Below are 144,179 nucleotides of genomic sequence, written 5' to 3'. Positions count from 1 at the left end.
TGTCCCATATTAGAAAGATCTCTTATTCTGAAATAGTTATTTTGGGGGGGGGGGGGTAGTGGTGGTGAGCGAGCGGCTGCACGGTGTCTAGTTGCTAGCTGGGGTTAAACCACGATAGTGGGCTTTTAGCAATTAAATAAAAATAACCCTTGAAGGAAAGAAAGAGTTTCAAGCAACCACAATGTGGACTGTGAACCTGAATGCCAGTTCAACCTAATCCTCAGCAGTATTCACGTTGCAGTAATAACAGACAGTAAACAGAAATGGCTCCAGAGGAGGAGGCCCCCAACCCACTTTAAAAAACTGGACATAGAATCACAACCTTTAATCTTTTTTGGTTTGGGTCACAAAATTAAGAGCCAATGTTAAAGCTTTATGAAACCAGCTCATGAACTGTCCATACATTGCACAATCTGCTGGAAAACTCACTTGACATTTAAAAGCCAAACTCAGACTCAGTTAAGAATTTTCAACTGTACTGACGAATGGAGAAGGAGAAAATAGGAAAATATGCAGAATGACTGGTGTATTAAAGTATTCTTTGCTAATTCTTTCTCAGTTATTTCCATGTTAAACTTAGATGACAAATTAAAATATTTATCCTGACTTTCTACATTGCAAAACAACTTGACAACTTCCACCGGCGCCGCCATTAATAATAATGCACTCTGTAGTTAGACATCAGGTAACATGTTATTGTTGCATAAGGCAAAGAATTATCTATCCACCTTGATGCCTAGCACTGTAGAGTCAGTATGAGCTTAAGCAGTGGTAAAAATCCTATGGAGTTCAGAAAATCCATTTACATTTACCATCTATTTTATGTGCCATGCAAACACTTCTGTTTGCTTGCTGTTTTGCAGAGATAATTCAGGTGGCTTTGTTTTTTTCCTAAAAGGAGAATTTTCTAAGGGGAAGTCTGTATGGTAGTTTCATGAACAGAAGAATATTAATTTGATCCATGTAGTGTTTATTTCTTGTTTTGTGTATCTTGCAATCATATATGCAGAAAGGCAGGATATGTTTCTCAGTTGTTGAAATTTATTATAAAATTAAGTGGCTTTAACTTCAATGAAATACTTGCAGTGTGTCATAGAATCATAGAATCATTAAGGTTGGAAAAGACCTCTAAGATCATTGAGTCCAACCGTCAACCCAACACCACCATGCCCACTAAACCATGTCCCTAAGTGCCTCATCTACGTGTCTTTTAAATACTCCCAGGATGGGGACTCAACCACTTCCCTGGGCAGCCTGTTCCAAGGCTTGACCACTCTTTCAGTAAAGAAATTTTTTCTTAATGTCCAATCTAAACCTTCCTTGGCGCAACTTGAGGCCATTTCCTCTTGTCCTATCGCTGGTTACTTGGCAGAAGAGACCAACACCCACCTCGCTACAACCTCCTTTCAGGTAATTGTAGAGCACAATGAGGTCTCCTCTCAGCCCCCTCTTCTCCAGGCTAAACAACCCCAGTTCCGTCAGCCGCTCCTCATAAGACTTGTGCTCCAGGCCCTTCACCAGCTTCGTTGCCCTCCTCTGGACACGCTCCAGCACCTCCATGTCCTTCTTGTAGTGAGGGGCCCAAAACTGAACACAGGATTCGAGGTGCAGCCTCACCAGTGCCGAGTACAGGGGCACAATCACCTCCCTGCTCCTGCTGGCCACACTATTTCTGATACAGGCCAGGATGCCGTTGGCCTTCTTGGCCACCTGGGCACACTGCCGGCTCATGTTCAGCCAGCTGTCGACCCACAGCCCCAGGTCCCCAGTGCCAGTGTCCACTGATGTATTCACTGCTCTAAGAAATGACTTTTCAAGGTTATAAAGAGCCTGTACAAGACGGTGAATGGCAAAGTCAGTGGTGTTTCTTTGGTATTACAGTAGGAACCATTTATAACCATTTTGCTTACCAATCACTTTACTCACTGGAACCCTCTTGCCAAGATAAAGTACCTAAGTATAACTCCAGGATCTTCCCAAAATTTTAGGGTGAGATACATATTGATGTAAAGTATTATTTACTTTCTGAATTGAGAATGTGACTTGCAAGAGAAGGAAAAATCTGGTTCATAGTATTGGTGAAGTGAAGGATTTTATTTGTGATTTCTGTACAGCTAGTAGTGAGAGCACTCTAGTCCAAACAGAAAACAAAATTAATTTTCTCCTGTAAAGAAAACAAAGTTAAATTATCTTTCTGCTGCTATCTTTTTTGAAGAACATTTACAAAACACCTCTAAAAGAAGATTCAAGTGTTTCCTACGTGCTTGTTAAGTATGACATTCTGAGCTTTCTTGTGTTTTTTAAGTAACATTTGTCACTTTTAAAGATGTCAAACAAATAATCTCTTTTAAACATATAGTTGTGAATGTACTCAGCAGGCCATCTATTGATGTAGCTGTCTTTGTTTAGGCCACGTAGTTTAGCAGAACATATTACTAATTACTTATCACAATTACATTGCTATGGGTTCATCACAGAATAAAAGAATACAAATTTCAACTTTCCATTGAGTTGTATCACAAATACCAAGTGGGCAACACCATATGCTTAAAACACATTCTGCAGAATGATTCCTTTCTCTATAGATTATTTGAATTATGATGGTGTAGGATAAATATATAATAACTGAATATAATTCTTTTTGCTTCATTTTCAAAGCTATTTGAGCCACATAATTATAATAAAAATCCTAATATTCATCCCTGGCCTTGCTTTTATTCATCCAAAAATTATTCCAAAGAATAAGGAACTTGTCTTGAAGATGTCAAGAAGAATGGAGCACACAAAATCCCTTAAATTAATTCCTTTAAAATCCTGTCACATTTGGCCACTCTAAGTGGCCAGATTCATCATCTTTTTTTCCCCAGTAAACATACACAAAAATTGCATTCTTCTATGGTTAAGACTTTAGAATAGCACGATATAATTCCCCATGGCAAAGTTTTCGTAGTAGAATTACAGTCTAGGCAAATTAACGACAAGCAGCAAAATGCTCCTGGGATGTAGTGTAATTATTCTCATGATAACCCCCACTCTCTATTTGCTTTATTCCCTCTGTCTCTCATCTAAATTGTATTTTTACAAAGAACTGTTCAGTCTATCATTAAAACATGAAGGTTTACAGAACAACTTTCAAAAGGCTTAAACTTAATTGATGTCCAAACCCTCTCAGTCTGCAAATCAATAACAAAAGACGTTTTGCCTCCTTTTTGCAAACAGAGCAGACGTCTAAGTAAAATATCACCTCTGGAACAGAAGCAACTGACTTTTATGTTCTCATCACAAAAATGGAAGCTCTCCACTGGTGGCCTTTCTTATTTACACCACACACATGGCAATCTTTGACATTCATTTCCTTGAATATAAACAGAAGATATAGCCTCCCTCTCCTGAAGTTAATGAATTGAATGATAAGGTCTTTCCATATACCCTCTTAATTCAAATGCCTAATGACTCTATAGTACTTGCACAGTTCTGAAAAGAAAGTGCATTAAAGTTAATTTCAGATTTCAGGATAAAATAGAAGATTGGTGAAACAGTACTTTTCCACTTACTATAGAAGAATTTGTTCACATACAGCCTTAAGCCAAATTAGATATACCAATTTTAATACTAAAAAACTAAACCTAGGTTTTCATTTGACTAAAAGCCAATTGAAATGATTGGAGCACGGGGGTACAAGTTTTGTAACTAATCTACTGGATCCTTTAACATGAACAGGATACCTAATGAAAGCACATTAACAATATTAAGGCTCAACAGACATCAATCAATAGATTGAAAACTTTAGATAAAACACATTCGTTAGAACTACTCAGATGTTTTCAGGTGAGCTATTTTGTCTTAAAAAAATTACAAAACATGAAACTTTCAAAGGTATGCCAGTTTTGACAAAGAAAGAGGAATTTCAAGTCGCACAGAAATGCACTGCTGGAGAAAAATGTCCAGGAAACTCACCTACAATGTGGGGAACCAGCCTGTTCTGCCTGGTTCAGATGGAGGACTTGAACCTTGGTTCTGTCCTGGGCTAAGCAACTGTTCTGGTGTAAAAAACTCTGTGTTTTTTTCGTTCTGTTTTCATGCAAAATACCTGAAGTTCCTGCAAAAATATGCATAATATTTGTTTGTCCTACGGTGAGATGAGAATTTTTCTTTTTTTAAATATTGAAAAAGGGAGAACTCAGCTTCTTGTCCAGCTCTGATATTATTCTGTGCTGAACTACTGTTTATGAGATTTCCTTGGTGTGCATTGCTGACTTAGCATTCTGTTTCCTGTAAACTCTTGAGTCCCGAAATATAAAAACTGGGGAAAAAAAGACCCTCCTAAAAATGAAGAAAATTTAAGGTTTCTTTTTTTGGTTGTTGTTGTTGTTACTACAAACTTCAGTAAGGGACTGTTCTTAATTTTCTTTCCATTTTAACTTTTCATATAAATTTGATCCCGAGAGTGTGAGAAACTGAATATCTTATATCATGAAATCTTGCTTGTCTCCAGAGCAAACAAAAAGGAAAGTCATACTGTCCAGCCAAAACACTTCAATTGATTTTTTTGTGTAGATCACTTAAAAACTGAGGAATTATTCTCCCAGACATCTGATAGCTACTCTACTAAAACTTGGTGAAGTTGCTACTTGGGGCCTTTTTGCAGCTTCTCTTTGAGGTTAGATGGAATCTGCCAATTCTCTGCTTGTACGGTCAGTGATAAAAACTTCCAGTCACTCTCCATGCAATCAGAATTGAACTGTGGATAGTTTTGCATCTTCTTATTACTCCCTAACGGAAACCTTTTGGTCTTTGCATGGTGTCCTGTTTTTGAAATTCATGCTCAATGTAGCAGATCAAATCTACTGTTGATAGCACCTCATGTTTTAGGCAAAACCAATTGCTAATAAAATCTATAGGCTTCCCACAAGCTTTTCAGGTTGCTCAGCTCCCATTATGTAAAAAAAGAAGTTGTGGATGTGGGCCTTGATAAAATGTGGGCTGCAATAGCTGCAGGGTGAAACTAAGTGAGCAAAATAGTCTTTCTTACCTTGAAATCTTTCAGTACATTGAACTATAAAACAGAACACTGACGAGGGCAAGACGAGGATGATACGTTCCTGTGCATCACGAAATGAACAGCCTTCTGTAGAGCCTCTTTATTCAAAACTCTCAACAATTCCACTCTGTTTCAAAAAGATTGTGAACTACATGTTTCATAAATAGCCCCAAATGAAAAAAACAGAAAAAAGCCACAAGCCGAATTTTATACAGGTATGAAGGATATTAGATTGGTAGCAGAAAACAGAAAGAGCTGCTCTCTCCATCTGTATGTGTAATCTTCTGGCATAACCAAGTACTGAAAAAGAACTCCATAATTCTATCCATTAGCAGGCTAAACAGAAAACCCCTGCAAATTCATACAAATAAAAACGTCATTCATTGGAAACAAGATCTGCTCCGTTTGCATTTCTGGTGAGTATTTAGATGGTCAGGAACACACAGCTGAGACAAGGCAGAGATCGGGGAAGAGCGCTAACATAATATAGGTATTATTACGTAAAACTACAGACAGTAAATCTTGAACTCCCCCTGCACTGAGACACAGTGCATTCCATGACTGCATCCCATTTGTAACTATCAGTGGTAACAGTAAGGAGTAATTATTTGAGAAAAGCAGTCTTACATAAGTAAGATGGCAAATTAGGACTCAAGTATTTAGCCTGTATCACAAACTATCCGATGATAGGCACTTAGTTGAACAGTAGATCTTTGATGTTGCTAATCACTTACCATTTGCTCTGGTTTTTGAAAAAAATGCTGAAATAAAGGTTTAGTTTAATTTTACCTGTTAGGGCCATATGTTAGGAATAGAAGACCCTGGTAAGGTTGAAGAAATGAGTTGCAAAATTGGGCATGTTTATTTTCATGCATATCTACTTGCAAGTTAAACTCTTGCTGTTGTTGTATTTTGCTCTTTAACGATGGGGGGGGGGGGGGTAGCAGGAGTTGCAGCCTCGATCCTTTGTGTTTGCCTGTCCTCTTGTAATTGTGTTCTCAGCTCTTCTGAATCTGTCAGAGTCCCACCCTCCTATAGAAAAGCAAACTCTGTATTTTGAGGCCTGATCACATGTAAATCCCTTAAATGTAGCTTGCTGGCTAAATCCTATTTTCACCATGCTGATTGGCTCTACAATATTTTAGTGGACAGCAGTATAAATATCATGGCCATACTGGCAAACTCAATTCCTGGGCTGTAAAGAAGCAGCAGAGCAGACAAAAGTGCCAGCTAGCTGGACTTATGGTCCCTCCTTTGATTTCCTGAAGTAGCCTGCATTACAATGCCTCACAGTCCTTACAGAACAGGGGACTTGTGAGTGGAGGAAATACAGACCAGGCAATGAAAAAGCACTTTATACGTCTAATTTTTCATAATAGCACACAATTTGAAACTACACAAGAATGCCCAAGACTGCAAATGTTCTCCAGTCATTGCTTGCTGTCAATATACAACCAGTTCAAATTTCAGAGGGAATGCTCTCTTGTTTCCCTTGATGTTAATAGAACAGAAAATGAAGTTTAACAAACCTGATTATCAATGACAATTCTACAACAAAAAGGCAGAAGGAAAAGGAATTAAGCAGTTATATATTTCTGGGTGACTAATGTGTGGCACCTGATCTTGATTTTCAAAAATGGCAAAGCCTTGCAGTTCCCACTAACCTCATGTGAAGTTGTGACAAGTTAGCATTTCTACAGCCTAGGATCATGGTATTGCCAGTTTGCAGCTTAAATGTAAATGGGTCCAGAATAGTGGCCATTTGGGAAATTTTTGCTTTTACATGCAAATCGTCAAGCAGCCCTTAGTCCATCTGCTTGGGAGCCCCATATTTTATAAACATTTGTATTTCAGCTCGGTGTTTCAGAGAACTTATGCTCATTGATTTACTGTACTTAAAAGGCAATGTTTGAGCAATTGAGTTTTTATGTATTTTTATCCATTGCTGTCAATGTTGTATGAATGCTTCTACAGCTGGCATTATTTATACAGTTATGTAAACTATGGCTAGGCTTCGTTTCCCAAGTTGAAGTTCTGAAGTAGATGACAGAACTGGCTCAAAAAGAAAAAGAAAAAAAAAAACCCCAAACCCCAACAATCCCCTCCTTCCTCCTACAGATCATTGTGATTTTCTGAATAAAATACAACAATTTTATAGAGATCTTCTGATGCAAGCTGGGATCTCTATAGACACCATCATTTTCTACAGAGGTCAACCTACACCAATACAGCTTTTAGGGACAAACTTGGCTATACACTATGGCTATACATCAAACATCCTACTATTCATCCCGTGAGTGACATGGAGATGGAAAGGGAAAACAGAGGTTGGTTTCTTTACTGCAGGGAGGGTTTTTTGGTTATTGGGGTTTGTTTGGTTTGTTTGTTTGTTTTTGTTTTGGTTTGGTTTTCCCCCCAAAGAAGTCTGTCTTTAGCAAAGTTAAGCCTATAATGCCCTCAATAGTAACCCTACAATCTGTTGCATAACAAATACATCTCAATTTCTCATGAGGAAAGTTACTGGGAAGATCAGCAGCATAGTCTTTCCCTATGTTGTCACCTCCTGTCCTGCTGCACAGGAACCCTTAGGTAGACACACACATTTAACATCAAGCTTTTGAAAATCTCTGTTTTCCACCTCCTTGTCTTCTTCAAGTGTCTGGAGCCGTCAGCAGACACGATCCCCAGCAGCAGGGGTTAGGCCATGCTTGCCCCTCTGCTTACTTCCCCTACTTTGCTGAAGAGGAACATGTTCTCAGTGTGAACTGTCATGGGGGATACTCCACAACTACAACCTTCATTGCAAAGCCACTGTAGTCCGTTGTCTTTAGTTACTTAAGTGTTAGTTATCTTAAATCGTATTAATGAATTTCATCCTTTAAGAACACATAATTACTGCTGTAATGATAACACAAGCAGTGCAAACAGCCTTACACTTTCTGTTATAACCCTCTATTTTCAGTCATTTCCTGACATTGATAAACAAATGACTTGAGTACTAGAATTATGATGTTTATTGTCATATACTGACTAACTTTCAGGATGACTGCAACCAAAACTGCAAGAAAGGAAAATGCAAAAAAGCAAAATTAATCCTTAGGGACTTGAGTGCAATGAGGTCTGGGTATATTGTGCTACACTGGGTCCCACAGGAATTCGGCGAAGGCCATGCAGTTAATCTTTCTGATATACGCTTCTTTCAAAGTGATTATAGTTCATGCACTTTTTATGTACAGACTTGCTACCCTTTTCCCAACTCAGTCAACAGCACTGGAAACAGCTGCTGGGAACATTTTGATAGAATATGAACTGCATAGACCTGTTGTTGAATTTCTCTTGGAAGTACATGCATTGCAGATGTAAGAGAGCCCATTGCATTTAAAATCCTAAACTAGAGCACATGTTCTTTTTCTGGAGGTTATGATTGCACACTAAATGGGAAGGGGACCTGGATAGATACAGGTGTGTTGGGAGGGAATACAGTGATGGAAGGACTAATGTAAGGACTAATGCAAGACTGCACCATCTTGCAGAATATCCTCTCTATTACTTTTTTGTTCCTTTCAATTCTATAAAGGTTATTTTAATGGCTGCTGAAATCCAAGATGTGCATCCCTATTGTGGTTGTAGGGCAAATATTTGAAGTTATTTTTGTTTCTGTATAATGGCAACTGGCATCTGTCACATCCAAATGCAGGATAGTAGTGGAAAATACTCTGAGTTGGACTATACCCACTGGTGAGACAGTATTCTGCCTTTAAAGGTGGATATTTCTAATTGAGAAAGAAGAATTTGTAAGGAATCTCCTTGCAAAGGAGATTTTCAGGATAAAACTGCAAAGAAAACTAAACAACCCTTCCTCTCCCAACCTGACAGAATATAAGATTAGTTTCATCCTAATTTATCTCTGGTCAGCCAACTTATTCCAGCAAGGTTTGTTGCAAAATCTCTAAAGGTGCAACGGTACATGCAACAAAAACATGCCTTGGCCAACATACCACTTTCTGAGCCGTACTAAGCAGTCAACCTTACCCTGGAATACTGAACAGTTACCTAGTGCCACACTACTTACACATGTAAGATTTAAAAATATTTTGTGATTTACTTTGAGTAAATTTTTTTCTTAAATGTAGGTTTTGGTTATTCTGAACTTTTAACCCTTCAACAAAGCTGCTTACAGTCCAGAAAGACGCCAGCTGCAGCTAGGGCAGTACTCAGCAACGGAGGCTGATAATCTAAATTTGAGACTTTTACAATGCCTTCGTATGTGGTCAGTGGCCTTGCAAACCAAGAGACCACACACGTGCAAACAGAGGCTCTCATAATTGCCTAACATTTTCACCACCTGTTCTGAAGCCATGTTATCAGATGTGAAGGAACCAGTAAAAACAGTTTATAAGCTATAAATGGAAGCAGCTATGTCAGAGAGCTGATAAACATTTCAGTGCAAATTATTTGTGTAGCAGACTCTGTAATTTACACGACACTAAACTGCTTTAAAGTATTGGTTTCAAGTTACAGGATGTCACGGTTACTGTTTTTGGGTGGGAGATATGTGTATTGGGGTGATAAAGGAGAATGCAGGCAAGTGACATTTCTTGTTTAACAGATCATGTCAAAGATAATGCTGTCTTTTCCTTGCCTTTTTTGCTTCATTTTTAGCCCAGTCTGCTGCCTAAGTGTGAAAACTTGGTTTAGTTTAGAAAAAATTCATAAGGATGCCTAGCACGTTCAGTCATTTCATAGCCTTCAGAGATGTTCACTTAGTATGGAAATGCTGATATCTCTACCTCCAGTGATGTCAGTAAAATTAATCTTAAAAAAAAAGTAACCTTACCCACACTATTAGTTTAAGTGGACTAAAACTGAGTGGAAAAACATATTTTATATGCATGACTCAGGTAAATATGAAGAAGAGGAAGATACCTCCAGATCCAATTACAGCTATACAATTCCTACATTATTCCTTAAAGGCATTTGCTTTAGGACTTATTTTAATAGTAGCTCCTCTGTCACTGCTGATCTGGATGAAAATTATTTGTGATCAGCCTCTTCTGGAACTGGATACTTGGTATGACATGTGACGTAGAGAAAGCATTCATCAGGAATATGTTGAATATGTTGTGAATATCAGCCTTATTTCTCTCTGACTTAAATCCATTCCTATTTGTTACTTAAGCCCAAAGATCAGGACTGACTGATTTCCAAGAGGGAAGAAAAAGAGAAGCAACTGCATACACACGGTTAGCCCTGTTAGCTTTGCATACCTCATTTGACAGGTTTTTAGCTTTTGTTTTCAGTGAACTTATCCTTGAAATCGTATTCATATGTACTGGCCCCTCCTTGGTTTTGGTGTAAACTGTCAGGGCTGTGAATTTTTTGCCGGTAACACTCTTTAATCAGTAAGATTATATTTTAAAAAATAGACAAAGTCTGATATTATAAATATACTAGTCAAAAGCTTGTTTGTGATACAGAGGCATTTACTATAAACCCTTGACAACTACAACAAAATTTTTATGTTGAAGAATTTTCCATAAACTACTTACTGCATTGGGTTTGGAATTTCAGCCCCTCCAATTTATATGTGATAAAACTATTCTCACCTGGAAATCTTGTGACAGCTGTAATTTATAGTTACACAACTCTACAGACATCCAGTGACAAACTGTCAAGGTTAGTGCAATTTATCACTGAAAGTATTCCTTACTGTTCCACATTATCAGCCCAAGAAAGCTGATTCAAAGATCACCTCCTCCAAGCTCAGGAGCGACACATCCCAACAAAGAGGAAGTCAGGCAAAAGTGCCAGGAGGCCTGCAAGGATGAACAAGGAGCTCCTGGACACACTCAAACACAAAAAGGAAGCCTGCAGAGGGTGGAAGCAAGGACAGGTAGTCTGGGAGGAATACAGAGAAATTGTCCAAGCGACCAGGGATCAGGTTAGGAAAGCTGAAGCCCTGATAGAATTAAATCTGGCCAGGGACGTCAAGGACAACAAGAAAAGCTTCTATAGGTACGTCAGGGATAAAAGGAAGACGAGGGAAAATGTAGGCCCTCTCCAGAACGAAACGGGAGACCTGGTTACCCAGGATATGGCAAAGGCTGAAGTACTCAACGACTTTTTTGCCTCAGTCTTCACCAGCAAGTGCTCAGGCCTCACTGCCCAAGCCACAGAAGGCAAAGGCAGGGACTGGGAGAATGAAGAGCCGCCCACTGTAGGAGAAGATCAGCTTCGAGACCATCTAAGGAACCTGAACGAGCACAAGTACATGGGACCTGATGAGATCCACCTGTGGGTCCTGAGGCAACTGGCTGATGAAGTTGCTAAGCCACTATCCATCATATTTGAGAAGTTGTGGCAGTCTGGTGAAGTTCCCACTGACTGGAAAAGGGGAAACATAACTCCCATTTTTAAAAAGGGAATAAAGGAAGATCCGGGGAACCACAGGCTCGTCAGTCTCACCTCTGTGTCTGAGAAGATCATAGAACAGATCCTCCTGGAAGCTATGCTAAGGCACATGGAGGACAGGGAAGTGATTCAGGACAGCCAGCATGGCTTTGCCAAGGGCAAGCCTTGCTTGACCAACATAATGGCCTTCTACAATGGAGTACACCACTGGACATGGGAAGAGCTACAGATGTCATCTATCTGGACTTCTGTAAGGCCTTTGACACGGTCCCCCACAAGATCCTTCTCTCTAAACTGGAGAGGTATGGATTTGATGGGTGGACTGTCCGGTGGGTGAGGAATTGGTTGGATGGTTGCATCTTAGCTGCGCCTGTTGCGATAGGACAAGGGGGAAGATTCCCTGCCCATAGCAGGGGGCTTGAACTAGGTGACGTTTAAAGGTCCCTTCCAATCCAAACTATTCTCTGATTCTATGAATTTGTTTTTCATTCCTTAGGCAGAGCATGAGTACTGGTATTAACATTCAGCAAACAGCCACTCACTGGTGGAGCACTGCACAGTGTTTGAAGAGTGCATTTATTTTTGATGACTGCTTGAAAATTTAACTAGGAATTAAATTCTCCAGTTTTACTCTCAGATCATCATCCAGACCACCTAATAAGTGTTACACTACAGCAATCTATTCTGTATCCAGATTTGACAATTTTGGGCAGTTTTGGTACCGCTCGAAACAATCATTGCAGAATAAGAAACAAAACCAGAGAAGGGTAACAAGAATGAAGAGTGGTATGAAACAGTGGTTACACAGGAAAAGATGAGCAAAAATGATTCTTCAGTTTGGGAAGTGAGGACTGAGGCAGGATGAAGGAAGGGGAAAGGAACCACAGAAGCCGATGAAATTATTACTGTAGTGAAGAGGCCTAAAGAAGGATCTAATAAATTAGCAACAGGGACATCCAGTGAAATTATCATACGTAGACTTGATACTAACAGAAGAAGTACTGACTTTCTCCACAACTCTTGTACAACTTGGAGGCTTGAGATATAAATGTCTCAAATGCGGCTATGAGAGGCTGGGCAATGTACGGTAGGAACAGTCACCCTATCCTCACCATAAATATACCAGACACTTTTCAAGACTGTCTGCAGGGCTAGGTGGACTTGGGTCCAACCTGCTGCAGCCATTCTGTACGTTACATTGGTTTGCAATGGTGGTAATATTGCTTCTCAGGGTGGAGAAGTTCTGTTTTGCACTAATTAGCCGACGAATGAAAGTTTGGGACTTTGTGCCTGCAGAGATCCCAGGAGGCTCTTACTGATTCTCCTGGTTAAAGCTCTTGTGCTATGCTAACCTTTCTAATTTCAGCAGTACTTCCTGTTCAGATGAACTTCAGTTTTCCAGGAAAGGAGATATTTTTCCATTAGCAAAGCCCCTTTTTAAAACATTCACAAAATAAAACAATGTTTTTGGCAAGATAGGCTCATTTACAGGCTAAAAATGAAGTGTGAAAATTTCTGAAAACTGTTACTTTTATTGGAAATATTTCATATGTTCCTAACAGAACACATTCAGTTGTACCAGGCAATATATTTTGAGGAAACACCCTGAAAATTTAGGAACTTTAAAGAGGGAACTTTAAAAACAATTGCTTGGCAAACTTTTTTGTTTAAAGGTGGCTCTTATCTGAACTTTGAGTGATGTTCTGTTGTCTTTTATCCACTGCCCCTCCCTTCTTGCTGCTTCTTCCACCAGCTTCAACCCCATAAGCCTCTCTAAGAAGGGTATCTTCTACTTTCTCTGATGTCTGACTGTGTTTTGAAAGGGTTTGTCTAATTTGGTCATGAATCTCATAACCTCCAGAATGCATTGCACCATCATGTCATTTGTAAAGAATCAACAAATTTGACTTTTTTTTCTTCTTTTACTAAACAAGAGGCTTTATCCCTCAGGCTACCTCAGCCGTCTGCTTCCCTGCCAATCTCTAGCAAAGGATCTTCTCCTACTTCTTACTGTCCCTGATTTATTGCAGTAACTTTAAATATTCACCATCACATGTTTATGGTGAGTATATCCTCTGTGGCTTTGCTGAATCTCTGGAATTTTGCTTCAAGAGCACTCAAGCAGCAAGTACTGAATCCACACAGATGTCAGTATAACCTGATAAGAGTCAGGTGGAAGGGAGCTTGGAAATTGAATGAGGTTTCTGAAACCTAAGCAAAGCTTTGCACTTATTTTGTTAAGCAGTCAGGCATATTCTTATTTTTCAAACAACTTAATTTCTCGGTGGTGTGTGCAGCAACAGCTGAAGCAAGGGGGGGAAAAGCCAAACCCCAATCCAAACCAAAGCAAATATCCCTTGGATGTCCAGCATTTTTCATATGCAAACCTGGATGCAAGTCAGTGTTCTTGAACATGCAGTTGCAGAAAAGGATTGATAGCAAACACTGAACTTTTATAGCTGTGAATTGGGAATAGACAGATGCAGATCATCAGCTTGAATCCAGGCCAGGACAGCAAGTCGCTGAAGCTCATTATGTCATGGAAACAATTGTGTAGTCTGTTAAAGACGGGTTGAGGAGTACAGAAAGCTTTTCATTACCCAAAACTATGTGGAGATTATTGTGGAGGAAGAACACTATGACTTAATTTCTCTTTCAGTTCTTCCTACGATCCAGCTTAGCAAAGCGAGAGTTAGGTGGAGACTAGCTCTGCCGTTACCTGCAATGTATCACTTCTAAACAAAAAGGGAACATCAACCCTTACTAATTTAAAAGAAACATATAGTTATACTGGCAGCGTATCCAACCCCTACTCATATCCCATGCTAATCTTTAATTAAGTGTTATATGGATGCCATTCAGGGAGAGACTCCACTGGATTCAGTCAGCAAGGATACCAAATAATGGAGGAGGTATGTAATGCCACATACTCTTGTGGCATTAATTACATTCAGAAAGAATACAGACATCATGAATTTTAAAGAAAATTAATTGTTTGCATGTTTTCCTGTTTTTCTTCAGGTGGTTGGGAACAGCCCATCACTGTCAAGTTTGAAGCTCTCTGGTCATCTGAATGGCCAGGCAGAACTGGCACATGGCTGCCAGTGCATGACTCAGTGTGGCTGAGCAGACTGGCAGCAGACGGCTTAGTATGGCCCTTCAGACTGGGCGTTGCAAACCGCTGTAGTAAAAGCATGTAACTGGCTCCACACATGAGGAATAACCACATTTGCTATGAGTTAATCCAGAGTGCTAGCGACACTTTCTTGCACAGACTGTTCTTGTCTCTAACTCTAATTCTCTGTTGATAATAATTTAGCAGTTTGCCTGCTTGTATCATGAGGCAAAAAAATTAAGTACACATACCACATGCACATTAAGTACATATCTCTCTCTCCCTCTAAACATCACACGTCTTTCAGGAATTTCAATTTGAGTTTTTTTTTTTCCTTTTTTAAATGTGTATGAACTGAACAATGGCACAACCTTATTTTCACAGACAATATAGGATGAATGCTTATTTATAAGACTAATTCTTCCCGTACCTACAGCAGAGGGAAAAGATACAGAAAGTAAATCAGGACTTTGATATCCTTTGATATCCAGGATAGCTATGAAGGGATCACAAACAGTTTTGGCGTTCCGCATTGTTCAACTTTTTGCTTCTTTAGCTTGTACAGAAGTAGTTTCCTATCTGCTTATTGCAACCAGCTACCTGAACTACAGTCTTCCCTATTGTTTTTTTTTCAGCAGATGATGCTCAGACCTGCGGATTTTCCCAGAATTTGGCCATTCCCCAAGTAGGTACAGCATTATAACGACCTCTCTGCTTTACTGATCTTTGTTTTAACTTCTTGATTACCTTCCAACCATCAGAGGGCTCCACAGCCCTGGGAGCAGGAAACACCACTAACCCCCCAGCTAGCTGGGGCCGTGGGAGCCAGGCACTGAACCCTCACTTGGTGACCACCTTGCCATACAGTCTCTGATTCATTCTGCAGCACCAGCAACAACGAATCATTGCAACGAAAACATAACATCCTTAAATCGCTTACTTTGGCAAAATTTCCACAGTCAAACTTTTGTTCAAACAGTGGTATTGTTTTGATCTAAATTAAATAATGATAAAGGGGAGAAATAGTACAAGACCTCATCCTCAGAAGTTGTGGTATTGAACTGAGGTGTGGAAACAAGATTAAAGTCCCGGTGTTACTAACATCCCCTGCTTATTAATCGCAATAGCCCCATCTTGAATAAGCAATAGCTCTTCCCCTCACCTGGAAGGTGGGAAACTCAGGCTGATGTCCCTGTGCCAAGTGCTCTGCCACCTGGTCTCCAGCGAGGCCACGGGCTGCTCTGGTTTGGAATGGGCTTTCTGCTTCAGACACGAAATCTTATGCGGGCTGGAGCTGGGTGTGGGCTCTTAGGATGTTCTAGAAAAGAAGAAGATGCATTTTACTGACAAATTCCTTACCCGTTTTCTCCAAGTGCTGACTATGGAGCATGTGGTCACAGGCTCAAATCTACGAGAGAGCGGAGGGACAGTAGACAGGGAGGATCGATACGTGCAGAAGACACACAAAGCTTGTGTTCTACTCAACCCACAGTTACTGATTTCAAGACTGCAAGAGAAGAGCAATACAGACTAATACTTTCTTGTGTCTCTTACTTCAGGTAACTCTGGTAAAGCATGTGGTCACAAGAGCCAAAAAGAAAATCTCATTTTACAAATAAAAGTAATTGGGCTCCCACATAAAGTCTTGAAATGTTATAGGACTTGCCTTCTTGCAGTTGGTTTTACTTGCCTCATGCGCAACCGACATAGCAGTAGGCTGTTCAGTTTTACTTCATTAGCTAGTTATAGCACTCACAGACACACACAAAGGCATGCTTAGGCTAAAGCCTCCAGGAAAGAGTTAATGATGACACGCTATTACAACTGTATGGAAAAACTGAAGTAGGCAGAGATATATCCCCCTCCTCTTGAAATGCCTGGAAGCCCACCTGTCCCAGGAACATTTTGCATACGCAGCAAGCATGCTATGTTTATTTCTAATGTAAAGTTTGTGCTTTCCGTTTTGTTCGATCGCTTTCTCTGTTTTACGTGCTGTGTTTCTTGACGTCTGCAGTGCTGCCTGAACAACAATCATAAAGGTCCTAGAGCATCCTCCGGCACTGTGGGTGAACTGCAGATTTTTAAGATGTTTGCTGAGACAGCCTGTGCAAAGGATTTGTTTTTGCAAGTGTTTGTGTGCATACGCATGCACGATCCCTGTGTGTGGCCTGTGTGAATACCGAGTGCCATTTACCCTGAAGGCTCTCTAAACCACCCTCTCTGCCTGTGTAGAAAACATCTCCCTGCTGTAACTAAGCAGAATTAAAACAGTTATTTGTCCGTTCTTTCTTTTATATACACCCACTCTGGCCCCCAGTGAACCTCCTCTGCAGTTTTGCTGCGTGTTCTCAGCAGCCGCCGAAAGTCCCCTCCTGTTACTGCACGGGCACAGCGAGCTGGGAAGGGAGGAAGAAGGCACTGGAGGCGTACTGCTGCGTGCTGTCTCGTACAGCAACCGCTTCAAACTCCTTCTCCACTACACCAACACTCGCTGAAGCTGTCCTTCCACGCCTGTTCCTCCCCGCTGCGCTCTATTGCTACTCCCTTTATTACTTCTCCCTTGCTCGTGCCGCTCTTTTCCAGCACTTTTCACTGATTTAAGTCTCTCCATTCCTCAGAGGCTGCGTGGCTGAACTTCTTACAGAGTTGCATAGGAGCTCTGCTTCATGGGCCATGAAAACACCATACTTCCCTGTCCTATTAAGCTGTTCCTTCTAAATAAATAAGAAAGACAGGAAATAAAGCCATCACAAACTAATAGCTCACAGAACCACCCTCTTGACATGATTGCTATAAAACTTTGGAAGTGATTTGTTTAATTTCTTTCTCATGCATGCTTGCCGCTTGCAATCTACAGAGTTCATTTAACTACCAGTGAAAGCAGTTTTGTACTTCTCTGTAAAGCCTTGGGTCAATCATCCCATAGTCCTATAGCTGTTTTTAGAATTTAGAATAGTTTTAAAAATTTTAATCAAAACGTTGCTGGCATATAAAGTTCACTGGCAAAAATAGTCTTTCCACTTCACTGTTTGTACACTGAAGATCAATCCACTTTATTGTGAGAAATCAAAAAACCAAATTTCTGTTCTAGAGCACAATACATAGTATTTGAAGACTGTCTTTCTTTTAACTTCACTATCACAAAAGGTGGTAATTGTTTTACCCCCATTTTTCTGCTGGGAAACTGTGGTAGAGAGAAGATAAATGACTTTCACAAGGATTTGAGAGTCTTGCTGGTCTAATGGCTTTCCATTAGCCTATATTGCTTCCAGTTTGGGAAGGCAGATTGTTGAGATTCTTTTAATGTCTTTATGTTACCCACCTCAAAGCCACTTTGAAATGATTAAGCACATGGCCAGGAACCACAAGTTCTTCCTCCTTCCAAAGCTGGGTGCTCATCATATTTTACTGCTACGTCAAACTCTGCACACAGCACTTACTTTTGTGAGCGAGGAAAAAACAGCTAGAAAGCACGAGGGATCCACAGTCATCCAGGAGATTGGTGCCAGTGCTTCCACCTCCTGATACAGTGCAGACCACAGTACCTGCTGGTGAAACTGCATCAATACATTTGGTGGAAACCTAGGTCCTTTCACCTTTTACCTCAATGGATCCCAAACTTCCCCTTTTCCCTTAATGTTTTTGTAACACAGGATGTACTTATCCATCTACATTTAAAGTGGTCTATGTCTGTGTGACGACACTTAGGATCTTCATTTCAGACATTTCTGCTTACAAAGATCAAGAAGATGTCACCACAGAGAATCAAGGAAACATGCCTGTGAGAGGCCAGTGCATGAAGAAGCAGACCAGGACTGAACATTTTTTATCTTGCCTTTGGCAAGTTAAATATCTCTTTACTGTTCGGGAAATTGTGAAAGAAAGGCACTCTGGTAATTACTTCCCAGTCATTTACGTAAACAATTTAATAATGAAATAAAAATAACACAGTGGCGTCATCATCTGAAACTTGACTGCACTTAGTTTCAGTTAGAAATCCTTTTATATTTGAAAGTACACCAGAGAAGTAACTCAGGTTTTTTAAAAGTCAGAGGTAAATAAATCTCTCATCTATTCAGAATGCCATCTGTGTGTTACAATGGAAAAATGTAATCCCATGGAAAGGAAATACAAATACAGAATAACCTGTCAGAGTAAGCTGTAGCCTTTTCTGGATACCGCACCATCAAAACTTTCTTACTTTTGATTTCAAATTTTTTATTATAGGCTCACATACAAGCTTAACATCCATGTTTCAAAATAACTCTCTTTAATGTGAGTAAAAATTGTATGAAGCTATTGATTCACAATGACTTCAGAACCCTAAAATGCCACTTTCAGAGTTTTTCCACCCCATTTATTAAAATCCTTTAAAATATTTTTGTTACATTTACAGTAGGTGTCCTGCAAAATAGTTCTGCTTCCTGACTGACAAAGGTAAAGACAGACATTAATGATGGCATAGTTTATGATCATAGAAAACAGCACAACAAGGACAAAATTTTGGAAGATGGTACTATACGCCCTACAGTTCAGTGGTTTACACACATACAGCTTGCCTACAGTTGTATTTCATGATAAAGTACAATCCATCTGGAGAATAAGGTTAGATGTTTTCTATTGTCCATCCGTGTAAGAAACATCGGACAAAAGTGGCGCTGATGACTTAGCAAGTAGCACTCACTCGTGTTCATACTGCAGGTTTGTAAGCTGTTATACTCCACCACTACAGCTGATGAGTAGTACCTGCAGTCGTAGAAGATGCTGCATAATAAAGGGTCATTTTTGCTGTTTAACTTAAGTGAGATGCTGTGCCTGCCAGTGTAGCCTGGGCAGCTGATTTCTCCCTGCAGTACAACCTCCTTTTTTATTGTCACCAGTCTGGAACCGAAATGGCAGGGAATTCATTGCTCCTCCATTTGCAACCACTGAATAAGTACTGAGCTGCTGCCTCAATGTTATACTGCTCAGCTTTTTGCTTTCAAGGCAAAAACAAATAATAAAATGCTTTAGTTAAGGATTCTCACTGCTTTGTGCAAGAGGTGGGGCACTAGCCCCATTTTACTGCTTGCAGTGAGTAATTATAGTCTGTCATTTCCTCTGTGCTTTCAAATTGTTACTGCATTCTTCCCACCCTGACCAAAAGGTTGTGTAGCATTTCATGCACTGTTAAATAGCAGCTTCACTTCACCCTACAAACACCTGTATTTCATTGCTGGTGAGTGAACCGACCCGTCCATTTCCCCTCACTCTGGAATGAATTTTTTGAACATCATGAAGTGTATACAAGGGTCACACCTTGTAGGCAAGAGCTGGCAACTGACGCTTATCTATAAAAATTCTTACCTTTAAGCTTTTCCATTTCTCTCATCTTGTCACGCTCCTTTAATACATCCATGCTACTTCAGCTGAGAGGAAAGTGACACTTTCTGAGGCAACAGGAGCCAGGTACCCAGCAGGCACAGCAGCAGCTCTGAATTCCTCAGCTAGGGATGAGTGGGAGACCTCTGGCTGTTCTTGGGCTTATTTTTATTAAAATGAATTGAAATAAAATTCTCAATTTTTTTTGCTTTTTCCCTCCCTCATAGATGCAAAAACCCCACACAGGTGGACAAAAGCACAGGATGGTTGTATGAACTATGAAACTATTCTTGATCTACTTTGTTTTCAGTATGGATATAAGGAGTAATTTCTTGTGCTAGTAGTCCTGACTGATTGCTTATCCAGCAGTAGTTATATGGCACAAGCAAGGATGAAGAAATTAGGATGTGCTCTTCATGGAAAAATACACTTAATTTACAAAAAAACAGGGGCATAACTGTCATCCACTCCTGTTTTCTGACCATTCTGTCACTTGGAAGTTGTAACTGAACTGGCTTTCGCTTCAAAAAGTGGCAGGCAAGTTACTTGGTTTTCTGACTTCTCTATGCTTGTGAACTCAGTCTCAGCATCACTGAGTTTGATGTTACCTGCATTGTACTGCTTTTGCAGCTTGAGCTGGCAAGCTCAAAAGCTTGCTCCTACAAAAGCTCCCTGCACGGTGCTGAGCCGCATTGTGTTGGTCCACCAGGTAGCTCTGAGGTAGCTCAGGAATTCACACTGAATTATGCACTGGTTCACACTACAGGAAGCCTAGGACAATTTTTTTTTTTTTTAAATGGGGCCAAGGAACTTTAACTCAATTTTTGAAAAGGGTTTGTATGCAATGTTCAGCAATGCCATAGTTAGGCACTCAGTGAAAGGACTGAGTTCCCGCTAAGGGAATGAGGCTCAGAAGTTCAGGAAAGCACGTAGCAAAAACAAGTTGGAGCCCTGTTCTTCTTCTTCTGCTGTCACCTTCTCTATCTGTCACTATTTTTACGGCACCTATTCAGTACAGGTAAACTTCTATGGTTAGGAATGTGTACAGCATCTGGCTGTAAGAGTTAACTTTCTTCATAAATGCCGTATTTTGGATTTGTGGCTAAAACTGTTGGTAACACTCCAGGGTTTTGGTTGTTGCTGAGCAGTTCCTGCACAGCTTCAAGGCTTTCTCTTTCTCCTTCTCCTCTCTGCCCTCCCAGCAAGTGGGCCAAGGGTGGGCAAGAAGTTGGGAGGGGATGCAGCCTGGACAGCTGACCCAAACTGACCAAAGCTTAGCTTAGCTGCAGGCTGCACTCCAGAATGCAATTATTTAAATTAACAATTTAACTCTTCAAGCTAGCAGAGATTTAGAATAGGAGGTTTCTGATTTTCGTGAACCTGGAATTGGTCACTGATGAAAGCACAGCCACGCCCACTTAATAAAAGAAATTCATATATCATTTAATTTAGCAGATATCAGCAACATCCTTTAGAGAACACTGAATAATCAAAACTCATGCTAATTTGTCTTGAATCAGTGCATTATACATGTATTTTGTGTTTTTCTCCATACTTTTCAGAGAATGGTTACTACTCCAAGGGGTCTTTACTCCAGGTATTAATAGCAGATCTGATTTGTGACTGAGGGCTCCCCTCACTCCTGGACTCTATCAGCTTATCTAATTATCATTGCTACTAATACTCCAGACTTCTCTAGCTTTTTCTCCATTTTCCACTGAAGAGCTCAGAAGTGCTCTCAGAAGTGCTTTTTTCTTCCCCATATACACTTTCCCAAAGGCATGGGCACAAACATAGCTCATCTGATGTGTGTTCTTCAAAGCAGCCACACTAGAGCTTGGAAAAGGCAGAAGATCTGTAGTTTTTATAGATAATTAAAGTACTCATCAACACTTCAAAGTTATTTTTAATAAGCGTTTTGAGTTTTATTCCATACTTTTCATGTTTTATAAATTTTAGCCTGGGTTAACAGATATTACACATTACTTAGAAAACAAAAATTGTGACAGGTTTTAATACCAGAAAACTGGCATTTAGCAAAATACTTCACAGAGATGCTGTAACTTCTAAAATATCAAACCATTTTTAACAGGAAGACTAAGACAAGTAACAACTTGGTAGTGTGGTAATTTAGAAGAAGTCAACTAGTACTTGTAGCTCAATTAGCAATGAATGGTGCAGAGGTTTAAAAAAAAAAAAGCTTAAAATTGCGTTGCCTTTGGTACCCCCACTGGGAGTCTGAAGAGGGATAGGATCAGAACTAGACGGATATGGATAGAGGACTTGATTTGTCTGGTTGCTTATCAAAATGTTAAGATTTTGACTTCCCAGAGTAAAAAGGCACTGACTATACTAAGGGCAGCATCTTCAGACCGGAAAGCTTGCCTTCATTTGTACCCCTCTCTGCCTTCCCTGAGAACAGACAGATGTTCATGGTTCATGGTTCAGGAATATGCCCTCCCTCCTTCATAAATCTTATGCCCATAAAACAGTTTGTTAAAGCCCACGAGAAGTTCTCTTGAAATACGCTTGTAACAGCACTGGCGGCAAAAATGATGAAGTAATTGTCTCATTTAGTAAGATCCAACTTTTACTGCAGTTAATTTCTAAGGAGTCAGGAGCAAATTCAGCTAAAGGTTATATTTCTTGCTGCAATTTCTGCATAAGTGACATAGGAAATTGGCTTATTTTATTTAAATGGATGTCAGATGTTGCTAAAAGACAAGAAAACTCAGTCATGGGAAACAACTCCTCAGTATAGCAGGGTGCTCAGAAGGCTTGTCATAACTGCTGGCTAAACATGTAGGTAGTGAATTCTCCAGTGTGCTGGTTTTGGCTGGGATAGAGTTAATTTTCTTCACAGTAGCCAGTAGGGGCTATGTTTTGGATCCGTGCTGAAAACAGCGTTGATAACACAGGGATGTTCCCGTTACTGCTGAGCAGGGCTTGCACAGTGTCAAGGCCTTTTCTGCCTCTCACCCCACCCCACCAGCGAGCAGGCTGGGGGTGCACAAGAGGTTGGGAGGGGACACAGCCGGGACAGCTGACCCCAACTGACCAAAGGGATATTCCATACCATATGACATCATGCTCAGCATATAAAGCTGGGGGAAGAAGAAGGAAGGGGGGGACATTCGGAGTGATGGCCATTTGTCTTCCCAAGTAACCGTTACGTGTGATGGAGCCCTGCCTTCCTGGCGATGACTGAACACCTGCCTGCCGATGGGAAGTGGTGAATCAATTCCTTGTTTTGCTCTGCTTGCGCATGCGGCTTTTGCTTTACCTATTAAACTGTCTTTATCTCAGCCCACGAATTTTCTCACTTTTACCCTTCCGATTCTTTTCCCCTCATCCTGCTGCCAGGAGAGTGAGCAAGCGGCTGTGTGGGGCTTAGTTGCCGGCTGGGGTTAAACCATGACATCCAGCCAGGGAACAGAAAAAAGTTCCAACTTCCAATCCTTCAAAAGCCCTTTCTGTAGGCACGTCTTACACGTCTTCTAGGTGATTTGTGTAATTTCTGCACAGGGAAGGTCAATGCCCTCATACTAATGACCTGGCTTAATACCCCTTAGCAGTTAGGACAATGGCGTCAGTAAAAAAAAAAAACCCAACATTTAACAATAGGTCTATACACATCTTATACTTCTGATAACTTATGACAGGCAAAAATAATTTTTATTGCAATGTACTCTTTAAAAACATTTTAAAACCTGATTAATTCTTGAAATTATGAATGTATCCCTCTGAAACAAATTTCTTCAGGAAAAAGTTGGAAATACTTCTATGCTGCAATTGCCTGATTTTCAGTAGCAGAGAGCATTATTTTCTTTTACAGATTGCAAATTTAGCTCTATCGAGTCTTCAGTTTAGGCTATTGATGGAAGCAGAACCTAGAGGGGGCCCAAATATGGGCACAGATGAGCTAAGTTCATCAAACAGGTAAGAATTCCAACTAACAGCAAGCATTCTGGTTCAGCTTTTAGGGCCAGGGGATGGGAAAGGGGCCATACTAAGCACCCTGTTAACCACACTTCACACCAAAATCTGAATGTTAAAAGTCTAGAAAGCCTGAGCCAAATGCGTATCTGTCACACTTGTAACGCTTTAGAATTATTCTATAGGCCTCTTCTGTTCTCACTCGCACTTTAAACAGATCCATCTCTGTTCATTTTAGTAGTTACTTCTATTTACTTCTTTTTTTTTCTTTGTCAGGCTCAATGGCCACATCTTGAATTTTCACCCAGATGATTTTGGTGCTGACACTGGGAAGAATTTTTACTTTTTTTTTTTTTTTCTGTCAGGCTCAATGGCCACACCTTGAAGTTTCACCACATGATTTTGGTCCTGACACTGGCCAGAATTTACACTCATCCTACCCACCAAAAGTATTCCCCCCATGAATAATCCTGTTATCTGTGAGACCACTTTTGCAGTTTAATCTATACGTAAGCACTTGCAGAATCAAGGACTTTGAAAACTAGCAAGCAGAGCCAGCTGTTTGTATTTAGAAGTGTCTAGCTTAGCTAGCATTAGTTTATAGTTAAGGAGATTTTAGACCATGCCACATTAACTCAGTATTTATCTTTTAATGAGAAATCCATTATTTCTGAAGTACAAAAGATGGTAGATATAATTCATCCAGATTCAGCAAGACATTTAGTATGATGGTATATCAGAAACTAAGTGGTGTATGATTAACATAAGAATTGTAAGAGGTGGAAAACACTAACTAAACAGGAGAATACAATGAGTTATGCTGAAAGGGGAAGTACTTGGCTAAAATAAAACCATTCAGTGCAAAGGAATTATTTCTGGAAAACCATTCCAAGAATAAATTAAATATTTTTTAAAATTTATTACAAGATCACTAATAGGTGTAAAGGTAAAAGCATTTGCTGTTGCCCCAGGTGGGGGGTGCCAACCATTTAGAGGAAAAGCAGAACATCATGTAAGAATTAGGCAAGTTTGAGGACAGGAGCCACGGGAAGAACTCAACAGTACAGAAATGTAAAGTCATGCATTTAGCGTCTGTTAATAAGATTTCCCCCCCTCCCAAAAACTCACCTTTTGGAAGAAGAACAGAAGGAAGGTCTAGAACCTGTTATGCAGTAAGTCATTGAAAAGAACTGATCTTTTAAGAAGTGTTCCTGTGTTTGTGAATACAAGCCAGGTACCATACTCATTGCAGTTCCTCTCCCCTGTGCTTCCCATTAGCCCATGCCAAAAAATTGGGGTAGGGGAAGGGAAAAAGGGAGAGAGGACAAGACGGAAGGAGCATTTTGAAATAAGCATTTCATGAGCGTTTTTATGTTATAATGACTTCAGAAATAAATTGAGCATAATGTCTTTGAGCCCAGCAGACTCTTGTGCAGGATATGCACTCACATCGATGGCATTCCACCCGGTTTCGGCTGTGACTGTATCTCGGCTGTAGCCAAAGGAGCCTCAATAGCCTTTCATGCACAGACAGAAGAAGCAGGCAGTTATACTCCCTGGCTGGCATGCTCACTTTGTCTCTGCTGCTAAACAAAAGGTCTCTGTACGAGGTCACTGTATAATGAGCCGCAGTTCAGTTGTAAATACATTTTCAATGTTTCCGTCCCAGTGCAGAACAAAGAGGAGAGTCCCAATTCAGGTCAACACTTCGCAACATCACCATTTGAGGAGAAAAATAATTTTTGTCATCAGCTGTCTCCGCATCGCTGTTTCATGAGAAGCAGGCTTCCTGATACATTTGACACTGGCTGTGATGTCAAATGCCTGTCATTGCCCTCTTTAATCTTAATTGGTGATCTCTGCTTTGAGCTTTGTTGCATTTCTGCACACTCAGTATTATGGGAATGAATCCTGTTTTGTTTGTCCTTCAAAATTACACTCTCTTGCTTTTCAAAGATTTGCTTTCCTGGGGTGCTTGCAAGTATGTAAATCTGAGGTGCAAAACACCAACAAAAGACATGCTGGGCTAGGAACAGGAAGGTTGGTTTGCTCTTCCAAAAGAAGGGAAGTTTTCAAATTGGTCTTCATAATCCTGTCCCCCTCCAGAATGCCAGGTCAACTTCCAGGTCTGCAGGCTCATAACATGGTGTATTTTCACTGGTATGTTCTGTATGGACTTTATATTTTGATTTTGAAACTGTCTCAAAATATTGTATTTCTTCTAGTTTCTGGGTTGAAGTTAGGATTTGAACGACTGCATGCTACCTTTTAGGGGGGTTAATACAATATACTCAGACAGTAGAATTAAACATAAGGGTACAGAATATCTTAGGATGCCAAAATTAGATTTGCTTTCACAAACACCACCAAAAAACAGAAAGAAGATTATAGGAGACTTCCTACTAATCATCTAATTAAAGCTGTGAACTAGTACAAACAAAGTTTTATTTTCAGCTGGAGACGTTTACATCCATCTCACTGCAACTTACAGGCAAAACAAAATTAAAAGTTAATTTTAAATTATTCAGCCTTATTTCAATATTTCTTCAGCACAATGGGATTTAAAGAAGCCTGTTGCATTAAAAAATCTTAACGCAAATTCTTTGGCATTCTCTTCGCCTTGAATAATCCCAGCTCTTTGGCACATCTCGGTTCTGCCTTTGCTCTCCTGAGTTCTTGCCTCTGTATGCACATTGATCCTCAAGTTTACAGATAGATGCACAGAGACAAGTGATTAGACATTGCGGTAAGGATTCTAAAGGCCTTAGTAGTATCTTTTTTTCCTCCTGAAAGGGCTCACTGAATGTTTTCTATGATGCTAGTCTGAGCTTGCGGTAGAAACGAAAAATATTTTCAGGTGCCACACTTCCAGTATCAGATAAGTCTTTGCAACTACATTGCTAAAATAAGGCACTTGGAAAATATACCCTGTTGGGTTCCTAAGTAAGGAAATATACAGACAGATTTTCTTGGCAAATTCTAACACTAACATAACAGCACATTAACAAGGCACTTTATAGCAATATATGGCCAGGTTACTGTGCAAAATATTTAGTTTTAGAAACACCAGTACCTTTCAGTATAACCCTCATGCTTCCTCTGTTCTGAGCCTTTTGCATGCTTTCACTTATTCTCCTCTTGTTCTTCCAGAACATGTCTGCATCTTCCCATGGCTTTGATGATCCAACGCCCCTTTCCACCTCTGCTGGGAAATTCCTAGTGTCTGATGACTACAGTTTCTTTGGAATTAGTTAGATTTTTCTTCCTTTAAACATAGACCTGCATTTCTAGTGCACTGTTTAGACCCAGGCATAATGTTAAGGTTTCAAACCTCTCACAAGGGGCTACCTCAAAAATGTGTCACCAAATGAGGCAGAACATGAAATATTCCCTGGGTAAACGACTCGCTAACCTCCAGCCCTGCTCACTCCTCACAAACCAATCAAGCCTACGTGTTCCCTGTCTCCGCTTCTTCTGAACTGGTGGTTTATGGCCCACCAGAGCTTCTTCTAATTATGCAATAGCTTATCAACTGGCATCAGGTCAAAGGAAAAAAAGCTGCATGCAAAAGAGTGCAATCTGGCTCTGCTGTAGCTGTGCTTGTATTGGAAAATGGAGGTGGGGAGCTGTGGGGAATGGGTGTCTTTTCTCTGCTCTGGCTGGTCAAAGCAGGGAGGCTTCTGACTTCTGTTTTCAATTGAGATTTTATTTTGTTTGACTATTGTTAAAAACAAAAAGATTCTGGGAGGGAAAAAAGCTTTTAAAAGAATGTGGGTGTGGCTTTTGCTTCTCCTCTCTAGCTGGTGACACAGCCTACACGACTGTACTTTGAACTTGCTTTTCCTGGGGGGGAGCGGGGAGCCTGGATGTCTCCTGCAGTATAAAAGATTCTCTCTCCATAATCACAGCAGCAAAGACAAGGTCAAATTTAAGCATTTCAGAGATTTTGTCAGGATGATGCATCATGATATACTGCAGAATTTAACAAGCACATTAGATATATAGCTGATTTCTCTGATCCCACACTACTGCAAAGAAAACTCCAGTAAGCATCTCTTCTCCATTTATGAATCTACACCACTTTACTATCCCTGCCAAAGAAAGCACAAGAGCTTTACCATTGAAGCATAACTGAAAAAAAGTTAGAGGAGAACTTCAGCTTATCCAGTCAAAAGGGTCTACTTACAAGGGGCTCATGAACTCTGATTTTTCATTTGGTGAATTAAAAAAATCTTTATGGGAACAAGATGTAGAACTGAACCTCTCTCTTCAGGACACAGTAATACCGGACTTGTAGAAGTCTTACACCTTTTCTGTTTCTTTTGACTATTGTTTGTTTCATAATAGAGGACTTCAGAATCTTAAAATGGGGCTGCAATAGAGAAAACATAATAACTGGACCAAAAAAGCCCTAAATTTCTGTATTTCTGTATTTCTTTCATGCGTAATGCTGGAATGCAAATAGATCGATTAATGTCTGTCTGATGGCCTGTTTCTGACACACAGTTATGTTTATTATTCAACTTTATCCAAATCCTGTTTTCAAGAGATTTCTTATTTTACAAACCCAACTAAACTAGCAAGAAATATAGAAGGGCAAAACTGAGCATTTGAAGCACAATCAAAAAATTAAGCTACTGCCAAAGCAAATAAACAAATACAATACCAAAAGCTTTGTTTTTGTTCTGCTAAATCATAACCTTATTTCGAAAGTTGGTATGTGTTTTGTAATTTTTTTGTTTTCTTGTTATGACAAAGAAAAGCATTCACTGGAGATTTAATTCACTTTAACATGCTCTTTGGGGATTTCTTTGGAAGTTGATAGTAAGAAAATAGCCTCTGCTTTTTATCATAATTTAAAATTTTATTTTAATTCTCCATATTTTTATAGCATTTTATTTATAGCTATTATTTATTTATAGCTTTCATTTGGAAGAAAGATAAAGGGATGATACACGAACTTATATGGCTTCTAACACAGATGTCATTATTTTAATTTTTTTTTTCCTTTGAAAAATACATTGAACCAAATCCCACTTTCAGTTGTAAGATACAGTACCAAAAAACACTAGTCAGTGGACTTCCTCTGGTTTTACAGGTATAACAGGCTAGGCTTTACCCATGTGTGGTTATGTTTTGTAACAAGTAGTATACACTTAAAGTATTAACATATATAAGCCCTATAAACAGCATTATCTAGATACAATCAGTACATCTTAATTTATGACTAACAACGAATTACAAACGTGTCTCACTCTTCAAAGGAACTACTTGTTTTTCCCCTGACTTTAGTCCTAATTTTATACTGAGTCCTTAGTTTATACTTCTTGTGTTGAGAGGATTATGATTCTGCCACAACTATTTAAAAGGCTTTTCAGATACTTACCGATTTCTGCCTAATATTGTGTAAAGTTAATTTCTTAACTGAGGCCTTAACACGTAAAATTGCTTGCTATATTATGTTATACTTCTGTTTAGAATCATAAAATCACAGAATAGTTTGGGTTGGAAGGGACCTTCAAAGATCATCTAGTCCAACCCCCCTGCTGTGAGCAGGGTCATCTTTCACTAGATGCTCAAAGCCTTGTCCAACCTGGCCTTAAACACTTCCAGGCATGGTGCATCCACAGCTTCTCTGGGCAACCTGTTCCAGTGTCTCACCACCCTCACAGTAAAGGATTTCTTCCTTGTATCTAATCTAAATCTACCCTCTTTCAGTTTAAAACCATTGTGCCTTGCCCTGTCACTACAGACACTGGTAAAAAGTTTCTCTCCATCTTTCTTATAAGTCCCCTTAATGTATCGAAAGGCCACAATAAGGTCTCCCTGCAGCTTTCTCTTCTCCTGGCTAAACAACCCCAACTCTCTCAGCCTTTTGTCATAGGAGAGGTGTTCCAGCCCTCTGATCATTTTTGTGGCCCTCCTCTGGACCCACTCTAACAGGTCTATGTCTTTCTTGTGCTGGGGACCCCAGAACTGGAGACTCCGGAACTGGATGCAGTACTCTAGGTGGGGTCTCACCAGAGCAGTGCAGAGGGGGAGAATCACCTCCCTTGACCTGCTGGCCACGCTCCTTTTGATACAGCCCAAGATATGGTTGGTTTTCTGGGCTGCAAGCGCGCATTGCCAGCTCATATGTAATTTTTCATCTACCAATATCCCTGAGTTCTCTGCAGGGTGCTCTCAACCCATTCATCTGCCAGTCTGTATTGATATTAGGGATTGCCCCAACTCAGATGCAGGACCTTGCTCTTGATCTTGTTGAACTTCATGAAGTTCACACTGTCCCACGCCTCTAGCTTATCAACTGCAGCACTCAGCTTGGTGTCATCCGCAAACTTGCTGAGGGTGCACTCAATCCTACTGTCTATTTCATTAACAGAGATATTGAGCAGTACTGGGCCCAATACAGACTCTTGAGGGACACCACTTGTTACTGATTTCCATTTGGACATTGAGCCATTGACTGCAACTCTTTGGATGCGGCTAGTCATTGAATAGTCCATCCATCAAACCCGTATCTCTCCAATTTAGTGACAAGTATGTTGCGTGGGACTGTGTTAAAGGCCTTACAGAAGTCAAGATAGATTACATCAGTTGCTCTTCCCTTAGCCTCCAACGCAGTCACTTCATCTTAGAAGGCCACCAGATGAGTTAGGCATGATTTTCCCTTTCTGAAGCCGTGTTGCCGGTCTAATCACCTCCCTGTCATCCATATGCCAAGACATAGCTTCCAGGAGGATCTGTTCCATTATCTTACCGGGTACAGAGGTAAAGATGGTTCATAATTCCCAGGATCCTCCTTCTTACCCTTTTTGAAAATGGATATGATATTTCCCCTTTTCCACTGACAGGGGACTTTGCCTGACTGTCATGACTTTTTACTTTGTACAAACTATAAATGTGGTGTGATTGATAAGATAGTCTTCTAAAGTTACTCTGCTATCTAAACCTTATACAGAATTCTAAGGAAATCCTTCTCTAATCCTTCTCTATTTGTAAGAAAAACATAAACCAAATGTTGTCTATGTCAGTGAAGAGTAAAATTTACGCTCAGTCTCGATTTAGAGTATAAATTCTTTTATTTCTGCATAAAATATAGCATTTCCTTATTTAAATAATTTTCTGTCCCTTACTATGACAGATTTTTATCTTTGTCCTTGACCAAAAAATACTGTTTTTGCAACTAGATAGAGAATAATTTCATATTATAGCTTTATACATTTGTAATTATCTCCCTTATTTTCTTTCCCTATAACTTTTCTTACTTAAAAAATAAAATCCAGTAGACAGGATTATCTTTTCCTTAAGATCGGGACTCCCATTGCTATAAAAACTGAACTCACCTTTCATTAGAAATTCAGGGAATAGATGATCTGTATCCCATGTTCCTAAAATCAGTGAGCTTGGAATACCTTTGGGAACAAAAGGATGAAGAATAAGTACGTCATCAAGTTATGGGGTTAGAAAAAGGAACAATTTCAGAAACTAATCCTCAGACATTACAGAATTTCTAACCCCCATACAATAAACTTAATGTGAACAGTTATGTCTACAGCAGTGTAACTGTAGGTTTCTAAGTAGTTTGCAAGTCATGGAAAAGGTTTTGTATTTTTAGCTAGCTGTATCTTTTCAATGAATGTCATCATTTAGTTCTGGTTAAGATGACCGTAGTAATCCAAACAGGAGGTGTTAGGACCAGGAGTTCCTATCAGAGAAATACAATCATGATACACCACAAAGATTAAGGAGATCTTGATCACTGAGTCCATGCCAGGGAGCTTTGAGCCACAGATGTTTCAATTTAGTTAATGAAAGTAGTATGACATACTTCCTTCCACATAATGGGATTAGGTATTAATTTAGGAACACTAAATATCCTAAATTATCAGAAGATGTTAACTTTATAAACAGGAAATCTGTGTGCAGGACAGAGCTGCAGCACGGTGAGAAGTTATGCCAACATGGAAAACTCAGTATTAGTAAGAATTTTTTCAGGGTGCTAGAGAGACACCTGAAATTGCCAGCTACCTTGTGCCAGAAATTTATCACGATTAGTGTTGAAGACTGACTAACAGCTCACAGCAATGGTGATGAGAGCTTGGAAATTTTTTTCTGAAAAGAAATTTTTTGGCTATCACAAAATCCTCTTTTGAGTGAAAAGTACAAACTCCCAGACTTCAAACAAGAAAGACCAGCAACACTGGATTTAAATTACATTGGAAAGAGGGAAGAAACTAGTTCATAATAATTGTTTGGACTTGCTTAAGTTAATTTAGCAGATACATGAACGTGAACAGGAAGGCTGAGGACACAAAGGTGTAGAGTGACAAATCACCGAAACGTCAACAGAATAAGGCAAGAATGGAGTAGAATATTTATTAGTAAAGGCATTTCTAATGGTTAGTGGTAGCCTGGTGGGATAACTCTGAATAAAAAAAATCATTAAAAGTAATACTTTTGCCACAGAAAAGTGAGAAAGGAAAGAGCTCATAGCACTGGCAGCACGAAGTTTGCCATATACTGGAGACAAATGCAAGGTAAGATAAAAACAGGGGCTCAATACTCCATGCTCTTTTGATTCAAGACTTGGGGTGGCAGATGATGCAAGCTAGAGTTGTTGGAGGGTCTTTTGTCAACTAAAAAAGTCAGGTGTTGTCAGGGCCTTGGTCTTGTCTCTAGATAACCCATCTCTTCTCCTTCTGTCCCTCATTGCTTCCACAAGGCATCATGGTCCAAAAATTGCAACCATACAATAATGCTTTTAAGAACAGAAAATAAATCTAATGGCTCATCTAGATGAAATAACTCTGCAATACTCTTATAGCTGCATTTTAATAATTATGTTTGTATTTCATAACATCAGCAACATTGCAGCATTTGGGGTAAATTTCTGGTATATGTGTATGTAAAAGCTTAAGTATTAAAAAGCACATGTGGAAGGAGTTTGGGGAATAGTAGGACATACAGGGTCAAATTTGGCTAGTCCTGTACATGCACTGTCAACCATAAAATTTTTTCTGCAGTAAATGATTTAGAGTGACTAACCAACTGCCCCATGTGGGTAGCACTGTTGCAGACTGCCATGATTAATACAGGACATGTATAATCACATGATATTTCCATTAGCAACATGCAGCAAAAATATAGAGTGAACACTCCTGAATTTTTTTTGCAAGCAGTAAAATCTGAATATGTCTCATATTTTCCTGTTGTTGCCATGCATTTTTTCTGTGTGCTTTATTCCACAGATTTTTATTTTTAAAGACATATTTTTACTTGCACTGCTGTAAATTGCTGTACAAACGGAAAAAAATTTCTTATTTCAGAAACTGTAAGCATACAATAAGTAGACTACTTATCAAAAGGAGTAATTTTCTTAAGTATTATATAAATAATCAGAAATCAGGTTGATTATTATTGATATTTCAGCTTTCTTGATGCATTGTTTAGATGCCCTTCAGAAGTTAAAACGAGACTGTGGGCCTGTAATATTTCGTTTTTCAGGTGTATTGGGAAAAAATAGCTTTGCAGTCTTTATTATCAAAACTTACATTGCTGTTCTTGGTGTATTCTTTAGCTTAATACTTAAAAGAACTCTGTATTTCATTCTGAATTTACTTAAGAAAATCAAGATCAAAACATGTCTTTAGCAGATTCTCATGGTAGTCATGAAATTTGGTGAAACTCCTAGCAAACATTATAGGAGGATAAATTGAATTTTGTTTTAAAACAGTTCTCATCTTAGAATAGTAATTAAAATTTCATACCTGGAGAAATACAAAATGTGAATTCAAACAGAATGAACAGTTTTCCTGTTATTTGCAATTTAAGGGTAAATGAATAAAACTGGAAAACAAAGGCTCTGAAAATGGTTGTTGGGCTAGCTCAACATAGGTAGATGAATTATTGAGAAAAAAATTCAGACAAGGGAGCTTTACCTCTTCTTTGAAATTGTACTTCGGATCCTTACCCTAACCTCCCACTACCTTCATCCCCATATTCTACCCCTTTCCTGCAAAGTCCGTGTACTGTAAATTGTTACAGGTCTTAAACTGACTTGTCATATTTGGCATTAGTTTAATTAGTTTTGGCAAATGCTTTTTAGTGACTCATGGGAGAGTTCTTTTGGTCTCTTTACTAACAGATGTACCATTTCCTGTGCTAAAAGCAATGACAACAATGTCACATGGCTATAAAATTGTAGGAATTTGCTACTCATAGTCCAATAAAAACAACTTGCTTAAAAAAAAGAAACGGAGTAGATAAGATGGAAAATACAAATTAGCAGAAATGTTTGGTCATAAAAGATTTGATCCTTTGTCACTTACCTAAACTTCATATGTTGAGCCGGAATTCCATATTATACAAAATATTAACTTTGTGCCAACAGTTATTGTGTGACAAAGACCCCACTGCATTGCACAAAGCTGCCTCTTCACATTACGTGCATGGAATAAAATGGACACATATAAATCATTATCACTTTATTTACCAGCTCTAGTACAATTTGCTAAACGTCCCCTTGTTTATCCTAATACATTTCTCCCGGTTGAAGTGTTCTGATATCAAAAGCAGTCTCTGTGGAGTCATACTAGAAGACCAGAAGTCGCTCCACAACAATTTCTAAATCGTCATTTATCGACTTACATGTCCTTACTCTTCTTCTCTGCTTCATTATGCAGCAGAGAAGTCCCCAAAATATAAAATAATAAGTTAAAGTTTAGCCATTAGGATATGGTAGTTTCTTTAATGATCCCCAGTGTCCCCTCCCCATTTGGAAGCAGAGGGAGATGGCACCTCTTCCATGATAGGTGAGAAAAGGGAAGAAGTACCCTGCCAGCATGCCATCTTCTTGTTCCAGAGAGGGCCCTGGAGGAGGCCACCAGATCCCTGCTGGACTCTCCTCTTCTCGAGCCTTCAGGGAAACCAACTTAAACTACCAGTGACTGTAGAGAGGAGTTTTCTGCCACACACCACTCACAAATATTGGTTCAAGTAAAGCCCCACAAACATGGGTATATATTCTCCATTCATTTCAGTTCACTTTTGTAAACATTCTGAGATTTTTATCTCTTTTATCAAAGAGCAGGAAAATCCTGGGAATCATCAGGAGGAGAGGTTTCCTTGTGAACATCTGTCCGGCCATTCTGAAATATTTTTGAGATGCCTGTCTTAGAGAGCACCGACAAAACCATGTGGCTTGTGCCCGGCTGTATTACACAAACAGCATTTCAAGGTGTGGTACAGGTATCTGGATGCAGGTAGAAGGAAAAGAGCCTCCTGCTGTTACTAAGCTGTGATTTTTAGACCTAGCTGAAACATTTTTTAGATAATTCAAGGAAAAAAAAAAGTTAATGAAATACTTTTTGAACCATTTCTCAACCAGCTTCAATGACTTCATTCCCCAGTGCAATTAATCTGTCACCTTTATCAGAGCAGAATTCACCAAAACAAAACAAAAATGAAGGGAATGTATTCATCACTTAATTACAATTGAAGGTTCAGATTTAAACAAGCTGCCACAGGGAGATGTAATTTGCACATCCTAACATCAGCCAACCCTCCTATGCCAGAGGGGGCAATCATTGTGGAGGGGTATTTGCTGTTTCGTGAGAGCTCTGCTGTTAGTAGGCTCCAAGTCAACACCTTTGGTAGACATTCTAGTCATGCCCTCTTCTGGACAACGCTATCCACTCCTTCAGCTGCTCCTTCAGCAGCCGGGAGTAGCCAGGAGTCTATACTGGTATTGTTTATACCGAACAGCTGCAGTCTGCAGCTGCAGCTTCCCCACACATCACAAGGTGGGGAGAAGAAAATTCCTCAGCATTAGAAACAAGACTTCATGCCACAAATATAAGATCACATGCACTTACTCTTTTAATCATAAATGTCTGCATACATGAGGACAAGAAAGAGAAGTTCTTAATGAAAAGGTGGACATAAAGGCAAAACTGCAATTAAACCTGGAGTTGGAATGGTCTCGAATGTATTTCTTGAATGACCTTCTCTTATGTTTCCCTGGTCCTTACCACAGATTCCTTCTTTCCACTTCCGTTTTATATCATGCAAAAATTAAGTGATTAAAAAAATCTATCTGTTACAGATCGGCCCCCGTCCTGTAATATTTATTCAGGCGTCAATTAATCAAAGTTTTGTATTTCTCTCCTAACGCTTGAACAGTCTCATGACGTGATCAGTAGTCGATGAAATAGTTCTAGACCCATCAAACCCCATAATGTGGAAAATCTTTTCAAAATAGAATCACAGAAATTAGATGTTCTATGCTGGGATTTTTAAACATGTCTAAGAGTTTCTTTTGTGTGGAATTAAGGCTAACCTTGACTTCCTCTTTTTGGAGACTCTGGACAATGTTTACACAAAAGGAGCTATTTTGCTAATAAAGAAACCCTATTGTGACCTTTACATTGTCTGTGACACAAAAAGCTCCCACCATTGCAGAAAGCAATGTCAGATTTAATTTAAATCCTTGCAATTTGAACTGTCATCAATGATAAGTTCTTTGTCATCAGCAACAGTGGAAAACGTGTCCAGTAGTTTGGAAAAGTGTGAAAAACTTTCATGTTAATGAAAGCAAGTTGAGTATTGATTTCCAGGTTAAAATTTTGGTTGTATAAACTGAAGATGACTAAGCATGATTTTAATAGAGAAATAATATCTTATGTCAAAAGACTTCAAAACACTTTAGGAAACCAAAAAAGTTCAATTGGTAATGATTTAACTTCACAGTGCTAATATTGATCAGTATAATTGCCTCCCTTTGGCAACAGATAAACTGCATGAAGATGCTCTTTTCTGAGAGATGTTCCTGGATCATTTTTTTGTAGGCATTCAATTTTGAATTAAGAATGCTTCACTGATATGAAAAAGAGGGCCTGAGTGCCTCATGTGACTGTTAATGTATCTTTAGATCAGTATCTAGTGGAATGACTTGAACCTTGGACAATAATTTAGTCTCTGTTCATGCTATTCCTGTTACCTTCTCAGGAATTTGTAGCTAGGGAGTTGAGAAGATCATTATTTACAAAATTCCTGGCAGTACTACATAGTTTATATTTTCTCCAATGGACTTACATTAATATTCATTTCACTACCACCTTATCACCACTGAGCAGGGAAACAAAATAGAAAGTGTTTTACCCTCTCCCTGTTAAAAATCTAAACCACACTTCTTACAACTAGAGGTTCAACTTTTAAAATCACATACTTCATGAACGCAGGGTCATTATAAGTGAATGTTATTGCATTCCTTTCTTCTGTCTTTCAGATCCATTCGGTAAACAAAGTGAAGAGGAGTCATGGAAAAAGGATGTGTAACTTTAACTCTAGTTAAAGAAAGAATATAATTTGTATCTTCATTACTGTTTAAATAACACACTAGGTTTGATATAAAGTACATAAAAAGCTTTGCTTCTTACCAATTTTTAGTATTTTTATAGCGCATATCTTTTATATTTTTTCTGAGGAAATGTTTATGTTTCCAACAATATTGAAACTTGTTCAGGATGGCCAACTAAATTTTGTGTAAACAGTAAAAATATTCATAAGACATCATGCTGGAAGCCTGAATTACCACCCAACATGTATCTTATTTTTAGATGTCATTACTCATTAACTTACATCGTTTAGATATGCTTTTGGCTTTACTTTCAATTTTAACTCCACCACTCAGCTTGACTTTCCTGCCATTTTTGTATGTCAGCTGAAACACACTGCAGCTTGCTCTCTGATAGAGCAACATCTTAAAATTTTTGAAAGTGCAGCCTTGTTTCAAATGGCCTTTCCTGCCGAAATCTTAGTTCTTCTACTGTGGAGAGGTAAGGTAACATACCCTGCCTGGAGCACCGGGCAGTTGCTAGCAATTAGGGTCAATTGTCCACTCCCCCACCCCAGGGAAACTGCACCACTGCTAATAAAACCTCTCTAACGCCTTTCGGATTTTATGTGACAACATAGTTTGAGAATGACAGAAGAAAGATAACGGTAGTAAATTCAATCCAGTAACATTACTCGCCAATGTAGGTGAAAACAGAATTCACATCAGTTTCCTACTAAAAGTGGCAGGAGATCTGACATGAGGATGGGGACTGTGTGACAATCTATTACAGTATTAGGCACTAGGAATAACACCGAGACACTAGGCTTAATAGTGATTAAACACTTTAAAAAATTAAACTTGAAAGCACAGGACAAGTCACTGTTCTTGGTCAATATAAAGCATAAATATTTCTATTGTATATTCAGTTAACAATGGAGAATTTTACTTCTGCAAAATTTTGAAAAGCAATCCTTTTATTTCCTGGTGTATGGTTTGTAATAGATGGGAAAGATGTTAGTGTGAATAGTCACAGAAGACTATTTTGCCCATCTTGTTGGATGATCAAGTAAATATATAATCTATAGTTTTTAAAGAGTAATGAATTTGGGAATGTGCGTTTGAGCGTACAGATGCATACACAGCATATACAACACAGACAAATGCTTCATATCATATTTCCATGCCCAAGGATTTAGATGTTAGATTCATGTAGTGAAAAGAAAAAAGAAATCATCATCCCGATGATCCATCTCATTAAATGTCACTCACACGCAGCTGGGATAGGTGTGCACAGCACTCTAAAATGACACTGAAGAAGAGTACAAATGTTTTTACTGTACTCTCACCCTTGGCAGGTCACTGTGAGTACTTCTTTTTTCCTTCTTGATCCTTCAGCTTATACATCGGCTTCCAGAGCAGCTCTCTTACAGGGTCACATAAAACTCTGTCCCTTCTTGGATACTTCGAGTCTAAAATAAGCACAAAACCCCAAACTCTTTCACCACTTTTGGGCCCAGACTTCATCAGACTCTTCACTATTGCTAGACTCTACAAATGCTTCTATCCTGCCCAGGTCCAGGCAAGCCTAAATTGGTTTTTGGCAGCTAAATATGTAATCATCTCCTATCAAGCTCTACCTTTCCACAAGGAGCAATCTTCGTTAGGTCCTGGCACTCAGCCACTGCTTTTACTCCCACAGTAACAGATTAAAAAACCTGTCTTCTTCCCATTCTTAAAGCAAAAAAAAAAAAAAACAAACTCCAAAACAGTGCTAGGCTTCTCCCTTTGAATCCTCCAAGAAGCTTAATATTGGTCTCAGCCACTCCAGAGCTAATTAAGACCTCTTGGGGCTTGCTGTGTATCTCTTATGCAAGGGTGATAAATCCCACTAGAGTTGTCTGAACCTTGGAATGCCTAATTCAAGAAAAATTAAGATGGGATGCCTTTTTTCTAAAAGAAGAAGATGTTTCTACCTGAGGTCAAAATGAAGACATCATCATGCATGTTTCACACCACAGATCTTGATGTAAATCATTTCAAGAAGTGTCTTAAAGTGTATGGATTGCATTTATACCATATATACAAACATACTGGGGGAATGTGCAAGAAGGGATGGAGGAACAAGCATTCCAAATACTACGTTGTACCAATAGAAATACTCAAATACTCCATTGTACCAAGGAAATTACAACAACATGTGGTAGTAATTAGACCAAACAGCTTTCATCCTGGTGTTAGCTGAGATAGATAGGAAAGCTCCAACAGGTAAGAGTATGGGTTCACGGGGTAGGTGTACAAAGGCAACAATCTGATAAGATCTTCTGATACTGTGATTGTTGCTTGCTGTTCCAATCCTATTGTAAATTAGAACTAACACATAAAGGTGGTCTGGGAAGCTCTAACTCTGTGCCAAAACTCTGGCAGCATAAATTGCCTTACATAGCAACAACTCCATACCTCACAGTAAGATCCACCTATACTGGCATTTGTTAACACCAATGTGCTATTTGCCCTAACAGCTCAAGTTTTACTATCGATGTTTATTATGTAAAACAGTGCTTCAGGCTGTCAGTAGCTTCCATATACAATTTACTATGCGTGTTGCAAAAAAAAGTCTCTATTGTATATACCTTTTTGTTTGTTTATTTTGCTGCTTACTGAGGAATTACTCTATATTGGATGTGCCAACTCCATTGCAGATCACAGGATTATGTCACTGTTGATTCTTCAATGCAATTGAATGCCTCAAAGGCTTGTTCCTATTGGTGGACAATTCCGTAATGACAGGTACAGTAGCAGGAAGTATTGCAATTGTAAGAACAAGTTCTGAGAAGCCAGGAACATTACTATTAAACATTTCTGCCAAGCTATCCTACTTCCACACGACACACACATCTTTCAAATAAAAGAACGCAGCCAGAGGTTTAAGTAATGGCCCTCCAGTGTTGGTTGGCTGCTTCCTATACGTGATGTAATTATGAATCATAATATATCATAAAGTGTTCTGGTTTAACCCCAACCAGCAACTAAACACCACACAGCCGCTCGCTCATCCCCACTCTCCGGTAGGATGGGGGAGAGAATCCGGAGGGCACAAGTAGGAAAACTCATGGGTTGAGGTAAAAACAGTTTAATAATGGAAATAAAACAAAGTAGAACAGTAATAATAACAATGATAACAACAACAATAATAGAATATACAACGCATAATGCAACTGCTTGCTGACCGACGCCCCGTCTGTCCTCAGATCCAAGAGCCCCCCCTTCCCGAACCACGCCTCCTAATTATATACTGATGTCACATGGTATGGAATATCCCATTGGCCAGCTGGGTCAGCCGCCCCGGCTATGCTCCCCCTGCCAGCCTCCCATGCACCTGGCAGAGCATGGGAAGCCGAAAAGTCCCCAGTGCAAGCCCACTGGCCAACAACAAAACATCAATGGGCCATCAACGTTCCTCTCATACCAAACCCAAAATACAGCCCTCCGCAGCTACTGGGAAGAAAGTTAACTCTGTCCCAGCCAGAACCAGGACATAAAGTTACTCAGTCTTAGTAACAGAACAGCTTCTTTTTGAGCATTTTGTGAATCTACATAGAAAAAAAAAAACCAAACCAAACTTTTACAGTGAATGAAGTGTTTGGGGTATTCTTAGCCAAAGAATGATTTTGTACAGATCAAAACAGCTCCTCACCACACCAATATTTGGAGTGCAATGCCCTATTACAATCCATATTTATAACATCCTGCCTATATATTGCAAACATTGTGCCATTGCAGACTCTGCTTTTCAAATGAGACTAAAATAGTACATTATGACCAGTTATAATAATTAAAGAATTTATCTTTTTTTTTTGCAAGAGTTGGCACAGCTGCTATAGCCTTCTCACCAAAATCCAGTCAATCAATCTAATTGTCTGATATTTTTATTCTATCTGATATTTTTATTCTATTTTATTCTATATTTTATTCCATTTAATTAGCTGGATACCATACGGACTTCCTGACCTATATGCTTGGTAATAGCAAGGAAGTTCTAAGCACAGTTGAGGAAAGACATATATATGAAGCCTTTGCTTTCTGTGATCTGGTATTCATGCAGGGTACTGAATGGGTTTCTCAGGAGAAATTTATGTCTGCTTCTAGTCTGTGTTCCCAAGAGAGGTCCTGGAAACTGGTACATCAAAATAAGCCAGGTTTATGCTCTCTTTTCCCCAGTTATCCACTCCTCCTGGAAACAGATCCTGCCTTCAGCCTTCCATACTTTCTGTGGCTAACAATCCTAGCTTTGCAGCCCATATGTGATAGGATAATCCTACAATTGGATATAATGTACCTAATGATTCAAGCTCTTTTCTTCCCTAGAATCAATAGTCCCATAATGAAACAAGAAGAGACTACACTTCAGAGACAGACAGCATGTGTTAAGTTGTTATTCTAAAAGACACTGAAGTTTGTGGAGAGAGTCTGAAATTAGTAAACATTTTAAATGTGCAAGTTCCCCTTGAAGAACAGCAAATACCAGAAGAATATGCTGAAATGGAAATTATGCCTGTGGCAAAAGCAGGACTTTTATCCAGAGAAAGAAAAAAAGGAAAACAGACTGGAATTATGCAATTATTAATCTTTTTTCGTCTGCTTGGTTCATGGTTTAAAATACGCTTAATATAAAAAAAAATCCTTTTATTTCTGTATCAGACTAAAAGGAAATTAAGATTGAAGGAACATTCATGTCTAAGTGACCTCTACATCTTCCATTGCATGTACCTTCTGTTCTAGATAAAGCTTTTGGTTTTTGCTCCCACTTTTCCCTTCCACCCATTTTCATAGTTTATCATTTAGTATCTTTCACAAAACGAATGTGGCATGGATCCATTGGAGGATTGCTTTCAAGCCTTTTCTCCTTATCTTCCTGTACTTGGATGCTCTCCATGTTAACTTACCAAGGATAGGAAGGCTTTCTTCTTGAGCCTAGGCATGTGCTTTAGCACTCCACCTTCCAAGTGGGAGTTGTTTATTAAGGAAAAGGAGTAGACGTTTCAAACCAAAATTGAGAACTTGCTTGACAAGAAGCAGAAAAGAGACATAAGATCGGATGGTGCACTCTAGCTAAATGGGGTGTTGCCATTTCCTCTCACTCAACACCTAGGTTGCCCTCCCAGATGTTAGTGTTAAGTATCAAGCAAGTGTAGAGTGATTTCTTTTGGCTGCTGAGTTGGATTCTTCTGGAGGCTATGTGGCACAGAATATGGAAGATGAGTTATTTGATGCAGAAATAATCTGTATGGCTTAAGTTTCTAATCTGAAAACAAATCTTTATCTGCAAACTTGACTCCACATCTTTATAAACGTGTATAGCCATAGGGATTGTAACAGTGTGTATAAAGTTTGGGTCTAGGGCCTGATAAGATTTCTAATGAAACACACCTAAGTGAAATCAGTAGGAGTTGGCCCTACGACTTCCAACAAACTTTAGATAAGAATCCTCCTCAGCTACTGAGGAAGCCATGAAGAACTTGAACAATGCTGACACCAAATGTTTAATAATTATTAGATCTTCTCAGGCTGCTTTTAATTTCATATTTTAAAAGCACAGAGCACCTTTAAGCCCTCTGTATTAGGACTGGTATGCATAGAGCTAAGGTGTTAGACCAAAATAGTTTAGGGAACAAAATGCAAGCTGAGACATAAAAGACTAGAGTGGTTAACATTGCAAAAGATAATAGTCAGACTGTGGTAAGTTGGATAAATGACAATAGACAGCATACTAGTTCTCTCTAGTCAAAGTGCAAACAAATGCTTCAGTAAATTGCAGGGACCACAGATGTGCTAAGTTTTAGAGAGGCCAGCAAGGGGGGAAATAATTCATTCTGGGGCTGAATCTGGCACAGCAGATCCTTCTCCCTCTACTTCAGTTTTGTGGCAGTCTACTTTTTCACAGCACTCAACCTTCCAGCTAGTTTATACACAGTGTAAACTTCATGAGTAGTACCCATAAGAGAATGACACAGCAGTGTCAGGATCCTGATGATGGCTGCAGCCCTCTTCCCCAACCAAAGCAAGAAAAGAAGTACAAAGTAGACAGAAGCTGCATGCAACCTGCTCCTTGTGTTTCAGCTCTTCTATTGCCCAGTTTAGTATCCTCCATTTGTATATCCTGCCACTACTGTCATAGGAGCTTAAAATCTTTAATGTGTTTCCTACAGGTTTCCTATTTCCTACTCAGAAATAAACTGTCCACTACATAGTCCAACATCAAGACAGGGCTTACAGTCTCACCACTACGCCTGACTCACTAGCCCTCACAAGATTAAGGTTGGGTGGCCTTCCTATGAACTTGAAAGATACAACTCTGAAATCATAAATAACAGTGTCGCAGGCAGCAAGGGAAGGAAAGGCAGAGTGTTTCCTTCATCATATTCAGGCACTACTGTAACACAGAAAAAAGTAGTCCTTAAACAAAACACAAGAAACTCTAAAGCCAACATCTCAATTGCATTGTAAACCCTTTTTTCTGGGCAGCTTTCAACCGAGCTGGGAGATAGCATCAATTTCTGTTTTCTGAGAATGCACTCAGTTCTGCATTAGGAGCATGTCTCTGGGGGATAAAATTTTAGTATCATTTGCATAGAAAAGGATGCGTTATCAACACAAGCTGCCTTTCAAGAAGCAAAGTACGTAATTTTTTCACGATCAAATTATCTTTTGTTCATACTTTTGATAATATCTGTCAGAGATGGCTCACTGGTGCTGGTGACAAGTGCAAACTTTAGTGTATGGTCAAAAGGAAGAACTGCCTTAACTCATGATATATGAGATGGACTATATGAAACAGGCTTTGCCTTCTCAGCACCTGAAATTTCCCAAAGTCATCATTATACAAAGCTGTCATTACCAACTGAATCTCTCAATCAAGGACCACTTGTGTTTCAGAAATTCGTTTTTTTTGTGATTCACATCTTGAAGGGTTTGTTTTCCACAGAAAATAATTTCCATGTTCTGTAATATTTCTGAGTGTTATTCTATTTAGCTCCATGAGCACAAGACTAATAGGCCCATATGCCCAGTTGGTTCATGTGTGGTCCACTGAGAAGTATTTTTGTTACTTTTAGTCACAGAGGCCACTTTTGAGGCCTACCTTGCCAGACAAGGAGCATTTCCATTGTTTGGAGAGTGCCAGGTGAATAGAAGTTAGTCACAAATAGATCATCTGCAGTACGACAGAAGCATTTACCATAAAACATAATGCAGGGACTGCAACCTACATTACCACCACCACCACGGATCATAAATTCAGCTAGAAGTGATTCTTCCTGCTGTTCTTGAGGCCCTGTGCCCATATTCTCAACCAGCAAGAATCTCTTCTCCATTCCTGAATCTCTACTCAGCCCTTAGGTTTTAGGCAAAACTAGCCTAAAGTCTCCCAAAATGGACTCCTGGAGCCCCTGGCAGAAGATCTTTTGCTTGTATTTTGCATATGATGAACAAAATATAATCTCATAGAAGCCAACACCAATAAAAAGGAGCCAATCCTCATATGCAAAAAGCTTTGATGAGTGGCACTGTGTTAGGATGCAGTGCTTTGTCTCAGGGCTGAGGAACACCTCATCTCTACCTAGTCTTGAAAACCCACTTGCACAAGTCTTGCAGGTGTGGCTGATATAGGGGTGTCTGTGACTAAGAAGTCCCAGTGTATCAGCAAGGGGTCTGCAGCCAAAAGTGTGTGACAAACTGTTGAACATAAAATGGATGATAAAAATAATTTTAGGACACACGCACTACACACACCCCTTATTATCTTTTTTTCAGGTCAGTGAGAATGGTCAATTACACTGCAGTGGTGAAATTCCAGAAGCTGTATTTGAATTATAGTGTCCTTTGGGGACAGCAAATGTCTTCCAGCTCCAATCCATTTCTCAAGAGATAAATCAAAATGGAAGCCCCCACATGCCACAGGGAGTGTGTCTGGATTGTGTCTTCCTAGGGCTAAAGCTGTGTTTATTAGATGTAGCAATGGAGAACATTGCAGGGAGCTGAAAATGTATTTTGGAGGGCAGAAGATCACTACCGAAAGCAAAGTCTGCCAGTGTCATGTTACAAGATTGGACTATTGATTCATAATGGTGTTTACTATTATTCTCAGATTATATGGTAGGGAATACGACTGCAGACTCTTTCAGCTACCAGTCGTCAATTTGAAACTCCTCCAATCTACAGATATTTCATAGAAGAGGAACTTTTGGTTTTGTCCAGTTTTGAGGGAAGAATTATCCATCCTCAAAATCTGCCAGTGCAGCTAATTCAGTTAACCTAATCAAATAATTTAAATCTTTTAGTTACACACAAGTAAGGTTTGTCAGGAATTTATGGTCTGCAGCTCCAGCCACTTCACTGGGGGCCTCTGTCCATGGTGCCAGCCCAGGCACTTCCTTACTTGCAGTCTGCTAGGTAAGTGGCACAACAGAAGATCAGAAAGTATGAATACTTTGGGATAAGGTATCGGAGGAGTCTGAAAGATACAATTTAAGATGTCTCTTTAACCTTCTGGAGGATCCCAAGAAAAATCAAATTGCAGCCATCTGTCTGCAACAGGCTTTAGTATAATATTCATGTAACAAAGGCTTTAGTATAATATTCATGTAACAAAGGCTTTAGTATAATATTCATGTAACTCCACACATGGAGAAAATGGCTTTGGTCCCCAAAGCCTACCATCTAGGCAGATAACAGAAAAGGCAAAACAGCAGAAGGCATGCAGCAAGAGTAGAATGATACAGCAATGACACTGAGCCTATGTTTCTGTTTTCTTCAGATACGTTCTTTGTTTTTTTCTTTTTCGGTATTAACTGCCATATTGAAGAAAAGATTGAAGAAAGTAATAAGCTAAATGCAGTAGTATTAAACAGGAAGAAAATGAAGTTCAGCAAACTCAAAAGCCACTTTTCTGCATAAAATTCGACCTAGCAGAAGCTGTACCTTTTAAATTAACCTTTTCTGGAAAGTACTTGCTCCAATAAAACAGAAGTAAATTGGCTAAACAACATCAGGCATCTAAACAAGAAGCCCACTTGCAGAGATGCCATCCCTTTATCTGCTGTGAAAGAAAACAGGCCCTTACAAACTGCATTATAGCTCCATCTGTAGGAAGCTTGGACATAAATAATTTTGTGAGTCAGCAAATATGCATATGGATACATCTCTCAGCTCTGGGATTTCTTGTACTTGTTTTTGAAAGCCTGCAGTCTCTATCTCCCCTCTGGCCCTAGGAATCCTTCCTGAAGTCAGAAGGAAAACAAGCAAAAGGGAAGCCAAGAAAGAAACAGAAGTGGGATCATAATCTATGTCTTCGCCCCAGTTAACTGAACTGTTTTATATTACTTGGAAGGTAGAAAAAGCCTTTTTATAAAATACAGGATTGTGATGTGACTGGAACACTTTTCAAGGTTTAGTTCCAGTGCCTTAAGCATTTTTCTTTGTCAACTCCAATGTTAAGGCAATGTTTTAAAGTGGCAGCCAGTTATGATTGTTCAATTAGAATAAATGTTTTTTTTTCCGCAGGGATAAATATTACTTCTGTAGAAACTAGGCACATTGACAAGTCTTTTCTCCTGTCACTCTATGAGGCCACAGCTATGATGCAACTGAAAGTAAATACGCAGCAATAGCAATAAACTAGGTTGGTATGTAAGAGCTTCACCTGTGACTGCACACTGAATAATCTAAGTTACCTTTAAACTGGCTTGCTTGGGTGCAGTTATCAGCATCATTTCAACAAGACAGAGCACAGTGCAGGCTGCAAAGCCTACCAGAAAAAATACAAAAACTCACCCTTGCTGGGCTCTTTTCTGACGTGGCTGAGCTGCTACTTGACACCCAGATTAGCTAATTCAAAGCTAGGTCACTGTGGACAAGCCGAAGACCGCATTTCCCAGTACAATTACTATAATATAGCTACACTTGGGTACTCTTCTAATTTAAATACAACCCCCACTGGCAACAGAGTACTTTTTTGGGAATAGCTTATCCTATTTACCTAAACAAATTAATTCAGTAATTTCTTAGTCAAAATATATTGTTAGAAATCATACTACTTATATTACAATACTGGGAGAAGTTTTCAGTATACATGTAGACTAGCTGTTTTTGCCAAATGAACTGCGTTTGTCAAATGACAGTGGCTAGTTTTGGTGGTGTATTTTCATTGTAAATGATACATAAACTTAGTAAAACAGTACTCTGTTTTCTTATCTTAGAGGCACATTCATTCCAAAACAGAGTGCAGAGTCAGCCACTGAGCAATATAGTCTTTTCTGGTTATGTTATGGAAATGATCACACCCACTTCAGTTGATATAGGAGAATGATTTCTGTGTTTATACGAGATTATTTTCCTGGCATGGATGATGCTGTTTCACTGCAGATTTGTGTATGATCTATTTCTGCAGCTAAGCTTGGGGTCCTTTGACTTCCGAATGAATCTCAAAGTTTTAGTAGAAAACAACATACTACCAGTAAAAGTTGATCTTAGAATTTGAGTTCAGCAGTGTAAATCTGGAGTTTAGAAATGAGAAACTAAGAATCAAAGGACACTTTATTCCTGGCTATTGTAAGAATTTTTTTTTCTCTGGGGCAAGTCTTTCACTCAACCTCCTCATGTTTGATTGCTGAGCTGTGAGATACTTTGCTGCTCTCAGTATACACTGCAATATGTTACTGATTAGGTACCAGAGATGCTGTGACGGAAGGTATTGTTACTATTAACTAAAGTATTTGAAGAAAATTAATTAACAACTTCATGCAGTTTATGGTATATTTGGTTTTCAGTTATAGGTTTATCCTGTCACCTATTTTGCACTAGTATGTTCCGAAGTTGGTAATATAGCAAAGTGGAGAATTGGGTAATCACATAGTTGTTTTTATAACATACTGCAGTTTGTTTAGCATTTGTAAGCTACAGTGTCCGACAACAATTTGAAAATTCCTGTAGGCATTTTTCCCAGTGGCTAGACTTGTTTCTGGTGAGCAACTCAAAGGCACAAAGTCTGTTTGCCTTCTTATTGCAATGGGGACAGCACATTAGCATCAATCCTGATCCCTGAGAATACTGAAATTTAGATTTACCCTGCAGGAATTCCTGTCTAATAAGATGAAAGCAGTTCCATTTCTCATAAATAACCATTCCTTATCATTTATGAAGTGGGAACAGAGTGCCAAATATGACGTATGAAACAAATTATACACCAGGAGATTTTGACTGACTTCTCCAGATCATACCTTTAAAGGACCTCTGATAACAATGAATTCTGGTTGTTCCAATATGAGCTGTACAGCGGTTCACAGGGATGAACTAATATTCAGCTATGTGCACTCTGTGCTTTGGATCTTTTCTTTTATATTGCACCACATGTATTGTAATCTTCCATAGGACTTTGCAAAACACATGTGATTGTATCATGTACTAGTGTCCTCTAATAATTTCCAAGTCTTTGGACCAATTTCAGCTGATGGGAGACAGAATCACAGAATCTTTGACAAAGCTAGTCAGAAGAGGTTTTGGGTGATCATACATCCAACCTCTTACTGAAAGAAGGCCTAATTTCAAGTTAGAATATGTTGCTCAGGACTTTGTCCGGTCAAGTTTTAAAAATCTCCATTATAATTACATTTCTAAAATTTAATGAAATTTGTCATCTGGGTAGAGAGGTCAATATAAGTGGCATTGTAAAAGGAAAGGCAGATAGGAGGCAGTTAATACACATTTTGCTTGGCTTCTGCTAGTCAGCTGATAGCTGATATTATTATGGCCTATGGAGAAACTGGCAAGAAAGGCTGTGGTGAACACATCAAGGGAAAAAAATACGCTTTAAGTCTCCTGTTTCCAGAATAGCTTAGAAAATGAAAAAAAACCCCAAGATTTTTCATTTTCATTTTTCAACTATTTTTTCACTCATGAAATGTAGTTCCACTTCATGAACAGCATTTTCACATTAGAGATGTAAGAAGCATATATACATAACTGGCCCAAATTAAGAAACCTTAATTGCAGACCTCTTTCAAATAAATGTAAACCACCTAGATGGATTTTAACTAGAATTCAGTTTATTTCTGAAGGCTGAATTCAGATGGGCAGGTATATTTTTGTTATGTACTGTCTAATCCTGCAATTCTTTCACCAGAATCATTTTGCTTGAAGTAGCAGAGTTCATTTAGAAATGCATCAGAGCACGAAAGCATCAGGCACTACAGAATGGATGTCAGTGTCTTTAACTAGGTTGTAACACTCATAACTCTGAGGATTCATACAGATGTACTCAGACTCTTCAAAATCTAGCTAAACCTAGATTTATGAGCAAACATCATGGAAGAGGCAAAAAAATGGCTGTTTGCTCTGTTTATGGTTTTCATCAGAAATAAAAACATTATAAATGTAATATATTCTTATCATATCATAGAGACTGTAGACTTCTGGACCTCTGAATGTCCCATTACAGTAAGAAAATATATGCAGGTTTATTGAGTGGGTGGCTGGCATGCCAGTTGTCTAGCAATGGAAGACAAAAATCTTTCTAATGCAGTTTTACCTGCACATTTTATTGCACTCTATCAAACACATCTGTCAATAAAAAACCCTTAAATTATTTGTTATAATTTAGTACATTACATCAGAGGCATTAACGTAGTCTCCAAAGCAAACAGTTTAGACAAAATTTGTTTTTCAGATTGATTTCATTGCTGTTTAAATTGGTACCTAGCCTCCAAGTATTAAATAAAAATAGCTTAAAATGATAGAAATAAATCCCAGTACAGAGGTAAAGGCTTACATTCAAACCACCTCAAGAAATCAGTTGACATAAGCATGGTAACTGTGGTTTCTGCATACCAGCACTGCATCCAGCAATACATAGCAATCCAGCACTATATATTCTTGAAAGGGAGAGTGACATCAAAACCGCTAAGCATTTCAGGGATCCAGTAATACAGACTGATTTCTTCTTATTTCAGATGTGGTTTGTTTAACTGACAAATTGGATTTTATTTCCTAGTCAACTATATCTTTCAATGACTGATCATCATCCAGCCCTGAAATAAATGTTACCTGATTAAAGTAGTAAAGGTTAAAACATTTAAAACACATGCCGCAGATCTCAGAAATCAAGTCAAGATGTGTAAGGGTAAGAATTATTAGAGGATTTATGAAATCCGCCCCGAACAAATTAATTCATCAGTTTAGCCAAAGGCCTGTCAATGAATTCAAGAGCTTTTCAAAAAATGGAACATCTGTTGCATATTTAAAGGTTCTGTTTATATGTGAATGTAGTGGATTATTCTTTCTGAAGCGGGATACACAGTTTACATAAATGTATTTGGAAGTTAATTTGGAATTGCTCTCATGTCCTTGAGGATCAGGGGTAATCCATGGAGGATTCCAGCAATCACCAGTCCTCAAGTGTTTGGAGTGATTGAGGAGAATTAGATCTTGAGTGAAGCTGCAAGATACATCCATAAATCTTGATAATGACATTGTCAAAACAACCTTTTACCTCACAAGAGTTAATAGTAGCCTTCCTTTTTTTTTTTTTTTTTTTTTTTAAAGGAATCAAGATTACATGGCTTTTTGGAAACAAGGTGGAAGTCTCTCTGCCTTCTGTGGTCTTTCTGAGATGACATAATAACCTAGGCTGTCATTTGTCCTAACATTAAGTACTGATTAACCTCATTCCATTTTAGAAAATCACTTAAGTTAAGGCTAAGTTCACTCAGCTAAAAAAACTTGGTTTACTGTCTTTCCTGTGAAAGAGTGGTACTGATCAGAAAAAGTGCATTAAGCAGAAGTTTAAGCACTTAAGTTTTTTTCTTCTGTGTATCTATACAAATACTTTGTTGTAAATGAACACCCCAGATTCTGTAGAAAACTGACTTGATGGTGCTACTTTGCACTAACTATATTAACTTCACATACATAAAAGTATAAATGAATACAGCCACCTACTAATTGAGATTTTTTAATCTTTCTATATTTTGCCTAAAGTATTTTTAGAAAACATTACACTAATGCATGCTATTGCAAACACTATTCATACCCTACAGAAGATACAGAACCTCAAGAGAACAATTTGGCTTGTAAGATCTCTCCTCTGCCTCATTTTCTATGGTGGCTGCTGCTACTCCATTTATTTTTACGGCTCCAGTAGTTGTAGTAGTTAGATGATAAACATCAGTGAAGTCATAATAACAGCACATCCGTCTTAACACAGAATTATTCCCTCTCACCTACACACATAGAGCTGGGTACCCGTGACAAGTTAATCTCTTCTTTAACAAAAAAAAAGACATGCAATATGAGTGACTGGCTGTCATAAGAATGCTCTTGGGAACATATTTTCTGCTACTTTTTTTCTCTTTTAATTACACCTATGACTGCAGATTTGGATTTTTGACATGGACCGTATTTGACAATTGGCCTGGGGAGTCAGTTACTTGTGCCTTATACTGACAACCCAAGACCCACATGGACAGCACTGGCCCCTAGTACTGACCCAGAAGGGACGGCCGAATTTGAAGAGGGCTGGTCAGCCCTGGACTGGCAGAAATCTTGACTGTTGTGGGAATACCCTGGTAGGCATGTACAGAAGCACAAGCAACTGAATGCTGTACATTTTTGTCTTTCTCTCTGGCTCTTTTTTTCCCTTTTGGCTTTATTTACTTACTATACTTAAAGCATGAATCTTCTTTGCTTTTGGAGGGCAAAATAAAGCATTCAGCGTGAGAGAGCACCATGCTGAAGAAGGAAGGTCCATTGCTCAGTGCTGCCCTGTGGCAGTGCAACTAACTTGATTACAAGTCTACTTAAAGTCAGCAAGCAATCATCCTCAGAAAAAGAAGTATTCTTCCAAACTCCAACAAATGCTCCCCTTCTTTGGCCCTGCTCTGTTCCTTAAAATGCAAAACCAGCAATTTAAAACTAATTTAATAGCAAATCTTATTAAAAAAGTAGAGATCTGTTCTGTTTAGAAATAAGAAAAGAAACATTAAGGTTGGGGTCCAACCGCAGAGTCAGGCTGAATATTTGGTTTTTATTTGATTTCAAGAATTTTTCTGTAAGGAAGCCTATTACCTGTCTTTGAGATAAATTAAAGCTGGAAAAAACATGTATGCTTTTAACAGTAATTCCTTTTGTAAGCCATATTGTTTCTTTCTGTGGTTTATGAATAACTTATTCTATATGCTACATCTTGAAAAAACCTGGTATCAACTTAGAATTTACTGGATAAGGTGAATCACAGAAAATAAGAGAACAGTGCTGTTCAAAGTAACCGAGGATTTGCTTACAGCTGAGGAAGCTACGTATGTTTGATTTGGACAGTAAGACTTGGCTATTATGGCTTATGAATCAAGTTTACTATTCTGTGGCTTTATTAATTGTTGATACTTGAATTTGGAAGCCTTAATTACAAATCAGGAATGAGTTTCAGTTTGTTTGGGGGCCAGTGACACAGCATATGCATATATGTGTACAAACTGATAGATAGGTCGTTTTGAAGAAACCTAACAGAGATGTTACCTATTAAAATGATCAGATACCTGACAACAATATTAACCCAGTAAAAGGCATGCATGGCAACTTACTTTTTCATTTAATATATAATGTATTTCCGATTATTCCTTTAAATTAAAGTAACTTTTACTATAACTGGCTTAATAATTTCTTTGATGCTTTAGAAATCATATAATGGTATTTCTCCTATTTTATCTTCAATGTTATCCATAATGAAAGACTTGGAAAAGTCTATCAGTTGTTTTACTAGTATTGTAATTTGTTGGTGGTGTCACAAAAAGTTTCTTTGTTTTTTTTTTTTTTTTAAACGTAACAGTGAACATTGGGCAGGGGCTCAGAATTTCTCTAAATCAAAGATATACTTTGCAGTGCAGTTCCCATTATGTTATGAAACGTCCTGTGCTTGGGTTACTGGTTTAATGTATTTGTTACATTGAGAGCTGATTCAGCAGAAATAATCTCTGACATACTGGTCCCAGACGCTTGTGGTTTCTGGCACCAACAGCAGTCTGATCCTCCTAGTAAAAGAGGTTAACTGACTTCAGAGTTGGGGAAAAATCCCCCAGGAACAAAAATATCCCTGCCTGCCACATGAACACGCATCACTCTTACATGCTTTAGGGGAACTGACTGGTGAATTGTTTGACAAGCCCCCAGTTTATCTTGTCTAGCTCCAGTTTACATCTTTAACATATTTGTACACAGTTATAATATTCCCCTAAAAACTTGCCACTTCATCAAGTTACCCTATTTTGCTAGATGTGTTGTATAGATACACAAAGAAGAAACACAGGAAATAACTTGTATAAAGCGCTGCATTCTATTCACAGTACTGGAATAGGATTTTTTTGTTTAAACGGGAGTCGTATGTTTTTAACAAAGCTTCAGAGTTGCTGCCTCATATGCCTTTGTCCGTATGTCTCTGCGTGTTTCCTCAAAAGTGTGACACATCAGGTTATGGCTCACACAATTTATGAGGTAAATTGCTTAAAACAAGCCAGAAAGGAAAAAAAAGATTTAAGAGGAGAGCTACATACAGTTTTTCTTTATTTTTGGATCATCATAGCAGCCTAGCAATTCACAGCTAGGCATCACATTTCCAAGATGACCCTACAGTTTCATTTGATTAGAGATGCTTTGGCTAGGTTGGACCTGTTGATTAAGTCAGATGGCTGTTTACAAGGGTTGTGTATTCCAGGTTTTGTGATTTTAGTTAGGAAAGCTGCATGTCCCAGTCTCCCACACCAGATCACATTTGCATCTTATCTGCTTAGGAGGCTTTAAATCATTACTTTGTTATCTCTTGAGGACAGCTTGCCATGTTACCCCCCCAAAAAAAGAAAAAAAACCCTACAGTCTTTCCAGTTTTCGTCTTTTTTTGCTCTCTTTCTGCGTGTGTGGTGCTTTTAAGTCTTTCCCTTCATGCTTTGCTGTCAATCAAAACTCAAAAATGTGAAATCAAACCTGAGGAAGCAAATACTTTTTATTTTTTCCTCAAGGAAAAAAGGGATTACGGGAACCAAACTCAACTGCAGTCTCCATAAACCATTTCTATGACTACTACTCCTAATGGAAAGCTCTTTCCATTTCTGAAATAATTTTTATTTGTAAAGTGAAATGTGTAACACATAATAAAAGATCCTCTGAAGAACAATTATGCTGATTTGGTTTAACCAGACCCAGAGCATAACTGAGACTGGTCCACAAGCCTTTTGAATGTTCACATATTTTTCTGAAACATTCAAAACTGCTCTACACAAATATCTGCTACAAATCCAATGGAGCTGACAAGCCTCATTATCCAGTTCCCACTCCAGGCAATCATGAAATCTGAGTGTTGCTGACATGATCCATTTATATACGGTATTTATTTAAGGACAAAACCTTACATTTTCCTCAAGTCACTGTTTAACCAGACACTCGAAGGAAATGAATCAATACTTCGTAACACTTGTGGAATCAGTCTCTCAGGTTTATTCAAGCTGAGTAACACATCATCTGGCAGACAAACTTTAAAGGACAATTTTGCAGCAGGTTATAAGAATTATACTACCCTGGCTTCTAAGAGTTAGTAAGATTTAGGACTGGCTAGAGTCCTTCTGAGCAAGAATTAACAATACAAAGGGTATCTGATTTATTGAGTTAAACTCTCAAGGTGTTATCTATTTTTTATGTGTTGTGCACACATTTAAGTGTTGTGCAGCATTTCCAGACACCCTTAGTTAGCATTTTCAAGCTTTTATTTTACGATCAACGATACCAAAGAGAAGAATGACTTGAAGATCTTACGAGTCATTAACTGGAAGATGAGACTGGAAATACACATATAGCTAGGTAAGCATTGATGCCATGTCTTTTGGCACTGGGCTATGGGACAAACAGGACTCTGGCTAAGCAATCTACATGGTATTTAAAGCTCTTAATTTTTAAATAATAGACAGCATAAGCAATTAGCCAGAACTCTGTTTGTCCTACAGACTTCTTCAAAGAATCACAGAATGGCTGAGGTTAGAATCATAGAACAGTTTGGTTTGGAAGGGACCTTTAAAGGTCATCTAGTACAACTCCCCTGCAATGAGTAGGGACATCTTCAACTAGATCAGAGCCCCATCCAACATGACATTGAATGTTTCCAGGGATGGGGCATCTACCACCTCTCTGGGCAACCTGTGCCAGTGTTTCACCACCCTCATTGTAAAAAATTTTTCTTGTATCTAGTCTGAATCTACCCTCTTTTAGTTTAAAACCATTACGCCTTGTCCTATCACTACAGGCCCTACTAAAAAGTCTGTCCCCAAAGGTTGGAAGTCTCTAGAGAACATCTAGTCCAACCTTAAAGTAGGGTCACCTAGAGCAGGTTATTCGGGCCTATGTCCAGTTGGGTTTTGAATATTTGTAAGGACGGGGATTCCACGACCTCTCTGAGCAAACTGTGGCAGTGTTCCACCACCCTCAGCTGAAGAGCTTTTCCTTATATTTAAATGGTATTTCCTGTTTCAATTTGCAACCATTGCCTCTTGCCTTGGGCACTACTGAGAAAAGCATGGCTTCACCCTCTTTATACCCTCCCATCAGATACTTATGCACACTGAAAAGATCTCCTGAGACTTCTCTTCTTGAGGCTACACAGTCCCAGCTCTCAGCCTCTTCTGGTATGGTCAGATGCTCCAATCTCTTCAACTTCATGCTCTTGGACTCTCTCCAGTATGTCCATGTCTTTCTTGCTGTGGGGAACCAAGAACTGGACATAGCACTTGACACGTGATCTCACCTGAACAGAGGGGAACAGAAGGTCACCTCCCTTCACCTGCTGGGCAATGCCCTTCCTAGCACAGCCCAAGATACTGTTGGCCTTCTGTGCTGTGGGGGTACACCGCTGACTCACGGCCAACTTGCAGTCCACTGGGACCCACAGGTCTTTTTCTGCAAAGTTGCTTTTGAACTAGTCAATCTCCAGCCTATACTGCTGCATAGGGTTATTCCATCCCCTGCGCAGGACTTTGTTGAACTTCATGAGATTCCTACCTGCTCATTTCTCCAGCCTGTCGCAGTCCCTCTTGGATGGCAGCACAAGCATCTGGTCTGTCAACCACTCCTCCCAATTGTGTATCATCTGTAAACTTGCAGAGAAGGCACTCTGTCCCACCATCTAAGGCATTAATAAAATGGACAGTACTGGCCCCAGCATCAGATCCCAAAAATACTCCACTAGTAATGGGACTGCAGCCGGACTTTGTGCTGCTGATAACAATCCTTTAAGCCCTGAAGTTCAGCCAGTTTTCAGTCCACCTCACTGCCCATTTACCTAGCCCATACTTCACCAGCCTCTATATAGAGGATGCTATGGGAGAAAGTGGTGAAAGCCTGGCTAAATTCAAGATAAACAACATACACTGCTCTCCCCTAGTCCACCAAGCCAGTCATTTCATTGTAGGCGGCTAATGGGTTGGTCAGGCATGAGTCTGATCTCCTGAAGTCCAGGGTTATGATCCTGCTATTTGTCTTGTTCCTCTCTCTCAACATCCTGGACTCCACCACCTCATGGTCACTACAGACCAGGCAGAGCTCCATGTGTCCTCGCTGCTCTCACATGAAATGCCAATTCTGCTCCCCACTGTCCTGGCTCATCCTCCCTGGCCCAGGTCTGTCCACAGCAGCACTCCAGTCATGTGAGCTACCCTGCCAGGTCTCTGTGATCCCAAAGAGACTAGCCCTGCAGCTGCACACAAGGGCTCAAATGTCCCTTCTTTAATCCCTGTGGGGTGTGCATTAGTGTACAGACACTTCAGAGCACCATTGGTCTGATTTCCACAAAGCACTCTGAGAGCTTCTTGAATACTGTTAATGGGCAATGTGTAAAATACTGTGGCAAATGAAGTGCTGGAGAGACAAAAGGCCTTCCAAAATGTTAATTCAGTGCACATCACATTACCGAGTTCTTCTTTGTAACACTTTTAATGCTGCCATGCTTAATTAATACCACCTGAATTGAAAACCTCTTCTTTCTTCTAGTATAGAATTAAACAACTGGCTTACTTGCACTCTCAAAAATTCTAGGCGCCTGTACTTTCCGTGGGTTTCAGTTAGACTTGCAAATGCTGAGTGCGTCCGAGAATCGCTAGCTTGCTTTGTTTTCAGAACTACTGACTGTGGAGGATGCTGTAAATGTAACTAAGCTGCCCTTTTTAGATGCACATCAGTTAATTTATCTCCTCTCTCTGTCAAAGAAGAGTGAACAGGAAGGCCACAATGTTACATGTGAAACGATTTCAGGGATATAGCACATATTTAAAAAGTGCTTATCCCCATTATCCTATTCATTTTGGTTGTTATCTGAGCCTAACACTTCTCTTATGAAATCTAAACTAAGTCAAATATGAGCAGAGTTCAAATTTTCATATGGAGTTTGGATATATTCAACTTTCCAGTAATGGCAACAGCTTTTCAAAACGAAATCCCTTTACAAACCTTTCCCTGCAGAAACACGGTGAGACATTTTTGACTTCCTAAGCAAATAACTTCTACCTTGAGCTAGAAAGATTTTCTGAAAGAAGGACTTTTATACTCAAAAAACTTTCAAAGATACATGACAAAACAACGTAACTCCGGCCTCTGAAAACATTTTCATTATGGGCCCGGTTCTAATCTCAGGGGACCAGCTTGTTTTCTAGCTTTTTTTCAAAGGGGAGTAAAGATGTAGAAACTTCTTGTAATCTGCGAGAGGAATTTTAATGGGAAAACTACCTGTTGACATGCTAACCAACTGCTCCTGTTAAGGGTGTGTTCCTCCCTTGGCCCTCCCTCCTTAAGGGAAAAGCTAGAAGAGTGTACCTGACTGTAATGGGGACTCATCCTAGTGACTTCACTGGGATTTTCAGATGCAATTCTGTTTCTGGCTAAGCCACTGAGGTCTTACCACTGACATAAAAGCAGAGCGGGATCCTTGGAGCGTGGGCAGAATTTTACTGCCCGTTTATTAGAAAAATTAAAGTGTTTAAGCAAGCGTTTAATCTGTTTCTTATTTCCTTCTATTGTGCAGTCATAATATTGTATCTGTGACTATAAAATAACAGCTGTACTCTGCATGAAAGAGTCCTTATTAAGCACAGATATCTTGGTAAGATGCAACATATTATTTGTTAAAGAAACTCCTTGTGGTACAAACACACATTTACCTTCAAACATGATCCAGTTTAAAAGCTTGCCTTAGAATCAGAGCTTACATTCTCACTGATTTTTCTAAGATGCTCTGAGGGCTGAGGTGTATTAAGTGTCTGAGGTCATGGTAAAGTTATATTGTGTTTATTTTGCCAAATTTTTAAAATCTGGAATGTCATCCTGTTTTCAGCTTTGGTTTTATTATGGTATAGTTCTTGTCACATTCCTTTGGGATGAATGCAGTTAAATGCATGACTACATATGTATTTTTAAAACAATGTAATTTATTGGTTCTATATTACTTTTTTGAATAACCTCCCCCAACATATGTGGTGCCTTACATTCATGTAGTTTATTGTTGCAGCAACTGTATTAGTGCTTTCATGCCTGCTATTCTCCCATTACTCTAATATAACTGGCTAATCAAAGACTATACATCTTTCACTAACTTCTGTAGAACAAAATTCTGGCTAATAGCACACAACTTAAAGAAGCAACTTAACATTGCTCCAGGTTGCGTTAAGTCTTCGCTACTCTTAGAGCAGGCAGGTAGCTGCCTGCATATCAGCTGCATGCAGGCAGCACGAAGAGCCACGCATTAGATTTATTGCCTTGCCTTGTTTGTGAAAATATTGTAGGATGTAGAATTTTGATTAGCCAGTCTGACTATCCATCTTCATTGCACGCAATTTTACTGCACACGCCAAAAGGATCATGTTGTTTTCTCTAATGCTTAATCCCTCCTTAACATGTCATTAAAATAATTGAAGTTACCAGATAATTAGGAACGAGAGAGATTCATCCCAAACTCACGTCTCCTGCATTAAAAAAGTAACCAAAGCTGCTTTAAAAATGTATCTAGCACGGTATTTACACACTCAGATCTTTTGTAAATGAAACTACTTAGTTTTGCACTCTTAAACGCACGTTAAATTCTGTCACAGTAATAGCAAGGCTCTGGGAACTCACGCCCTTCATGTAACGTTCTATTAAATTGCTATCGAAATACAGGGCAATCAGGATAGATTTCTGGGTGGGGCTAGATTTTCTCAGCAAGAATAAGATGTGTTTACAATCTGCAAAGTGTTACTGCATCCAGCTAAGCTCTTCTGAAAACGGGGAAAGGTAGAACGTGGGCCTCTCTCGCTTCAGCCTTTCCCCCCAACGCCAGCTCTTGCTGCAGGTCTGGTTCTTACCATGTCCCAACCACCTCGCTGCAGCTAACTCCTGCCACGCCAGCTGAAAGGCCACTGCCTGCCAGAGCACCGGCGGCACCTTCCATTGCACCCGCTGCTCTCCCTGCGTCCTCACCTGCGCAATTCCCTAGAAAATAACTCTAGATCTCATTTTTCCCCCCTCCCCTACAGACCGCGCTACAAACACGGGCCGCATTGGGAGGAAACTCAGCCACAGCACAGGCAGTGCGGGTCACCGTGCCCCCACTCCCGCCCCCGGGGCTACGTGCAGGGCCGAGGCCGCGCCTCCCGCGTGCCGCAGGCCCGCACACCACCGCCACGCGCACCGCGCTACGCTCGGCCGTCCCCGCTGGAAAGCGCTCTTCATTCGCCGCGCCCCCCGGGGGGCTCGCCCCACCAGCACCCATGGCCGCCCTCAGGCCAGGCGCCCTCCGGCCACAGCACCACAGCTACCGGCTGCCTGAGACAGCGGCTGCTTCAGACAGCAGCAGTCGGCGCCGCGGCCGCCAGGCGGGACGGGCCCCGGCCCCCCGCGCCTTGCGCACGGCACTTGCCCGCCGCCGGGCCCAGACCCCTCCCCGCCCGCCTCTCGCGCCGCTGCCAGCAAACCTCGCGATACTTCCCGCGCCTGCCACTTCACCGCCGGCTCCTTTAAGAACGGAGTCCCGCGGCGCCGCTCCTCTCGCGATACCCGGCCCCCCACCCGGGGCAGCCCGGGCCCCACAAGCGCAGGGGCGAAGGGGCCGCTCGCCCCCCTCCCCGGTTCCTGCCCGCACCCTAGCGGAGGGGGGCCGCCCTGGCGGAGGGCGTTTATCGGGGCCGGCAGTGGTGCGGAGGTGGGGGGGGCAAGCGACGGTTTCCTTCCCTGGCACGCTGTGAGGTGCCCGCCGGGTAGCTGCTCGGCGCCCCCGGGGTCTCCTCAGCCGCTTCCCCGCTGCCCCTTGCCCGGGGGAGCGTGTGGCCTCCAGCGATGGTGTGCGGGCGCTAGACTGGCCCGTGCCCCCCGCCTGTGGCGGTAGGCCCCCAGAGCCGCGGGCCCAGCTGGCTCCTGATCCCCACCTGCCCCCGGGTGCCTGCGCCCAGGGGCTCTGCCGGGCTTTGCGCGGCCAAAAGTTAAAATGTGTGATGCTGTCCCAGGTAAGCATCTTCCGTGCGTCTTTCCAGAGGGATGTTCAGACGCTTATCGCTTATTCGCGCTTGCCCAGGTGGAAAGTGAGAGCAGGTGTGGAAGTTAGGAGGTAGCTGGTGATCCTCGGTGGGAGCTGGCTGGCAGCGCCTTCTGCGCGCATCTCTGTGCCGCAGTGCTGCGAGGCCTCGCCCAACGGCAAAGCTGAGGCGTTTGGCTGTAAGAAGTATGGTGGTGTATATGTTTTAGAAATACTCAAGTGAGAAAACTTTTAAAATCGGTTCTGTTCGTCAGAAACACTTATTTCTTGGGACAACTGGAAATGTGGTTAAGTGAACTCAAAGCATCCCTTTTGGAAGACAATATTTTAGGGTTTTTTAGCCTCTCTTGTTTAACAATTTTGTAGTTAAGCTTTGCAATTTAAGAAGGGGAGTGCTTTTACTTCATAATATCCTTGAATTTTACAGTCATTTATTCGAGTGTAAAAAAACCTTTGCACTCTACATTAAGTGGTCAAACCCAAATAGTTAGAAAGCGTTCATGGTACTTTTGGTTTTTTTTTTTGTAGAGGAGAAGTAGTTGAAATGAGCTAGTGAGACAGTAGGCCATTAGCAGCATGATTTAGTACAGTTTATATATAATGGCACATTTTTTTCAACTCTGATAAAAGGGCTAAGTATAGGCAGGCATCTTAAATACCAGCTTTCTTCATTGGTGGCAAGTATACTGTACCCATGCTAGGAAGCTATACCAGATAATTTTCTTCATTTTTAAAGATGGCACCCTACATAAATTATAGTATTCAAATTCAAAACCCAGGAAGTTAGTGAATTGGCTAGTTAAAGTAGCAATTCTTGCTTTGGCTTATCCAGCATTATTTTCTGGGGTTTTGTAGTACTGGTGTCCTTAATGCCGTTACTTTGCTTTTCTTTCCCTTCTTTTCATTCTATTCCTTGTTTCTCACTAGGTTTGCAGTTTGGTAATACTAAGCTGTTGTCCAATGTGATTTATTCCACTTTGCACCTGGAACCCTAATTCTGACAAGTCATATGCAATTCATTAAATCTAAGTAAATGCTTAGTTAAAAACAAAGGCACTGTCATCTTAAATCACAGTTTTAACTTGAGAATCTTTAAACTAATGTCACATGTCACTTCAGATATTACTGTAAAAGAAAGTAATTACGGAAATGCTCTCTCTTCTTTTAAACTTTGTTTTGCATATTTAACAGTGTGCTGTATATAGCTGGTTTCATTTTTTCAGTCTTGCTTCTTGATTTTGAGAAATTGCTCAAAGACTTACATGCTACTGGGAGAAGTTTGGGTGCACATTTTTTTTTCACGGATTTGAGCATGTGTGAGAGACAGTACAAATGCCTTAAACTTTAAGAGATCAGTTATGTATTATTTGTTGACTATACTGTCTGTACTTTACCCTTTGCCTCAGAAAGATACATTTGAGCTTCAAGTCTCTGAGAAGGTCAGCAGGAATGGATGAAGGTATGGAGCAGCTTACGTACAGGTCACAGGGTGTGGGGTTGAACTTATCAAGGATGGTGGGGGATGTTGCAAAAGAGATCTACAAGATGATGAGTCTAACGGAGAGGTTGTGGTTTGTGATCTTGTTAGTATAAGAACTAGCGGGCCATCAGTTTAGGTTGTGGGATCCAACTTCATAGCAGGCAAAAGCTTGTTCGGTGTTAGACAGCAGACCTGCGAAATTCATAGTCGGAAGACACTGAATGCAAGAAATCTGCATGTGTGGGAGGCGGAATGGAGCTACTTGAAAGAGGGAGGTCCACTGGAGTTTGCTAAACAGACAAACCACACCTGGCCCAGGAAATCTCTGTAGCTAAAAGAATACTTTAAGGACGAAGAGTTTTAGAAGAGAGGTATTCTGTATGCTTGCGCTATTTTTATTGTTACCTGGATGTCAGCTTATGGTCTCTGCTGGTTGCAGAAGAGTGGGCTACATGGATGTTTTTGTTTATCACTGATCTAACTAACATGTTGTGGATAATAATCCTGTGAGTGTATACTTCCAGAACCTCAGGAACTAGTGAGGAGAACGTATCTTCTCCATGAGTTTTTTGCACTGACCCATAAAAATGGGGGAAGGTGAAGTTTCTAGCCTTCAGGACTGCCTCTTTTCTTTTCCTTACTTCTGAAAGGTAACTGGGTTGATTGGCCCAGAAGGGTGTACTATCAGTGATCATAGTTACAAAGTATGAGTACTTGCTGTGACGCAAGATTCTCTCTCTCTTGCTCCTTCCCATAAAAACCTTAGGTGCCTCTCATTGCTGCTGATAATGACTTTCTCAGAAGTAGCAGAACTTATTCCAACAAATAGATAAGAAACAATGAAAGTTCTGAAATGAATCATATATTCCTCTCTTTGTTTTGGGATGGGGAAGCAGGGGAAGGTTGGAAATTGTTTCCACAAACACAAAAGGCCAACACTTCCTCAGTTCGGATTTGGAAAACTTTGTGTGCGATTTTATTCAGGAGGTCTTTCTCTTTTTACTATGAAGAGTGAAGGCCTTGTTTTTCTGATAGACATATTTTGTAGGATTTTTCCTTGTCAGTATGATGTGGATTCTTTGATACACTGCTATTCTTCTCTTCCTCTTTCTCTCTTAGCACCATACATAACATCTAAAAAATTATCTTTGTACGTGAATGTAAAACTGAGCTGAAAATGAAGCAGTTCAGTCATCTCTGTTGTTAATATTTGATATGCTGTATTAAGGCCATAGTGAGACCACATAGAGGAAGAGATTTCGACAGTTCCAGACCGGACAGCTATGTAAGCAGTTTGCTGAGTAATTAGCCACTTTGATGAACAGTATAGGCAACTGATATGCTACTAAGTCTTCTTAAAGTACACTTCTGTTTTTTCTAAACATAAGTTTTTTTTACCTGTTCCAGACGTTGTTAGGAGAAAGGTGATGTTTTCCTATGTGATTATATTTGCAAAACAATTTACTGACACTGCAGTACTAGATTCAGGTAGATCAGAATTCTATCTAATATAGGAGGCCTTTTTGACCAATTCACATGGTCTGTTAATTGGACACTAAACCTGCAGGCATCAGCATATCAATATTTGCCTGTGTGAAGCCACTGTGGAACAACTTAGTGTATCAGAATATGGCTTTTACGTGAGATTTTTTCCTATTGACTTTCAGATATTTATAAAATAGGAGCACTTCAGTAAATTACAGTTTCATATCTAGCTCAGGATTTGGTTCTAAACAGTAATCAGTATCCTAATTCTAGTGCTACCTTCAGTAAAATCTTTTGTCTTAAGTTGTATGCATTTTGTCAAATAAGCTTATATCCAATGTTTTATTAGTGTGACAGAATGAAATACTTTGTTCATTTGGCCGGTTTATCACTATGTGTGTGTTTGGTTTTTTATAGGTAATTGGCATATTGGGGAGAAATGCCTTGCCCCTTGTCCTGAAAATGGGAAACTTCATGAAGGAGTAATTTCTTCTATTGAAAAGGACAAGAATGGAAAATCATTTGCTGTTGTATCATTCCTGGAGTCTGAAGAAAGGAAAATACTAATAACTAAACTTTGTAGAATCGAAGCCAGTAGAGGACCCTGGAAAAGCTTAATATTTGATGATGGTGATCTGGAAAAGCCTTATTTTCCTGACCGAAATCTTCCGTCTCCTGCAGTTGCTTTTAAATTATCTGACAATGACGATTTTATCCCGTATACAATTAACAGATACCTGCGTGATTATCAAAGGGAAGGAGCCCAATTTCTGTATGGGCACTATGCTAATAAAAGGGGGTGTATTCTTGGAGATGATATGGGCCTTGGAAAGACCATACAGGTATTCTTTTTGATTGTTAAACTGAGAGAACAGATAATTTTTTTGGCAGTGTGATGTGAGATTAGATCTTTTTTAAAAATAATGTATTTAAGAAAACCCATCTCAGTGCAGCTTAACCTTCCTTTTCTGTTGTGGGGTTGGAGGAGGCAGGACGTGACCGTCCAGGACAGCACTTAGAGCCAGGAGCCATTGCTGTATTTAAGACTCACTTCTGACAGGCCACAAAACTGGGATGTGGCCCCTTTTAGTGTAAGCACAGGCAGTTAATGGTGGTTAAAATGTTAGTATTCATTTTATGTTTGAGGATTGCTACTTGTGCATCATGGAAGTAATTTGCAGTGGAGTATGCTAAAACTACTTACAGTTCTTATGTGACTGTAGCTCTTTAAATGGCTTTTTCCTTTTTTCCATGGAAACGAATAGTTTGACTGTACTGGGAACGAGAAGGAGCAGACACATTTACTGCCATCTCTTGAAAAAGTGCTTAGATGTTCCATGTTATTTTTATCACTCTCTTGGAAATACAAGTTGGGTTGATGAAAGGACAAAGTATAGCTGGATTTTTCCACTATGCTTTGAATGAGTGTGGCCCAAATGATTTCTTTGTTTTACTAAAATTAGGGTGGTTTTATGTTTGAAAATTCTCTTTAATCTGTCTGATTTTAAGTTGGCAGCTTGAATCTTATGGTGACGAGTCTTTGTCTCCCTCTATTTTCTTCCTCCATGTGTCAAATGCAGGCTCATTCCTTCACTGACAAATTCTGGCTGTAGCATCTGTTGCCCTTCTATTTAGGAGAATGTCAACAAACACCCATCAGTGCAAAGAAGTATTGTTCTGTAGCAAACTTGACAAGAGGAGTGTGTAAACTAAACTGGCAAAACTTCTCCGGATGGAGTATTTAGAGGTGCATCATGGATTTGTGTAGCTGCTGCTGATCTGTTAACAGATGTTTACCAAAACTAAACTGCGTCCATTTACCTTATGTTTTACCTAAGCTTGGCAGTGTTTCTTGTCCATGGCAGTTTAAGAACTCGGAAGTTACGGAAGTTTGTTTCTGCTCAGAACTGCAAATACCTGATTTAATACAGTAAGAAGCGTCTATGTAAGGTGGCAGTAAGCTGGGGAGGGAAAATTGAGTTGTCTTCCTTCCATCTGTTCTATTTTTTGAATGTCAGAACTGATTCTGTGATGACCTGGTCACGTTTATCACACAGTGACAGTGTGTTCTTGTGTGGAATTCACATCTGGTGGTTATTTCTTTTAATCACAGTGTCAAATCTGAGGAAGAAGGGCAGAAGTTATGAAGAACATCTTGTGTATTTTTTATAAAACACAGTATTTATGTTTTTCAAGTTCATTATGGGAAAGGCAGTTCAGTGGATATGAAGTAAAAGAGGATTTCACTTGTTTAGAAAAGATTAGTATGTATGAAAGAATAAATAGAGTTAAACTTCATCAAGTAGCAAGTAACTGATTTAGTCTTACAGAAGATTTGTCTTATGTATGTCAGTTGGCTGAACCTTATTGTTTCTGCATTATAGGTTGATTTATGAGATAGACTTTTGTAGAAAACTTTGCATTTTCATATTCTTTGTACTTCGGAACTGATCTTTGCTTAAGTCTGTACAAGCCTGACTGTATGGGTCTTTCATTTCAAGCTGAAGTTGAGGTGGAGGCAAATAGAATAATGTTGTTTCTTAACATGATTGCAGTAAGTTAAAGTTTCCTATGAAGGCCTTTAGGCCTTCCTCCTTTATCTGGAAGAGCCAAAAGTTTCTCAGCAGAGTTGCCCTTTTACAGCCTTTTGCTATTGTTACAAATTTGTGATGCATAATTCTTCCAAAAATGGAGGATCTGAAAGACACATGGAGATTTTATGTTCAGTTGAATTTTATTCTTATTCTTGAAAGGATTAAAAAAAAAAAATTGAAATCAAACAACATGTGCAAACTTGCAGTTCCTCTTAGCCTCGGTATATATGAAATATTATGTATAAAAATGTTTGGTTTTCTTTTCTTCTACATACTTCTTTCTCACCCTGCAGCCCCATATGTGATGGGTTTCCTCTTTCTTCTGCTTATCTACCTTTACGCTTCTCAGGTATTCTTACTGCATTTCTGCACTCTTGGCTGGTTCTTTTCCCCACATCGTTAGAGAGAGAAAGCTCTGGAAATTTCCTCTTTTTTTGGAAATCAACAGATGACAGTTTTAGCTCTGCCCTGCTATGAGCAGCTGTGTAGCAGCTGCAGAAGGAAGTGGCTGGAGCTGGCTGCTCAGAGTAAAGGGGGCCTGTTGAATTTTCAAAAGAAGGGCACCTCTCTGATGATGCATCTGGTTCTTGCAGCTGCATAGCCCCATGGATTCCAATTGGGTTTTACGGATTTGAATGTTCTAGCCGGATATTTCTGTGCCTTCTTCCTGTTTTGGATTACCATGGGAGCAGCTTGGAATAGCCAGTGCTGGGATGTTTGTCCCCACTGTGGTATATTATGAGAAGTGTCTTCTCATAATCAAAGGGAAATCACCTTGACTGGTTTAAGGCAGATGAGAGAATATAGGCCCAAACATGACAGAAGGAACTGGTTTTGAAGTTAACGACAAGAATTGGAAGGAATAGAACATACAGAAAAAGATATATTAGTAGAAATCTGACCTCTAGTTTAAACCTCTTTTTCCTTTTGCAGAAGTAGTGTTGGAAGTGTAGTTAGCAAGTATCTCTTCCTTCTGTTTTCTCATCCAAGATTCGAGTGTCCGCCTGAAAATGGAGGATAATTGCCAGGCATGCCTCTTCTCTATTTTTTGCTGGCTCATTCATAACCTCTTCTCTATTTTGGGAATTTCTCCACTTAGAGGGTGAAAGAGTAAAGTAGAGCAATTAATTGTTCTTATCATGAATGCAGGATCCTCCAGGGGAAGGGGTTCCCATTTTAAAAACAGATTGATTTAAAATAAACAAACAAAACCTCAAAACAAACAAAAAACCGAATCCCCATATACCGCCTTTCTAAGTCCCATCTAGGATTTTGTCCTAAATGTTTATTTTCAGTGGAACTGATTCACTTTCTGTTTGCATTTTTGTACATAATCACTGAGAGTTGTTTTCTTTCTCAAGGTCATTTCATTTTTGGCTGCAGTGTTGCACAAAAAGGGAACACGTGAAGATATTGAAAATAATATGCCAGAATTTTTACTGAGGACAATGAAAAAAGAATCGAAGTGTAATCCCAAGAAGGTACAGCTTTTAGTGATACAAGCTTAAGGATTTTGGTAAAAGGCAATACTTGGATTTTCTGTTTGTTTGCTTTAGGAATTTATGTATATTCATTTTCAATATTCAGCTGCTTGGGTAAATTAGGGGTTGATGGCCTTCCTAGTAGTGTTAGGGAAGCCTTCAGTTTTCCAGATTGTCATAGTGCATTATCTAGCTGTTATTGTCTAATCTGTTAATACTGTTGATCTGCACTAACACAAAAAACTTGGAAATATCTGGATGAGATTTGTAGCTAGAATACTTTGAAAAGCCCATGTCAGTGAGTAGAAAATTATAGTTTTGTGTGATTGGATTTCTAAAGTACAAAAAGCATGTGTGTATATATTAACATGATATTTAATTAATTAAGGCAAATGCATATATTTGGAAGATTTATTGCTAATATTCCTGTGACCTCGCGTATTTTCTTGAGTGATTGTCATAACATCAGAAGTAAGGCTGACTGATAATCTAGGTAATCAAATACGGCGAATAAAGATACATGTAAAAGTTCTGTGTGAACGAGAGAAATCTGAAGATTGCCTTAACTTTACTCATCACAGGATCCATGCAATTTCTGTTTTCCATTGCTATTTTTATTTTATTGGAATAATTGGAATATTTAACTGGCAGAATAGTTCATATGACACTAGCTCTGTGAGTAATGGATACAGGTTGCTCAGGAAAGATAGGCAGAGAAGAAGAGGTGAAGGGATAGCACTTCATGTGAAAAAAACAGGAATGTTTCTGACTGGGAATAAGAGAGGAAGAATTTCACTTTGAGGACAATTAAGTATTAGAACAGGTCACAGAGAGAGGTTGCGGACTGCCCCATCCTTGGGGGTTTTAATACCTGAGTAGGGAAAGCCCTAAATGTCTGAATTCAGTTTTGCCCCTACTTTGACCAGAAAGTTGGACTGAGAAAAAAACAGACTAGAAACTTCCCGAGATCCCTTCCCACCTCATTGATTTTATTATTCTATGATATTAAATGAGTTGTACGAGCTGTCTTAAATTTTTAAACCCTTTTCAGGTCTTTCTGTTTTGAAGTCATATGTTGGCTAGACTTGTGGATTGAAGGAAGCTGCTTACCCGCTTCATCCTTTTGTTTTCTTCATCTGTAAAACATCTTATGGTACACAGATACAGATGCTATAACAAAGCAAAGTGATAGTATCTCATGTCTTATTGCAGTTGTTAGAGTATAATTTGAGTAAGTAGCACTACTTTGGTATCTTTTGTAGTATTACAGTATTTTTCTTCTGTACTATTCACATAATCTGAGTAAACTGATTACATTTGAATTTATACTGACTATTCAGGTATTTTCTATACTATGCTTTGAAGTGACAGAATTAAACAATTCAAACTATAAAGCAGTAAAAAAAATCTCAAGATTTTGACTTTCCTTATTGAGAAAGTGCATGCTGTAGTTTTTTCAGTAATACTATAATAGCTATTTGTTTTCAGATTTTCCTCATAGTGGCCCCTCTTTCAGTGCTGTACAACTGGAAGGATGAGTTAGACACATGGGGGTACTTTAAGGTCTGTGTCTTACATGGCAGTAAAAAGGATGATGACTTGAGTCGCATCAAGCAAGGGAAGTGTGAAGTTGCCCTTACAACGTATGAGATACTTCGCCTGTATTTGGATGAATTTAACAGGTAATGATTTTAATGTATTTTTCTACACACGGAATTTTAACTGTCTTCTGTTTGCATTGTTCGTTGCAAATACTTATTCTTTCTGTGTAATGTATTTACTGTTAAATCCGATGACTGATTGTGTGGAAGAGGAGAATCCCATTAAACTATCTTTGGAGAGTTTATACTATCTTTGTAGTGGGATGAGTGGAATTAGTACTGGTGAGATGTGCTGGATTGATTGCTCCAGAGATCGAAAGCTGCTTTCTTCACAGAAAGCGTTTTATACAGTTAACAGTAGCTCATTTATCTGGCTATATAGTTTAGCCATTATACTCAACTATGGCAAATGAATTTACTAAACAAACAGAATATAAGGAAACTGGGTAGTATAATAAAATGTTAAACAGGAAAACCAAAAAATAAGTGTCTTGTAATAATCATGGCTATGTGTGGCTGACTTCACTTTGTATGCGTATGTGGGATGACAGAATAAGTAGTTTCACTTAATAGAATATTTCTTGTTGATCTGCAGTGTAGAATGGTCTGCTGTGATAGTGGATGAAGCACATAGAATCAAGAATCCAAAGGCTCAAATAACTCAAACCATGAAGTCATTAAAATGCAGTATTCGCATAGGTCTTACTGGAACCATTCTTCAAAACAATATGAAGGAACTTTGGTGTGTTATGGACTGGTAACTAAAATATCTTTTTTTAATGATTTAAACACTGTTATGTGTTAACCATGCAGTGGGACTGGGATAGGGCTGGATGATTTGGACCCATCTGTGTCAAAAAAAACAACAACAAACACAACCCTCCCCCAAAAAATCCCAATTTTTTGTGAGACTGTAAGTATGTTTTTCCATAGATGTATTGGAGGTAAGCTTCTGGTAGATACATCTGCAGTATGTACTTTGCAGTTATTTAATAAATTTGGAGCTCCTCTTATCATCTGGCTTCTTTGGGGAATTTGAGAAGCCGTTAAAATTATTTTCCTTTTTCCCCTGTGTTTACCTTTTGTTTTTAAGGACACTATTTTGTCCTTTGTCTCTTCTTCACACAGTGGATTGAGAATCATTTCACAGTTTCAAACAACATTGTGCCCTTGCTCTGTCCAGTATGTGCAGGTCATTCTGACTTACTGGAAAGTTGAAAGTAATATTTTGCTGTTTTTCAAAATGCACAAGTGCACATATTTGGAAGACAACAGTCTTGTCCAGGAAAACTTGTAATGGAGAGGGAGATGTGAAAATAACTCTGGATATAAATCTAAACATAGAAGACTTATTGGGGATGCTTTACAGAGGAGGAACAAAGCAAACATGTCTTAAATACAAGGAAATACAGACTGAATTGAAATATCAGGAAAGAAATACTTTAACAGTAAGCTTACTGTTGCATCCTATGCTGATATTAATAGATTGTTCCAATATGTAGTGCTGCCAATGATTACCAAATTCTTTTTCCTGTTGGGTTTCTTAAGATTTTATTTAGTAAATTGCAGTATCTGCATAATCTGATTTTAATAAAAACAGTAAAAATTGAAAACATGACTGCTTAGCTTCCAGTTTAGCCTCCTGAACAGTAGGAGCCTTGTAGTTTAGAGGTTCTATGTACTTGTGACTTCTGTTGCTCTGCTGAGCTTTAGTTTTTCTGGAGATGGCAACCCTTTCCTAAGGGGACTCTGTAACATTTGAGGATCACAGTAAGTAAATGAGAAAATAGCATGTCTGGAAGTAGTATATGTTTCTATTTATGTACACAATTTTTATTAATTTCTCTAGTGATTGTTAATTTAAGATCTCTTGCTGTTAGCCAGAAATAATTTATGGTATGCTTTTAATCAATGCAAAAGGATAGACTGCCTTGGAGTAAAGAAAATGCTGCTCCTTCACACACACACCCACCCCCCTTTTGTTTTTTAATAGGGCTGTACCAGGACTTTTGGGTAGCAGACTACATTTCAAGAAGAAGTTTTCTGATCCAGTGGAGCATGGCCAGAGACACACTGCAACTAAAAGAGAGCTAGCAACAGGTCGTAAGGCCATGGTGAAGCTAGCAAGAAAAATGTCTGGCTGGTTTCTGAGACGTACCAAAGCGCTTATCAGTGATCAGTTGCCAAAAAAAGAAGACAGAGTAAGAGTGCCTGCACATTTCAAATATAATGCTAATGAATATATCACTTCTTTTTTGTATTTGTCGTGGTTTTTTCTCTTTCATCATGCCTTTAGTAGTTTATGGTTTTCTTTTGGACTTACGAATTTAAGAAGAATCCAGAGCCTTGGAAAAAATGCACATGCAGTGGTGTGCTTTGTTCCCATAATTACTATGATTGCATGTTGAAATGGAGTTAATCAAGCATGAAAATGCTCAGCTAGACTTCTGACTGGTGATTTACACCTCTATTTTATGTGCAGTTTTGTATTTATCTGTGCAAACCCAATGCAGTGTATGTAAATCTCTTGAAATTCTATGTAGGACTTCTGAATTTGCAGCTTGACACTTTGTACATAGAACAGTATGCTTTTCATTTTTAACTCCCTCATTTTCAATCACTAAATAAAAGAAAACCCCCAAACTTGAAGCTGATTGTTGATAGGACTGTAATCCTGTTCATCTAGTGGTATTGTAAACATTATGTAAAGTGATGATACTTACAACTACAGCTAAGAGTTCTGATAAATTCTTGTTAGATATGTTTGTGCCTTCCTTCTAAGTAGACAAACATATTAGTTTGCAGCTGGTTTGTTTTCAAAATTTGGTATTTATTCTTCATCCTTAATGTATAATTATGTATTCTAAACTGTCTTCTGAAGGAAAGATTAACACAAACGTCAGTCAGTTGCTTTTCTAAATCTAGCAGGTTTTATTCTTTTCATTCTCTTGTTAATGTGAGTATATGTTCAAGTTACTGCTGTATTATTATAGCTCAGCATGGTGCTGCTGCTGTGTGGGTGGCCGAGGTTGAGGAATGATCTTGGGATTTCTGTCTCCTGCTGCTTAAGACTAAAGATGTCATGGAGATGCCACCCATGGTCTCTAAGAAGAGGGATAAGAGTTTTGGCCATAGCACTGTGGAGATCCTTGCCTTCTTATTGCTTATTCTGTTTGTCCTGCCTGTGGTAGTGCCCTACAACAGCTAGAGCCTAAAAGAGGAAAGAAAGGGTAAATTAAGCAACTGGCAAAGCAGAGGGGAATCCTTAATTACAATTATGTGTTTATTTCTCTCACTTTTCCCTCTTCCTCCTATCCCTCCGCAAAAGCCATACTGAAAGGTTTATAGAAACCTAACAGCAGGTTGTTGTAGCTTCATATTGATACTCTTTGTAGAAATTTGTAGGGGATAAAATAACTGTACATACATTTTGGCTACAATTTCGTACTATTTTGTGTCAAGATCCAGATTTTTTCATTTGGTGGTAGAGTAATTTCATGTAATTATTTGAGGAAATATATTCTTGTTTTCTGCTTTATTTTCAATGTTTTATGTTTTTTCATGTAGTACTCTTTGCTTTTCATTGTATGCTGCACATAATTGTGTTTTGGGGGTTCTCTCTCTTTGGCAGATGGTATACTGTTCCCTGACCGAATTCCAGAAAGCGGTGTACCAGGCTGTGCTAGAGACAGAGGATGTAAGCTTAGTATTACGAGCAGGAGAGTCCTGTAGCTGCAACAGCGGCCGTAAAAGGAAGAACTGTTGTTACAAAGTAAGAAATTGCACTCTTTGGATTTTAGAACATAGTCTTTCTGGTTTGTGTGGTAATAAGTTTTCTCGAGAGACTCTGCCAATGAAGAGCTGATTGAAATGGCTGTGTGGTTGTAGACCATCTGTTTGGGAAATCCCGACTGGAAACATGGATGGTTCCATCATGAGCATGATGGAGTTAGGCACTTCGGGATTACAGCAAAGATGCTTTGCATGCCCTGAGCAGGTGGTTGTTATTTATACAGTAAATTCTGGATTTGTTGTATTAATAACTGCACCTGTGAAACTGTTGATGTTGGCAAAGATACTGCATTGGGATGTTCAGTACGTGTCAGGCATGCTGCTCCCATACGCCTCAGGCAGTCACCGCAGAAGCTGCAAATCAGAGGCATCTTGGACCCAGCAGGTTGTCTGGGCTTTGCTTGTATCATAACTGCAGTTGGATTGTGTCTTTCTGTGCCACTGAACATGCACTTTGCTTTGCTTCATTGAAGGGAGGACTCCTGACAGTAGCCATAGAGCACAAGCAGAACTTTGTTCACAAGTAATACCTCTGTAGATTTCTTCTATCATCTCTGGACTTCATTAACATTCGATTAGTCTAGCTTTGTCTTTGTTTTGTCTGTATCACTCCGTAGGCTCAGATTAAGCATGTCTTTTTAACATTTGGAAGTATCATCTCATACTTGCTTTTCCCTATTTTCTTTCTGGCCTGTTTTGATTCTTACATAGTGGGTTTTTCCCAAACGATGTAGCTTATTCAGTCTTCTGCATTTTTCTTTAAAAACAGTCCCTCTATCAGCCTGTTTAATATTCCATGGATACTAGCGTTAGTTCTTTGCAGGCTTCTGTTTCTCATGATGTTTTGTAGAAAGAAGTAAAATGCTGTTGAACTTAATTCACAAAGGGCATTAGGCAGGCCTGCAGATACTTAAGTGCTCTTATGGACTGCCTTATTCCAAAGTTAACCATGAAATTTAGTAACCTGAGAAGGGAAAGGAAAACGAATATTGGTCGAATCAGCCAACCATAACCAGAAGAATAGGTGATGCTGTTGCTGCTGCTGCATTGTAGAATGTTTGAAGTTGTTTGAATTATGTTACTTGAGATGTTTATAAAACTTCATACATTTCTGCTGTAAAGAAAAATAAAGTTAGCAGTTATAGGGTAAGAAGTCATTCAAACAGCTCTGGTTTGATTTACATTTAAATCAGTTGTAAAGTTACTGCCTTTTTGTCTACCAAGGAATTCTTGGTTATCTTAGTGTGATATCTACAGAAATTACTATCTGAAATGTTTAGCAAACTATGAGCATAGCTGTGGGTTTTTTTCTCTTTTTGATAAAATGTTTTCTCTCAATAGGATCACAAAGCTGAGGGAAAAAACCTTGCTGCATTTTTATTAGAAATACATTATGCATCTCTTTGGGATCAATTATAGTACTAATCAGAATTGCTAATGCATTAAACCTTGTGAGAATAACACTTATTTTAGATTATTTCTTATTTTTAGGAGTATTTGTTTGCATAAACATTCTTTTTTTTTTTTTGTAGGTAAATGCTTATGGTGAAACAATTAAGTCACTGCGCTTCAGTTACCTGACAATCCTTCAGAAGGTTGCAAATCATGCTGCACTGCTGCAGACAGACAATGCTAGCAAGCAGCAGGTTAGTTTCAGAAGTGTCTAAAAAATACCTGTGGACAGTGGGATGAAAATTCTTGAACAAAAATTGCTGCCCGCCTCCTTTTTAGGTCTTAACTAACTGAAATTAAGATATTTTACAAAATTCCTTTTCCATTCAGTAATTGTAGCCCTTATTTAATAGATAGAGATGTTACAGAACAGTGTGTTCATTTAGTTGATAGATATCTGAAAATAAGGGTTATAGTAACATTGGAGAGCTTTAGGGGGAAGAGTAATTTACAGTGATTTCTAATAATGCCATTTCTGTTCCATTTATGACAAGTGCCTAGTAAGAGGAATGTCTTTGTGCAAATAAATAAATAATAAGCAATTAGAATGTGTTTTTTTTCCTCTAGTATTTTATATTCAGACCTGAGCTTCTTTAAATAATGAGAAACCTATTTTAGTAGAAAATGCTCAACGAGAGAAGTATCCGTTTATCTTGTTACTGTGGCAAGTAACCTACAAGACCCAAAAATGGCAGAGTTTTTAAAAAGTGCATGTATGTGATCCTTAAGATCCAAAAATGAGCAAAGGAATTCAGGGATCATAGAATCATAGAATCATACAGGTTGGAAAAGACCTCTAAGATCATCGTGTCCAACCGTCAACCCAACACCACCATGCCCACTACACCATGTCCCTAAGGGCCTCATCTACACGTCTTTTAAATACCTCCAGGGATGGTGACTCCACCGCTTCCCTGGGCAGCCTGTTCCAAGGCCTGACCACTCTTTCAGTAAAGAAATTTTTCCTAATGTTCAATCTAAACCTCCCTTGGCGCAACTTGAGGCCATTTCCTCTTGTCCTACCGCTAGTTACTTGGCAGAAGAGACCAACACCCACCTCGCTACAACCTCCTTTCAGGTAGTTGTAGAGCACGATGAGGTCTCCCCTCAGCCTCCTCTTCTCCAGGCTAAACAACCCCAGTTCCCTCAGCCGCTCCTCCTAAGACTTGTGCTCCAGGCCCTTCACCAGCTTCGTTGCCCTTCTCTGGACACGCTCCAGCACCTCCATGTCCTTCTTGTAGTGAGGGGCCCAAAACTGAGCACAGGATTCGAGGTGCGGCCTCACCAGTGCCGAGTACAGGGGCACTATCACCTCCCTACTCCTGCTGGCTGGTGTCGTCTGTTACCACTTCCTCTCAGAAGCCACAAGAGAATGGAAATGAGAAAATCCTAGCTAATTTTTTGTTCCATTAAAGCAGTTCTGCTTTTTAGAAAATGTTAGTATCCAGGGCCTTATATGCAATAAATTACCCAAATGTTTTCAGTGTTTTTTTTTTTTTTAATATTGTGTATGTAGTTTTTGTTGTAATAACATTTGAGAGTTTAAATTGCCATTGAAATAACAATATATGAGTATTTTGAGACTTATCTTTTATGGCATACATAATTATTAACCTCTCCAAAATCCACTGAAGAAGTATTTTTTACTTTTAATATTAAAGTCCATCACATATGTTATTTTTAGGTGAGAGATGAGATCTTTTCTGCTCCTCTGGAAATGTAGACTTAAAGTGTCCGTGGTCACGTTCAAATTCTGAGCTACCCAGATTCTAGCAGTGGACCTTTAATGTGGCTTTTGAACAGTTGAAATGCATTTCACGTACTGTGTTCTGTCATATCGGTGGGACAATAGGTAATTCCCATATTGGATTATCATGCCAGAGGGTCAAGAGAAATGCTGGTACACAACTGTTGGGTAATGCAAACCTCAAGCCAACAGAGTTCTTGGGACTGACAATTCTGGCCAGTCCTATTGCAGTCTTTGCCCAGGAGAAGAAATTTTGGGCATTTCTTACTCTAGTAGCTGGAATCCATGGTTTCAGATTAGGATCATCTTTCTGTTTTTAAATGAAGAAACCAAAACACACAGGAGATGTTTTATCCGGCACTTCTCTAGTGAACTGAATAAAAACGTATAACTCTTTCTGCTTGTTACTCTGGCAGATTACTTGTTTCAACCTGTTTAACACCTCCTATGGCTTACTGGTACCCAATGTAGCTCTAATTTTTAACGCCTATTCAAACTTTCTGCTTTTCTTCCAGGAAGCCCATATCAAACGGGTGTGCAGCCAGGTATTTTCCAGTTTTCCAGATTTTGTGCAGTTAAGCAAAGATGCAGCCTTTGAAACAATTTCAGATCCAAAGTACAGTGGAAAAATGAAGGTAAACCTGTGTGTTAGAGGAAAAATAAGTATTAGTAATACTAATAGATCTGCAGCTGTAGTATATGGATATAAGAAAACGTACACCTACTAGTTGTGGGTTTTTTAATCATTCTGTTTATGGTAGTGGTACCACAGCAGAAATCACAGGATCAGTGCCTCTGGGCAACGACTGGGTAAGAGTGATCTGTGGTGCTAAGATACCCTAAAATGTTAGCTTCACGTATTTAGTGATGGTCACAGAAATAAACCTTGCAGTCAAGGGGTTTGGGGTCATAAAACCATCGACTCAGTGGCAGTCAGAAATGTTTGGGGAAGGAAAAGAGAACAAAACAAAATCCTTACGGACTTTGTGCACACCTTCAATATTATGGGTAGTTCCAGTCCCTCCTCTGAAAAAGCATGTGTTAGACCTTGAAAAGGTTCTGAGAAGGGCCACAGAGGTGATCAGTGCTGTGAGACAGAAGCAACAAAGTAGGCTAGGACTCTCCAGCCTGGAAAAAATGTCTTAGGATGAATGTGAGAGGGACAATAATGAGTAGCATGGAACTGGTGAAGGTGTATTGAGTGCTTATTGTATTTTCTAACCCTTTGGACATCAAATGAAGCTAATGGGAGCCAGGCTAAAGATGAACAAAATAAATTCGTTAAGTGTAAACCTGTAAAGCTCCTTACCTTGGAAACTGGTTTCAGAGGGGAACAGGATGAATAACTGAAAAAGATGTCTAATGTAGCTAATTAAAAAGAAAACCATATTAGGTTTAGGAGTGTTCCTGAGCTGAGAGTTAACTGGAGGGTGAGAAGCTATGCAGAATGGAGTATACTATATTTTTGCTCGCTCTATAAACCTGGATATTCATAGTTGCTGGTGGGGACTTGGGGGAGAAGCAGTGGCCGGGCCATGTTTTTTTGTAACAGTAATGGTGGTTATCACTTTATTGATTTGTTATTATGCAAGCAATATCTTTCTTTTCTATTATTACATACATGTGAGAGGCCTGCATATTACCTTTGTAATATATACTTCGTTATCTCATGAAAGTCAACTTTATTGTTATAATTAGCTACCAGCAAATATTTGATACATACCTGTAAAAACTAAGACCATGATCTTCAGTGGTGCTTATGAAGATCTTTTATTGGTTAAAACAAATTTTGCTTTCTCTAGAAATTTCTCTTGGGGCTATTGCATACTTCACTTTAGCACTGCCTTATGGCGTTTTCATTATGTGTTTTTTGACACACTAGTGAAACACAGGCAAGCAAAAATACCTGAGTTAAGGCAGAGGTTCCAATATGTGCCTTTAGAGTCTGCAGCTTACAGAGCTGCCTGTGGGAAGAAATCTGTTCCAAACCGTGGCTGTAAGCCTGTGTTGCTTCTGGGACAGCACAGACTGCAGCATCTTCGCAGGGGTGCAGCTTGGCTGCTAGCAGTAAGGCTCTTCTCATGCTTGTGTGCAGTGGCCTTGGGTGGCAAGGAAGAAGGTTATGCTATATTGCAGTGCTGGACTAAGAGCATAACTGAGGTAGCAAGAGAGCAGAGGCTGTAATCTTTTTAAGTACACTGAGCTTATGCTGATGGCTTGATACTGATGATGTCAGGCAGGTTTGTTTACTTTTGACATTGAGAGATCTACATGATTAGAAAAATGAATCTCTGAGCTACCAGTAGGTAAGCGCCAGGCCAATTTACATTTCTGGATAAATTGCCCAAACGTAAGTAGAATTATAGAATAGTTTGAGTTGGAAGGGACCTTTAAAGGTCACCTAGTCCAACCCCCAAGTAGAATGAGATGAGAAATAGGTGATTAAAAATAATGAGCTACTAGCATGGTGATTACTCCTGGTTTTTTTTTTTTAATTGTTAGTGAATCATCTAATTTTCATCTTCATTCTGTCTCATTAGAGACTTTCCTGAATATGCTTTTTATTTAATTTTTGATCTTTTAGAATCATAGAATCTTTATGGTTGGAAAAGACCTCTAAGATCATAGAGTCCAACCATCAACCCAACACTTCCATGCCCACTAAACCATGTCCCTAAGTGCCTCATCTACACGTCTTTTAAATACTTCCAGGGATGGTGACTCCACCACTTCCCTGGGCAGCCTGTTCCAAGGCCTGACCACTCTTTCAGTAAAGAAATTTTTCCTAATATCTAAACCTCCCTTGGTGCAACTTGAGGCCATTTCCTCTCGTCCTATCGCTGGTTACTTGGCAGAAGAGACCAACACCCACCTCGCTACAACCTCCTTTCAGGCAGTTGTAGAGCGCGATGAGGTCTCCCCTCAGCCTCCTCTTCTCCAGGCTAAACAACCCCAGTTCCCTCAGCCGCTCCTCCTAAGACTTGTGCTCCAGGCCCTTCACCAGCTTCGTTGCCCTTCTCTGGACACGCTCCAGCACCTCCATGTCCTTCTTGTAGTGAGGGGCCCAAAACTGAGCACAGGATTCGAGGTGTGGCCTCACCAGTGCCGAGTACAGGGGCACGATCACCTCCCTGCTCCTGCTGGCCACACTATTTCTGATACAGGCCAGGATGCCATTGGCCTTCTTGGCCACCTGGGCCCACTGCCGGCTCATGTTCAGCCGGCTGTCAACCAGCACCCCCAGGTCCTTTTCCTCTGGGCAGCTTTCCAGCCACTCTTCCCCAAGCCTGTAGCGTTGCCTGGGGTTGTTGTGGCCGAAGTGCAGGACCCGGCACTTGGCCTTGTTGAACCTCATACAGTTGGCCTCAGCCCATGGATCCAGCCTGTCCAGGTCCCTCTGCAGAGCCTTCCTGCCCTCCAGCAGATCAACACTCCCACCCAGCTTGGTGTCGTCTGCAAACTTACTGAGGGAGCACTCGATCCCCTCATCCAGATCGTTGATAAAGATATTGAACAGAACTGACCCCAGTCCTGAGCCCTGGGGAACACCGCTCGTGACCGGCTGCCAACTGGATTTAACTCCGTTCACCACAACTCTCTGGGCTCGGCCGTCCAGCCAGTTTTTTACCCAGCGAAGAGTGCACCTGTCTAGGCCGTGAGCCGCCAGCTTCTCTAGGAGAATGCTGTGGGAGACAGTGTCAAAGGCCTTACTGAAGTCCAGGTAGACCACATCCACTGCCTTTCCCTCATCCACGAGGCGGGTCACCTGGTCATAGAAGGAGATCAGGTTGGTCAAGCAGGACCTGCCTTCCATGAACCTGTGCTGGCTGGGCCTGATCCCCTGGTTGTCCCGGACATGGCTTGTGAGCGCCCTCAAGACGAACCGCTCCATGATCTTCCCCGTCACCGAGGTCAGGCTGACCGGCCTGTAGTTCCCTGGATCCTCCTTCCGGCTCTTCTTGTAGATGGACGTCACATTGGCAAGCCTCCAGTCATCCGGGACCTCCCCAGTTAACCAGGACTGCTGGTAAATGATGGAGAGTGGCTTGGCAAGCTCCTCCGCCAGCTCCCTCAGTACCCTCGGGTGGATCCCATCTGGCCCCATAGACTTGTGAGCGTCCAGGTGGCGTAGCAGGTCGTTAACTGCTTCCTCTTGGATTATGGGGGGTTTATCCTGCTCGCCGTCCCTGTCTTCCAGCTCAGGGGGCTGAGTACCCTGAGGATAACTGCTCTGACTACTAAAGGCTGAGGCAAAGAAAACATTAAGTACCTTAGCTTGTTATCAATATTCCTGTATTTCAAGGTATTTTTATATAAATTGTAGGTAATTGCAAAAATCCTCCAAAACCCAAAACAAGACAAAAACCCCCACAACCCCCGAAAAAACCAAAACCCAAATCCTAAATAAGCACATATTCTTGAGAAGAACCTTGGTATGGAGAATTCCCGTTTTTTAAAAAAAGTGCAGTGTATATCATGGGAAACTGGATTTTAGAATCCAACCTTGTGTTTTTATATTGAAAAATATTTCTTCAGTATGTTTGGTAGATGAGAAATAAGTGCAATATAAATTTCTGTAGAAAAGTAAGAACTGAAATTAAAAAAATTGCTATAATTCTTTCACAGAACATATTATTACTCTGACCTTCTAAAGAAGTCAGATCAGACACTACACTGCAGGAGTAGTGGGCAAAGGCATGAAGGAATATCGACCTTTCTTTCCTCCAACGTAAGAAACGATGATCTGGTATTATTATGAGCGGTTCTGCTTGTTTGGTTTGGTTTTTACTTTATGAATTATAGAATAGAAGCATTTTCAAACACTGCATTTATGATGGCTCAGTAGACCTACAGAATATTTTTCCACTGCTGATGGCCTCTGGTTTTGTATATACAGTGCTTTATTTTAGAGATCTATAGTGTCTATTTCAGTCTATTGAAAACTGGATAGAATTTATCTAAGAATTATTGAAAGAATTGCTCACTTTGAGGGAAATTGGTCTGCTTTCTCTTTTAAGGGGAACTTGAATTTTGTGTTAGTTCATGGAATGTATCTTGGTATAAACAGAGTATTCTGAACTGTTTGGTGATATCTCTGTGCCTGGAAGGAGGAGTTTTATGTAATGGGCCAAGTAACCATCATTGAAAAAGAAGGTGTTTTTTGAGTCCGTTAAATTTGACTTCAGAATAATTATGATGCCAAAAATTGGCTTATACGTGTCTGGTATTGTGGTGGCTTTTTTCTTTTTTTTTTACTGCTGCTGATTGCATTGGAGGTTTGTCTTGTGAGAAAAGATTGTTTAACTCTTTTGGTTTTTTTTCTGAATTTTAAAGCAGTAGCTGTTTGGGGTGATTTTGGTTTTTATGCTCTGGAAGCAAAGTCATTTAGAAAGTATTCCATTTAGTAGGTCCTCTTACCATCAGAAAGTAATCAGAGGAGAGTCATCAGATACTAGAGCTTGAAAACTACTTTATATATTCTTAACATGTTTATTTGGAAATAAATGAGACGGATTATAGTAAAATGTTTTTAATGGCCTTGTCCCACTGTAATACTTTACATTTTCTGTTCTGTAAATAAATTCTAGAAACTGATTGAAGTACTTTTGTGGCTTTCACCTGGTAGTATAGACTGAATAGGTATTATTTAGTCCTTTAAATTAACATCTAGTACAGAATATCCAGAAATTTTGGCACGGGTGATTATTCTTTTGTAGATGAGCATATTTGCAAAGTAAAAGTTTGTGGAATTTATTTAAATTTATTCAAGGCGAGGGAAAGGCTTTGATTTGTCGATGAAGTTCATTAGCTAAGCAGTTGTAACTGTTTTGAAGGGTTGAAAAGGTTAACCTATCTGCTAAAATACCTTCTGTTCTCTCACAAAGGAGACATAAAACACATAGGGAAACATAGCTTTTTGTACTGTGGAATATGCCTACTGCCACCAGTAAAACTAGAATTACTTGAATGGAAGTGTGAGAGTGTGGCATACCGGTGTTTGTGTCCATCTTGTGCTGTGGTTATCTCTACGTGTTTTGCAAGCTGTAGCATTTACAACATGCTACCCTAGGTTTGCTGTTCTGAATTTAAGATTATAACAAGAGCCTGGAAAAAACAGTCCCTATAATCCAAATGTACACATAAAAGTATTCATGGTATATCTATAACTCTAGTACATCCTCGTTATGGTGGGAGGTAGGTAATAACACAGTGACGTGATCTGAACTTCAGCTATTTTTATGTAATTATCCCTTCATTTTCAATCATACGCAGAACATAAAATTTTCAGAAGACTTTGCTTACACTTTTCTATGCCAGGTGAATTTCATGCCTAGATTTTTAACTTGAAATAGTTGAATATGTGAGAATTGAAGTGAAAGGAGTGTGCTGCCTTGTTTGGAAACCACTTTTTCCATCATAAAGTAAGAAAGTGGGGACCTGCAAAGTGTAAGGACAAGTGATTCCATTGCTTTTTAAATACAAAGATTGGAAATTGTTCACATAGTATTGGGGACTGCTTGGAAAAGAAGTAAGAAAAATGAGGGAAGTTTTTTAAAAGCTTGCAGTAATTCTCATTACTACTTTGGCTGATTGTTTCTATGTTTTGATAATGTTCTGGCTCAGAGAGACTATATGCTTTCTAAGTGAAAAGCTCTATTAAATGCCTGGGCATTTGAAATAACTTTTTTCTTTTCTTAAACTGTGCATATAATATAATTGGGATGCTGTTCTTAATTAATATAAATGTCTTAGAAATAACTATATTGGATTGATTTATTTATTTTGCCTGGCATATTATCATTATTTCAGTAGGAAAATGGAAGTCTATCAGAGCACCTTGCAAATAATAGCAACTTCCACTATTAAACATAACCCTAAGCCAGGCAGGCATGGTTTCGAAGGCTTGAAAACACTCTATACTCTAAAAAATCTCTATACAAACAAGGTATTCTCAGATGTGAGAGCTAAAATTTCATCACAGTCAAACAACTCACAATGTATAGTAATGGGGAGATACTCATTTAATTCCATGTGGGCTCTTACGAAGAGCATGTTACTTTTGCTTTGAATATGATCAAGTATTCCTTTTTCAGACTAACAACTTCCAGGATAATACTCTGGTGTGCAAGCATAGTATTTATTTCTGTTTGGTGCAAAACCATTCATTACTTTGCCCTGTTTGTCAGAGCTGTTTTTTACTCCAGAATACCGAAAATCCCAATGGGCATGACATTGATCCATTTTATTTAAACAGACTGGGTGGATTTGTTTGTGTGTTCTCCTATAGGAAAGTCATTATTTGACCTATACTTTAACAACAACAATAATAATACAGTAGCCAAATCCCCTGTACTTTAAAAGCATGTCACTGTTTTTCTTCTGTTTCTTAATGTGGCTAAATAAAATACAAATGTAAGTCATCTAGCTCTTGTTAAATTACCTGATGTGGATTTTTTGTCCCAATAAAATAAATCCTGGTTTATATGTTGTTGTACAATGAAACCAGGCAAAAATTACCTTGTTTATACCTTGTTTTCACTTGTAACTGGCTGGCTAATATATACAAAAGGGCTTATAAGTGATGTAGAATTACTATTTCATATTCTAGATATTATCCAGAACTGTAAATTTAATATAAACATTCCTCATTACTTGGTTGTCAAAGATTTGTTAAGCTTGTAGTGAAATCCGTGTTGATTAACAGTTTATGTATTTATCACTGAATAAATATAATTTTAAAATATTTATTGCCCAGTGGGAGAAAGCTACAGACATGGTACAGAAAATTCCTGTTTCCCCTTTGTGTGTTGCTTCTGCGTGGTACTCTGGAGCTGCCATTGCCAGATGTGGACATGCTTCTTTTGAAAATAACAGTATCACTATTATACACAAGGCTCTGGATTATTTGCTTCCCCACCAGAAGAACATTATGTGTGGGCGGATTATTGGCATTTCAGGGTCTGTGCAGAGTCTGGGAAGCTGGATCTTACTGTAAACAGAGCAACAGACGAGAGTGGGAGTGGAGAGGGGCATACATCTCACTAGTTATTTTGAGAAGACAAGTTTCAAAAAGTTCTGTACTCAGATGTAGTACAGAAAACTTAAACAGACCTTCCTGCTTTCAGGGGAATTGTGTGCATTTGCTAAATGCAAAAATTCACAAGCTGAGCTAGTGCGTGAGATAAGTAACATTTTGTTGCAGTCTGTGCATTGACCCAAATAGCTTCTGAATTTACCTGCTAGTAGTATGATTGCCTTTTTATAGCAGGATTTCCATTTAGATCACTGCAAAATGCATAGGTCTGGCATCTGCATTACTTTTGGCACATTTATTATGTTAGTAATGTTTTTTGTTATGCCTCTGTTTGGCTTTGCAAGCAGTTAATTATAGTGTAGTCTGTTTAAAGGCTGAAAACACAAGTAAGTGTGTGGAATGACCTGTAGGTAAAACCTCTTCATTTGTATTCTGTGGTTTATTTACAGGTCCTTCAGCAGCTTTTAAATCACTTCAGAAAAAACAAGGATAAAGTTCTTCTTTTCTCCTTTTCCACAAAGGTGAGCTCCATATGATTTTTGTCAATTAACTGCAGCAGTAGGTTCTGAAGCTTAAAGCACCGAGGTGACAGCTGTCAACCACATTTCCTTTCTCTCTGTACTATGGGAAATAATGATGAGGACAGTGTGCCATACTCCAGAAGCATGTTGAAACCTTATGTTATCTCATGATAAAAATAGTGATGGCAAAACAAATGTAACACCCTGCTGCCTTTGTTAGAGCTTTTTAAAGTTGTTGTATTACTTCAGGTGTAGATAGCTCATACCGAGTTCAGCTGTTATGTCTTGAGTTAGAGCAGTGTCACGTCCAAATATGACTGAAGTACCATACAACCTTTGTGTTGGTACTGAAAGTAGTTAAATTTCCTCTATTCTACTGGCTTTTGACCATCACCAGGGATGAAACTTCAACCTTGGTTACACCAAGTTATTACACCAGTTGGTTTGAACTGAAAACAGTGTTTAACTGGAGCGAGAGGTGTATGCACACTTCGCTTTTAAGCGACTTGCTCCTTGGTTTTCTTGTTAGGGAATAACGTGTTTTCTGAAATGGTACAAATTGTAGTATGATTTTCTTTACTGAAATATCTGTAATGACAGCATTAAAAAGTATTAAAAAATAATAGTGTGAATGACAGTTCAGGTCTTAAATATTTAACAATTTTGTGGCTTTAAGGCAGACTGCGAGTTTAATACTTGGATGCAGCAGTAAAATGCTCATGTGTCTTAGGCTGTGCTTCACAGTGTTCAAGACCAGAATGACTGCTGGTTACTGCAGTCTCTTTCACTCTGTCCCTTTGAACTCTGGCTGTGCATGCTAGCTTGTCTCTGTGCTGGCTCTGGTGCTCATTTACCATACGTCAAGTCATTGTAACTAAGATGGTAGGAAACTCTTTAAGTTGCCTGCCTGCTTATTGGGTTGAACTGACTCAGCATCACTTAGAGGTGGGACAGGAAGCCAGGGTTGGAGGATTGAGCGAGACCACAGCAGACCAACATAAATCACCTTGAGTGTTGTGGAATCACAGCTAAAGAGTGTTGAGGATGTTGATGTCAAAATGGGGAAGATTTATTTTCGGTGCTTAGTCTATTGAAAATATATTTGAGAAACATGGTCTCTGTGATTATGTTTAATTAAAAAGATAATAGTAAGCACTTAATCTTTTTTTTATTTTTCCGCCCAGTTGCTAGATGTGCTGGAACAATACTGTATGGCATCTGGGCTAGATTACAGAAGACTTGATGGAAATACAAAATCGGAAGATAGGATCAGAATTGTAAGAGAGTTCAACAGCGTTCGAGAAATTAACATATGTCTTGTATCTACAATGTAAGAAAATTTAACTTGTCTGTTTCACTCTGCCTTTCTAGTGTTTAGTAAACAGATTACTCTGCATTTTATTTGATGACCTTGTGAGGGATTACTTTTTTGAGAAAGTGAGTTGTTCTCTTGTCTGTTACTAAACATAGATTCACTGCTGTGGACTGAAGCTTCTTAAAATATCTGAAGACTTGCTCCCTTCCCCTCTCCTCTCCTTTATGAGGATTGCTAAGACCTGAAACAAGCAGGTCTTCTGAATCCTGGTTTTAAATTTACGCTTGCTGTAGGAGTGAGGAAACATGAAATGCTATATTGAACTGAAAAATTCTCTTAGTGTTACTGTAATTTATTAACCACGTTTATTTGTGTATGTCTATTTAAAATACTTCAAACAATCCTTAATTGTCTTTTAAAAATGCATTTGCCTGTCAGGTCTGCTTATCAATTTATGATGGATAGTGAATTCTTTTGAAATAGGGCAATATGTTCAACTAAAATTAAAGAAATTATGATGACCATTCTTTTATCTTCTTTTCTTTTCTTTTTTTTTAATTCTGGTTACTTCCATGTTTCATCTTCAATGAAGTTTGTTACCAGGCAAGGGCAGAAAGCGAACAAAGAGGAACTTTAATCGTACTGCCCAGAGGACAACTCAGTGCAACTTGATGAAACATGCAAATGTGCTGTTCTTGCCTATACGGTTGCTTTGGTCCTTCTTTACTGAAAGTGTGCATGTTGGAGTTAGATAGAAGGATCTGCACTACCTCTGTTTAATCAGAAGTTAGACGTAATCTTAAAGACTGTTACAAGTGCCTGTCAGAACTGTCTTCAGATACTGACTGGTGCATGTGGGCAGGGTTGTGAAGAGATTTGTTTTGCTGGTCATGCGCATTTGTTTGTAATCTCTGTCAACTGTGGAACCTGGCCATCAGCTTCCCCAATACCTTCATGGGTCCCTATTCTTTGTCCCTGAAGACAGCAGGGAATTACTGCATCTGTAGCATTAGGAAAGACTCTCTAGTTTGTGCTTCTATCAGTCTAGTTTAGTTGCATGATTATAACCTTTTCAATTCTCTTCCATTAATTTACATAGGAAAAAAAAGTGAAGGTCAGGTAAACAGAGATGGACTTTGGTGAGCTTTCCATGCCTGCTGATGGTGCTTGAGACGAGAGTCTTGATTCTGTTGTTCTTAGTGTTTCTTATCTTACTGAGTAAATGGAAGGAACAATCGATGGAATTGCAGTCAATATAACCAGTGTTTACTAAGAAAAACAGAAGGTGCAATTCTTTATGTAGTTTATCACAGGTAACAAAAAGTTATCTTTTTGCTTGCTTGATATACAGTAATGGAAGCAGCTTTAATTTTGTAATCCTTTGGAAATCAGAAAGTGATTTATCCCAGTTCTACTCTACGAGAGATTCATCCTTCCTCTTATTCAGATTTCAGGCATTAGGACTTCACAGTATATTCTTTATTTCTCAACACACAGTAAGTTGACAGAATTAGGTCATACTCTTCTGTCCGTACTTCCTTGCAAAGTTTTTGGCTGACTGTTTTGTATAGTCAACTTTTACGTGTTCTGAAAGTCCCATTGCTCGAAGAGCCAAATGTTGATTTTCGCTGAAAATATTTGCACAGTCTTTTGGCTGCAAAAACGCGTTCTGCAGAGGATGAATTCCCCACATAGTGATCGTGAGTCTGCCATTATTCCACTGGCATAGTGGAACAGGAAGCTCCAATCTATAAATTAGTGAGTTACAGTGCAGACAGTGGTGATGACTTCACTTTTAAGTTTACAATGTTCCTGTTTTATATTCCTTTTTTTTTTTTAATACCGGCAAAATGCTGTTTCTGCCTGGAATTGCCTATGTGTAGCCTGGAATTTGGAAATCCTGATTTTAATTGTTTGGTGAGTTTTTTGAGAAATAGGGCCTTAAACAATAAAGTGGAAAAAAAAAATCTCTCTACGTATATCTATATAGCTTAACCTCAAGTCTTGCAGTTAATGTTAGTATCAAACATAGTCATATAGCTATCCATAATGCTATTATGTATATCTATGACTGATATAGCTATATGGATAAATATATTTTATGGGTGTTGAGAGAAAATATGATTGGTTTCTTCAGAGCTTTTAAATTCCATCACACCAGTAGGTATAGATTATGAATTTCAGCCTTGAGCTTTATGGAAAAATAGGTATACATCTGTTGGAACTTCTAAGGCTCATGAAGTAAAGTCTATTTCAGAATACTTCAGTCCTGTGCTGGTGTTGCTGGGAAAATGTATGATTATTTGGAAGAAAGGAAGGGGATTTTTGGTCATGCTTAGAAACATTAAAATAATTGCTGGAGTTGCTGCATAGGAGATATGAGATAGGAGAATGTCAGAGCTTGCAACTCTATTGATGCTGCTTAGCCTTAAGAAGGGGAACTGCATATGTACAATACTGAAGTCTATGCAGTCCTGTTCCATTGCAGTGTTCTGGAAGAAAGAAGACCTGCAAGTGTTCCCACCTTTAAAGCTAAATCACTATTCTCTAGGTTTTCCTTGCTAGTTTTTCTCTAGATTAATTCCTTCAGAGTAATTATAAATGAAAGTATATTTCTGCTTCTCAGTTTTCTTTACTATGTAAAGAGAAGTGCTTAGATGATGAAGAGATGATGGTTACAGAGATTTGTGGGCAGTTTTTATCGTGAAAGGTTACACTATGCACTTCCATTCTACCTGCAGCATTCTCAATTACTGACCATTACTGGACTGCTGTCCATTACTTTGTACTTTTTCAGGACTTCATTTAACTTGAATTCTTCACAACTATGTTGTAAATAATTTTTAATGGGCATGTAATCACATTCAAAGAACTCTCAGCTACAAGATCTCCCTGAAACAGAGAACTTACAAACTATAAAAAAACTTACCTCGGTAAATAGAACTATGTAGTCACAGCTTTCATGGAAACTTCCCTAATGCGATATTGTTTTGTAACTTCTGAACATTGTGGTATTAAGTTGTCAGTGACAGGATATAAAACCAAGCCATTTATTTAACACAGTGTACAGTTTTAAATAAGATGATCTTTCGAAAACTTGTTTGCAACAGAACTGTTATGAGACATTTTATACAGGGGTCTTCATTTGAGGTGTATTATAGTAATTTGCATGGATCATCTTGCAATAATGACTTTAACCGCTGGTTAAAATGTTATTTAAAATGGAAGATACTCTTTACAATGCACAAACTACTGTGATCGTTCCGTCCATGAAGAATATAGGAGCCATTCTTTTTCTGTTTTGGAGTATCTGAATTTTTGTGGCATACTTAAAAAATGTTGAAAGGTAAAATCTTTATAAAGCTAAGTATCCTGTTTAGTTAATTTTCATAGTCAGTCTGTTTTACTGACAGTAAGGCTTTGCACTGAGGTTTAATTCATAATTCAGTTCCAAATACTGCAATTTTTTATGAGAAAGCATTTGGAAAAACATGTTGACTTATGTTTCAGTCTGACTGCAGGGTTGGTTTGGTAAGATGAGAGGCTGAATTCTGTCCTCACTGAGAAGAAATACACCAAAATTCCAAAATACAGTAAGGTATTCTGAAAAATACAAAGATTTTTATTCAGCATTTCAAAGTTTGAGAGCGCTCATCCTCCGGAAACCTCTGTTAATATTGGCAGGTTCCCACATCCTCTCCTTTTCCAGATTTAACTAACCCAACACCACACCACACCACACCTGGAAGGAAGAGGCCACAACTGTATTTACATTAACAAGGATTCCATGAAGACCAAAAGGTGGTGGGGCTCCATAAGCTTTTGGTTTCTGTCTCCATTTATTCACATCCTTGGAAATTTTACCTTTCCCACTGCTTTAAACAAGCAGAATATAAAGTAATCTATTAAAATCAGGTGCTTGGTAAATTAAATAGGATTGACTTTTTCAATTTTGTGGTACCTAATTTTGTGGTACCTCTTTCAGAAAAAAACACCCTTGAAATTAGTGCTGTCTATGTCAATGTAAAGAATTGCTTTAATAGTTAAATTAATAATAGTATTTGGCATGTGCTTGTATAGGAACTGTCTCTTTTTGTAGGAATGTTGGTTGAGCCAGTTGAAAAGAATTTTCAGTATTTGCTTGTTTTGCAACTGGATGAGAAGTGGTATTTTCCTTACTTTTGTTCCTATCAAATCATCCAGCTATGCACATGCCAAACTCCAAGTAACTGAGCAGTTTTGTTAGATTCAGCAAGGGCATTAGTTAGCTATCTCAGGTTAAGCATCTATTCAAATTCTTTGCTGGCTTGCAGGCTTTACCCAAAGCACAGTACAGCTGTTGAATGTTTAAGACGATGTAACTGGTACCCCTGTGACTCCTTACCCCACAGCAGACAATTTTCTTACAGTGACATTTTTTCCTTGTAATGACAGGTATGAATGTTGCTGATATGTAGCTGTGTGGCCAACTATATTTTTAACAGTTGACTTATATACTGTACAAATATACTTGTGACAGTTGTTAATTCTTATAGGTATGACTTACCCTAGACTGTGACCATTTTAGTGGAAGCTGCATAGCATTACTGTCAAAACTATGTTCTGGGATTAGAGGAAGTAAAATTTAATGCGAACTTTTTATTTAAGCTATAGTTCCCCTGCTCCTGTAATGTTAACTGGCATAGAAGTGGTTATGAATTTCAGTATAGTTGTTGGGGGAGTTGGCCAGTGTAGGGCTTAGTGGATATGAAGTAGCAATCAGGGCTTTTACTATAGTAAGGTGATAACAGTTGGTTATGACTCAGCTAGTCATACAATTTGTAATCTTCTTGCTACTTAGGTGAGACTGCATTTTACAGCAGTGGTTATTTAAGTACTTGGTGCTTATTAACACAACAGTAACACAAAGCTGTACCCCACTATTTTCAGCATCTCTATTGTGCTCTTTTTTTCTGTTGGGGAAGGTTATGCTAATATGGCCCTAATACAGTGAAAAAAAATTGTTCTGTTTTTCTTACTGTCAAATAGTTCTATTTTTTCATTTTTATGTTTTTAGGGCTGGTGGACTAGGTCTTAATTTTGTTGGTGCCAATGTTGTTATACTGTTTGATCCTACATGGAACCCAGCAAATGATCTTCAAGCTATTGACAGGTACAGTCTCAAAATAAGATCTTGATCCATCTTGTACTCTTCTTTTGCTTTGATCCCATAATCTTAATTGTCTAACTAAACTTTCCTAAGGGAAGAAATTTTTTACATAGTCTGACTTGTCCACAAGACAGTAGGAAATGTCCGGCTGAATTATTTTTTTAGCTTTGATGTTCTTGTTTTTAACCTTTGCCTGGGAAGAAAGTTGCAAAACTAAGGTTAAAGGAAAAGGGAATTAAATACTCAGGAAAATTTGGAAAAGTGGGGGAAAAAACCCAACCAAAACAAAAACCAAAACCCAACCAACTCATAAATGATTTAGAGTACTCCTGTTTTATTGGAATGCTTTTAAAATTTATTTATTTTACTATCTCTTAAGAGCGCTCTTTTATTTTTTTACTGATTAAAAAAATACGTTTTTTTATATGTCACTGTCCTTGCAGAGCTTACAGGATTGGCCAATACAAAGATGTTAAAGTGTTTAGATTGATATCCTTGGGAACTGTGGAGGAGATGATGTACTTGCGACAAGTTTATAAACAGGTAAAGTTTACAAACTGTTTAAATTGGGAGCTCTTTTTAGCTGTTTCAATGCTTGAAAGCTAAACTAGCCTATAGCAAAATTGTAGTTTATCTTGGGTTTATAATATATACTGTTACGTTAACTTATTAAGCAGAGATATATCATTTAGCATTTGTCAAAGAAGAAAACAGAATATCTGTATTCAAGTTTTTCTGTAAGTTTTAAGAGTTAAGTTATGCAATATACATTAATCAGGTTATAGAGAGAAGAGAACTATTATATTTAAAAACTTATAAACTATATCTGCAAAAGATATAGTTAGTATCTGCAGCAATCTGATTCAGGCAGCTTTTTCTTTTGAAAGGTTGGAGAAAGAAAGCAAAAATCTTGCTGGTGCTATAGAAAAAAAGCAAGAAGACATTGCTACTCTCTGCCTTTGGAAACTTGCTTATAAAAGGAGGGGGAAACAGCTTGTAGTTGTTGCTATTATGAAGATAAGAAATGATGTTGTCTGCCAGAATACTCAACCTGAAACAATTGCGCTCTCTAAATCTTTCTACTTGTATTGCTAAGTTTAAAAACCTAAGAGTGGGAAAAACAAAGTGTGTGGTTTGAGGAACACGTAATCTAGCAACTGTTTCCTGATGAGATCAGAATTAAAACAAAAAATAAGCAAAGTCAAACATGAACAACAAAGAGCAGGCTGCAGAATAATAAGAAACTAGATGAAATATGAACATGTTTTAACTTGCAACTTTTGTTGAGAAATAAGATGATTGGCTTTAAGTTAAGATAGTGACATTTTAGGTTTAGAAACTTGAAGAAAGGAAGAAAATCAGTGAGAGACAGTTGTCCTGAAGAATGCATTGCATAGAAAAGGCAAAGTAGGTCACCTCAGTGAGCAAATGATACCATGTATTAAAGAAAGCTTTATGAAATTTGATGAATTAACCTAATGATTTCAATTTTTGGCCGTAAATAGGAAAAATTTGGTGTTGAGTCTTAAGTGACAAGCACCCTCTTGTAGCTGGGTTATTTACAAGGAGGAGGTTGGAGGCTGAATGAGTGGGAAATGCAGTAATAGACAGGTTGTCGTTATCCTCATACAGATTTAAGCAAGTGACAAATAAGAATAACGGTCTAAGATCAAGTATTGGACACCCCATCTGATTTCACAGAGCAGATAGTCAGAAACCCCACAGCTGGAAGATCAAATCTTGAGCTGCTCTCAGTAACATTTTAAAGTAGGCTATACACATTACTTTCAAAAGTGTAACAGTGACTTTATCTCACTTAAATTCAATGTTTTGTAGAAGCCAAAAAAAAAAATTAGAGCTCTGTTTAATTTTGACAAAATTATCTAAATAAAACAAGACAAAACTTGTTAAGAAAAAATTAAAAGTAGTAGCGGATGGGCTGACGTGCTCACAGGTAATTGGGAAATTTTCAGAGACACTGTGTCAGAAGGTCAGAATGAAGAAGAGATTGTTAATAGTTGAAATCATATACTAATGAGGTGAGTTAAATATAAAACACAGTAAGTCCAAAACTACTTTTGAGGGGCAGTGGTCTAAAAATGTAAAAGCCAATAATTTAGTTTTCGAACACATCATGAGCAGGAATTGTATTGCTCTATGGGCGTTACTTTAGCAAGGTTTAAAGGATTGTTCATTGCAAAAAAACTGCTTCATTTATGCTTTGTATCCACATTCATGGAAAAGCTTAGATAGCGTCCTGTTCCAAAGTTTCTCTTGTGTGAAGTACTTTTGAGGATTCATTTCAAGAGCAAGTATCAGTAAGAGAGATCTCTGAAAGGCTAACGGAATGATCAGTAGCAGATTACGACCAGCTATATTCACTAAAATCCTAAAGGGGCGAGTCATGCTTCACAGAGGTCAAGATACAGACAAGCATCAGTAGTGTGTATAGTGAGTGTCTGATATTAGACAGCAATGAAGTAAAAGACTTGAAATATTTTTTTTTTAATTCAGTAAAACCAAGCAGGTTCATATTATACCACAATCTATTATACTAACATTTACCAGGGAAATTAAAACAAAATATCCTCCCTTAGGAATTTCTGCCTGCTCCAACTAAAGCTGTGTATATAATGTGGATGCCAGGAAATTCTGACATGTTGTTGGAGCAAACACTTCTGAAATCTCTTGTGTTGTTCTGTTTTAGCAACTTCACTGTGCGGTGGTTGGAAGTGAAAATGCCAAGCGGTATTTCGAGGCAGTGCAAGGATCAAAGGAACATCAAGGAGAGCTTTTTGGGATCCATAACCTTTTCAAACTTAGGACGCATGGGTCCTGTCTTACCAGAGACATCCTGGAGGTGTGAATTCTTACCCTTTACTGCTGGATATTTGTTTTACATTTTTCCTTTCCTCATGAGATGTTTCCATTCAAAATTATGACAAAATACTTTATAAAAGAGAGAAACTTAAACAGTACCTGTCTAAGCAGTGCCTTAAATGAAGTAGGCATGCTAATTTCTCGCTCTGATATAGACAAGATAAATTTCCTTAAATCAAACAAAAAAATGGAAAAAGTTTGGATTATAATTTCCAAAAGTTTGCTAGTATATTTCTTTTCCTAATAAAAATGTCATAACTTATTTTTGTGATACTTTCACATATTATCAACTTTGTGCAGAGATACCTTTTATTCATCAATAGCTTAGAGTGACCTTTTAAGCCAGAATTCTCATCATAAAAAATATTTTTATGATCATAGTAACCTTTGTATAATACATTTTGAGATGTCAAAAACTGTTTAATAAAATATATTTTATCATGCTGGGTTTAAAAATGTTACAAGGTGGAAGTAAATAATTAAGGCTTCATATTTTAAGATTTATTTCTTAATTACTCTAAAAAGACAGTTGGCACAATTCCATAGCATATAATGCACACTGGTTTTAAGTATATGCAGTATTACACCTTTTTCTATCCAGCATGTCTGTTGCAGCTAACTTGTGTCTTGGAATTTATTGCAGTTTTATTCTAGCTCTTCTCTTTCCGTCCTTCCCTTTATTTTGTCATTTTGCCTATACTAGGAAGAGGCTGGGGAATGTGATATAGCAGTATAAAGGCAGCATAGCCAAAAGAGTAATGTAGTGTAAGAATACGTACTTTGAGGATATTAAGCTCAAAAGTTCTCTAAATCTAAATTAAAACATGGTGTATAATATAAACATTGTAGCAGGTATTCTGCTTTGGAAAAATGTTTAAAATCATTAAAACAGTGTATGCATAAGATCCTCCCCATTTATGCAGTATGCTACTTTTCCTGCAGGTTATGGGTTAGATCGAAGGGCAGTAAGTGCCAAAATGTAAGTCTTAGTCTGGACTTCGATTGTACTTCTGATGCTTATATCTCAGTAGAAAAAAAGAAAAACTTTTTTTTCCTGGGCTTGCCTTTGTTAACTTGAACAGATACAGTTTTTATTCTATACATTCTTGATTGTTTTAGAGGGAAGGGCGAGTAGAAGCAGGAGTCATGACAGCAACTACATGGCTAAAGGAAGAGACTCCTCCATGCAGCTCAGAAAAGGTGAGGTGTCCTTGTGGACTATGCACCAGAGCATGACAGTCCCTCTAGTTCCCGATACTACAGTGGCAAATGTGGACAGTATGTTGTTAGGCTGATTATGCTTTTATCCTGGATTGCACTTGCCATCTTTTATTGTGTGCTCGCCCTTGGTTCTACATATTGTAAAGCATTAGGTAATGTCATGGTGTCTGTATTTAAAGTGGTATATTCTGAACATCTGGTAATAGGGTATTCTGTGACCTTTATGAGACTTGGGTATCCTCGGTCTGAATGAAGGTATTACTAATATGCTATTATTACAGAGCAATATTGTTTACTGAAGCATTGCTCTATAGTGTCTTAAAGAGTGACAGCCATATGATATGACATGACAGGCTGATATGACAGCCTTTTGATCAAGAAGTCAGTTGAGAATCTAAAACGTACTGTTGTTTAGAAGATTTTGGTTAGGGAATTGTGGAAAGGAATACAATTGGTTTAGAGGATTGAAAACTTGCTTCAGGCTTTGTGGACCTCTGTGGAAGACATGGGCTATTTAGTTGATATAATCAGACAGTGATTCCCAGCAAATCAGTGGTGTGTTCAATGCTGACTTTTTTGGTTTTTTAAATAGTGTGTCTAATAATTTTCTTCTGGAACCAGATTTCTCCTCCCCCTCCCCCCCCGTAAAGGCTGGGTTTAATGGGAGCATTTTTGTGAATGTTTTTGAGTAAACACTGTGTTCCTATGATTTGGGAAACAAACAGTTAGGTCTACAATATGACCTCTAAGCATGAAAATATCGTTAGATTAGATCACACTGAACGGCACTGGAAGTTAGCTGCTGTCTCTTATGCTTTTTGGAGATTTCTGTGGGTAAATGTCAGTATTAATTTGAATCAGTATGCCATCACATTGGTCATAACCTCACATTGCTAATACATCACTGTATGGTCATGATCTCACAGTGGATTTGGTGACAAACAGTAACTCTTTTAGCTTGTGTTAAATACTTTTTGATAAGCAGGGTGATATCAGGATTAATATATTAATTTTCAAACTTCTCTTCATGTACAAAAGTTTAGTATTTACCCTTCTGACTTTTCAGTTACATATTGTCATAATTCTTATCTCAGTAGTGCACAGTTTTGGAGTTGTATTCTGGACTTCTGTAGCTTCAAAATGTTTTAAGGTTGCTTGGAGGTAATTTTTGTTTGATTACAGTAGGCCTCAACTAATTTTAAGAACCGAATGTTATGTACTCATAGCTCTTATAAACTGTGTTAGCTCCCATATACAGGGAAGTTGAATCTGCCACCGCTGGCAGATTTTTTTTTTTAATGAATGTCATTACACACTATTAAGGTTTGAATCATGAAGTCACTTTTCAAACTACCTTTGAAAGATGAAAAGTTGCAACAAAATCAGTATAAACTAGAAAAATATGGGTGTGGATTGTGAAGACATAGGTTGTTTTAGCAGTGTGCAGCATGTATAGTCCCAAATTTATATTTTTATTTGTTGTTTTGCTAAAAATTTTGTTTTGCCAAAGACTTTAATATAATTTCTCTTTATGATTTGTTTTGTAGTTGCTTTTTATCTGTGTGTTGTAATACTATTTTGTATATTTTTTGATTGAGTAACATAATGAAAATCCACTTTTTTTACACTACTTCGGAATTAGGTGTGTTCCATATATTTTTTTATGTTTTAAATACCTTTGCTGTAAATTACTTTTGTTTTTAGTATGAACAACCAGACTGTAAAGAAGATAGAGATCCCGGAAGCATTCAAGCACAATTAAAGAGAGAAGAAACGGATTTTTGTGATTACTTCAGTGATGATGATATTCTGGAAACTTCTGTGAAAAAATATGACAGAAGAAAGCCTTGCAATGCAAATAATTTAATGGTAACAAAGGGACAGCTTTCCTTAATGCAATGTGGATTCTCTAAGTTGTTGCAGAGAGAAATTGAGACTACCAAAGAAGAGCATAATAATTGTAACTCTCATCATTCAAATTCTGATGATCAGACTATAAGAACAAATGTAAATAGCAAGCATACTGATTTTCAGAAACGTCAAAGCTGTGTGCATGTTCTGGAGCATGGGAAAGCTGTTCAGTCACCAGATGGAACTGATAAACAAAATATGTGTTGTACAGACTGGCTTGTTTTATCAGGCTCTGAGGAGGAAGGGGACAGAGAAAGTGAGGATCAATGCATTTCAAAGCAAACTGATGTAGTCATTGAAACTGAATGGAGTTCTGAAGAGAATGATGATGTCATCTTTCCTACCCAAGTTCCAACATATCAGCAACCAATGCTTACTAAAAAAGTTGAAATTTACAGGTCAGCATCTGAAAATTGTGAAAAAGAAAAAGGTGGGTTGGTATTTAAGGGAGACAGTAGGCAACTTGGATTCCATAGTACTGAGTCAAGTTTCAGCAAAGTCATGTCTTTTGAAGACATCAAGAACAGCACAAGAGATTTGAAAGGGGCAAGCGATGTAAGTGATGAGTCTGATGATATTGAAATTTCCCATAATTCTGAATCAAGAAAGTTAAGAACTTTCAGCTTTCCTAAATGGAAAGAAAGACGTGCCCATAACAATGGACTAGGTAGCCTCTCCAAATCTCTGCTACAATCAAAGCAGCCCAGTAGAAAAGAAAAGGAAAGTGATTCTCAGAATATAGATGAATTCTCATCCTCTGAAGATAACTTACCAGTTGAGAAAATTCATGCCAGAAAGCAAAGCTGTAAGTGTAAAAGACAGAGAGGCAGAGTTCGGTTTGGGTCTAAAATGCTTCATCCTATTCAAGATATCTCTGTTGTACAAATGAGATCTAGCAATTATTCTGTGCGTAGGACTTCGGCAAGTAAAACTGAATTTGAACATCAAGAGCAAAAAGTGGAATCAATGGACAGATACTTAGGTAACTAGTAATTTAATTTCTTTGATTTTATTTCAACTAAAGTAGTAACATATGCTTAATTTATCATTGTTGGCAGGTTTTAAGTTCTTCCTGCTATACATGTTTTTGTTACAAGATACTAATAAATGCTCTGCTAAATTATTTAGTAATGTCTTTCTGTATCTCTCTTTTTACCTATTAGCCTTACTTTTCTGTCTTCTGAGGTGATGGGTTGCTTTGTAATATTTTGTTAAACACTTACAGTCTGTTGAAAGATGCTAAGATTGAAGATTTATTAAGAATTCACAAATTAAATATTTGAACTGTTAAACGTTAAGTCTTGACAAGGCTGTTAAGTTTTTTTTCATGTATGTATTTATGTGATTTGGGAGTTTGAAATACCATATGGAAGATTTGATTCTGTTAGAGACTTAACTTTAAACATTAATATTGCAGCCATTAAATCATAGATGCTTTGAATCTTCTCCTTTGTCCATCTGATAAAAACCACCACTAAAGTGGAAGCAGTATTAAACTGTCTGGATAAATCTGAATAAGTCTAATGATTGTTGTTCATTTCATAGAGCTGAGAAACTTGGTGCTGAGTGAAATCATAATAAATTTTACAACTTTCATGTAAAACTTTTTAAAAATTACAATATCCTTCTTCCGTGCAACTGTGTACCTTCCGGGTTTTGGAATAAATCTTTGATTGTATCTTTCCCCTAATATATCAGATGGTGTTCAAGAAGTGGCATATATTCATTCAAATCAGAATGTGGTTGGATCCAGCAAGGCTGAGAATCGCTTGAGCCGGTGCGCAGTGCGAGATGTATTTGAGTTGAAGCAGTTTTCCCAGCTCCCTGCTAACGTAGCAGTCTGTAGTGCCAAGGTAAAGAGAAATGTTTGGGAAATGTTGTTTTTACTGTTCTTATCCTCATTTTTTATCTTAAAAAGCTCTAACAAACTTGTTTTTCTGTTAATGGCCACCATGAATGATCAAAGCCACTAGGCTGGGAGGAGGAGGCAGCTGAAATGGAGGTCTAATAAATTACTTTTGTGTTTTGTTTTTTGGGTGGTTTCTTTTTTTTTTTTTTTTTTAACATTGGCCAGCTCTGAAAGAGTTGGGAATTAAGCAGCAGAGCACCCTCTGTGGGATTTTTCTGAGAGAAATGGTGAGATTAAAGATTGGGTGTTTGAAATCAAATTCTGTGCCATGTTTTTCTGATTTGAGGCTTGAAAAAACTTCAGTTTGTCCTGGATCCAGTTAACAAAAATCTAGTTGCCACAGTACATGCCAGAAACTCTGTGGCGTAGAAAGTCAAACATAAATTAGTTTGCAGATTTTTTTTTTTTTTGGGTGGACACATGCAGTTGCTATAATGGGTTAAAGTAATGATAACTTTTGCATATGCTTAATGTCTGAAATATAAAACTAGAGTTTACTGGGAAGTACTCATTTGCAGCAACAGATGTGTTTTATGCTTTTTGTTTGTCATGCATCTTGTTTAATTACATTCGGAATACATACAAATCTGGAATAAATTCAGGTACAGCTTCCAGGTTTTTGTTCTTATTACACAGTGGTTTTGATCTACTCTGATTATCTGGACACGTTGTTTGCCTTCTAATAAACATTTGCCATTTCCTAGGCTGATTCTTAAGATAAACCACAAGCATAGAATAAGTAATTGGTGAATGTGCAGTTTAGTCTTTAGAAACACATTAGCAATCACTGTAGAAATTGTAGACAGAAGACTATGTCGTTCTGGGGTGTGAACATTCGCAGTGGCTAAAAGACTTTCTTCCAATGTTGTTGATGTATTGTATTTAATTAAGCCATTAGCAGGGATGCCAAAGAATTTTTGCTCTGGGAAGATCAAACCAGGCCAACCAGTAAAAGTGAGGGCCTTTTCAATTCTAACACATTTGCATTAGAATATCCCTTATTAACAGAAAAGTTGGTCAAAAATTACTCAAGAATACTGTAGAAGGGTCCTTATTTAATGGCAATGGCTGACAACATTAATAAAGCTAAATATAAATAAAGGAAAACTTTGAAGAGAGTACTTTGAATAAATGTCTGTTGATCCACCTATGTTCAAAACTAGTTTGTGGGTGTCATTTGTATTGTTCATGTAACTTACATCTCATTATTTAGAGTTTGCGTGAATGCAACTATTACAAATTAACCTCTCTTGATTAACTTGTCAGTCAATTTTTCTAAGGTATCTATTTTTCACTCTGAAGCAACAGTAGTATCAATTCTCTTGGAAGTTTAAGTAGGAAGAAAAGCATCAATAATGATGGAGAAGGCTGCCTCTTCCTTTGCTTCCTGTTCTTTCTTTGACGTAGAGGCACTCATCTAGAAATAAGCCCTAGATCGCTGCCTGTTCTTAAATGTGGAGCTTCGAATTTTTTGTGCTTGGCTTAAAAAAAGAGCTGCCAGAGCTTCATAGACAACTTTGAAATATAATCAACTTAGAATGTTACTGCTACTATTTTCCTTTCTTCGTTACTTTATTTTTATTTTAAAAAGCGTTCTATGAAAAACAAGATCATTGTTGCTTTTCTGCCCATCAGTCTTTGCTGGTCATTTTTCACTTATTTGCCATCAGTTTAAGCTAAGGCATTCACTGTCAGATCAACTAATGGTGTTTGAAAGAGAATGCTGATTTCAAATGACATTTAATAAAAAAGTTTTTCTACAGATTAAAATAACATTATGTGTAATATTAAAAATACAGGTGAACAGTTTAAATTTCCATCATTATTTTTGGTAAGTAAAATTATAGTATTAAATACTGGAATGTTAATTGTAACCTCATAGTTATTGAAAGAAGACCAAAACTTTTGTCAGCTGAAATTTCTCGCTGATGTTGCTTTCTAGCATCATTGTTCTGTTTCTCAGAAATTTGTAGCTCTTTCTTTTGCTCTGAGTATCAATATCACATTCTTAATTAGGAGCTTTTTTATAGTGTATTTATATTGAAGCTTTATTTGACAGCATCATGAAGGCTCCTGAATAATGCCCTGATAATGTTTATGTCCCTTTTTAAGCACATTTAATCAGTTTGTCTTATTTCTAAGTAAGAGCGATCAAAAAAGGATTTCTTCCTTCCATTTTATAGATAGGTCCCTTTATCCCAAAAGTAAAATATCCTTTGTGCTGTTCAGTTCACCTATGCCAACTCTGTCTTCCTGCTTTGCAATTTTGCTCTTCAATCTGTTTATAATAATGAATTTTTGACTTAATAAAGTTTAAATACGTTTTTCAAGAAATGACTAATATCTCTGGGAAAGGGATGCAAGAACACTTAAAAACTAACAAAGTATTCCACTGAAGTGGATGAGTTGCAAGCTGGGAAATACAGCTTTTCCTACAAATCTTGGTTGAAGACCGAGTGAAATGTTTTTGCTTCCTGCTTAACATATGAATCTAGAATGACAGACATAATAATGTTATAATAAATAATAAGCAAAAAGTAATAAATAATAAGCAAGAGTAGTCGATGTTCTTACAAGAGGTTATTTTAATTGATATTTTGTTGATTTCTTGCTATTGACTAGTCGTCTAATCACATTTTGGCTTCACTAAATTCCCATGAACTTTTACATTCTAGGTTAAGTTCTTTAGTTTCAGTAGCTAATTTATGGAAATGAAGTGAATATGAGTAACAGCAAAAATAAATTGCTGGAAAGCAATATAAAAGAATTCTTCTTCCTGGTTTTCTACCTACAGTAGATAAAGAGTATAAATTACGTTTATTAGTCCTTCCTTTATCACTGAAGCATGGAGGCTAATGCAGTCACTTGAGTTGTAGAAACTGCTTAAAACTGGAGCAGACTGCAAAACCCGAGAGGACTCTTCCTTCAGAGTGAGAGAGGTTGCGTGGGAAGAAGATCCTTGAGAGCCAAGGTAGAGGGGATGGGAGGCAGGGAGTTTTGTTCCTCAAAAGAGAACTTTGAAGGTATGTTGAACGTCTTATTAAAGAATATAAGTAACTAATGAATAAGTAAACTTGGATTTAAGTTGGTTATAAAAAGTAAGATTTGAACTTCGGGATGAAAAAAGATACTCATCTTGGTGATAGTTTCTTTCCTTAATTTGCCTTCAGAAGGTCGATGTTAGATCTGGACCGTTGGCACTAATGTAATTCACAGTTAAATCTCTCTCAAACTGTAGGTTTCAATCAAGTGTATTGTTTTTATTCAGTAGTTAGTTTGTCTGTCCTTAATGTTACCTGTGCTAGTGTTCATATACCCCAGTTACCTTTTCTCTGAAGTAATAGAACATATTATTTTAACCTGCTATTGTTCTGTACCCTTAAAGGCTTAAGGGATGAAACTCTTGGTTCTTTTTATGAGAAATAGGTCTTGCTATTACTTCTTCTGTTCCCGCTTGCTTTGTGCTCCAGGTTCCGTAACAGTCCTGGTACATGGCTTCAAGACTGCTGTAGGGCCTTTGAGTCTTCTTTCTCCCAAGGTGGTAGGGAGCATAGTCAACTCTCTATTTTTGCTTGTTTTGAAAGGAATTGTGTAAAATGACTAGTTTGGCTAGAATGTTCATGTTTATAATACTGAATGCTTGTTTATTTCCATAAATTCTGTATGACTGTTGAAAATACAGTCAGGTAACAGCAATCAGAGTATGAAGTCTGCTGTCAAGAAATAAAAATAGAACATCATGAGAGCGCTCCCACAACTTACCAGCTATGAAAGGTGAGGTAAAATTTAAACTAGTAGAAGTAACAGTATAAAGTATGCATTAATTATACAAGCAAGAGAATAACCATATTTTGGTTGAATATCATTAGTTAAAATAAGTCTGAATTGGAGAAATATAACTATTTGAAACTAGTTTGTATATGACAACAGTACAGGCAAACAAATGTGAAAGGTTTTATTGCATGATCCTGAAGAAATGAAAATAAATTGTGGGTTTGGGAATATATTCCCTTTACAACAGAAATCCACAGGATTGCATAAAAGTGGGAGAATATTCTGTAGCTGTAGGTGAGTTGGAGTAGCTTCTTCAACGAAGAGAGATACTGTTGTCTTGTTATAGAGGGAGCTTTCATAATTAGTCATCTACAGCAGTGGATATCTGCTTATACTTTATTTTGCAAGTATAATCAGGGAGTTACTTAAAAGACTAAATTCTTTTTTTTTTTAGGTAGACATGGTATTTATGTACTTAGTATTGTACATTTAAGGAATATCTAGAATTACAGTAAAAATATTTTAACTTACTACCAACAGTTCCTGAATTGTACATATTATCCTGTGTTTGAAGGACCATATTCTGACCATTGACCACAACTCGTGGTGTCAGATCAATGTAGATTTTGAGAAGAAAGGACAGAAGAACAGTATGATAATCGTCCCTCAAACTGTTGATGTTTCTGGTAGTGTTGCTTATGTGGAAGGCACTGAAGCATCAATAATTAGAGGTGTTAAGAGCCTCAAAACAAAGCCAAGGATTTTTGTTCCATGTAGAGGTGTGGCAGACAGCTGTTCCTGAAGAAATTTTGGAGGTACAGATTATACATCTCAACTTCCTCTGTAGTTCTAAAGATTTATTGTACGTCCCAGAACCTAAGTGTCTCAGAAGTCTCTTTTTGCTCTGGCTATCTGTAATCTTTCATAGAAAGTCGTAAGTGTTAAGGCAGAAATTATGGTCAGTTCTGTGATACCACAATGCAGGGAGAATCACACCAGCCTTCAGTATTCTAAACATCTGAGGGTAGAAAATGCATGTCACTTAGTGTGGCAGATAACCACTCCATTAAAAATTACTCAGAGCTGGTCTTTGTTGCTTCCTTGTGCATATGGCTACAAAATACACTTGATCTGCTATTTCATAGAAGATTGTTAGTAGCAAGGGTTTTCTGGTCTTCTGTGTAGAAGTCTGAGTGAAGAAGTTTATATTAAAAATTAATCTATTGGAATAAATAACTTGTTTTTCTTGCATTATTTTTTGTGTTGTTTTTAGGCTGATTTAATGACATTGAGTCATCTTTGTTCTGCATTTGAGTTTCAATTCAAGTCTTCTGTTTTCACATGTGTGCAAATAGACTTGGTTAAAAATTCATTCTTTTTCACGAAACAAGTGGAAGATTCTCTATTACCTCATTGCTATCTGTTAAGAAGATAATTCTTCATTTTGTTTTTCATCTATTTCGTGTAACTACAGAAAGAAGGATATTCAAAACAAAAGCTTCTAGAAGAAAACATGTGAAATGAGCCTGTAGACTGGACATGGTGGGCTTACAAAGCTAGACTATAATTTTCAGAGTAGACCTACAGGTATTTCAGCCTTTCAGAAAAAAAAGTCTTGAGTCATTCATGTAATATTTGGCTCAAAATTATGCTGGCATTACTAATTTTTAGGAAAAAGTGAAAGTGTTAACACTTTCTCTAAGACCTTAGTCATCTACTAAGTATTTTTAGAGGTTTTGGGTTTTTTGACCCTTTTTTTTCTGGTGGGTTCCAGGTTCCAAAGCAACCTGGCTGATTTTCAGTGCAGGAGCTTGTTATTTTGGTTTTTGGGTAACTTGCACTGTTATTTATGGTAGCTAAGAAAAAGCTTCACAAGAAATAGAGGCCTCCCAGAGGCAAGATGAAGTATCTTCTTGTAACGTTTCTAGTCTATTCTGAAGTAAATGACTGCATTCCTTAATGAATTTCCTAATTAATTTCGGTGTTAATGGGCAAAAACAGCCTATATGATATGTTTTACATGAGTACAGGCTTTCTCTAGATCCTGTAAAGCTGAATTTGTGTAGTATTTCTTCAATAGGAATCTTGATGGGGGGTTAGAGCATGGGGAAGACTTTGGAGAAGGCTTGGAGGCTTCACAAAAAAGACAAAAAATGGGAATAGACAAAAAATGGGAATAGACAAAAAATGGGAATAGGACATACTAAATTTGAAGAACTGATGATGTCCCACATTAGAGCTAATTTGTGCTTTTAATATGTGGAAAAGTATTAGTCACAAGAACACATACCTGTTGAATTTGTGGAGTCTTTTTTTTCAGTCAACTGCATGTTTTCAACTTCAGTTTACTTAAAGTTTTACTGAAAAGAAATGTACAAAGACAGCCATTCAATTGAGGATTAATCGCTATGGCAACAGAAATGTGGTGACTGAAAAGGGGGAGGATGTATTCTCCCCTCAGTTTCCTGCCAGCTGTCATATTCAACCTCTGCGGCATGAATTCAGGCCAAAATGTAGACTGTGACCAGCTCTAAGAAACTATATCTGTATTTTTATAAATTGGTACAAGAATCGCACTATAAAAGAAGACTTAATCCTCTGAATTGGATGACAGACATTTGGCACTCTTGCCAGTGTTTGACAGAGAAATAACGGGATGCTTTGTAGTAAAACCTGGATTAATGGTAAACCCCTCTTTATGTTATTGCAATGTGGTGTAAATGAGGGAACTAAGCATGCTGTCAGCCTAGGAAAAAACATGCCCTTTGTATCTCCAATGCAGATTTAAGTGCTGTTGAGAATACTGTAAATACAAAAGTTGTGTTATTAAGAACTCCTCTTTATCTTATTTGTATTACATTGGCATTTTGTAGATTATTTAAACAAAGACTTTCTATCAGGTATAGCGACTCTGATTGCAATGTGTTTGCACGGCTTTCAGATTCATCAAGTTTAGATAGTTGTTTACAAAGAGTAGGCTTTTGGGAGATAACATTCTGTTATCCTTGCTCTTCTAGGATGGGGAATGCTATTCAGCTTTAAAATAATTGTTCCAAAATGATTGGCCTGTAATGTTGCTTTATTGAGTTTACAGTTTCAGCTTACAATGGAAATAACCATTTCGATAGGGCTTTTTTTTTTTAAAAAAAATGCAGTGCGTTCGTATGTGGCATTCTGTGAAAGCATGTAGTTACGTGTTCATTATGGTGTATGTACATGGCTTTTGGTTTTGCTGCTGTTTGATGGAGAGGTGAGAATGCGAAAGAAGATAGGAGCAAGTCCACAGGCTTCTGCTGGAATAAGCAATTACCTTAGCTTTGAATTCTAAGACAGGCTGATTTTCTCCTGTCATTCTCAACAGTAATAACAACTGTATTGATTTATGGTCAGGTTTTTGGTGCAAGAAAGTGATATGGCTTACAGAAGTTCTTTTTGTTAAAGAGTCAACAAATTAAATAAAACTACTCTCTATGAGAAGTTCTGGGCCTGTTACTTGATTGGAGAAGAAAGAGACTCAGAAGTAGATGTGAAATAGAGAGAACACCATCCGTCCTCAATTGACTCAGTGGTCAATCCTCCACTACCAAGCAAAAGATTAGAGTTTATGGAATGTCCTTGGTCTCGGTTTATACAAACAGAAAAGCTAGATATGACAGCCAGGGGAAAATAACTACATAACTACATTTCTTTACTTTTATCAGCAGGTATAGCTAAATACTGGTCTCTCGGTGTTGGCAGAATATTTTGGAGGAGTAATTTGGACCCAGAATAAGTCTAACATTTTTCATAGCTTGGAGAATATTTCAACTATTGGTCTCCTGTGATACAATCAAATATTAGATATCTTTGTATTCAGAGCCAACATCTTGAGTAGCTTTGTTTAGCTCAGAAAGTTTGAGTATAAATGTGATTGTCCTAGAGTATTCTAAAACTTTAAGGTAGGCTAGCTTCATTTTCTAAGACAATTGAGATACTTACCATTAGCTATACAGTTACCTCTAACTCTCGTTCTGCAATCCAGCAACTAAGAAAGTTAAATTCAGAGGGAAAATTAATGTCCACACCAGAAATCATTCTAAAATACAATAAGATTCAGGCTTATTTCAAACTGTGGAATGTGTAAGTCACCATAACCCACCATAACATAGTTTGTTCAGTAGTGTATCCTCTGTAAGTATAAAAGCAATTCCGGTTTATTTAAGAATTGGGTGAAAGTAGAGAGATTCTCATTATTTGATAACTTTTTTTTTAATTATTTTGACCATATTGACCTCATTTTTAGAGAAACTACATGAAGTTTTATGTGGGCACTATTATACTTTGTCTTCCTTGGCATGCAGAATAATTCAGGAAAAAATTCTTGTTTGACATGTGTATGTGTAGAAGAGAAGGCCACAAGACCAAGAACGAACAGTCAGGTAGCAAACATTTCAGGATATTTATGTATGTCCTGACAAGTAGAGGAAACATAGGTAAAATAAAAACAATATCTAAGAACATTATATTTTTAAGAAAAGCTGTAGAAAGGCTTCATAGAAAGGTCGTAGTAATTCAAACGTACTATGGGAAAAGCTCCCAGGGGAAAAAAAAAAACAAGGAAAACTGTAAGGGGAAAAAAGATTAGCTGAAATAATTTGGAATTGTAATTTGGGTAGATAATGCAGTAAGTATCACCTGATCAAAATAGTAACAAGCATCCAAAACCCACTGCAACTCACAATATATCTGGAAAGTCATGTGTTTTCTCAGGTTTTGAGGGGAATGGGAAAATATAAAGTAGAATATGGCGTAAGGGTTTGTTATTTGCTTGCAAGCTGTGTTTTATGAGGATAGTCATACTGAATTAACTGTGTTTCATGCTTTTGTATGATTTAGGTGACTGCAAGGCAGCTAGGGATTTGAGAAGGCCTTTCTTGTTTGTTTTAGAAATGAAAACAAACAATGAAACTGTGCAATGGAAAGTATCCTGGATATCTGGCAGCAGTGGTTTCATGCATACCTGAAGAGAAAAGCCTGTTAACACTGTTTCAGCTGAGAGTGGGGAAGTCAGAGGGGCTTGTTGCTGACTGGAAATCAGTATTTGGCAAGATACTTACCATAGTGATACTTTGGGTATGTCAGGCCGCCATAGTACAACTATGGTTGAGGAATAATTATGCAAATATGTTTTCAGCTTCAGGCTTTTGAAGGAAGTGCATTATCCTCTAAGTCTGGTGACTTTAATTGCCACAAACATGAGACAGCTTAAAAAAACATGTATCCCTGAATCTGTTTCTTTTTTTTTTCTCTGTGTATCTTACTGCTAGCCTTTGCTCACTTGCTGTCCTATACTTTTTCATCTTGCTGTACTTAAAAAGGTGAACATTGTTCTCTTTTGCCTTGCTTGAAGGGGCTAAAGAGAGGAATAGGGAGGTCACAGGCTTCAGGTAGCTGGTCATCTCAGTCATGTCTGAGGATGCCTGTACATGGATTAGCATTCATTGCTCCAGAGTGTAGAACCACCTCTTTATGCTTGTTGTAGGAAGAACAGATACTGAAATTTTGTACTGTCAAAGATAGACAAAAATTGGTTTTGGTGGGTATGTACTATTTTTAAAACTGCTGTAGATATGCAGCAGGAGACAGATTGTTACAGGGAGCTAACAGGTCCCAGAGTTGTTGCAGATTCAAGGTGGAATCTCTAAGTAGAAGTTACTGCTGCATTGTGTAAATTCTTGCTTGATGCTCAGCTGCATGTCTTCATTCTTCTTGCAGAGCATTACTCTTAAATGTAAACTGGTGTGGGACTCTGAATGTGCAGATGCTACCATTTTTGCTGGACTCTTGATTACAGCATGTGTGTAATATGTAACTCAAAGAAATGGAAACTCATTATTGGTATCCAAAACTTGCTATATACTTTTAAGAATAAGAGACATACATAACAAAAGAAGAAGTGGTGGAGGAAAATATCTTCTGTGGTAGGAAGATGTGATGTGTTTATGTTGAAAACCCCATAGATTAAATAGAACATGAAAGGTGAAAATAAATGCTTTCTTTGATGTATTTTTTCATGTGTGGTAAGAGTCCCTAGGTTTTCTAAATACTTTAAAAACTATTTTCTGCACAACTACGTAGTAATCCCTCTTCTTTCCCCTTGCAAGATATGGAAAGCCTCTTCAGACTAAGTGCAGTAAATGAAGAGGGGATAGGATAAGAAAACAGGTGTGAGACAGGAAGGAATGGCTGCACTTTTCAGTGTTATTTTCCCTAGTTTGTAATAGCACTTCACAATTTCATTTCGCTGTACTTTCATTAACTTTATTTCTTTCCATTTACTGGAATGTTTTCTGAACTGTAACCTTTTCTCACATAATTTTTTGAATCCAAAAAGTGTTGCCTTCTACTAAACAACTTGCATCTGTGGCCCTTTGTCTTATATGTATGCCTTTGAAAATGAATTGAAAATGAATTTCTTTTGAACTTTGTGTGAAGATTTTCTTGACAACATGGAAATGCACAAAGTCGAATAAAACAGTAAAAATGTTACGTTCGGTAACTCAATAGAAATTTTTTGTCTTTTGTATTGAAGGAATTATTTTGCTGCATGTCTTTCCCCCTGCCAAGGCACTGGTTTCAGAAAGGAGAAAATGTGAAGAATGCAGAATTGTATAATGGTGTTACAGATAATTAATTCAGTATAGGCGCACTTAATTTATCAGATGACCAGTAAGTATGTGGTCAAGTTTAAGTGAAACTTTTCCGCTTTGAACAGTGGAAATTTCATAACATGCACTGCAAATGCATAATGTCTTCAATATAGTTAAGCATTTAGTAAAGACTAAGTGCTTTCATGATTGCTGTCAATCTTTTTGTAAAAATTCTTTTAAAATACATACAATAGATACTGTATGCTATACTAAATACTTCCTTAGCTTTGCATCATGTGTATTTCAGAAGGCTAATCAGAAGATGTGCTATGCAGTGCATGAAGAATATGTTCTAACACACAGTATATATGTGTGTCATGGTATAACATTTGGCAAGAATGCTTTTGGATTTCTATACTGTGATTTTTAGTTGTCATTCAGAATAACTTGTTCATAATCATGTATTTGAAGCTTTTAAGCGTATTTACATTTTAAAGTGAGAGAAAAACATGCTATTACTTATTTAGGCACTGAATGGAATCTTAATTCCAGGAAAAAGAGTTTGTGTTGCTATCTGTGCAGTTTGAGTCTTTTGACTATTTTTCTTCTCCCTGTGTTAAGTTGGTTAATGTTTTTCAGTAGTTATGTGGCTAAGCCATAAAGCAAAGCCAGACTTGCTATTTGGCAGAATGGTTGATTTTTTTGACAAAAAAAAATTGACTTGTTCTTCTTAATTCTCCTTTCTTTCTTTCTATTGAATCACTCTTTCTAGTCCTGAGATATGCTTACGGACTGATCACTATCGTCTTTCCAGTTTTCCAATAATGATTTGAAAACACTGTAGTTGGATCTTATATCATTAAAATGTTCTTTCAAGAAGTTCAGCAACGCTTGTACTTACCTAAGCATATTAATTAATATACAGTACTTTAAGATAAACAAAGATAATCTGCACTTCCAAATGCACAGTACACTTCTTGTGTTGAAGGATTTTTATTTCATTATCCCTTTTTTTCATTCATAACATTTATTAATTCATAAAGGCTCTGACATTCAATAATATAAAGAGATTGTTAAATGCGCTAGTATCAGTAGTGTAAGAACAAGAGTCAGAGGTTCCTGGCTGAATCAAATTGTATTAATTTCAATCTTGCTTCGCAAGATTGCCTCATGCATATGATATACTTGATAATTCAGGTGAACAAAGTGCTGTAAAGTCAACATGGGATTTCATGTAGGAGCAAATAATGGGATACACACGCAATAGTTTGGTAGGGAAGGTGGAGGAACAGAAAATAAAAAGCTGTTGAAAGGAAATGTTTATCATGGAATAGCTTTCAATCAGTGAGTTAGAAGGCAAACATTGAAAGAGAATTGGAAAGAAATCGGCCATGAGAGGGAAGAATTAAGGAGGCTAAAACATGAAGTCAAATTCAAAAGGAAGCAAGATAGTGTGGAATGTTGTGCTGGGTCGTTGACTGAAGTTTCCACTTTTTTTTAATGGTAATGCTAGTAGAATGATACAGGGAATATTTTCATCTATATTTGTAAAGCTTACCTCTACCTAGAGCCTCATCTATGTATCGCTGAGAGTAACAAACTTCAGGTTTGACCTTTAACAAACATGGAGACATCTTCAGAAAAACTGAAATAAGTGTTTTAGTTTTACTGCAAAGTGTTTATCGTTTTTTAAAAAGAAATTATTGGATTTGGGGGCTGGATTTAAGTTGGCAAACTTTCAAAAACGTTCACAAGTTCAACAGAGCCAGTTGTTGTGTTTCAGCCTAACTGGGTGCCAGTTAATCAACTGGCTTTGCTCCAGAGAGCTGAGAAGTTTTTCAAGAGTAACTCACAGTGGCTGTGGGCTTTCACTGCCATTAGCTCCTGCAGCTCTGGGGGTAACTTGTTTATAGTAACTTTTTCTACCTTCTGGAAAAACTTTAAGCAGCTAATTTAGGTAGCAGAAGAGGAGCTCTTTGTGCGTATATGGTGGTATTTTGCTGTTGTTCTTCTGGATTTGGCAGTGTGGGTCAACGTACTTAAAAGTTTTGTACTTCTAGAACTAAATATGCCATTTGTGAGTTTATTTGCAATTAGCAGTACTTTTTACATTAATTCTGATTCTCTCCAAAGACAAACAATTTTACAACTTTCAGTGTATTTACAACATTTGGCTTTTTTCCCAAAGAGATTTTTAATCTTCTGTGTTTGAACAGATGTGTAAACCAAAGTATTGCTGCCTCATATACTTTGGTCTTGTTTAATAAGAGGTAGATGGATGCACATTTATGGGGGTTTAAAATACTTTTAAGACAGGCATTGACATGGTTAGGCTTGTATTCTACGCAAGTTATGCTTGCGTGAATTAAATTATACAATCCTGATTTCCTGACAGAGTGATAAATACACTAGATCTTATCATAGTGAGATCTGAATACTATAAATATTTTTCATGCAAATATTCTATCAAAATAAATATATTTTAAAACTAGCATTGCTTTCTTCTTTCAAAACACATTTTCCAAGTGAAGTTCTGTATTACCTATTGCATATCTTGGAAAAAAAAAGAGTAAACTTTTTAAATGCATAAAGAATTAGCAAGATAACTGTAGAATATTTATGCTGTAGATAACATTTGCTAATTCAATCTTAATTTTTTTGCTATCATCGTAACATTATTATTGGGAGATAGGGTTTTTATCTTAATTGGGGCCTTGGGTTTCCGTTTTGTGTAGTATAACTTTTAATAGTGCAGTGAAATTTTAATCTTTGGAGTTGTGCTTAAAGAGTGAAAATTTATGCCTGTAGGTCCCTTACTATTAACATCTCTTTGTGTATGCTAGTTTGAGGTTACTTGCCAAAGTAATGGATTGAGAACAGATGTGAGATCCTAAAGCTCAAGAACATTGTGAACAGCCCATGGATATAAAGGAAGTGGACATGGATCAAATAGAAACACATTGGGAAGAAACATTGTAGATCCAAAACCAAATTTTGAACTGCAGATGACAAAGTGTGAACACAGTTTGTGTTTTCATCTCTCAAGTAGTGTTAGTAGGGGGACTGAGGACATCACTAAGCAGTTATTCTTTTCCCTGATCTCATTGGGGGGGAAGGTAACGTTGCTTTTCTGATTTTCCTCTGTTTTTCTCTGCTCTTCAAACACATTCTTTAATTTTCATATTTCCCTTGGCTTGCCTTTTGGGAAAGGGGAAATTTGACAAGAATTTGTGAGAATTTCTGAAAAATAACTGATGTGTAAATAGGATTATATTTTAGTGCAAGACATTGCACAATGTCAGTGCACATGTCAATGCATGATGAGTTGATCTGTAACATGATCTTCTTGAATTTGATTAAAATGTTAACTTTTTATAACCATTACCTTTAAAATTTTAATCTTAATCAGTTTTAATCTTATTAGTGTTATAATGAAAGTGTAATGTGTAATTTTTTTTTCCTGTTCATTTACAGGTAGGTATAGTGGTATATCTTCTGAAAGTATCTCTACGACTCTGAATAATTGTGTATGTGCATCAGAGATTGTAACATTCACAAAAATGATTTTACCTTAACTTTGGTTTCTTTGAATAGTGTTGTGATTATTTATAATTTTTCTTTGAGTGTTAAATTGCTGAAGTAACTAAGAGCTCTCAATATGTACTGTGTGAAAATTGTGTAGCATACATTAACAAGCAGGAAGCGTGGAATCCAAATATTCCATTGATCTTGATACATAATATCTTCCTGAATGAATTTATCTATTAAGACTCTAAGCTATTAACACAGACATTTTCTATTTTATAGTAATATTTGGAGGTTGTAACTGAGATTTGGGTCCCGTGGTGCAGGATGAAGTATTTGTATAACCCCTGTTTATGCATTAGAGAACTTAAAGATCTTTCATTTATTCTCACAATTAACCTGTTTGGAAAAATATCCCACCTTGTTCTTAGAGAACCAAGACTTGCCTTCAGTGTCCCTGGAAGTTTGTGACTGAGTAGGGAGTTTTACACTGCAGTTCTGAATCCCATTCTTAGCACTCAAACCATTGAGTGCTAGCTAAGAGTGGCAGAATTGGGCATAATAGAGCTCATCACTATGTCCCAGACACAGCTGTTTTGACAATTTCCATGTCTCATTTTACTAGAAAAATGAAGAAAACCCAGAAGACACAGCAGAGAAGAACATTATTAAGGGAGGGCAAGAAATGTTGGTGAACAATAAGCAACATCACCTGTATGTTATGCATCCTGTGACCCAGAAAAACAAAAAAGTACACAGAGTCGGTTCAACCACCTTCCTTGTTGGAAAGACACCCAAAGGAATCCGCAGGTGAGACTATTTCAGTGAGGTGGAAGTAAAATTCTAAGCTTGGAATGAACTTCCCTCTGGGCAGTTGCTTTTGTCTTTGTTTCAACCATATATAGGGAATATTGATGATTTTCTGTGGCAAGAGCTGGACTAATGAGAAACTTCTACTCACACTATACAAGGAGTGCTATAATTGATTAATAGAATGAATTGAACCCACAAACCACTTTAATGTGTTGATTCAATGTGTCATATATTACGTAGCTGGGCAGATGTCATCACCACCAGTATTCAGGGTATGTGCACCATGCAGTACTAGAAACCAATGTTTAAACTGCATAGAAGCAAGAAATTTTATAGTGTGAGCTTCTGACTGCCTACTGGTTTTGCCCAGCTCTCATCACGTTTATTGAAAGACTGTTAAAAAAATTGGACTTTGTATTTATTTTTTAACATGGGGCTCAATGTTTTTTAATACTTCTTCTAATATGTTGTTTCCCCCCTTATGTTTAAAAGGATAATAATTTTTATGTCTCCTTGTTTTCCTTCTTTCCCCAAACTATTGCTATTATTAATATAAATACTTAAATTCCATTGCTACAGAGATAGAAGTTCAATAACAATAGCCAGATGGTATGTGGAAATAGTAGAAAGCTGTAGATAACTAGGCAAACCTATAGAACTGGGATTTGGCTTTTAATTTAGCCTTGAGACAAATAAATTACGATGAGAGTTGATACCTAGGTAATACCTCTAAGTGTTCAGAATCTGCCATATTGACTAGCTAGCCTCAGCTATCCAAACCGTTATTGTTGAAGTGCCAGACTTGCTTACTATTATAGATACTGAAAATTCTAAATATTTAAGAGGCAGGTATAGGAGAACCCTTCATGCTAAAAATACTCAAAATCGTAATCATAGTTACCAATAATTTGTTGAGGTAAAAATTTTCAAAGGCAGTGAAGTAATTAAGGATGTTATTCCAAGATCCTAGAGCCATATCTTACAAAAAGCTTAAGCACATTCACTCTTAAATGTTAAGAGGTCATCTGTTAGCACCTCGCTCACTGTTGTACTTTGTGGTACATTGGATCTGCTGTGCAATGAATGAGGATGGTTAGGTGCCTCAGTCTGGTTGTGTTGTAGTTGTAATGCTGAGTAAGAAGCTGTCTGCAGTCACCACACACAAAGGATATAGCTGGAGCTAGCCAGTCAAATGGTATTTGAGGCCAAACAGGGTTAAATCTCACTGCCTACTGGACCCCTCTTACAGGAAAGACAACATGTTCCATGCCTGAAAGGAGTTTGAGCAACTACTTTGTTTTTTGTTTGTTCCCCCCCTGCCCCAAACACTCTACCATCTGTCCATCTGCATCCTTCTGAACTCTGGTCCTTTGGTAGGAAATCTTACCTACACTGAAAGTCAGTAAATCTTTGGGTTACGAGCTAAGGAAATCACACTGGAGTTCGGGATTCAGAAGTCACTTCAGTTCTTCTAAGATCATTATTCTTTCTTCTCTTTGCTAATAAAAACAAACAAAGCTCCTAACAAGGAAGTTACTTTTAGTGATTACTTTCCAGGATATGTGAAGTACATGAATTGAACGAATTGCTTGAAAGCTGGTTTTGTTTCTAGTTAAAGGTGTCAACACATTTTTCCTTCTTGATAATTACAGGAGACAATTTGAAGAAATGGTATCCCACTTTAATATGGGATCAGTGGAAGAACTAGCAGAACATATTGCAAAAGCTACATCAGAAACAAGGCAGAAGATGTTGAAGGAATTCTATGTTTCCAAGCATCCAGAGATGGAGTCTTTCTTCCCAGTTGAAATACCAGCACAAGCTTCACATGATTATGAGGATAGAGAATTGGGTACAACACGCTCCAGAAAAAGAAAATCTGTTCCTAGTTTTGGAAGATCTAAGTCTAGATCTTCGTCAGCTAAAGGTCTACTTCTGAGGGGAACTACTGAAACAAGGAGCCAGCAGAGCCGGAAGGGAGAAGTCGAGCAACTTCACAATGACTGCTACGTGCAAGATATGTGTGTTGATGCAAAATATAAACAGTCACCCACTGTTGCTACTCAACATATTGAAAAGAGAAACAGTCAGGCATTCAAGGATTTTATGGCATCTGGCTCATTAAGCAGTAAATCAGAAGTAATTGAGGTGCTGTCTGTAAAAAGTTGTGAAGGACAGCAGGACTCCAAAGGAACACAGCTGCCAAGAAAAAGATCCCTGCCTCAGTCAGAAAATGGGGAGAGAAAAGCTGAGACTTGTAAGAAAAAGTCTTTTGCGGACTTGCTTGGAGATACCTCTATTCTCAATGACCTCTTCAGAAATGATGGAAACAGGCCTCCAGAATCACCAAGGAGATTCCCTTCAGGGCAGGTAGAAAAATCAAAGGAGAGACCAAAAGACTTCTGGGACATGCTGAATGAGCAGAATGAGGAGAGCCTCAAAAAGCTCACGGACATAGCAGTCATAGAGAAGCTCTGTGAAAGAGCACCTCATCCCCCAGTGACAGAAGAGAGAGAGGTGTGTGAAAATTCTCTTTGGAAAAAAAATGAAAATTTTCTGTGGAAAAAATACAGTCCAGATGATTCAGATGAACCATCCACTGCTACATCTTGTCATGTAGTAAACTGAAAGTTTTCTATGTGAGTTACTCTATAATTATCTTAGTTAAACATTAAAATAAGCACAACTTCAGCAGTATGAAGCGTAACGTGATACCTCCATGAAATTAAAGGCGAAGTGATGAATTCATATTTATGGTGATATGGATTTACGTTTTACAGATGTGAATATATATGTAATTACATATGTAATATATAGTATGTATGTGCATATATAGTACATATGTACTATATATTGTAAGCTATATTAATTTTAAATTAAACTTTTTAAAATGTTCTGAGTGCACTTTGCTTTCTTGCATCCTGATTTTATTTCTAGACTCAGTAGCAGCACTAAGTAATTTTTCCCGTTCCATTTGGACACCCTCAGTCATCTCAGCAGAATCTAATGATATTAGAAGGATTTTACAATGATACTCCACATATTTTTTGAGCTATTAGACTCAGGGAATTCATGAGGCAGGGATGATGTCTTTGTGTCTAATAACCTTTGATAGATTCTTTTTTTTCTTCTATGATTTTGCTCAGGCTGTCTTTGAAGCTGTGGAGCTTCTGATTATCTTCCGTATCCTATAGCAGTGAGTTTCTCAGGCTGGTTGATGTGAAAAATCACCAGTTGCTGTTTGTTCACTCCTTTTCAGTGCAAGATCTACAGCAGATTAAATAATGTTAGGTGTCAAATTTAATCTTTCACTACACTTTCAACTTGCATTTTTTATTGTTATAGAATTCTGTCTTGTCTTTATGAGGTGGTGTGGTCTGGACAACGCTTTGGTGGTGTTTACTCTTCTATGCAAGGAAAGAAGAATGGGAATAGTCTTTTAAAATACAAAATAAATACACTGTTTCCTAGTGAATTTCAGGAAGAATCTAATGCCATTCAGTAATTCAGACTTACTGTTGTCTGCACTTATTTCATACATTTGAGTATCTGATAGGAAAAAAACAAATATGGTTTATACTGGGAAAACTTATTTCTTGCTTGGCTTAATAAATGAAACAAGTTTCATTTTGTGAGCACTGTATTCTGAAAAACTTTAAAATACATTGTTGTATTGCATGTGTACTTAGAAAATGTCATGCAATTGCATGTGCAGATTGCTGCCTGATTTTTTTTTTTCTTTAGTTACTTAAAATATTAATATTTTAGTATAAGCAATTTTGTGAGCATTTCTATGACCACATTTTTTTTAAACTTGGGCGTGCATACTCTTAAAATCAGTGAGGTAACTTTTTTAGGAAGTTAACGGTAATCTTTTGTTGAGTTAGTTCTGCTATTGACACTAAATATTACTGTTAAGTGCATTACAGCTTGAATTCAGCTTTTGCTGATAGTCAAAAGATTTGTCAGTCATATTATGCTTACATAATTGTAATTCTTGCAGTGCTACATCAGTTTGCTCCAATATGATACTTCAATTATTTCTGCAGCAGGAACAACGTATGGGTGTGTTTTGGGGAGGCTTCACCAGGGGTGTTGCTTGCCCCGATTGAGGTACACAAATTAGACTAGACACAGCAGTTAGCTAGCTGAAGGCATTTCAAGAACCATAGGATCATAGAATTGTGGAATGGTTTGGGCTGGAAGGGATCTTCAGCTATGTTCTAGTTCAACTCCTGTGCCGTGGGCAGGGATACCTCCCATTAGATCAGGTTGCTCAAAGCCCTGTCCAATCTGGCTTTGAACACTTCCAAGGATGGGGCATCCACAGCTTCTCTAGGCAACCTGTTCCAGTGTCTCACCACCCTTATCACAGGAAAAACTTTTTCCTCATGTCCAATCTAAATCCACCCTCTTTTAGTTTAAAACCATTACCCCTTGTCCTGTCACCACAGGCCCTAGTAAAAAGTCTCTCAGTCTTTCTTAAAAGCCCCATTTAAGTACTGAAAGGCTGCAGTAAGATCTCCCTGGAGCCTTCTCTTCTTCAGGCTGAACAACCCCAACTTTCTCAGTCTAGCCCTCTGTTTCCGTGGCCTTCCTCTGGACCTGCTCTAATAGGTCCATATCTGTCTTGTACTGGGGACCCCAGAGCTGGATGCAGTACTCCAGGTAGGATCTCTGAGAGTGGAGTAGAGAGGGAGAATGACTATCCAAAATTGCCACCTGGAAGACTCTTGTAGCCATCAGTCACACTTAATTCCGAGGTTCAGTTAATCACCCAATTTCAAGTCAGACCATTCTCTCAAGCCGCTCCATTATCTCATCTATGCAGATGACCAGCAATTCAAGGAATAAATGACCCAAGTACACTGGGTGTGCACACCTTGCATCCCTTCACCGTTGAAAGCATAGAGAATCTGTGTTCCACTGTTTAATTTCATTACCCTTTGAGCCTGTTTTCAGGTAGGCAGCAGGAGGCAGTTGTGGATATATTCCTGATGGCATTCTGTTTTTGTGAGCAGGCGTTCTCTTGTGGCATGTGATGGGCCTTAATGGAAGTATGGGCACAGGAATGTCTTGGTTCTACTGCGAGGGCTGTTGAAGAAGCAGCTTATACAGCAGTCTATGCTTGAGGAAGGCGCTGGTGCCAGTCCCTGCTTTATGCCACCTGTGTTATGTAGGCAGGTTTCTGTCTGTAGCGCTGGGTATTTTGTGTTCCTCTGGCTTTGGCATGACAACTGCTGGGTGCCTGTTTTGGCTGTTGTGTTTCAGCCAAAGCAAATTTACATGTGCCTTCTGCATTTGACTTTATTCTCACACTGGAGTTGAAATGGGCCTGGTTATGATCATAGCAACAAACACCAAATTTGATCACAACACCAAATTTGAATACTATTACTTCACGCTCATAGCTTTCAGGGTAAATAATTTTTATGTTGGGCTTTTTAAACATTAGTTTTACCCAACAGTTCACTAGTGCTATGTAGGGTTGCAGACCCAAGCTTTCAGAATAGAGATGTGCAAAACTGGGATCAGGCTGTAACTCCTCTCTCTGATGCATGTATCAAATGGATGCGTTATCAAATAGAATGATAGATAATGTTGGTTTTTTACCCAGTCATGAATAAACATAGGCTGCACCCCACTCAACTACTTCTATAACAGAACATACTCATTCTTCCTCTTAAGATGGTGAGGAACATGATCTTAAGGTTCCATTTAGCATTTTGGATGCAAAACATAGTTAAATCTATACATCTCTGAGAACATAATAAAAACTTTCCAAGAGGTGCTTGGGACAGGGAGAAAGCTGCTGGTTCTCATTTTTATTCCAATACTTAATACACTACCAGTATTTCAGAAAGGAAGGTTTCACCTTGTCAGTTGTTGAGAACATGCTATATAGTATATATGGAGTAAGGAATTTCTACATACTGACAAGTTATCATCTTACTCCTGAAACACTGGCTGTAATAAAATTTTGAAATGAAAACTGTTCTTCACAGATTGGAGAAGTGGTTATAAGATGAGCAATGTCATATCCCTTTTGCCGAATAGTCTGTCACGTTTCTCAATGCTATGGGATCATGTGAAGGAGTACGTTATCATAACACATAACCAAAAGAGGCCGGGGCTTCATGTTGCTCTGGAAACCTTAACCCTAATCTTTGATTTCTGTAAGCTTTGAAATCTCAAATGTAATGCTGTATTAGTATAGGGTTTTACATTGAGTATACTGTATAAATTGTTTTATGTGAAGGGTAAATGTTATGAAATTTTAAAAGCTTGGACACCGAAGCTGCACAGCAGCAGTCTGTGAACAGTGGTGGTTTTTGTGGTCTGGATGACTGCCCATTGGAAAATAAGCTTAAATTTGATCTGGAGCAGCTTCTACTTTAGGTCATGGGAAGCTGTTGCAGCCTTTGCTCTGTCTCTGTGTTAACCATTATGCGCTTATTGTAAGTGGAAGCCATCTAAAAACTTAATTGGGAAATCTGACTTAACTACCTGGAACAAGGAGCTCAGTATTTAACACACATGATAAAGCAGTAAGAAGCTTGGTCTTTGCGGGCAACTAACATAAGTAAGATAAATGTGTTCCCTACCTGTTTCTCTCACACCCTGAACCTGTGCTGTTACCATTGTATTATACCTAATGATATTTAAGATACAAACTGAAATTTAGGATAGTCAGTTGGAGCAGCTTTTAAAAAAAAAGTCTCAACTAAGAAAATAAAAGAAGAAGCCATAAAACTGCTAGTTATTGTTACATTTGAATTATGTACAGCTGAAGGAAGTCAACTTAAGACAGGGAATATGCGGACCCTTCTTTGTTGATGTTAATAAGTAGGGCATAAATTAAGGCCTTTTACGGGTGGCATCATTATTGATTCTCTTTACAGCATTCTTCTGCTTAGAGAGGCAAACTGATGCTTAGCTAAAGAAGAGAAGATTTGGTGGAATGAAGAATATGGCCATTAAATATGTAAAAAGGCTGCTGCATAGAGAATGGGAACAGTCCCTTCACGTCCACAGCAAAAAGAGGAGTTAAGTGGCTTAAACCGCCAAAGGTAGTTGAAGTTAGGTAATAGGGAAACTCTGTAAGGATAAATGTTGTATAATGAGTTGCGTAGTGCCAATATTGGAGGTCATCAAGAACGGGAGAGGCAAATATCTGTTAGAAGTTGCATAGGTAAAATTGACCTTATTTCACGCCAGAAGGAGGGACTGGTAGCTTCTCAATCTGAGGGCCAGAAGGGGCTAAATAACCTTGTTGATTTCAGTTGATGGCAGGGCACTAGAGAGAGGTTTCACCTGAGCACCACTAATTTGTCAGTCATAGTCTAAATCAGGAGATACTGGGGAGGGCAAAATCTGATTGAGTTAGGTAAGATTTCTCATTTTGCTACTTTTAGAAGAATCTCAGGGCATTGGAACTGTACAGGTACAAGGCTGAACTGCAGGGCTGATTCCCAAGTATGAAGCCGTCATCATTTTCCTGAAGTAGTCAGGAAATTATGTTTCTCATTTATAAGGTGATGATATGCATAAATAAACCTCCATAGAAGTGCATGTTTTATTCACGTGTATGCCAAGTACTGATAATATACTTGTGGAAATGCATTTGTTATCTGCAATTAAACTGAGCTGCAGGAAGATGTCTTGAAGTAAGATTTATGTCACTCTGTAGCTTCCCTTGCAAATTTAACATATTTTACTAGGTAGTATCACCTAAGTCATAAATACTGCAATCTTGTGCCCTAGGGATCTGTGTATAAAATATTTTTGTCATGAAAAAGATGTGTGTATGATTTTTAAAAAAGAATCTGAACAAATTCAAAAGGGAAGAGTTTGACCTATATTTGAAGGCATATCCTTCAAATACTAAAACCAGATAATTTTTGTCTTCTCAGAAATCCGTGATAATAATTATATTAATTAATATAATTATTATATATATTAATTATAAAATAATTATATATATAATATAATTATATATATTTATATATTAATTAAAAAATAATTGTTTGGCTTTAGAAATGGAGGAGGATGTTGGGGGATGCTGTGTTTAGGATTATGGTAGAGTGGAGTTCATACAGCTTCTGCCTGCAGCTTCCTACATGGCTGCAGGGAGGCACAGGCTAGAGGGAAACAAATAGCCTTCCTAGCTTAAGGAAATGGCTTCTTGACAGTTATCACCTGATCTCAATATAAATCAGCCAGGAGAAGAAGGGTGTCTTTTTTGTCATTGCTTTCAGCTGGATATAGCTCAGTAGGTTTTTACTGATACTTACTGTCTTTTCCTTGTTCTTTTACTCAGTGAGGTTCCTATGGGTCTGGCTTTGGGTCCCTGATGTAACAGGGCGTACCGAGAGTTCCCATTGCTTTCAATGGAAATTCTTTCACTGGGAAAAAAATCAGATTGCCAGTGAAATAGCAAGAAATCTGACCCTGCCTATGCTAACAAATGCAGCTCTGTCAGCAACCTGTTTACAAAACTGTCACCAGACCTAGTTAAAAACATTATGGGTGTCCTCGGTCTGACATGCAGTATAGTTCGGGTCTTAAGCATGTTTTGCAAAGTGGAGCTATGCTTATAACTAGATTTGGGAGTAGCCATGTGGTACACAGATTTCATATTTGGTCTGAGAGAGGGAGAATGAATAATTTCAGGTAATGAATATGTTTGAGAAAGTCAGGGTGTGCATACAACATTATGTGAACACAATAAGGCAGTTTGAAAGGATGTATTTGCTCAGCTTTAGCAGGTCACGACTTTGAGCACTGAAAGGCACACTGATGCCAGCGCCATGGCTTCTGCACAGTGACTGAAAGCAGCATTAATAGGAGGGAAGGGAAATTGGTAACGGCATAGTCAGCGTATCACTGGATACTTCAAAGATGAGAATACAGTTACTAGATATGAAAAAGATGGTTTAAGTTACTTGCTTAAGAATCTTAACAGCAGAAGGAGGGGAGGGTTCTGTTCTTCCAAGGAAGCAGCCTTTGCTGCTAGGTATTTTTCTGTTCCTGCAGTGCCCTGCGTATTTTTTTCACTGCGTGCCTTCCAGCTTATGCAACAAATGAGGTAACATTCTTACGAAAACTCTCTCTCCTTGCATTTGCACATTCTATGATTCAGTACATCTTGACTGGTGCATCCTATAGAAAAAGAGTAATAATCATCTAAGTAGACTTCATGCCAGAATCTACCTTCCTGAGTAAGGCACCTGAAAAGTAAATAACTGGCTTACGGTAACTCAGGAAATTCAATTTCTGTGATCTAAACTGGACTAGATGTGCAGATGAGAGAGGTAAGCAGTGATTCAGAGTGTTTGAGAGGTATGCTTCTTTTCCTCTAGATCACATGTGGATCATAGGAGCATCCTTGTGATGCTAAATGAGTCTGTATCTCCTGTGTGATTCTGCCAGCTGATTCTGAAAGAGAAGGAAAGTACATCTAAACAAGATGGTTGGGGGCCTTCAGAGTTGTTTGCTTGGCATCCTAACCTTTGTTTGGTTGGCATCCAAAAAGCTGAATTTCCTTTTTCAAAGACCAGGTGAAGATTGTGCTCTAAAATGAAAGAAGTAATTGAATGTAGGTATGTTGTATATGCATGATACTTGAGGACAGGTTATCTCAATTGTTCTTCGAGTTTGCTTGAGCTGAGAGGATGGAATCGAGTGGCCAGAACCTGACCTTGTGTCTGTATGTCCACACGCACTACGACTGAATTGAGATTGCACACATAACTTGCACAAACTGGAGCATGAGCAGGCCTGCTGCACTGAAAACGTTTTCTGAAAATGCACAAACATAGCATAATTACATTAGAATTTGCACTGGTCTGTTGTAGCAAGTTCCAGTGGCTGAACATTGGTAGTATATTTGATATCAACATTAGCAATCCCTAACACTGCACCCATTAAAGACAATGACAAAGCAGTGGGGATAGCTCACATGCTAAACGAATACCAGCTCAACTCAGAATGAATCTGTGTTTTACTTCAACAGAACTGTTTATACTAATGGGATTTTCTTCCCCTATGGTTTGATATTAAGTTGTTTCCAAGAAGTGAATGCTCATGTAAACATGATCTCCTATATCCCCCTGAAAATTATTCTATGCCAATTACTTTAAAAACAAATACCAGATGTCTATTTATATTGCTTGAGGTAAATGCTCACAACTGTCAGCAGCACTGGCCTCTCCATGATTCAGGCTGCAATGGAAGTTCCAGCACAGTTTCTAGTTGTTCTGGCTTATAATTCAATGGCAAGGAAAACAAATTCATACTGTAGTCTAATTGGAAACACAGTTTAAGTACCTCTGAGAAAGCTGTTTTCTTAAAACTTCTCTTTTGTGCTTTGGTCTTATCACCTCCACAGTAGATTCAGATGTAAACTTGGCTTGGTCCTTCTAGGTACAGATATTGTGCTAGCATAGCTAGAGTAATTCAGGCTTCTCTTGCCTCTCTCTCTGTCCCCCACTATTTTGTAGTTGCAGTTATATATATTGCTGGATTGTAATACATTACTTCCAATTTAAGAGTCTTATATTTGGAGGAGTATCTTCTCTTTGATCAAAGGTTAAGGTTCGGTTCTGCTTTTGACACGTCACTGTATGCCGTATTTGACAAAATCAGAAGCTACGTTACCTACGTTACCTAATGGACATTATTACTTTACAATACTACCTGCCGTAATCATTAGAGGTACATAATATATTATACTATATATAAAATAAATTGTAATTATATTCTGTATATATATGTATAGTGTAAATTACAATTATATTGTAGATTATCTGTACAATATAATCTACTAACATACATGGAAAGAAATTATGATTGTATGAAATTCAAATTTTAGGCCTGTGACAAAACAAGTAATAGTATTTTAGCTACATACTGTTGTTTGAATCTTGGGAATGTAGAATAATTTTGTGGTTCTATCAAACTGTTGTAATTGGGTGCCATCTGATGGCACTTTGTTCCCAACTCAGAAACCCTAGGCTGCTAAAAAAAACCCTGAAAAATCATAACTTGCATCCATAGCAAATTCCTGAATTCAGTAGCATTCATCTCTCTGATTCTTTGTAAGCTGCACACATGAACAAGGAAAAAAAAATATAGGAAAATGCACTTGGCCTGGACTGTGGTATTTCTCTTGAAACATTTCTGGATACGTATGAAGGGATTCACTTCATAAATTCCATTTCATTGAAAGAGACAGAAGCAGTAGGAAGGCACTTAAAGGGAAAAGTTGGACTTGCTACTGCTTATGTAATGGAAAGGTTAAAATCCTCAGTAATAGTGAGGAAAGTTGTTTTTTTAATCTTTTCCTTTACCCTTTGGTTCAGGCACTCTACGTATTAACATTTGTGAATACCAGTAAAAGGAGGAATATCTAGCTAGTGACTGAAAAAGCCAGACATGGATCCTGTTTGCACCTGGAGACCCTGATGTCCAGAATGTCAAAGTGTTCTGCAACCCTTACACCAAAGAAGGTAAAGGTTTAGGCCTTTTTGCAATGTTGCAGTATTTTCTCTGCATGGTTAGATATTTAGACCATGGTAGTAGGTTCAGTATGGTTACAGTTTTTCATCTCGTACATGAAGTCTTAGCCTCTGTCATGAGAAGAGACAGTTGTCTCCTGGTAGTCTTGAGGATGATGTGTCTGAAAAAAAAAATCATGGTAAGAAAATAATTTTAGAATGTTTAAGGGAGTTTAAAAAAATAGGACAAGATATTTTTATTTTACTTTCCTCACCATGGAAATCCCAAGAGTCATCTTAATAGAAGACTTTGTGTTTAAGACTCGGAGTGAGCAATAAAACCCTCTGTAATTGAGTTACTATAGTTTAAGCATGTCACCGGTTGTTTCATTCCTTCAGAGGGGAGAAGTGGGTGTTCAGAACCTCTGGGAAGCTGCAGTGAGTCTGTTCCTCCCGGTGGCAGAGAACTTCCATTTTTAGCCTTGCAGGATTCCAGGGTAACAGACATTAAGTCTGTGATGCACATCTGGCTTTACCTTTTGTTTTTGTTCAGGCAGGGAACTGGGAATTAACTAGAAAAGGTTATAGCTACCCAGTAGTTTGGTTTGGATGAGTTGAGGTGGTAGCCACTGTGCACTGGCTTCTTCACAGCTGCAAAGGATGCAGCTGATCTGGAGGTGCAACCTGGAATTTCTTCATTCTTGGCTTTGTGCTGGGACAGTCATAGGGAAAAACTGCAAATCTGAAAGGGAAAGAAATAAAGGGATCTCTCCAGAAACGTGGTGTCCTTTGCAGAGAAGAGGTGTGATCTCCTCAGGAAAAAGTTAGTTTCAACGAGCATACAGTTAAAGACTGTACCATAATGCATTTACACCAGTTGCACAAGCATTTTTAATGCTGGCATTTTCTAACTTTTGAGTGTTTTTATAACTTTATTATTTCTAGTGCAGTTTTGACAATGTGTTTTTTGAAAATTTTAATATAAAACCAAAAAGAAAAGGAATTCTGTTACTCAGAAGTGATTGATTCCCATGTGGATCATCATCAACATTTAGAATCACAATTTCTGTTACTTGACCAATTGGAGTGGCTAACAACAGGAAGCAGTAGGTTACAGTCTCTTCTGTGGACCAGCCAGTTAGGGGAAGAAAGGATGTAGTTGCTAGCAGATGTTACAGAAACTGGTTGAAAACAAGAGTGCTGGCATTTGTGAATTCTTGGTTTTATTCTACAGTCTGGGGAGAATGTGTATTTAACACAATGGATCACGATGCATTGGCTATTCTGCTTTCCTGTTGCATCTGTCTCTTGGAGTCTGCTCTGTTTTTCCATTTCTTTCGTGTTACCCCAAGCTCTTCGGCTTGTTTCCAAGCTAACGAGCTTCCTCAAGTGCATGGGCACCATCAATGGGTATTGATGGTACAACAGGCAGAATTTCTCTTATCTCAGTTCTGGTGCCACAGCAGCTCCTGGGGGCCAGGACTAGAAATTGCATGAGAAGTCCCAAACTGTCCTATAGATCCTTTTCTAATTGGGAGGCTGCTCATTTGATGTGTGGGAAGGATGCACGCACAGTCTGGTGATAGGCATGGAGGAGGGGTGTGAGGTCAAGGTCATCTTCTGCTTCAGTGGAGTATTCAGAAAATAATGGTGCTACTCTCTAGGAGACTTATGGAGCACGGGTAAAACACAGTTTTTAGAACTTTATAACGTGGCCAAAATTTGGCACATTTTCAGAAGGCTAGTATCGGGCTTGACCCTGACAGTCTGATCCCTTACAGTAGGGTAAGCCCTTTTCTCTCCCTCAATATCTCTCCCAAAGCACGCAGACAAAATAGATTTTCAGTGAAATGGCTGCAAGAAAAATGTGGGGAAAAGGGAGATTGCTCCCCTTTAACCCCATTTTCAGAACAGCTGCACTGTTTTAATTGAAACTTACCAGAAAAATTCAGCCTGACGCAGACACTCAGCACGGAATATTTCAGCTTGAGCACTTAGAGTTTGGCAAAGTTATAAACAACTGAAAGCAGGGTCCTATAATGGAAAGTGTTAAGCAAGCTTAATTATTGGTGGAAGTAACAACAGTGCGTATAAAACAAGTATAGATGTACATTTGTATGCATAAGCAGAGTATTCAGGGTGATGGAGTAGGTATCAATCGCTCCGCTGGATGACGGTATTACCAATCAAGTACAAAGCAACAAATTAGGTACAGAAGTCAATTTATAAGTACCTTTGCTTGTTGATTTTTTAGCTCTGCAGGGGCAGTTCAGCAGACATGCTACTGTGCTAATGCAGGAGAACTCCATACCTGTTGAATGCAATGAAGCCATTTATTTTAGACCAGCATAAAGGAAATATTTAAGGAGAGCTGAGCAGGGATTTGGCCAATGTCTCAGTGTTTAAGTGTACTCACTTGCTGTAAGGCTGTTGAGAATTAAGGTCTGGAGATGATATTGAAGCAATGGAGTAACAGCTGTGGAAAAGTTTGCCCTTTGCCTGTTCTGTGTGTAGTTTGTTCTCACCAGCAATGCAACATAGTGCCTATGCTTGGAGAGGAAAGGATGTGAGTTTTTTGTATGCAGTAAACTTACCTCTCTGTTTTACTTCACTGGATTATAATGGAAAATAATGTTTGAAACACTCACTGATTTTAGTTTAACTAAACAAGGAGTGACAGAACCAACATTATTCTTTAGGAAAGTTGTGGGGAGGGCTTTTCCTCATCTCCCTGTGCAGTAAAAATAGCTTTAATATGTTTGCATCAGCAGTTTCTCCTCCTGAAAGCTGTGTTTATATGGCATAGGCTTTTTGCTATTTCTCTTTGGCATGGTATGCACATACTGTAGTAATCCATTTTTTCAACAGCTTGTTGCTAATAATGAGCCACCTAAGGTCTGAAAACCTCCCTCTGCCGTAGAAGAATGCTTAAAGGATTTAGGGATGTCAGTCATCATCTTGTTTTTTAGCAAGACTGTGTATATGTTGCGTGGGGACGAGGGGAAGAGCGCACGAGCTGGAGTTCAGAAATTACACTCTGTGTGTGGTCTGAGCTTATTTCTCATTTCATGAAATGCACGCTTCATTCCTGGCTCAGGCAAAACTTGCACGTCACTGAATAAGTCCCTTATCCACTTTCCAAAACACTGAAGAGATTTGAAAGGGCTCTGTGGGTGGACTGCTACTATCAGCAAAAGCAAATAAGCTAACCTATTTAGCTAAGCATTTTTTAATACTTAAACAGAATAACCTTCAGCAACACTTGAACAGTTGTGGCCAGCCAAGGGAAGAGAAGGGAAAAAAAATGCAGAAGTTTAAGCAGTCACACCTTAATTAACATTAAAGGCTGGATTATAGTTCTCAGTGTGTGAAGGTGCTGTCTGATCAGTCCAGGGAGAACACTGGGGAATGATTAAATGAACTGACTGTGCTGGTGGAGTCCCCTGTGGTGTGCTGGTTATAGTTTATTCAGCATTTCACCTTCCTCTAATCAAATGTGGTGCAAACTCATTATAGTCACCCCCAAAAAGATTAATCCAAAGACTCCTTGTATCAAGCTGTTTTGGTGTCCAACATAAGTAAATGGTTCTACCCTGGAAAACCATGGGTGTCGAGCAGCAAAGCGTTAGAGTAGCAAATGCTAGCTCTGTGCTAAATCTTGGCATCCAAAATAAATCATGGTTTATTTCATGGCGGGAAAAAAACAAAAACAAAAACAAAAAACCCCAAACAACAGAAATTCTCAGAATGCAGTCAGGATGCTAACAAACCAAACCAGCAACTGTGGGTGAGTGAAACCCAAATGACAGGACAGCACCAGGGAGCCTTACAAAATGTTACTGTTCATCTAACTGGAAATTATTTGGCCGGAACAGGGTTGAGTACTCCAAATTCTGTTTTCAATCCATTACTGAGTCATCAGAATATCATTGATCTTGATAGATTTACTCTAAATTAGCAATGTAGCTAACACCACAGCTGTCCGACCCCATGTATTTACAGGATTAACTTTGTTATTGCTCTGAACTAAGTCAAGATGGAAGAATCTCTTTCAAAATGAATCTCGGACAGAGATCTTGGAGACTGAGAGATCAGGACAAAGCATGGTAACGTAATTTGGTTAAGGCATCCAGTGACAGGTATGAAGCAATGATCTCCTTGCCCTACGTAGCACAGGATGGCTCTCAGAGGTCCAGCAGAGTGCAGGGCTACAGGCCTTTGCCTGAGGAGAGAGGTTCCTGCTTCATTGTGGCATGACAGAGGAAAAAGTTGGGTTGAAGGATTTTCCTGAGACCTTTTCAACCCAAAACACAACTTCTAATACTTCTCACCTGCCAGTACCAATGTTAAATTGCATCCCAAGAGTCTCACGTTCTGAATAAACAGTGGAGAAATGAACATTGCCAAGAGGCCATTGAATCACAAGGGAGAAGGAAAAGGTATTTGATGTTTTTGCTTCCTTCATGACATTAGCAATTCCTGCTTGCCCAGTGCAGAAGACTGATGAATTGCCAAAGCCATGTCGCATGTTGCCTTTGCAAGATGCGCAGAGCCAAAAAGAACTGGCGACACTGCAGTTCTTGTCTGTGTCCACAGCCCAGTACCACAGACCTCCCCATCACATCTTCCATGTGGGAATGAGGCGGTTGGCTTAGCCTTCACCTTGATGTCAGATCTGCAGGTAAACGGCGCATGCAAAAAGTCTGTGATAGACCCAGGTTGCTGAAACCTGAGCTGTAAAACTGTTCTTCCTTTCTTAGGCTGTGTACCATCCTGCAGCAGATCTTCCACTGGGCTGGTTGTTCTTGGCAGACCTGCCCAAATGGTGAGTGCTGGAGGCGGTTGTGACATGAAGCACTTTGTGCAGTCAAGGATGGTACTGAAATCTCCAAAGCGTGTGCAGATACAATCTAGACAGATTAGTCAACATAGGCCCAGAAAAGATAAATGTGTTGGGGTATATGTGATTAGAAGTTAAGGCCAAACAAATCTGGACAGCAGAACAACTTAGCTGATGGAGAAAGGTGGGATTTGAAGAAATTTTTAGGGTTTACTACAGGCCTATCACAAATGGTCCAGAGTTCTGAATAACAGCATACCTGTGCACTACAAAAGTCATTATATGTTTTCCCTGCCCCTGGATGACAGCAGTTGATGTTGAAGTTCTCCACATTTTCACCAGCTCCAAAGCTGAAATGTATCTTGTGGTGGTGTTTATTTAGTCTGACTAGTTCTGGACAAGGTGTTAGCCCCTCATTCATTTGTGCTTAATGCACAGCAGCAAGTCCAGCTGCTGAATGTGAGGCTTTTCTCGGCAGTTGTCTGCGTTAGAGTCTGGCTACTAAGACCAAGCTGTGCTGCCAGACCCCCACAACACTGTCCAGACAAGGCTTTCCCAGAGTTGGATGAGCCTAGGAAAAAAAAAACAAAACCAAAACCCTCTTTGAGAAATCAATGCCAATTTCAAATACTGCGCTGTAAAGTGCTTCTGCTTGTGAAGCTAGCAATCAGAAAAACTCTAACTGGAAGAGGGCTCTGAACCAGCTCCTGTTATAGGACCTGATGCTGAGTGCTCAGTGGTAAATGACCACATTACTCTTTGGGACCTGTGGGTGTCAAAGAAAAGATGCATGTGAGAAAAGTCACTGGCTGAAAGCGAGGGCATGTTTTGAACACCAGAGGTAGTTTTGTAGTCCAAGCCTGTTTCTGATTAAAATCAGGGTCCTTCAGATGAATGGAATGTAAACCACATACCAATTATTGGAATCCCATAAAGGAAACTCCCTTTTCCGTCTGTCTATCCACCCATCCGCCCACCCACACAAGTACAGTGTCTCAGAAATATCCCTCTGTAGAAATGATGGAAAAATTCAGTGCTGGCTTCCCTTTTCCTTACCTCCCAGGTGCTGGATGACAACTGAAGAGATGAAATTGCAGTGAAGCCACTTAAACACTTATCAAAGAAATGGGCCTGCTAATTAAAAGGATAATATTTCCTGGCACCAAGACAAAGCACACAAAGCTGAATCTGGAGGCCTTCCTCAAGCAAACTTCTGTGGGAATGTGGCTATGTGAGGGCTGCAGGAACAAGCTTAGAGTAAGACCCGCTCAAAGTGAAAGCATTAGATCAGCGCACCAGTTAGGAGAAAACACTAAGGCATGCGTCTGCCTGTTTCATTTGCCAGATCTCTCACTGCTTTGCATTCTTGTTCCACTTGCTATTGAGGCTCTTCTGTGTAACTGATTACATTAATTAATCTTCCCATCACTTCTGTCATCACCTGGGAGGTGTTTGTCCCATGTCAGCTGTGCATTGTAAGTATCACAGTATCTATTTTACAGATGGTAAAACCAAGACACAAAGTTCAGAGACAGCAAATCAGTGCTGGAGTATGGTAGAGACCCCTTCCTGGCTCTAACCACAATACACACTGTTTCTGCTAAGTATGCACTAATCTCAGGCACACTGCTTAAATGAGCAGATCTTCCCTGTATGAATGAAGGCAATATATCTGTTTTGGTGAGCGCTCTCTACTTCTAACATCCATGACCCCACATAAAGAATTTAGATCCACAATAAAGGTAATATTGGCATGCTTTTTACATTCCTACTGTATTTGCAGGACGGTTCAGTCTCAATGCAAAAGGCAGCCTTTGGACAGCTGGAAGAAGTTTTAAATGTTAATAATTTGGGTAAGAGTTGGTTCTACAGTGGTATTATGGTCTAGTTCACGGCAACTGTTTTTTGATACTCTGCTGGCCTCTAGAGGGATAATTTATACAAGGCTGAAGCAGTAACCTAGGGATTTTAAACATTACTGCTCTTCGATCTTTTTGCCAGGTAATTCTTTTCCATTTTGCAAGGCCTTTGAGTAATGAGGCTTTGTAGCCCTTTGGAAACACTTTTTTTCACTTCCATGATTTTCCTTCTCTCAGGGCGATGGATGTAAGGTATGTTTCTTCTGCTCGAATAAATAAGGGTAGAAGATCCTGGCAATAAACGCCTCTCAACTGCTGAAGTGAGAAGCTCTGAGGAAAATGTGCCAGAGGGGTGAGTGAAAGAGAGAAATGCAGAAAAGAAAATATAGTTTTTATGTATAACATTTATTCATAATTTAAAAGCTCCTAAAGGCTGAAAATTCTTCTCATGAATCCTGTCATGTTCAGTGAAAACCATAGCTGCATTGTGTTAAAAAAAAAAAAAAATCTTGGCTTTGGAATCCCCAGAAGGCAGCACATCTTCCTTGGCTTTTTCTGCTTTCTGTTCCTCTACTTGCTGCAAGGGTTTGCTGTATTTTTCTACTTCATTCTCAGGCCCCACCTTTTTTATTTCTTTCAGGATACGTGTATCAAATCTGAGAAAAACACTAAACAGAAAAGTGGACAATTTTCTGCTGAGGGTAGATAATGGTTTGTAAGCAGTAGCTGCTTTCAAGGAACATTGTGGCTTTGTTCAATATTAAGCACACATTTTCTTACTGCTTAAAGGGTACCTTTCTGTAACTTCAGAGCATAGGAGGCATCTTGGTACATCTATGTGAAGGCCTGAGTTATTTTTCCAAAGTCATTTATACCCTTTATCCAACACCAACAGCATACATTCTTCAGGTCCTCATCTCCATCCTGGCCCTTTGCCTCCGCTCCCCATGGCCAGTTCTCTCCCAGTTGAAATGCCTCTTGTCTCCTCAGGGTATCTCCATTACCACCCTATTGGCAGTTTTCCACTTGGAGGGAGGCTGGCTTGCCGGACCCCAACCCGAACTAATTTGTAACTTCTCTGTGCCTAATGATATAATAACTGTAGAATATACTTACATTAGTTTCTCCTTTTCCCTTGGAGGTGGGTATCAGGAGCTTTCAGTGTAGTGAGGATCCTCATCTAGAGACCATTCTGATGTCAAATGCTATTTTAATGTTTAAGTTGACGTACTTGTTGACCAAATTCTCCCACAAAGACCTTTGCACCATTTAAACATGTATGGCAAATATTATTGGGTGCAACAAAAGGTCAAGTAAGGCCTCTGCAGTAGGGTACACGTCTGTCACCGGATTTGCTTCTGTCGAGCCTTATTCTAGTAAAACACTGAAGGAAGTAACACGCTGTAATAATCAAGATCTGCATCTGTAATCTACAGCAGAACTCATTTTGGCTTCAGGAGGGCTAGGCTTCCAGTCTTGCGTGGGAAAACAAAAGATCCCACACTACTCCAGCGTGCCTGCCTCCCGTGGAAAGATTTCCTCTCATTCGTCCTCTGTGCTGTTGTTCTGCGGATACGTCATGAAAATAGCACATGTTGATTTACCTATATTCGTCACCTTTGCACATACTCTGCAGCACATACAGGAAGTTATCAGGTTGAAAGACTGAAGCGTAGTGTAGTGACATGCAAACATTTGGTGAGAACTTCTGAAATTGTCTGAGCAGCTGCTGATGCTTCCTGTGTCCCACTCGAGAAGCCAGACAAGGTAGCCTTCATAAAGCTAATCTTCATGAGGCTGTGTATCTACTAAGTACAATTATTAGAGATCATGGCGACTCTATGTAGTTTCTATGTATTGTTAGTACAAAATGTGTCTCCAAATGGAGAAAGAATGAAACAAAGGAAATTCTGAGTGTTTGATTCAATTAAGAAAATTAATGGAGCTGTGTAGAGATGTTGTTTTGTGGGCTTGGTTAGTGTGTGGTGTGCAAAAGGAGGCCATCAAAAACCAGGGAATGGCTGGCTTGGCCCTAAAACATGCACTAGAAATTACTGGATTAGTGGTGACGGTAACTACAGATGCCAGGGAACTGCAACAGCCACATGTTGTCTGCGCAACAAATAACTGGGGTCAAAGAGAAAGCACAAAGACCACATTCAAAGACTGTGTCCTTTTGTTGTGGGAAACAGCTTCACAATGCAAATGCTTATTCGTTCAAACAAACCTTGAAGAAACTGCTGGAAATTGGGACAAATTCAAAAAATATGCAGGTCAATGCAAGCCTTTAAGGAAGACAATACCTGGATTCATCTGGTTGCAGGTGACAGCACAGAACCAGCTGAAAATGTTGTAGCAGTTCTGCAGCTGCAATGAGACACAATAATAATCACTATTTATTAAATGAGAGTTAAAAAGGAGTTTGATATAACCTCTATGGTTCCTCTAACTTCGCAGCCAAATTACCACAGACAACTTCGTGGGGCGAATATGCAAAAAGTCTTGATGCTATGAGCAACTTAAGCAGGGAAATCCGTCTCTTTCTCTTGGGTGTTATTACAGTAAAGTTCACATGCAGTTGTAAAAAGCTGAGGCTAGAACTCTGTCTTGTGAAGCACAGGAGTGCTGCATTCTTTGGCAGAGAGCGGCAAAAGGATATTCATCTGGTCTGCTGAAGTACAGAGTATCCTGACAGCTTACTATGGAGACTAGATTAGGTGCTGAATCTCACCGCCTTCCCCGCCCCGCTCCCGCCCCCTGCCCCAAGCTTTGGTCTGAATCACTCATTATTCTCTTGAATTTGGAGGCTGTAACAGGCATGCAGTGTCAGTGAATATGGCCCAGAGTGCCTGAGGGCTTGGAAAGAAAGGGGAAAAAAAAGTTCCTGCGTAAATAGAAATGGAGCTTCAGTTTCAGGTATGTCAACTTTGGATCAAAACTTCTGGGAAGTCCAAAAAGTCCATGGTTTCTGAAAAGGTTTCACCTTTGCCTAAGAGGTGAACAAGTGATTTTCCCACATGGAGTAGAGGCATGCCATGTGCTGGAAGGTCTTTCCTGTCCTCATGTTTCAGTCTTCCTCATCAGCAGAATGTCACTGCTCGTATTGACAGAGGAAGTTGGCAGCTACTGAGGGCTGCTGGGTAGGAAATTATTTTCTCCTATTGCAAATAACCAATTTCTAAATCTTGCTGTAGGAGTACATGTAAAGGTCTTATGAGAATGACAGAGAAATAAGATCCTTTATGGCACCAACAGTTACGATATTCATTTCAAGCTGTCAATTAATTTGCAAGTGTTGGTTGCTTGCCAGTGAAAGCAGGAGGCAGCAATAGGGACAAGGACCTGAAGACAGTCATTTTATGGCATATTCCGATGTGATGCGGCAAGATTTAACATGACCCCACATTAGTTAAACCATAATGTATTATGACAAATGGATTGACTCATACACACAAGTAATTGTTTCAGCCTTCTTTAGTTAGTTAGAAACAAGTTAGAGTAGCTAATTTGTTTTTTCAGATGATTGTTCCTGTGAATCACAGGTCTTTTGTACTCCAAGCAATGTCAGGGTCTTGGGAAGATGCGGAATCAAAAGTCTTTGAAGGAAGTAACCAGATATTCATACACAATTAAGGGAGAAATTTTATGTTATTAATAGTAATGCCTCTGTAACTTTTTAATATCTTTTTTATAGATTCATAGAGTTTAAAGCCAGAGGGACCATAAGCTTCTTTCACAACCATCGAATTTCGTTTGCTTTATGTTAGGACATTAGGCATACTTACACAGTATGCTTACACAGGAACTTTAAACATCTTTCACTGTGCTTTATACTTTCAAGATTTTCCAGACCAACATATACAGAGATAGCCTTCAGATGTTCATTGTAATTAGCAAATCTTAGTATCGAAAAGCCAACCAATCCTATATGATTTTTCCACATTATTTTGCTGTATCAAGACACAAGATAGGAGGGGAGCCGTTCCATCATCCATTCTTATTCATCTGCACACACTGTCAAAAACAAGACAACTGATTTCCAGTAAAGCCATTGGGGTTTTTTTAGGTTTTTTCCTGGAAACAGGAATTCAGGGATCCATGCTGTATTTATATTTTCCAGACTCCATCCCACTACCTTGCTTAGGTTTGAAATTGCTGAATAGGATTTCCAAGGGGAACTCCAATATGGAGTTCACCTTTCATGACTGGACTCTTTTTCTGCAGTGAGATTTTAGAAATTCTCCAAGAAAGGGAAGAAACTCATTGGAATAATAGAAGAAAACTGCTACTTTCAGTTGGCAGGGGAGACTGTTTCTGGCAACAGTCTGAGTGGATCTATTCAGCACACTGAATGCAGTAGCAAAAGGGACAGGACTGTTTAATGAAAGACATTGATATCTTTTTTTTTTAGCCTTCATTGTTGAGGAAACTAGAAGGTATTTACTGAATCAAGCAGAACTCGAGTGGTGAAATGCTGCCATTTACAACCAAATTCTCTCTCTCTAACACGTTTAACATGCAGCATATTGCAGAATTAGCAGGTAATTGCTTGCTGCGTGCAGGGGTCTCACTGGCAGAACTGCAGAGCAGTCGCGAGACCCATGAAAGTCAGTGGGACTGGTGTCTGGAAAATGTAAAGTGCCTGCTAGTGCCAAAAAGTCTGAAAAAAAAAAAAGTCCTAGGAGCCTCAATTTCGACACCCAAAAGAGATTGGGCCCCTTGGACATTAATCTGTTTGTGCTTCAATTCCCATCTTTTATAGTAGTCCCTCATTTCATAGGCTCGTTATAAATGCAGTCTGTGAAGCGCTCGAGTACTACAATAAGAAGGAAAACAGAGAGACCTGCAAGCAACTTAGCACTTCTGTCTTCAAAGTTGTGTCTGAATTATGCAAAAGGCACATGAAGAACATTGGGGTGGGACACGCTGATGACTAGCAGCCCAGTCTGTAAGCCCTCACCATACCCCGAGGCACACATGCAAGTGAACCCAAGGAAGATTTTATGAGTGAGGGAAGTTCTGGTGTTCTTCATTTTAAATAACTGTGTCTGAAACTTCATTGTGTATTTTTAGTTCTACATGTGTGCACCACACATGCAAAATACTGCCTAATACATCCCTAATAGCTTTGCTTTTCAGGATCCTTAGAGGCCTAACTTTAATTGGAGGTTCCTAAAATTTTCCTTATATTCCTAGGCTTCTCTTTCACTAGAAAATTGCTTGTGGGTTTTCCACATCATGTCATCTTTTATGTCTAAATCAGAGAAATAAGTCTTTATTTGTTCACAAAGACTCCCTCCATCTCACGAAAATCACAAGGAAAATCAAGAGCTTTGTATTCTGTAGCATTGTCCTGTCCTTACCTGCTTTGGTTCTCAGTTCTGTAACTGGTCATTTACTGACCCAGCTGACAATTATTTAACTTCTGCTCTGTTTTTACCTCCCTGCTTCTTTTCCTATCCTTTCTGAGGATGTCCTGTCCGGTATTTCAATGAAAGGGTTTCTCTGATAATGTTAACATTCACAAAAGTTGCATCATCCTAGGCACAAAATCGTACATTCTTTTCCTAACACAGCATAAGTCACTTTCTCATCTTTTCTTGAAAGTGGTACTTAAATTTGCAGTATTTCTCACTTTAGGTCTATCAAATACCACAGAGCTTTCTCTTCTACCAGTAAACGAAACCTTATAAATTTTTAATGGCTACTGTTCAGTATATTCCTTACTTCAAAGGCACTTCTACGATTTTACTGGAATTTCCCTTCTTGAAGGTACATCCATCAAAATTGTCATTACACATAATCATCACTGGAAAAGCAAAAGGTTGACCAGATACAGCATATGCTTACAATATCTGTAGGAACATGGCTGAAATATCACACTTACGGATGTAAGCTTCAAGGGTGTAAGCTCCCCTTCCAACGCCTACCCATTGTCGTGGTTTAACCCCAGCCGGCAACTAAGCCCCACACAGCCGCTTGCTCACTCCTCCTGCAGCGGATGGGGGGAAGAGAATCGGAAGAGTAAAAGTGAGAAAACTCGTGGGTTGAGATAAAGACAGTTTATAGGCAAAGCAAAAGCCGTGAGCACAAGCAAAGCAACACAGGGGATTCATTCACTACTTCCCATCGGCAGGCAGGTGTTTAGAGCCATTTCCAGGAAAGCAGGGCTCCATCACGCCTAACGATTACATACAAACGCCATCGCTCTGAAAGTCTCCCCCTTCCTTCTTCTTCCCCCAGCTTTACATGCTGAGCATGACGTCATATGGTATGGAATATCCCTTTGGTCAGTTGGGGTCAGCTGTCCCAGCTATGTCCCCTCTCAACTTCTTGTGCCTCCAGCCTGCTCGCTGGTGGGGTGGGGTGAGAAGCAGAAAAGGCCTTGATGCTGTGCAGCACTGCTCAGCAGTAACGGAAACATCCCTGTGTTATCCACACTGCTTTCAGTCCAAATCCAAAACATAGCCCCATACTGGCTACTATGGAAAAAAATAACTCTATCCCAGTCAAAACCAGCACACCATACAACAAAGGAATATTGCAGTATACTGCTCTCGCAGCCCAAGTCTGTAGGACATTTCTCATTCATCACACAGAAAATGGATTAATTGGTAATGAAGCCAACAAATCTCTAGCTGGGGCATGCTCCTTATTTGACGTGCTATGCTTCTTTTTGTTCCTGTTCTCTAGTTCATAGAGACCAAATATGGTGTCCTTGGGTGAAACAGGAGACTGGGGGACTGCTGGGTTCTTCAGGATTTGCAACTTCCAGATGTTTTTACACAACTGTTCGAAATTGAGATGTTGGGTGTATGGCTTTCATTTTGTTTTTCTACAGTATGCTCTTTTGCTCCTTTGCCCCCCCTTCCTTTGTGTGGTATTTGAGATGGTTTAAGGTGAAGGCATATATTGTCTATCCATTTTTATTGTACCTCTGGATCCAATCAGTGCTGCTAGTGGTTAAGTGAACTTCTCTATCTAGTAGCTTTTTACAAGCTTCTTTACGTGGTCTGAGTAGTTGTGTCTTTCTTTGGCAAAAATGTTTGACATTGCTGGATTGAATGAAACAGAGATTTTCAAACTAATTTCTGAACTCTGCTAATGAAAAGGAGTAATGTGAAAAAATAAATCATTACTTTGAAAAGACCCCTATGTTATGTCTCATAAAAGAGCCTTCAGATGTTCTTTAGTATGAACTGTATTTATTTTTATTACTCTTCATAATATCTAATAATGAAACCTTCTATTTATGTGCTTCATCTTCAAAGTGCCTTGAAAACATTTGTTATCTGAACATCTGCAGGATTGGATGTCCTTCTACCATTCAAACTGTCTTCCACTACTACATGAGATAATCTGATGTCTTAAATGATTCCAGGACAACTTGACCATATGCCAGACTCCTGGGAGGATGATTTTGCTTCAACTCTAAACTCATCTCCTATTTGCCCAAAGGTTTGCAGCATATTTTAAGACATTCTTGGCTGTAGATTCAAACGTGCTATAGCAAAATAGTATGTTTCTGAATGACACAAAAATTGAATTTGATTCTTTTGCAACTGGAGTTTTTTAATACATGCTACCTGATAGCCTTAATCTCGGAATCATGTGAAAGTCTAGCGCATCACAAATGTATATTAAGATCTTCCATTCCAGTTGGACTAATTTACCATGTTCTTCCTTCACTGTGACAAATTTGCATTTTTACTGGTGGTTTAATTCTTCCATCACAATCTAGTTACAAGAATTTAATGCCTCTCTCTATTGTGTGAGCTGGTCACATTCATGGTCTTCTGGAGGAGTCAAACTTTGCCTGTGTGGGTGTTGAAGGGGAGTTTCAAGCAAGGTAAATGAGCACAACTGATTGGCTTAGTTGTAAAATGTTCCCTCCCCAGACACAGGCTGCAGTGACTAAGGCTGCAGTGGAAGTCTTTAGTATCTGACAGGGCTACTCCCTGCCACCGTTTGTGATTGCCCCATGTCAGAGTTTGTCACTTCCCAGCTCCGGAATCAGAATGATAACAGGGTGCTCCCTCATTCCCCGCCAGCGGAGTTGGCTATATTAACCTAGCAGTCACTTGGGGTGATTTACTGTGGTTTGCAGCTAAGGGGAGAGTATTACCAGGCAGCAAAGCAGCTCAGGACGTCCACAGTCTCCTCCACAGCATCTCCCATAGGTCCCTGTACAGCAGTGGAGCTCAGGAATTACTTTCTGTATCAGTGAGATCACACTGCTGAAAAAGAGGATTGATGAACGAGTAATCAAGTGAACAGTTTTTCTGTGGGACTGAACATTCATTGGCATCTCACATTACTCTTACATGGGGTATGAGTCTAGGTTCAATGAAACGAAAAAAACACACCCAAACCCCCAATTTGCACAGACTTTCAAAGGAAGAGCATAATAATTCATCAAACTCAAATTTGGAGCTGAATTTTCATCTCCTGCTCCTGAACAGTCATTCAGGGCCTATTTGTCCTGTTTGGATCTATTTAATTTTTTTTTTTTCACTTGGATCCTTTGGTAGCTGAGATTGGGAAATGGCAGATGAATGTGTTCTATGGGAAAGTTTAAAGGAAAGAGTTCATACGCAGCATGTTATCAATCATGTCTTGTAAATATGATTACAGCATTTACACTGCATCACATCAAAAGCCAAATGTTATGTGACATCTCCACCATCGTAAACTTTAAGGAAGCTTTTTTAAAGTATAGTGATCCATCTCTGAAACTGGATGCCTGCTGTCAGCATTGGAAGCAGCAGCGCTCTGATCTGAAAGAGCTGGTAGCAGAGGTGCAAATGCCAAGCTGTCAGTGGTGTGGCTACTTAGGGAAGAACGAGAGATGTGCTGTCACCTGCTCCAGCTGCAGCGAGGAAGTTTGGCATCTCTCCAGCTGTGCCTGCGATGAAATCATTATGGGTGTCTTGCTACAGCACCTGGAGAGTCATCTGTCTTTAACTTCTGCCTCCCACTATCCTAGCAGGATTAACTTTGGTTAATCTCATTGGTATTTTATTGGTAGAATTTGGGCTTTTTTCACAAGAATGTTACAATGAGTGTGACCTTTTGGATATTTCTGTCAGGACTCCGCAAAAGTAAGTTTTTCACATTATGGCTGGGGCCATGGATCTGAACAGAATCCTCGGGTCTGAATTTTCACTTGTTACTGAGATGAATCTAAGTGCAACCTATTTCTGGCTTACATTTTTACCTGCTATCACCATCATCCAGTGTGTACATCTGGCCAGTAGCTTTTATGCAGGAAAAAGAACGTGCCTTTGAGGAACACAGTGACTGAGCATGATTTATTTTTCACCCATTAGCTGCTCGACAACTCGCCTGTCAAGGATTCTGGGTAATGTAGTCTACGGGACCTCTCCTTGGGGTAAATAGTACCAGATGGTTAATGTTAGTGCTGTGAGAGGTCATGCTACAAAGAGCCTGAGGCACAGGAACCTAACACAATACAACTGCACTCCGAAGAGCGGGCTGTGTGCCTGTCCTGTCTGCAGAGGCTGCTTCTCAAAAAGAGAGCCTGTGAGACTCTACACAGCAGGGCTTGTGGGCATGGGGAGGTGGAACGGGGACATGCACTGGAAAAGAAGTTTAGCCTCTGGGTGCTGGGATCTGGGATGCAGGAACAATGAGAACAAAAATGGTTGGGAATTGGGATTTCTGTTCTAAAGGAAATTCCAGTGGTTTGAAACAAAGCTTATTCCAAAACAGAACAAAATGCTAACATGCTCCCATCAAAAAAAAGTCTGACAGGGTTTGATTACTGTGGTAGTATTGAAAAGAACTTTTTTTCAATATTAGTGTCTAGTTCTACGGAACTTTGAAAATTAAATTAAATTAGCCCACGTGATAGATAGTGTCAATAATGTGTAACTGTTTAACATTGTATATATAGAGACTGCAGTGTTATATATACTTGATATTTGTTACAGTCTGAGCAACTAAAGCTTAATCAAAATGGAGAAATGTCAGTTACATATTCCAGCCACTTGTTGACAAATTTGTGGAAGCCAACCCATTCCCACAAAGCTTTCTGATACTAACAAACTGGATGTTTTTAACTGGTCTAAGTTGGGACACCAGCACCTATCATGTATCAGTTGTGGCGTGATGGAAGCAGTTCCTTTGCTACCATCTGTAGGAGGCCAAGAGCTGTCCTATAGCCCCATCCAGCATTGTTGTGCTAAGGCCAGATGTTCAGGTTTATGGACCAGGATTTAGCATATTAGCAGTTTTCATATGAATTTCCTTCTTCTCTTCAGTTTGGGAAGCCAAAGTGCTGAGTTCTAGGCAGTTTCTATGGCACTGCTGCCTGATCAGATCACTCCGTCTCAGCAGAGTGCAGTGGCCCTTTCTGATCTGCTTGTTCCTAGGTACAACCAGTATTAGGCTTGCTGTAGGTAACACCAACACTGTCACAGGCAAAACTAATTTATTGTAATTTTTAATTTTTGAAATATCTCAGGAATAGCAATTTGGTTGTCCCTGATACATTTTAAAATTTTGTTGTACAATCGACGAGGCACAGTTCTTCCTTGATTTGCTCAGGGGCACCTTGGCACATCTTTTTGGAAACTAGCAGCTGGATTCAGCAATTAGGAAAATGAAAACCATAGTTTTGTGCAGACACATATTTGTGGTGCCATGATGCCTTAGCCCCATGACTTCTAGCAAATTGGCTAGTTTGCATTCCCAGCAGTCAGTAATGAGAAATCAATGCATCCTTCCTAATCTTTGGTTAGAAGTAAACAGGAAGGATAGAGACCCAGATAAACCATTAACACAGCTTTAAGCATGGTCTCTGTATCTAAACAAGATAATAACTCAGGACAACAGTGATTTCACCAACCTGGTGTAAACACATTCTGTCCCTTCAGGAAAGAGAAGGTAGCCTGGATCTGCAACTGGAGCTCATGTTTGTGCTGGTGATAGCGTACTTAATGTCATTTTTAAAAGGGGCATACGCTATAAATGGCTGTGGTCTCCACCTGGAAGTCACAAAGTATCACTGAAATCTGTACATCTCAAAAAATTGTCCAGCATGTCTTTCTTGGTAGAAGTAAACTGTTTGCATTTGTATGTATCCACCAATGTGAACACAGCCCTTTATATGCATATTTCAGACTGGTATGTTTAATCACGTCAGCAGTAACGATGGCTATCTTTTGCTATCAAGGAGGGTAAGTGTCCCCTGTACTACAAGCACACTCAATCCACTCTACATATGGAGAGCAGTGTACAGTTCTCCTTCTGGGAAGGAATAAGAACAAGTAATGTTGGGGGAGCTTTGACCCCATTGACAGCCTATGAAATGCATTCAGACAGCAGAGGTGAGCAATGTCTCTGCTGCCAAAGCATATCAATTGCCGGAGCTCCTTACACGATGTCTCACCATGTGTCCTGCTCCACATCTGTCCAGCACCTCTCTGAGACACGCCAGACCACCAGTGCTCAGGCTGGTCTGTACACCTCTGGCAACTTGATAACCCTTTCATCACTAACTACTCTACTTACTGCTGAAGACCAATAAAATGAGGCTGGATTTATCTAAAGCTGGGGGGGGTATGATGGGGTAAGAGACCCTTTCAAAAGGTTCAGCAACTTCAGCTGCCAGTAGATAAACAGGGTATTTTGTAGCTTAAGAATTCATCTAGATTTGTCACTGCTTCATGGTAGTCAGAAAACAATGGCTGAGATGACGTATCATTTCAGTTCCATATATTAAAGTATTTTTTGTTTTACCCCTCTGTCACTTTTCTTTGACACCATAGAAGAAATTCAGTCACTGAAACATAGATGTCTAGCATCATTTTAGGTGCTACGGGGTATCACACCTTACTGCCAGCTGTTGTCCCAGATGGGTACAGGG

The 144,179-nt window shown here is 38.8% G+C and overlaps 1 protein-coding gene across 13 annotated transcripts; it reads left to right on the top strand.

The window, feature by feature from the left end:
* The first annotated feature begins 60,321 nt into the window (after window positions 1-60,321).
* ERCC6L2 (ERCC excision repair 6 like 2) lies at window positions 60,322-116,996 on the top strand. 13 transcript variants are annotated; one of them, XR_012671012.1, is made up of 19 exons: window positions 60,322-60,749; window positions 64,161-64,585; window positions 67,699-67,818; window positions 69,307-69,500; window positions 70,015-70,176; window positions 71,413-71,620; window positions 73,051-73,191; window positions 74,744-74,857; window positions 76,926-77,045; window positions 84,895-84,966; window positions 86,151-86,243; window positions 91,338-91,433; window positions 91,874-91,973; window positions 94,138-94,290; window positions 95,430-95,510; window positions 97,236-98,424; window positions 99,141-99,295; window positions 113,905-114,089; window positions 115,745-116,996. XR_012671012.1 is itself a non-coding variant. In XM_075137606.1 (19 exons), exons 1-19 carry the CDS (start codon window positions 60,731-60,733, stop codon window positions 116,718-116,720), a joined length of 4,656 nt encoding a protein of 1,551 aa, XP_074993707.1. In that variant the 5' UTR covers window positions 60,322-60,730; the 3' UTR covers window positions 116,721-116,996. The 13 variants fall into 13 exon arrangements, 12 of the variants coding, with proteins under 12 accessions (XP_074993707.1, XP_074993715.1, XP_074993711.1 ...); XM_075137606.1 differs by having other exon boundaries at window positions 86,151-86,296; XM_075137614.1 differs by lacking the exon at window positions 115,745-116,996 and adding an exon at window positions 113,229-113,281 and having other exon boundaries at window positions 86,151-86,296; window positions 113,905-113,986.
* Window positions 116,997-144,179: the final 27,183 nt, after the last annotated feature.

This window comes from Calonectris borealis, chromosome Z (assembly GCF_964195595.1).
Source record: "Calonectris borealis chromosome Z, bCalBor7.hap1.2, whole genome shotgun sequence".
Lineage (NCBI taxonomy): Eukaryota > Metazoa > Chordata > Aves > Procellariiformes > Procellariidae > Calonectris > Calonectris borealis.
The sequence above is the reverse complement of the archived record's forward strand: the minus strand, read 5'-3'. Positions and strand labels throughout refer to the sequence as shown.

Bases quoted from the DNA above. Each gene is read 5' to 3' on its own strand.
- ERCC6L2 (XM_075137606.1), top strand. The intron at 77,046-84,894 runs GTAAACCTGTGT...GTTTATTTACAG, and splicing joins AGTACAGTGGAAAAATGAAG to GTCCTTCAGCAGCTTTTAAA. The intron at 95,511-97,235 runs GTGAGGTGTCCT...TTTTGTTTTTAG, and splicing joins CTCCATGCAGCTCAGAAAAG to TATGAACAACCAGACTGTAA.